Raw genomic sequence first — 124,050 nt, 5'->3', positions numbered from 1 at the left:
TGTGGGATATATTGACAGGAATGGGCATGGGCGACGACTGTATACAGCTTTTGAGGGAGATATACCGAGAAAATACAGTTTGCATAGAGTGGGAAGGAATGCGTAGCAAAGAGAACGTTGAGGTTAGCAGGGGTCTGAGACAGGGATGTCCTTTGTCCCCGCTGTTATTCATGCTGTACATGGTGAGCATGGAAAAAGCGCTAGAAGGTAGCAACATTGGTTTTAATCTGTCACACAAACAGGGCGGCATGATGATTGAGCAGAAGCTTCCAGGTTTATTTTATGCGGACGATATCGTCTTATTTGTGGACAGTCGAGATGATATACAGCAGCTGGCGAATATATGCGGAAGGGAAGGTGAAGCTCTTGGACTAGGATTCAGTGTAACGAAGTGTGGATTGATGGTATTCAATGATCCCTGTGATCAGACGGTGTCCATACAAGGCCAAGAAATACCGAGGGTAAGTGAATACAAGTACCTTGGAGTATGGGTAAATGAGAGTGATAGATACATGGAGGTACAGGAAAAAGCCTCGGCAGCAAAAGGAAAGAGGAATGCGGCAATAATGAAGCACAGAGCGTTGTGGGGATACAATAGGTATGAGGTGCTTCGAGGTCTGTGGAAGGGTGTAATGGTTCCAGGGCTTACTTTTGGGAACTCAGTGGTGTGCATGAGGGCAGAGGTGCAATCGGGAATGGATGTAAATCAAAGGACTGTGGGACGCCTCGCGTTGGGTGCTCACGGGAAGACGACAAACGAGGCTGTAAAGGGCGATATGGGGTGGGCAGGTTTTGAGGCGAGGGAAGCGCAGAGCAAAATAAGGTTCGAAGAAAGGCTAAGAAATATGAAGGAGAGTAGATGGGCAGAGAAGGTGTTCCGTTATTTGTATAGGAAGAGCGTGGACACACAGTGGAGAAAAAGAACTAGAAGACTCACTAGTAAATATACGGCTGGTATTGTAAGCCATTTGTCAACAAAGAGCGTTAAGGGAAAAGTCAGGGAGGCGGAGAGGATTTACTGGATGGCAGCTATGGAGAAAAAACCGGCTTTGAGTAACTACCGAAAGGGCAAAAATGAAATAAGGAGGGAGGCATTTTACGATAATTCAAGGGGAAGCGCTTTACTGTTTGAAGCGAGATCGGGTTGCCTTAGAACGCGTAGTTATAAAGCAAGATTCAGTAAAGAAGAAGAACAATGCACATGCTGCGGGAAAGATAAGGAAACGGCGGAGCATGTTCTGATTGAATGTGGAGATATCCACCCAGGTGTACGTTTGGGCACGAGCCCACAGGAAGCCTTGGGTTTTAGGGACAACAATGGAAAGCTGAACACACCCGCGATTGAAATAAGTAAGAGACGGTTAGAGTATTGGTGGCAGAAAATTAGAGAGAAAGGACAAAAATAAATATTGGAAAAATAAAATATGGACAGTGTGCCGTAAATGGCAGAGAACTTAAGCTGAAAATTTACCTTTTTTCCATTAAGATAGAATTTATCGAAGTAGAGGCATTAGGCCAACATAAAAAAAGAAAAAAGGGGTTTTTTTTTTTTGTCGAGCCTGGTGGCATACTTGTCACCACCCCGTTATAAAGGGGACGCTCATAGCATCCATCCATCCATCCTCGATGCGCTCGTTCGCCTTCGCTACACGCTCGAGGCACTTTAACGCAGCGCCTCCAGAATACCATTCAACGATTTCCTTGCGCAGGACATCAAATAAACGTTTTGTTCTCTCTCTCCAGACGCAAGACTATCGTCTTTCAACTACACATTTGCGGTGTAACATGCAGATTTGTAACCAATTTTTGTTGTAACTCATGAGAAATGAAAAAAAAAAAGAATCTGATTTTTCCCCGTCAGATATGCAGAGTGGTACACAGCAGTATTATAAACTGAGGCAAGCAAATAATGAGGTTGCAATAGCTTGTAAAATAAAATAAAACGCGAATGCTATAAAACTCGAACACATATGTTGAATCGGTAGCATGGCCTGACAGAGCCAGGTGAAACCAGCGCACCGCTATGTTCGTGTTACTTTTCATCCTTCCTGCATCCGTGAAAGCCGTCAAAAAACACGGCTGCAAATTAACTCGCATGAAAACACGAATTCGCGAGCTAATATGCGCGGCCGTTCAGCGCCAGCATCCCGTTATCTACTCGCGCAGCGACATCAAGCGGCGAGCGGAGGCGGAGCGCGCGCTCGACGGCCTGAAGAGAGCGTTCGCCCGGGCACTGAAAAAAAGGACGTGCATAGTTGGATTGCTCCGCCAGCCTTCTCGCACGCAGCCGCCTTCGCGTCTCCCTTTTTTATTCTTATTTTTGTATTTCACTCAACTTAATCATAAAAATACTGCTGCAGCGTCTTCCCTGACTGTACCAAGTGCTATATAACTGCTCCGTTTGTTCCGGAAAAGTTCTTAAGCACCTTGCGTGCTGCTTTTGTGAAAGGTGACTCATTCCGTGTGGAATTGAAGCATCAAATGGGTATTAACGGTAAAGAAACTTATCTTTGCTGTGAGATGGGCTCATAACCGCGCTACTTCTTTCATTGTAGGTTTGCATCTAAAGACGGGAAAGCATGCACAAATGACATTCATGTTTAGCACACATAAGCCTACGAAGCACAGCGCAATCGTATTCCCCCGCTTTGTAGGAAGCAAAAGAGCATTCTTACAGCCGCATGTCACCGCAACTGAAAATGGAGCCAGTGCGCCACATAAGGCTCTTTTTTGTTGAAAATTTTCTGTCACCCTTGTTCTAATATATTCAATAGCTTCGTCCTCTTCTAGCCTAGCACCTTGAGCTGTAGTTATAAACCTCTGCTCTAGGCTCGTCTCATTTCTTAGCGAGTTTAGATGTTTCCAAAATTTCACAGCTGCCTTTCTATCTTTTTTATGTACTTCTGCCAGCCTCTGAGCCCCCTTATACTCTTTTCATTGATCAGAAGGGATGCTTCCCTTCTACAGCTTAGACCCCATTTCTTTCAACATCATCTGTTAATTCACCCCGCTGCTTTGCATGTCTGTGTTCCCTAGAGTCTTCCTGACGTTTTGCTATGGCTCTCTTAACTTCCTCATCCCACCAATTATTCGGTTTGTGTATTCTTTTCCAGGGTCGCAGCGACAGAGTCCCCTCTAGTTAATTTTAGAAAACTCTATGGCGAAGTCAAGGCCTCCGAAATTGCAAACGTGCGACGCCGCGCGCCCGCCATCTCGAAGGCCATGGCAAAATGAACAAACACGCGGTCGCATCATCATCAGCTCACATCGGTGAAAATTACTTGATGTCTGGGGCAACACATCTCGATTTTTAGTGGGCTTTAAGTGTGGACGAAAGTTCGAGGCAAATTCTGATGACCACACTTCAGTGTGTGCTACAGTTCAAGGTTCAACTTTACTCCACTCTTGATGGCAACCTATTCACATGCATGTAAAATCAGACGCGTTTTTGAGACTCCATAGGCCAGTTTGGCAGACATTAGTTACGTGCGAGAAAGCTGAATTTTTGTTTCAGCAATTTATATTGTTCGACTCTTCTGAAAAAGAAAATGGAACGTAAAGTTTTCATAAAATATATACACGATATTTGCAAAACTAACTCTAGGCCGAAAATACATAGTGCTGTAAAGTGTATCCATTACAGCATCTTACGTGGACAATATTGATATTTACAGCATTCGTGATATCTCACTGTTTTGCAAAACACTGAGACAAATTAGTGATATATTTTGGAGTGTAATTTATACATGAGTTTCGTCCTCTAGATTTACTACTGGGGCTGTTCACAAAACACTTCTTGGTATCAACAATTGGTATCAAAATTGTAAAGGTTAAATTACTGTTTTAGCTTATACATGGAGCCTCCAGGTGAATGTACGCGCAACATATTGAGCTTTTAGGTGTGATTGTACAAGATCGAGTTGCTTGAGATTGTGCTACAATTTTTCACGGTCGCAAAAGTGATGGTCGTGGACGGAAACATGAGGGTGGACTGAACAGTAGACGCGGGGCTGAATACACCATGCGGAACGTAGCAAAGTGGGTTGGCACAGACTTCTACCAAACAATAGGATCTAAAGGTGGGCTAGTTGGTAATTCATGATGGTTCAGCGAACTGGGACACAAAGCAAAGAAGAGGCACACAGCACGAGCGCTCGTACTGTGTGCCTCTTCTTTGCTTTGTGTCTGTGTTTACCCCCGCGCTCCCAGTTCGCCGAACCATCATGAATTCTACTAAACAAACACTTATCCTAGCATGCACGCATGTTAACTTGAAGCGCGCGCAGGAGGCAGACAAGCATTAATGTGGCGAAAAGTCCGCTTTGTCTCGCATCACGCCTGCATACACCAGAAGGCCAACACATGGCGAGTACAGATTCACATAAAGCAGTGGGAGGCATGGCTTGTGCACGAGAACAAGCAGCGATCGAGCTGGCTCTTCATGGCTAACCCTTGCGGGCTGCATAAGTCTTGGATCCTGCTCACATTTTGTTCCAAGTGCGGAACACTTAATAAAATAGTATCTGGGATTTTACGTCCCAAAACCACGATATGATTGCACATGGCTTGCACCTGCGTCACTGCTTGGAGCAGTTGGACCATGGGTTAGACCACATATCTTTCATCTATGCGTCGGACCTTGTTCAGGGCTGCCTCGCCGCACCGGTGAGTTTCTTTCCCCACTATGCTTATATGCACAGTTGTAACAGTTGTAGACTGCTTTGTGCGAACGAAAGCAGCAGCTCCCTAACATACCAACCTAATGAAATAAACAAACGATAAAGCCAGATAAGGTATAGGAAACATTACTTGAAGTATTTCAGTTGTAGTGTGGTGATTATATGAAATAAATGAAAAAAAAAAGTACGAAAGGCAACTTGCCGCAGAAAGAGACCGAACCTACCACAGCACACGTACTTCCGGTGGTTGCGATGGGTTCATTTCTAACAGTATATTTCAATACTGAAGACTGCTGGGTGTTCACGGTAATTCAGGTCTGCCCTGCCTTTTTTCTGTAAATAGTTAAAGTTATCGGAGAAAGCAGACGAGATGCGGTCGCAGCCAAAACAGTAGATGGGCAATGGGTGCTAGCCACAGCTGAAGGAGAACAACAGTTGCTTCCTTCCTCCATGGAGAACAAAAGCCAGAAGTGAAACATTGTCACATCATCATCATCATCATTTAAATCAAACCGGTACGTGGAGTGTACTAGAAGTACAAGTCTAGTCCATAACGTAGGTGTACCTTGGGTACAGTGTACTAGAAAGGGGCAGTGGAGTGAACGAGGCGGCCGGTCTTGTGCATGAGATCAGAAGTTCAAGCAATATTAGAAATTAAGCAACGTGGAATAGGTAGGCTTGCTTTAGGAGCTCACGGGAATACACCAAATCAGGGAGTACAATGTGATAAGGGATGGACATCATTTGAGAGCAGGGAAGCTAGCAGCAAGGTAAAATTTGAGAAGCGATTGAGAGAAATGGGGGAGGAGCGTTGGGCTAGGAAGGTATTCAGCTACTTGTACATGAAGAATGTTGATACAAAATGGAGGAAGCGAACCAGAAAATGGACTGGTAAATACTTGGAAAACAGCAGGGGGCCAAACCAAAAAGAATTATCGGTTAAGAAGAAGGTGAAGGAAGCCGAGACCGATATGTGGAGAATCGGCATTATTAAGAAGTCCGCACTAGAGATCTATCGAACTTTTAAGCAGGAAATTGCCAAAGAAAGGATCTATGATAATACCCGGGGTAGTTCTCTACTGTTTGTGGCCAGGACGGGAGTATTGCGAACCAAGACATATCGGGCCAAATACGAAGGGGTAGACATGGTATACAGTGCATATGGAGAGGAGGAAAAAACTGCCGAACACTTGATAATGTTCTGTAAAGGGCTTCACACTATAGTTCAGTATGATGACACAGAGTTTTTAAAAGCACTGGGGTTTAGGGACAGGGAGGGCAAAATAGACTTTAAGTGGGTAGAATTAACTAGAAAAAGGTTGTCTGATTGGTGGCTAATCAAGGCACGAGTAAAAATTAAACCCTTCACCGCAAAGTACCAGTCCTCGACTTTACTATTTAAAGAAAAAAAAAAGGTAAATCTAGTGGTTAGTTCACTAAATATTAAGGCTAGATGGCTACAGCCGCCGCCCGATCTAAAGGGTACAGCCACATCCATCCATCCATCCATCCGGCCGCATCTCGGCTACAGTGTACTAGAAGAGAGCAGTGGGCTTACTCCACAGCTACTCTGACGCTTTTGGCGTCACATAAGAGAGATAGCGCCACAGGCATTTTCAATGGAAGCTTCATAAGCAGAAGCTGCTCGCCGATGGCCGCTCCTAAAAGTTGGAACGTGCATTTATTCGATATTTGTAATAAACTTGCATGCTTTGACTGCCCTCTGATTATATTAAGAGCTTCTGGTGCTCTCGCTTCACAATGTTTTCCTTTTCTTTTGCGATACAGCTTCCCGAAAATTAGTCCGATGGCAGCCGGTGCAGTCTGTGCATTCTCCTTTCTAGTGCGACGCAGCTAACGCTTTTTGTGTGTGTGTGTGGGTTTCGGAGGGTGTGTGTATTTGTTCAGACCACATCGTGTTTCCTCGAATATAACACCTCGTCAAAAAGGATGATGTATAAAACAAATGATATGTTTTGATACAGTGACCAAACGTACGGTTCATGCTGTGTAGACTGAACCTAAAAAGAATTCGCAACAAGATTATGCCCGCCCTTTCACGACATAATTAGAAAACAGTGCACGTTCACTTCCTAGAAAAGCTTTAACATGCAGGCGTGCTGGCTGGGTTTGCGCCTTTATTATAAAGTGAAATTGTAGTGCTTAAATAATTTTTGTTCTGCTTCAGTTGTAGACCATGGCACAACAGTTTTCTGGGGGTTATTAATAATCATAATTATGCAGATAGACGTATGTTAGACATATGTAGAGCGACATAGTGAAAAACTAAAGAAAGATACACACGACCCTATTGGAAAAATTGCCATGGTGGATACTGGAAAACATGGTGGGCGTAGTGGAAATAATAGTGGGCATGGTGGAAATAATAGTGGGAATGGTGGAAATCATGATGGCTATGGTGGGACGTAGTGGAAAATATGGTGGTTATGCCGGGACATACTGGGTTGTATGGTGTACAGATGATGGGTAAAGTGGAAATGATGGTGGAAAGCAGAGGCTAGATAGTGGGCAATAATGGGACACTCTGCCCACCATTGCGATAATGCTGGGAAGCCCTAAGCATATGGTGGGTGGTGCTTATTATGGTGGGCTACATGGTGTACCAAGCTGAGAAACTCTTCCCACCATTGCGATAATGCTGGGAAGCACTAAGCAGATGATGGGTGCTGCTTGTTATGGTGGGCCACATGGTGTACCAAGCTGAGAAGCTCTGCCCACCATCGCGATAATGCTGGGAAGCAGTAACCAGATGACGGGTGGGCTTATAATTGCGGGCAAATTATATAGTGTACCAAGCTGCGATCTGTACACTACATGTTCTACCATCATGATTTCCACCAAAGGTTAGGCCTACTGATCGAGCCCGTACAATTGTGTTATCCGTGCTTCCGGGTTTCAGAATACACGATTACGACGATTAAGTATGACAATACAGCGCAGCCATATGGCATCAATTAACCTAAATGAAGCATTTTTCATTGTGTATGGTGTTCGCTCAAGAAGCAACAAACATCGATGTGACGCGATTAAAGCACTCCCAGAGAACGTAATTAAGTGTCTTCTCACCGACAGCCGCCGGTCGCACTCGCCGGCACTTCTCTAGCTTTTGTACGAGAACTCAGACGTGGCAATTCGTGTGCTTGGTGAACCATTATGATAGCGTAATGTTTCCGGTACACTGCATTCGTTTTGTCCAAGCCGTTATGTAGTTGTTGCTTTAGCGAAAGAGCTACAGCGTTGCGCTGGCGCGACCGCCCTCTACATTGCGCGAAAAGCATCCCAATACTCAATCAAATAAATTAGGCGGGCGTATCTATGAAATGAGCCTAGAAGCGTCATAAAGCGTGAGCAGATGTCGCCCTTTAGAACGAGCGCGAAACGGATATTAAACTTTGCAGACTCGCCGGTAAACTGTTGCTGCTCCCCAGTCCACTTGGTTTTTTTTTTTCCTTGAAGTTGTGAATTGTAAAAAAAAAATAGCACTAGTGCCAATAACATAGTGGCAATCGTTACAGGGCGCAGTTGCTTGTGTTTAATAAATGTGCAATTTTTAGTAGCAGGTGTAGATCTTGTCTATGTTGTGTACACGACAAACATAACTTGAACCTTAAATTTGTATGCCAACTAAGTATTTAACACGCAATCACCGTCATGTTGGTATGGTGGCTATAATGTTGGTGTCATTCTGCTTCTGGTCACCGACGCGTGCGGACGCAGGATGGAAAGCTCATCCCGAGCAGCAACAGCGGCCGACGCCGGCCGCGGTACAGCGTCTCCCCTCGTTCCAAAGGACTACAGGATTATTCCGCCTTCGTTGCCATCAGGTGAAGCGATGCGTCGAGCAGTAGCTCTACACTGCGACGTCAGCGGCCGACCGTACCGCATCGACGACTTCAGGAAACCTCTCAAAGATTTAGGCGTCATACAGCAAGTAAGTGGCATTGGAGCATATCAGATGTCGCACGTGTGGCTATTGAACATGAAGACCGTGGAAGCAAAGAAAGCGCTGACAGACGCAGGCGTTATCAAAGTTAAAGACCGGGTATGTCTCGTCATTGACCCGACGCGGCAAGAAGTTAAAATGAAATTGCACTGGCTAGCGTTCGATGTTACAAAAGACGCTATTCGACGTGCCTTCTATGAATACGGCGACGTCAAGGAGGTGACCGATGACCGACGGAGAGTTGAGGATTTTGAAGGAGTTGAATCGACCACTCGTGTAATACGCATGCAACTACGAGATGGCGTTTCTGTGGATCAACTGCCCCACCAGGTGCGTATTGGCAGCAGTACGGCACTGGTCGTGGTGCCGGGAAGACCGCCTTTGTGCTTGCGGTGCCGAAGCACGGGGCATATGCGACGCGATTGTAAGGTCCCAAGGTGCAGCGAATGCCACTCTTTCGGTCATGAGCAGGATGAGTGTAACCGTTCATACGCACGAGCTGCAGGGCGACGACCAGAGACTCAACAGAGTGAACTTCTCATGGATGAGGAGGAATCTGAACAAGCGTCTTTGCCTGCGATACCACAGAAGCAGACGACATCGGACGACACGCCGGTGCTGGGGAAAAGCAAGCAAGTTTCTTCAGCCCCGGACACGAACGCCGAACGGAAGATGGGAAGTCAAGCGGCCCCAACGACTAGCGAAGAGACGCGTCCTGCGCCTGCGATGCACGCCGCGTCGCAGCTGCAAGCAACGCGCCCTGAAACGCCGGCGTCCCAGGCCAACGCTGCTTCGACTCCTCTAAACTCGGCTTCACAGCACTCTTTGGCGAACGAAACACACGAAAATGAGGATTTGCCTAGTGATCTGGATACCTTAAACATGGAATTAGAATCGGCGTCTGCAAAACGCCGTCGCGATTCAGACGACGGTGCTCAAGTAGACGAAACGCAAGTAAAGTCGGAAATGCAGTGGAAGGTGGTCAGTGGAGGCAAGAAACGAAACGCTGCCCGCCAACGGTCGTCGTCACTCAAACGCGACGATGGCCGCTCAAACTAAAGGTGAACAACATGGATCCGCCCTGGACGACGAGAGCCCAATAAGTGAACGTGCAGGGCTCTCAGCTTGGACCCGCTCACCGATCACGTCGCTGAGCGGGTTCGTGAAAGCAGCGACGCTCAATGTACGAGGACTGGCTTCCATGAAGAAACAGACTCAGCTCTACAGACTAGCCATGGACCAAGACCTGGACATTATTGCAGTTCAGGAAACCAAAGTGGAGAGCGTGGACGCCACCGAGAGCCTACTGCAACGTTTCACCGGACGCTACACCGCCAGCGTCAGTCATGCAGTTGGTAGGTCGGCAGGGTGTGTGATCTTTGTGCGGAATAGTTTAGGTGCCAGTGTTCAAAACGTCACGTCTGACTCATCCGGAAGGTTTGTTGTATGTGAGTTGACCTTCTTTTCTCTTAATTGGCGAGTGATTTGTTTATATGCACCTCTTAAAGTTGATGAACGGTGTGCAACATTCGACGAAATTCGTACTTATTGTGAATGCGATCGCATAGTCATCCTTATGGGAGATTTTAATTGTGTGATCAGTGCCGATGATAAAACAAGTACATCCAATTTCAACGACTCAAGCACAGTCGCGTTAACGAATCTAATTTCTGACTTAGACCTTGAGGATGTTGCAGAGTGTATTGGTAAAGGACCAACACTGTATACGCATTTCCAAGGCTCCAGTCATGCGCGCCTAGATAGGGCCTACGTATCACTGGATTTAATTCCGATTATCAGTGAGTATAATGTCCTCCCTATTTCATTTAGTGATCATTGCTTAGTATCATTTGTAATAGGTAAAAGGAATAGACGTAGACCAGTATTTAACTGGGACACGTGGAAGCTGAATTCTAATCTCTTGGAAGATGAAAAATTTATGGACAGTGTTCGAGAGGCGTGGGTAAACATAGATAGTGGAGACCAAAAATACGGGGTGAAGTGGGAACAATTTAAACAGAATATAAAGTTGATAGCTATAGAACGCTCATGTGTAATAAAACACGGAAAGAGTGAAGAAGAAAGAACCCTACGTTTAAATCTCAAAGAACTGCTAGCAGAGGACAGCAAAACGCCAGGCTTATTCACAAATGATATAAGGTCAGTAAAGTCCAAATTGGAACAAATTGATGAGGAGAAGTATCGTGGCGCACTTCATAAGGGCAAGGGCAGAGAAAATGACCGTAGGAGAAAAACCGACCAAAAGAATGCTTGGTCTCGAAAAACGAAACGCTCAGCGGAATGTTATACATCAGATTGAATACATGGGTAACGTTACAAGTGAACAAAGATATATAGAGGATGCTTTCAACGAGTACTACACCACTTTATTTGATAAATGTAAAGTAAATGTAGATGAATTCAAGAATGAATTTTTAAAATTAATGCCAAAGGTTGAGGACTGCAGGAAAGACAGCCTAGAATGTCCTATTTCTGAACCGGAAGTGACAAAAGCAATCATTGCTCTCCATTTGGGAAAGTCCCCAGGACCTGATGGCTTAACAGCCGCATTTTATAAGGAATTCAAACACGAACTAGCACCGATCCTGGCAGCGGTTTTTAACGAAGCCCTAGACATAAAGACTTTGCCACCTTCTTTTCTGCTATCTCATACTATTTTAATACCAAAAACTGAGGACGCAGTTAAATTACGTGAAGTGAAATCGTACAGGCCAATTAGTCTCTCAAATATCGACTACAAGATTTTGATGAAAGTGCTAGCAAGGAGACTGCAGACAGTTATTAATAACATTGTAGGCGACCACCAGACATGTGGGATCAAACGGCGCACTATATTCACAAACATTCACAAGGCACAAAGTGTATTGGAGTGCTGCGATGCCACAAATGATCACATCGCGATGATCCAGATAGATTTAGAAAAAGCATTTGACCGAGTACCGCACGAAATTCTTTTTCTTTTGTTAGACTATGTCAATGTTGGCAAAGTAATTCGAGATACAGTTCGAATGGCATATACTGGATGTAAAACTCGGCTAATCATCAACAAAGTTCTTGGGAAACGAATTAATGTAAGACGTTCTGTACGACAAGGCTGCCCTTTGTCTTCCCTCCTATTTTCAATTTATATAGAGTCATTTTGCCAAAAAGTCATGAAAAGCAATAACATAGTGGGGTACAAACTACAAGAAGCTGAAGTGCGGGTACTGGCATACGCAGATGATATAGCTGTGTTTTGTAAAGATTATGATAGTATCGCTGAAACCATAAAAATTGTAAACCTTTATTGTAATGCAAGTGGTAGTTTGGTAAACTGGAGCAAGTGCCTGGGTTACTGGCACGGCGAATGGCCTGTGACTCCACAATTTGTGGCTGGTATTTCATGGACTACTACTCCGGTACGATACCTAGGTGTGCCATTAGAATATTATTGTGACAGTGAACCGTACTGGCGGCGTCAGGCCGTGGAGCTACGAGAAAAAGCTGAAAAACTCAATGGTTTCCAGCTATCAATTTTCGCCAGAGCGACATTTTGTAACGTATTTTTAGTCAGTAAGCTCTGGTATGTCCTTCAGGTAATGCATTGTTCACGTGTGAATCTACAGAAGCTTCATCGAATATTTGCTGTTTTCTTGTGGGGTTCTTCTTGGGAGCGAACAAGTAGAACTAACTTATTCAGACGGGTTCGCTCTGGAGGACTTGGTCTGTGTCATTTGTACCTTCGTCAGTTAGTTAATCGGTTTATGTTTTTCCGAAATAATCGAGACCCATTCATACGTACTGTTATACAGCTTAGGCTTGGAAGACGGTTGCCAGAATTTGTGGTAGCATCTGTTCACATGAAAGCAAGTGTTAGAGGTTTCTTAAAAGAAGTTGTTGATTCATGTCTCTTTCTAAAAACGCGTTTTTCATTGGAATACCTCAGTACGGTTTCGCGTAAAAAGTTATACAAAGATTTAGTAGAAACAGTTCTTCCTGTTCCCCTATATAGAGCATTATACCGTGTAGGCCCAGGCCAAAATGTCTTAAGCCGTGTTAAAAAAATGGAGGTAACACCTGGAGCGAAATCCTTTTTCTTTAATGGCGAATTCCATTGGGAGAGCAGGTGCACTCAAAAGCACGCTCAAAGTGCTCTCTTCCGAGGCGGCGTGTTTCAGTGGTCGAACAGGAGTAGGAGCACTGTCATCCATTGGTAGAGCGAGAGCGCTTTTGCTGCGCCGAGAGCAGCCAGGAGCAGTTCTGTCTGCTCCCTCTTAAAAAGCGGAGTGAGTGGAAAACGCAGGAAACCACGTGTTTGGAACGTCATGTCCGGACATACCCTCTCAGCAATCCTCCTCACTTGTTTACATTTTGCGGCGTCGTGTCGGGCGGTTATGGCGGCAGCGAAGCGTGCGTGGTGCTCGGGCTCGAACGATTTTAACGTCGTAGCGGCAGATTCTGGCAGTGAACGTCCACCTTGCCTGCCTTCAGATTCACGGATGGCGGAGGCAGCAAAACGTCGTCGTCTTGCCGAAGTATTTGACGAGCTAGACGATGTCAGCAGCGATAGCTGCTGGAGCTCTACGTCCGAGTCGAGTTCAAGCAGCAGCGACGATGACGACGAAGTGTATGCAGCAGCGTTTCAGCAGCTCTTTTCTCTGCCAGAGCGAAGGCCGAAAGTGGAAGCATATGTTACAAAGACGGTGGCTAGCTACTCCGACGAGGAGGTGAGTCATTCGGCTTCTGTTTTAATTAGGTTGCTTAAAGGCCTGTTTTCTTCCAGTTCAAAAGAAATTTCCGCGTCACGCGGCCGGTCGTGGACTTCTTGGCAGCAGAATTCGCCAAGTCACCGCACTGCCCTCAGAACAGTGATCATGGTGGCCTGCCTGCCAAGTCGGCTGAAGAACACATTCTCTCCTTTCTTTGGTGAGTGTCCGTACGTTTAGGAATGCCGCTGTCATCAGGTCACTGCATAATCCGTTTTATAGTGGGTTAGAGGCATATGAAATATTGCAAATAAATGTACCTAATTCGCAGCATGTCATTGGACCACCTTGCTTTAAACTTGTTAAATGCTACTAGCGAGTGTCGAACGTAATAGAGTTATAGTATTTTGTGAAATGCTTTCGTAGTTTGTACACCTACACACTGAGCTTCACAAAATTCTCGTTACTAGAATCAGTGGCAAAGCATAATTCATGATGCATCATTACAAACAACCATGAAAACTTTTGCTCACGAAGCATTTCAAATCGGCTGTGTCAGCAGGTTCACAGTGAGCTTCATCTCCACACTTATAAATGTAATGCGCGAATTAAAATTAGAATTTGTTATTTAGATAGTGCTTCTACTAATCAAATATTTTGAGTTTCTAAGGTGTCACCCAAAAAGGTGGAATCGTGTTTTCTGACTTCAGTTGTCTTGCTAATTTGCTTCATTGACAGCGACAGCATTGTTAACACCATTATTCAGTCATTGACAGCAACAGCAAGCTTAATTCCATTATTTAATTAGAGTATCCTCTCCTTTTCAGGTATGCAGCCAACAAAGCATGCATTAGAGATGTCGCTGGCCGCTTTGAAGTCGCAGAAAGCACTCACCACAGAATGATGGGCCGAGTAACTGCATTCCTGCTCGACATAGCACCGAATGTAATCAAGTTCCCCAGTGACCTGCAGAAGCTTGCTGTGGATTTTGAGAAGGTAACTATGCTTTTGTAAACATGCTATTTAAGGTATAAACTACAGTTTTTTTCACACCAATGTCATACAGCTCTACACAACTCAAGGGACCAGACTAAGAGGAATTACACCTACTCAAACCACAATAAGGACTGAAAGCAACTGATATGCAGGATCAGAACTGCAAATGAACAGAAAATGTAAAAATGCAAGAGATATGAAAGAGCACCACACAGTCAAGCCTCCTTCATGTGTATTACAAATGCTGTCAGCAATCGGACATTTTTCTTGAGTAGTTTTGACCATGTGATGCTGTTTCATATCTCTTCTATTTTCCCATCTTCTGCTTAGTGATGTACATCTAGTACTTGTCCTGCATGTACAGTGAATAAACCTAGAGTTCAGTTACTTGTGCACTCTGTATGTACTCTGTATGTGTCATTAATTCCCCTTCGTGCGGTCCCATGTGTTCTTTACCGCTCTACTATTACAATTATGAATTAGTTAGTGCCAGAATGCACCTTTTAAATAAGTTATTACAATTATTTTTCCCAGATGCTTCACAATTAAATAGCCAGTTAATTTCAATCATGTGTACCGGTAGTGTATTGCACTCGCCGTTATGAGCTTCAAGTCTCCAGTTTGTTTTAAACTTTTCCGCATGTTATTGGCACCTTTCATTACCCTTAGTGCCATGCTTATTTGACTATGTGTGTGCACATTTTTTTCTCTTGCAGCTGTCGGGATTCCCAGACACAATTGGGTGTGTTGACGGAAGCTACATGCCTATCAGGTGCCCAGCCAGGAAAGTGCGATCTGTTTATATAAACCGGCACCATTACCTATCCTTGACACTTCAAGGTGTTTGTGACAACAAGAAGAGGTTTCTTGATGCCAGCACTGGCTACCCAAGCAAAATTCATGACGCACGCATTTTCCGTCGGTCCAGGATTTCAAGTGTTTTGCCACAACTGTGCTCTAGCAAGTACCATATAGTGGGGGATGCTGCATATCCTTTCCGGGAGTACCTGATGACACCAATTCGAGACTATGGGAATCTTGACAGCATCAAAAAAACCTTCAATGCAAGACTCTCCGGGACAAGGGTGCTTATTGAAAATACTTTTGGCGATTTAAAAAATCGTTTCAGACAACTGCACAGGTTGGATATGTGGACAGTGGATAACATGTCCAAGTTTATCATTTCATGCTGTGTGCTTCACAACCTCTGCATTGATTGTGGAGATTTGCCAGAGAACCTGTCACGAGACCTGTCACTTACCTCACAAACAACAAATGTAGACTCAAGCTCTTCTGCAGTTCAAGTAAGCAGCAGTAGTGTAGCCCAACAGGATAGCCTATTACGTGGCTTGGCTAGCATCAAGAGAGATCACTTGATGATAAAAATGGGGTTGCAGAACCAGCAGCCATGAAACAAGGAATTCCTTTACGTGTTATGCAGTTGTGAGCAAATATATGCTTACCAAAGGCCCACCTGAAAAGCTGAACTCGTTAAAACACCTTCAAGGTTGGGAAAAATTGTCCTTACCACACACCTGTTGGCCCATTTGCATTTTCTCAAGGTAGTGTATTGTGCCAAACTAGAAAATAAAAGACATTGAAACTAAGTAATCGCTTTGGGTAGTACGTTTATTTATTTAAAACTACCACTTTATTTTGGAAGTCCAAAGGCCTGACGGAGAATCTCCATTTTTTCTTCATGCATTTTGCGCCGCTCTTCACGAAGCACCTGTCGCTCGGCCTGCCTTTCAGCTCTTCGATTTTCTTTTTCTTGACGTCTGGCCGCCTTTTGAGCCTCCTTTTCTTCTTGCAGTGCCCTCATTTCAGTAAAAAACAACTGCATGTGTGCCAGGCGTGCAGTTCCTACCCGTGGCTTCGTGTCGGGATTTGAGGACTGCGTCTTATTTTCCTCAGTGGTGTTGGCAGGTGACAACACGGCCGGAGATTCGGGCGAGGCTTTGAATGTAGCCCCTGAGGCGTCTCGCTCTACCTCCGGTTCAATGCTGTCATCAATGCTTTCAATTTTTTTCACCTCGTCGTCAAAAGGCACAGGGGTGGGTGAAGCACCAGACCTTTTGTTATGGTCGGAAGACGCCTTCCGACGCCTAATTACTGTTTTGTACCTATTTTCACACTGTTCTGGGGTTTTGGCTATGCCAAGCACAGCCTCGATGTCCATCGATATTTGTTTAAAGGCTTGCTTCCTGTTTTTGAATTTTTTAAATGGGCCAATCTGAGGGAAATATTTGAGGTAGTACTCTAGGAGCAGCCTTGTTTGCCCCTCTGTCCATTCAGCAGCTAGAATAAGAAAGAACCAACACATAAATGGTTTATTGGGAAACTGTCGGTCATTGTGCAGGCATTACTTATAATTGAATAATTTAACACACAGCACGGTCACTTGAGCTTAATTATCAATCAGCAAGCATTAATCAACAAAACAAGCATTTGCGCAGACTAGCAAACATACATAAGTGATAAGTTCTGGTATTGTGCATGTAAATGCAATATGCAAATTGTGCCAGTCTTCCAGTAATTGTAGTGGTCTGCTTTCCATGCTCTCTTTTTTTTTTTGTCATTTAAGGATCACTCCTACAAGTACACTTTTACACGCTCTGATGCATGCTTGTTAGATTTACCCAAGAACACTTGCTGAGGCAATTGTAGACACTCAGTGTTAATATACTTGCCTCCACCTCCTCTCCTGGAGCCTGATGGCTTGCTTTGAGCACCAGTCTCCCCGTCAGCTGATCTTGATGCAGTGGGAGCTGGCAGGTGCAGAGTATCTGTGCCATCTAAAAAATATAAATGAGCAGTAAATGTAGTGCCTCGCAATAATGTTAATACTAATACTTACCACCTCCTGTTTCAACGCATGGCAATCTGAGCTCCATGCGCATTTCTTCGCTCCCTCGCCTTGGCACATCGCCAGCCATATTTGTACGCAGAACTGCATCTGTTTTCACACAATGATGGAAATGTAATCAAATCAGTTATATAATGAAAATGGTTTCTCAAGTAGTCAGCTACATTATGCAAACTCGGATGCCTTACACTCGAAGGTAAGCGGATTAGAGCAAGCAAAAAACAAATTCTAAAAAAGTCAATTCATCATGTTACAGGGCTGCATGAAACACTGCACAAATCACTGATAATTAAAAAAAAATATCGCTTATCATACGTAGCATCTCGACCCTGCGATAAGAAATCGTGCTTCCGAGGAGATGTATGGCTTCACCGTATCACGTGGGATGCTGATCTGCCGTCTGGAGACATTAGCCACTTAAAAATCAGAAATAAAAATAAATTGTTACTGCGTGCAATACTTAGCTGCACCCACGTGACACTTGCTACACGCCACTTCGCAGTTACTTTTCTTAAAACGCTGCGAATCATTCTGTTGCTGATGGAGGGGTCTGCAATGTAAGTTTGTTTTGAATTAAGGATTAATTACTCATGCAAGGAAACTTGGCAACAGGATAGTGTACTGCAGTACTTCTAGAATTGTTTACGTTTTGTTAACTGCTGATGACAGCAGCAGCTGGTAACTGCATGAACAGTCTGATAAAGCTGTCATATCCACGGTGTTTTTCTGATATGATAAAGAATAGTGGGCTTAGGTCCACGCGCGCAAGAATGCATTGCATGCTGCATGCGCGACAAGTGCGCTGAAACAAATAAAAAGCAATCAAATTCACTTTACCTTCCGTACTAGATGGTGCCTGGTGTTGAATTAAAGACAGTAGGATGCGCTGAGCTTCCGAGTCCATCATGTAGTAGTATACGAAGCAGCAGCTTTGCAGGATAGCGCGCAAGCGAGTGCGCTGTACCAACCACTGCCACACGTGCTTTCCTTGCCCGTCCGGATCAGACCGCACGTGTTTTGCAGCAGAGGACGCTGGGATGCACAACCTTTCTCCTCACTCGCCTTTTTATTCCCTCACACCTGCTCTGCGGAGGTGTGCCGCATTCCAGTGGCAGGTCGAGTGACGCGGCTCTCAGTGCTCTGCCCCCTACTCCTCTCTGCTCGGCACCCTTACTCCTGTTCTCTCAATGGAATTCGCCATAAGTTGCACACTGGGACCTTGCCCGTGAAAACATGGATGCAAGAAAAAGGCTTATTCGTTCCTTGGGGTGTTGATTGCCTTCTCTGCAAAAAGCCGGAAACAATTGAACATGTTTTCCTGGACTGCTGGGATGCAGTATTTTTCTGGGATGTTCTCCAAAGGACTTTGAAAAAGGATCTGCCTCTCGATGCCTATGGCATCAGATTTCTACCAGTATCAAATGAAGAAGGAATACCTTTCGACCTAGTTATGTTACTGGGCCTGCACGGTATATGGCAATCTAGAATGGCGGTGCGCCATGCTGATGTTAACGCACGTCCGGTCAGGCAATATTTCTTTCAATCTGTCTGTTCGTTCGTGGAAGCACAAAAGGTTCAACAAGAGGTGCCCGAATGGCTTCATCAAGTAGAAAGCCTTCTACAGATGAAGGAATTTTAAAAAGCCTGTTAAATATGATGCTTTTTACCTCTTTTTTTGTTTCATGTTTCTACTTTGTTTGATGTATATATGTTTGTGAATGTTGTATGTAAACAGGCAATAAAGAAAGAAAAAAAAAGAGGCTATAATGTTGGTGTGGCGCAGTGGTTAGCGTCTTCGAATGAGAATCCGCAGGTTACACGTTCGATCCTCCGTGGTGCCTTGTTTTTTTTTTTTTTTTTTACGGGACAGGTGTTTTTATACCGTTTTTATAGAATTCTTTTTTATTTTTTGTGGCAACTTGTCACGGTGATTCTGACGTCATTTTGGGCTCAAGTGTTGCCGGCACTGCAGCACCCACCATACCCACCATGCGCCATGGTGGGTGTTTCCCACCATTCACCCACTACATTAATCCACTATAATGGTGGGTGGTGGTTTCCATCATGCCCACCATTCGTTTTTTTCCGATAGGGGAAGCTTCTGCTCCTGACATGAAGCTTTTATTTGCAAGAACTGAAGTACACCATCTAGCCACTGATTTACACACCTTATTCACTTCATGTGTGACGGCTCATCTTCAGCTGCTTGGCCCTCTGCCGCTTCCCTACCTAATTGTCAGTGTTCAGTCCTTTCAAATTGAATGAAGACGTGTGACAACGTAAAAAGTAATTACTTTCGCTTTGAGGGTAGCTGCGTGCACACTGCAACCAACTTCAATCGAGAGTCTGCGCTGAACAATTGCCAGTATGTCCATAATGCTGTCAGAGTGCAGCTTACTCTGGCAAAAACATTCTGTGAAAATATCCTCGAGCTTTTTCATGAAGCTGTACAGCTGACTTGAGGGATGAAGGAGGCCTCCTCGGTCACAAAAGTTGGTCAGCCGAACAAGTTGAAAACAGCCACGGCGTGGATAATGGGTGAGGCATGCGCACTTTTTTTTTTCATCGATAATATGCACAGACGCGGTTGCAAGTGGCGTTCGCAAACTGCGTTGGTGCCTTCCAGAAGCTTGTCCGCTCTGTGCTGGTTCTTCTCGCATTCTTTCGGCCTGTCTTCATCCTTCAGGGCGCCAAACAATGACAGGTCCTGCTTACTCTTCACGAACACGTTACCTGTTAGACACCCAAGCGCTTAGCAGTGGTTTTGCCGTTGTCGCGGCATGGTTACAGTATGTACTGTAAAGCATACTGTCATCTTGCGTGGTGCGTAACGCTCAAAGCCAATGGTGAAAACTCGGCGCAACAATGTCCACAGCCATACAACGTGGCTCAAACTCTGTTGCTCTGCAGTACTTGACCGGCTCACAACCAGCTCAAGTGCAACGTTTCTCCCAAAATTCTTCTATTGATGGCGATGCCAGCGCCGCCGCTTGTGCGACCAGAGAACCACAAATGTGTGACATTTCTGGAGCCACCCCTCTGCATACCCTCCGCTGGAGAGTGAGCCCACTGCCCCCTTCTAGTACACTGAATCTCGGCTGATTCTCCGGCGGGTGACAGTAGCGGCGGCGCTGTAGTCTCATAGTACTGAAGATCTCAGGAGCGTCTGCCTTGGGGGCGCGCTCGCCCATGCCTGCGAAAGCGTGTAATTGCTCGTCTTTAGCGCGTTTAATGCGTTTCTGAGCCTTTGTCCGTGGACGCACCTGTCACGCGCCATGGTGCACGAGTAAATGTGCACGCACGCCGAAATTGCATCGATACATTCACTGCTTCAAGAGCCTACCGACCAAAAAAAAAAAAAAAAATGTCAATCAAAATTTGCACGGATCCGCCTAGCTTCTTACTTAATCAGCGCTTTGAGCTGCGTTACATCATAGGTGGATACTGGCGAACTACGAATGGAGGAGAAGTATCAAAACCGTGAATAAATTATACGCTCGTTTTGTCGGCAGTCTCTACGATATCCAGAACACAGTGTTCCTCATATGAGCCTACATGCGCTCGATTGTTTCACAAGAAACCCGAGTATAAGTAACGTTGTCACCACATTAATCGGTGACGACTCAGTTTTATCATTCCAGTTTCACGAAAGATAATAAATATTGCTTTCCAAAAGGCTTATTACATATTAAAGTTATTAAAACAACACACAAACATATCAAAAAGTGCCAGTTGTATATATAGCCTGTCTGTTAATCTACGTAAATTCATTGCAACCAGTTCTCATTTTGTATCGACAGCTTAAATTGTGCTGCTTGCCAAATATTCTATTGGCGTAACGCCATTGCAAGCCAGCAAATTTATGACGATGTTTTGTATTATAAGGGTGGTTCTAATATTAAGTGTCAAAAGTGTAGGCAGGCAGTGGTGTATATTGTTTCGAGAAATTTACCATCCTTGTATATGTGCACAGTAAACACACACACACACACATCTCTCTCTCTCTCTCTCTCTCTCTCTCTCTCTATATATATATATATATATATATATATATATATATATATATATATATATATATATATATATATATATATGTATATATATATATAGACGACGAAGAGGATGAAAGCGACCGTGCTCGTGTTGTTGTTGCTGCTGTTCTTCCATCCTTTGACTCTCCCTGTATATTTTTGTAAATATATTTATTTCATCCAGTCTCTCGCACCCGTGACATTTGGTGGAGGTGCTGGGTACATTACGATATAACGGAGCTCCGCAGTGGCCGACGCTTGGATTTTTCTACCATGGCAAACCAGGGACCGGCTCCCGCCGAGGCGACTACAACAACTGTTGTCCTTCCGCAGCTGAAAGATCCTGGCACGTTCTGTGGCACGGATGATGTCGACATCAAAGAATGGTTGCCGTTGTACGAACGTACAAGTAAGAATTACCGCTGAGATGAAACTCTTATGTTAGCCAATATCCTGTTCTACTTGAAAGGAACAGCAAAAGTGTGGTTCGCGAACCACTAAGATGAAATTGGAAGCTGGGATGCGTGCAAGGAAAAGATGCGCGCCCTTTTCGGCAAGTCTGTGGGTAGAAAGGCAGCGGCCAAGCAGGAGTTGGCATCTCGTGCGCAAACGTCATCAGAGTCCTACGTGACTTACATACAGGACGTGCTTGCCCTTTTCCGAAAAGCGGACAACGGTATGGAAGAAACCGAAAAAGTAGCTCACATATTGAAAGGCATTGCAGATGATGCATTCAACCTTCTCATATGCAAGGACTGCAACACGGTCGATGCCATCATCAAGGAGTGCCAGCGTTTTGAGGCCGCAAAAAGTCGACGTATCGCCCATAATTTCACTCGACTACCGAACACAGCAGCAACCTGGTCGTGCGAAGACAGGCCTGCACTACAGACGTCATAGTTGATCGACGTAGCGCGTTTAGAAACATGGGACAAGGGAAGGGACAGAAGGGAGCGCTTACTTCCATCAAAATCTTTATTTAGAGGAGCGTACATATATATGCTCACGAAATTCGAAGACAACAGATAAACAGATGAAAAACCCTCTATTGCCATGCGCTAAAAACTTATGATCTCAAAAACGACAATTTTTTTTTTTCACAAAGACCGAGAGGAGTGCTGACGCAGTTCAGCCCTAATCTACTAATCTTTTCTGCTTCAATAATCTCCCTTGTCACTTTATTTCTGTTTTTTCCTATGATTACCGTACCATGAAAAAGTGGTTTGCAGCCACACGTGCTGCAATGTAGTGCCAAAAAACCATCTCGACCATTTCTTACGTTGCAAGCGTGTTCGCGGAGCCGGTCATTAATGCACCTGCCAGTTTGTCCTATGTAGTATTTACCGCATGAAAGAGGTATCTGATAGATTACAAATTGCGCGCATGTGACAAACAGTGTTAAGTGCTTTTTAGAGCATCCCGGTTTTGCATGTGAAACAACTTTCATACACAAGCACGAGAGCTTTTTCGGGGCAGAAAACACCACTTTTACATTGGCCCGCTCCCCAACCTTTTTCAAGTTGTGGGAGATCCCATGCAGATAAGGCACTAAGGCAAGCTTCTGACGTCTTACTGGCTCATCATGAGGGAGAGCTTGCTGCAAGGACTGAAACTTCTTGACCAGAATACCCGCGACGGAAACCTGTACGTGAGAGGGGTAGCCAGCGTCCAGAAGTCGTTCTGCTTGTTCCTTGAAACTAGCTGCCATCAGATGCGGACAAGACCTCTGTAAGGCGTTACTAAAGCACATATTTACAATGCCTCGTTTTACGAGCTTAGTATGGGCGGAGTGGTACGGAAGCAAGGGTTTGTTACTCCTCGGCTTGTACATCCAACAAATGTGGTCTAGGTGAAAAATGAGAGCGATATCCAAAAATCTGAGAGTGTTATTAACAGGCAACTCATGGGTTAAAACAAGGGGACTAAACCGCTCCTTGATGAAGTTGAAGATATCTAGGGCACAAAAAGTGGGGTCACAGTCAAGAAGAATGAAGAAGTCGTAAACAAATCTAAAGATGCGCATGATTCGGTTGTCACTAAGGTCACCGGAAACGGTTCTGTCGAGCTTGGCTAAAAACAAATCACTTAAGATTGGAGCAATACATGATCCAATACAAATGCCCTCCTTTTGAAGGTGGGGCTTCCCGTTCCATTGAATAAAAGTATATTTCAAATAAAAGGATAAAAGTTCTAAAAAGCTACTAGAGTTTTTGAGATCATAAGTTTTTAGCGCACGGCAATAGAGGGTTTTTCATCTGTTTATCTGTTGTCTTCGAATTTCGTGAGCATATATATGTACGCTCCTCGAAATAAAGATTTTGTTGGAAGTAAGCGCTCCCTTCTGTCCCTTCCCTTGTCTTATGTTTCTAAACACGCTACGTCGATCAACTATGTCTTACCAACATGCCCAACTTTATACTCTATTCAACTACAGACGCCGTTAACTGCAGAGCACGTGACCAAGATCATCAGACGTGAACTTGAAGCTCTGTCTCCTGCGTCCACGTGCTCCCATGCCTGTGACTCTAGCCCTCAGATGGTGCCACTAGTACATGCCATTGCGCGACAAGAGCTTTCCAATGCTGGACTGGCCTCCGAGTGCACTACAGCTCCCTCTCAGCCGATCAACCGTCGTCGACCCCCTGTTTCGTATGCCCAAAGCCAAAACCTTCCGGCGCGCCCTCGCAATTCAGCCGAGTGGAGGACTGCTGACGATCGCCCGATTTGTTTCAACTGCCACCGTATCGGACACGTGGCCCGCCATTGTAACACTCGGTGGTATTAGCATCAGGCATCCTATGGGTACCCCCATCGGCCAGAGAGGGATCATGGACGCTTTCAAACTTACCGGGAGTCACCTCAGGCCACCAGTGAAGACGTTCCTTCTATGCCGCCATATCGTCGTCGCTCTCCATCTCCGCATGCTCACCAGTCCCGTTCACCGCTCTTCCGCCGCTCATCGTCTCGCTCGCCCCAATTTCGCCAACTGACCACCTGCCGCGGGAAAACTAGATGATGCAGCTCCCAGAGGTGATGCGACATCGACCACTTGCCCGCCAAATCCTGTGACCATGCTGCCGACTCGACGCAACCTCATTGACGTTGAAGTAGATGACACACCCGTTGTTGCACTTGTGGACACAGGGGCTCACATATCAGTGATGAATTCAGAACTTCGTTGCCGCCTTAGGAAAGTTTTAACGCCACCCACAGTGCCACTCATCCAGGTCGCCGACGGCGACACGTTTCCCGTGCTTGGAATGTGCTCCGCGCGTATAAGTGTGGCTGATCGCTCCACGACAGTGCTATTTGCTGTGCTCGAGAAATGTTCCCATGAACTTATCCTCGGCAAGGACTTTTTATACGCCCACTCGGCCCTTATTGATTGTGGAACCGGCATGCTTCAACTTGATTTACCGTGTTACCATGACGACCCAACACCAGCTCAACCCCGCCTGTGTTCTGCAGATCACGTTCGCCTAGCACCTCAAGCCGTTACTTACGTGAACCTGAGATCTGTCCCTCCTGTTCCCGATGGTGACTACATGTTGACACCTATTGCTGACGTTCTGCTGGCCAAAAAGTTGCTGTGCCTCACACACTTTTGACAGTCACGGGAAATACAGTATCTCTCCCGATCCTAAACTTCAGCTGGCCAGTGCGCTCAAGTTATCCCAGATGGTATGACTTTGGCAAAAGTTTTTTCTATAGATGCTGCCATTTCGGCGTTCGTTGCCGAATCTTCTTCGTCCTCTGCTCCGTTTTCATCCTCGAAGAACGCAGCGGATGCCATCATTGACAAGATGATCGATCCGGACCTTCTTCCAGCACAGACAGCTGACATCCGGCACCTGCTGCAATCCTACCGCGACATCTTTGATTTTGATGACCGCCCTTTGGGTCAGACATCCTTTGTAACTCATTGGATTAAACACTGGAGACGCCAGCCCCATCCGACGACGTCCTTATCACGTGTGTAATGCTGAGCGACAAGTTATCCTGCACGATGTTGAAGAAATGCTCACAAAAGACGTCATCGAACCTTTCTGCAGTCCATGGGCATCGCCGGTCGTGCTAGTCAAGAAGAAGGATGGCAGCTGGCGCTTCTACGTAGACTATCGTTATTTAAACAAAGTAACACGTAAGGACGTGTACCCACTGCCGCGGATTGACGATGCTCTCGACTGCACATGGGTCTGCCTACTTTTCATCTATCGACTTGCGATCAGGATACTGGCAGATTTCTGTCGATCATCGAGACCGTGAGAAAACCGCATTCATCACACCGGATGGACTTTTCAAGTTCAAGGTTATGCCATTCGGATTGTGTAATGCGCCAGCTACATTTGAAAGAATGATGGACTCTCTCCTGCGTTGATACAAATGGACCACGTGCCTGTGCTATCTCGATGACGTCATCGTATTTTCACCTACATTCGAAAGCCACCTTAGCCGCCTAACGGCTGTTTTTGAGGTTTTCCGGAAAGCAGGACTACAGCTCATCTCTTCCAAATGTCGCTTTGGCCGTCGGGAAATCACTGCGCTGGGCCACCTTGTCAGTGCTCGAGGCATGCAACCTGATCCTGACAAATTCGAGTTGTCAAAGATTTTCCCATACCACGTTTCGCATAAGATGTACGGAGTTTTATCGGCCTTTGTTCTTACTTTCGACGTTTCGTCAAGAATTTTGCTGACATTGCCCGACCACTTACGGAGCTACTGAAGGAGAACATGCCTTTTTATTGGGGTACTGACCAAGCAACTGCCTTCAGCACCCTTACAACATTACTTACTTCCCCACCCATCTTGGCCCATTTCGACCCGTCAGCTCATACTGAAATTCGTACCGATGCCAGCGGACATAGTTTGGTGCTGTTCTCGCCAAGCGGCAACGAGGACAGGATCGCGTCATTGCTTATGCCAGTCACCTCCTTTCTCCTTCGGAAAGCAAGTTTTCCATTACAGAGCGTGAGTGCCTTGCACTAGTCTGGGCAGTCGGAATATTTCGACCATACTTGTTTGGCCGCACCTTTTCGGTGATTACAGATCACCATGCCTTGTGCTGGCTGTCGTCCCTTAAAGATCCAACAGGACGACTTGGCCGTTGGGCCTTGAAACTACAAGAATACAGCTTCGACGTGGCATACAAATCTGGCCTATTGCACCAGGATGCCGACTGTCTATCCCGTCACCCCGTGGACCCACCTGACCTTTCAGCACACGATTCTGACGCTTGTGTCTTCGCCATGTCGGCTTTCACCGACATACGCAAGGAACAGTTCGGCGATGTTTATTTGCGGTCTATCATGCAGAGTCTACGCTTTCCCCACGTAGACCCGTCGCTACACTTGTTCGTTCTACGCGATGGCATTCTTTACCGACGCAACACCACTGCCGAAGAACCAGAGCTACTACTCGTAGTTCCTGCGACACTCCGTTCCGCTGTACTCGAACAGATTCACGACGCCCCAACCGCGGGACATCTCGGGGTCACGCGCACGTACGATCGCGTGCGGCGTAGATTCTTCTGGCCAGGCCTTTGCCGTTCTGTGCGCCGATACGTTACTGCATGTGAGTCCTGCCAGCGCTCCAAACATTCCACCTTGCCACCAGCTGGTCCGCTCCAACCTATAGACATACCCACCGTTGCCTTTTACCGCGTCGGTCTTGATCTCGTTGGACCATTTCCTACTTCTCTCACTGGAAACAAGTGGATAGCCGTAGCCACTGATTACGCCACAAGATACGCTATCACACGAGCGCTACCGACAAGCTGTGCCACTGACGTCGCGGACTTCTTGCTTCATGACGTAATTCTTCACCATGGCACTCCTCGACAGCTGCTGACTGATCGTGGTCGCTCATTTCTTTCAAAAGTAGTAAGTGACATCCTTCGCTCGTGTTCGACGCGTCACAAGCTCACTACGGCCTATCACCCACAAACGAATGGTCTTATCGAGCACCTAAATCGAACATTGACAACAATGCTCTCCATGCATGTTTCCAAAGATCACCTTGATTGGGATAGTACTTTGCTTATGTGACATTCGCGTACAATTCGTCACGCCACGACACCGCTGGCTTCTCCCCCTTCTATTTATTGTTCGGCCACCATCCAGCTTTACCCTTCGAGACTCTTCTCCCATCAACTACGCAAACGGTTACAGAGTACGCCCGGGACGCCATTGCTCGGGCTCAAATGGCCCGCCAAATCGCACGGGAACGTTTTCTTGGCTCGCAGCTCTCTCAGAAGGCCCGCTACGATAGCCATCACAGAGTAGTTTCCTACTCTCCTGGTTCATTGGTCCTGCTCTCGACACCATGCCCCCACGTTGGCCTCTCTTCAAAGCTCCTGTCTCGCTACTCGGGGCCTTACAAGGTTTTACGCCGGCTTACCGATGTCACATACGAGATTGCTCCGTTGGACAGTCAGTCATCGTCGTCCGCACCCGCTACTGACGTCGTCCATGTGACCCGCCTCAAACCGTACATATTCACGTATGATCCTACTCTCCTTTAGGCGCCGAGACAGCGCTGCCAGCAGCGGGGGGTTATATGTTACACGACAACGGCAACGAAAGAGCATCATAGACGACGAAGACGATGAAAGCGACCGTGCTCGTGTTGTTGTTGCTGGTGTTCTTCCATCTTGGCTGCAGCTGTCTTTGACTCTCCCTGTATATTTTGTAAATATATTTATTTCATCCAGTCTCTCAACCCCGTGACAAGCAATATATATATATATATATATATATATATATATATATATATATATATATATATATATATATATATATATATATATATATATATATATATATATATCCTAGCAATGCCTCTTAGCACAACTACTATTTTTAGGTGGTGCATTTCTCGTCCGACTACGTTAGACCTAAACTAGTTTATGATACCCCATACTGTCGAAAAGGTGAAATCCACAGTGCGAATTTCTAGAGACCTTCGCCAACTGTAAACTATTGGCGCAGGGCTACCCATGGCAGATTTCTTTTTTTTTTTTTTGAGGGGGTGAGATGTGCAGCAGAACGCCTAACTTTGGCACTTGGTGGTCGCTGTGAATGTGTGTAAATATTTTAGTATACCCTGAAAAGTTAAATTACGAAAACTTTTCGTGCTGTAGGGGGTTCCGATTCTCTTCCTCTCTCCTCCTTACTTATCGCTTTCTGGTTCTGCGTGTGCGTGATACAGTATTTTTTTTTAATCTCACTGCTCTCTGAGCACAGATAACTTCCAATATATTTATTCAGTTATTCTGAATATTGTAGACGCCTAACCAACGAAGAAAGAGCTGAGAGAGAAGAAATCAGTACAAGACACACCCTTTCTGTAATATTTTCGATATCGCACAAGGGCTTTTATGGAGCTCAAATTCAGTAGATTGGCGTGTCATACTTCAAGGAGTATGGCATCATGTGCTAGACATGAATGATGGGCAGGTACGAAAAAGTCTGCATCAAGAAAGCGCGACAGAGGAGCCGAAGCGCACAGCAGTTTCTGCACGCGGCGCGCGGCGCTTTTAGTACTATTCGACTGCAGCGCCGCTGCTATCGGCAACGCGGAAGGGATCAGGCGGCGAGGCGCGGTCACGCCACTCAACACTTCTAGTACACTCTACCTTGGGTGTTGTGTGATGGCGTTTGTTGTGGCTGTTGCTGCGTAGCCGCAGTGGCTACAGTGCGCGTAGCTTGGCTACAGACTGGCGTTGAGTTGTGTAATACACCTCGAGCATTGAATTTTAATGTGAAACACTAACGAGGCTATAATGGCGCAGTTAAATTCGGAGTTATGTAAGGTCATCGACACGCTTACATCTTCGGCAGCGGCACATGTTAAAAAGGAGTGCATGTCGAAACTGAAGCTATTATGTCGGTGAGTCAGCTTTGCTCTGCTTGTGTGTAAAGTGCTTGTGTGCTTGTGTGTACCTTTATTGCGCTGTGCGTGAAGTGAAGAGCGCATGCTCTGCTACACAAGTGCGCGGTTATATATTTGCGTTTGCCAGTGCAAAGTAGTTGTCCGAGACCTGAATTTTGTTTCAGTTCGTCTGACTGTTTATTGAGGGAAGCCTGTGACCTGCTAAAAGAAAGGCTGGAGGAAAACGATGCCGATGTTCGTCTAGACACGCTTGCTGTCATTCATGAACTGTTCACTAGGTCGCACCTATTTCGGACGTTGATCTTGGAAGACTTTCAGAAGATCCTCGAACTGCTTGTCGAAACAAACCCGGACTTGCCGCTTCCTGGAACTCCAGTACGTATGCCCCCTGATATTTACTTTGTCGCTTGGCCTTTAATTCGCATTTTGTGTGTAATATCTGTCTTGCAGGCACAGGCCAAGAACTTAAAGACGAAATCATTAGAAACGATCGAAAAGTGGAACGAGAAATTCGGGCCCAGCTATAAAATACTTTCCCTTGCCGTGGAATACTTGAAGACTTGTAAGCAGGTGAGAAGCATTTTTTCTTTTTACAATGCGTTATGAGGTTGTAATTTGAGCTGTTAAAACAGACCATGGCATGTCAGTACTGTTTGCTATAAAAAACACTTGGAAAATAGCATTTTTTCGTACAGAAGGCATTTTATTGTTTTGTGTTATTGAACTGCGCTAGTGTAGTTGGTTATGCATAAAGTAGCATATTGGCCTAACCAAGCACAGTAGCATATGCTTGCTGTGCTGTCAGTAAACAGCACCAGAGTGGCTGAAATTAACTGGAGTTTAATTAAGCTCTGGATAACTCAGTAACCCAATTATACCAGTTCTGACATAAAAATTGCAATACAGAAAAGGCGGTGCTTATCAAGTGTGCATGGAAAACACCACCACAGGGATTAACTGAAGCGTGCCTTTCTCAGTACAGGAAAGCTGTAAGCATGCTGCATGTTTCACGTAAAATGAAAGGAGTATGGTTTGTAGCCCACAACACAAGGCCCCACCTTCAAGTGCGCTATGCCGCTTCATTTTGATGCTTGGCTGCACCAGGTGCTCTTACACTTCACATAGCGCAGTCATTCTGTGCGACGTTCATATTGAAGCCGATGACTATGTAGTACATGCTGTTTAGAATCTGGTTGAGAGGTCCCCAGTAATTTTTTTAGTTGGTGAAATGTAATCAGTCATTTTTAAAAAATGATAAACCTTCTTAGTTATCCAACGTTGTGTCATAATGACTATGGCGTTCTGCTGCTAAACACAAGGGTGCAGGTCCGATTCCCTACCACTGTGGCCACGTTTTGATGACCTGTGTACTTCAATTTTGGTGCCCATTAATTGAGTACTTAAAACTTTAAAGGGATACTGAAGAAAATTTTTCCCCCCAATATTTTAAGCCAAATCAATAGATTGAATCTTGAAATCGATAGAGGCAACCTTCATTCCAAGCAGAAGCTACAGGAAACAAATAAATTAAATGGTTTTTTCATAAACTGCCTCGTCTAGCGGCAGCGCCGTGAACTAGAGATGGTGACGTTTGGTGACGTCCGGCTCACCCGAAACTGGCAAGTCAACAATGCCAGCCATCGCCCGCGTCTCTCGACTCGCTCATCTTTCATTTCGGTTCCTAGAACCAATATGAACAGCAACAGCAGCGAACATTGCTTCCAGCTGGCGCGGAGTACCAGGGCTTTTGTGGAAGGGAAAAAGTGGGTTGTTAGGAGAGGTGGAGAAAAGGAAGAGGAGGGCAAGAACACGTGCGTCCTGCATGCGCCTCGATGAGTTTAATTTCATGGCTCACGCTTGTGAGCAGCCGCCACGTGCTGACAATTCATCAAAAATATGACCAACTGTTCAAAAATATGGGAAATAAACTCTATATATTGGAAAAGTGGCATCTTCCGAGTCGAATTTCGAAGTTTCGTCACTTTTTCTAATTTTTGATCAGTATCTCCTTAAGATGGTATAAAATGTGAGATTGATTTATGTACTACTTCGATTTCAGACTACGGCGGCACACAATGGCTATTTTTCTTATAGGAAGTTCCATCATGTCATGTGACGTGATGACAAACACTGTTCGCTTTCGGTTGGCTTGAGGCAAGAAATAGCATGCAATATTTATATGGTGGTAGCTAGGCCATACGAGTGAATGCTAAAAACAGCATAAACTTTTTTATACTTTCTCAGAAAGAAATCATTCCTGTTTCTAAATTATGTACTTTCATAACAACGAACACAACGCTTAGCCTGCGAACGAGGCTATGGTACGCCAGCAACTAAAAGTGAAAATGCATGCCGCATTTTTAGCGTGTCAAAAATATGACAGGTGGTGGGTGCTGGCGTTGCCGTGGAACGTGTTTTGCATGCAAGCCGGGAAGTGACCTCAACTAAAGTGTATGTGTGTATCTTACACAGTGTGACCGTGGGAGCGTCTGCTACCCGACGCACGTGGTTCGTAGTAACCATGCTAACGGCGCTGTCAAAAAGAGCGGTAGCGAGGTATTGTGTGAAGGCCACAATGAGGTGACATTTCCGGAATAGCTATCAGACGCGCGCAGTAATTGGAAGCGGTCTTTGATATCAGCAGGCGAGTGAAATGCGAAATAGAACGTTTTTCGTTGTCGTCTGCTCGAGTTTTGAACTTTGAGGGCTCATAACTACACTTTTTGTGCACCAATTTCCATCATTTTTGTTGCATTCATGTCTGTAATCATCACTACACACGTTCCGGCGCTAAATAAGGCTGTGCCAAAAGTGTCGCAGGGCCCCTTCAAGTACAGATTTCCGTGACACACACACAGGTACTCATGCCGTCGTTTTTCGTTTGAACGCGATGAGGGGAGGGACTGGATGTACAACGGTAACACAGTTAAGGGGGACAGTCAATATTAGTTGAAGCATAACAAGAGGTGGGGCCTGTACAAGCCAACAAACAATCAATAAATAACAAATGGAAACGGCAAATGAGATGGGGCTATATGTGCGATTAGAAAAATAACAGCTCAAAAACACAAAAATAAACAAGTGTCAATGGTTAAGGACATGACAATTACCCCGCTAAAAGGGGAGAATATTCATTCGCATCGGGATGAAAGGGGAAGTGGTCACGGACACTAGATGTCAACTCATAGTGCGTGTTTGTTCAGCATGTTATCCGCTAGAAGCGTGTCAAAATAGTGCGCGCCAGCTGTATATATAATATATATAAGGGAAAGAAGTCTATACTTAAGGGCTTGTTTTTCATTAATATAGGAAGGAAGTGTATACTTAAGGGCTAGTTTTTTCTTGTTAGACACAATAATAATGAGATCTAACAGACAGTAATGCAAGAAAAATATGAAGGAAGTTATTAGACCTAATTGTAATGTAAATGTGAAGAAAGAAAAGTGGATGAAAAGATAACTTGCTGGTGGGCAGAAACCGAACCTGCGACCTATATATGTATATTTAATGTAATGTGTACGAAGCAACGCTCGAGCGCGGGCGCATAGGCGGTTCGAGAAAGAGAACGAAGTTAGAATAAGAATAGCCAGCCTTCTAAACATGCATTGTCTTTTACCTTTCATCATTACAACGGTGCAGTTGATGAAAATGAAGTACGAAGTCTTCGATTCGTCGTTCACGGCACCGACCAGCATGCAGCCGTGGTAAGCCCAACTTAAGGATGGCATCAAGGCCTCCTTGGCACCGGTTCACCTGTGGTCACTGCCGCCACCATTCGGGGATGGCGTCTAGGCCTCTTTGGCGGCTCCCGACTACTGCACCCGTTCCTGTCTACGACAAGGGACGCCGTCCACGCGTCGTTGGCTATGGATCTCATCACCGTGAGTTCTGAGACCGCCGCATACTCCCTTTCACTATCGAGGACATTGCCACCTCACTGATTGCTGCGACGACGACATATTCTGCTGCCGTCGCCAAGGGCTCCACAGGTGGCTCACCCGACGAGACAGCGCAGATCATCTGTGCCGCCACGTGCCTGTTGCAACAACTGGGCAGTTGGCGTCTCTTTCCTGCTCGTCCTGTGACGTCCTTGTGAGTACTGGGGCCACCGAAGCTATAATCGGGAACACCCCTCAGGGCTCGTCAGGAGCCTCACTCGATAGCGACACGGAGCACTTGCGCGTCTTCACGCAACTATCGCAGCAGGCCGACCGTTTGGCATCATTGAACTTCGGGTGCTTGCCTGCTGCTGTGCTCCCGTCGGCTGTTTAGGCAGTGCTGCTGTGCTCCCGTCGGCTGTTTAGGCTGTGCTGGTGTGCCGCAGCTTTCAGGACAACGTTTTCAAGTGGGTTGCAATCGTCAACCCGCTAGGCACCCACCATGGCTGGTCGGAGCATCGGAAATGGCTGGTGGCCATCGACCACTTTCGCGATGCAGCTAAGGCATAGCCTGCCTACGAAGGCGTCTTATAGCGATCGTGGTCGCAATGGTGTGCTAACTAGCCTTTTGCACCCACTTTTTGATGCTTGCGACCCCCTTCCTACCGAACAAGGCTCTACCATCCAGGAAAGCTGCGAGGCGAACAACTTCGATAGCGCAGCTCGGGCTTCTATCATCATGCCCTCTTACAAAGACCGAAATTATCAGGGGCAACATCCCGAAGCGGCAGCTGTACCCTGTACCAACGTGCCCTCTCTCAGATATCGATCTCCGCTGGTGCAGTAGCTAGATGGGCCATCGAAGCCTTTGAGCTCCACGACAAAATGCTTTCCCGGCTGCCTTGAAGCTGACGTCGAACACGGCTCTTGCACTCCGCTGCCTGTCTCCGCCTCTGTGCCATTATTCGACAGCATAACATCATCGCAAGAGGCTGAGGCCGTTCTTGAGACAGTGCAGTTTGTCAAGCCGGCTCTGGATTTAGCTTTGCTGAAGCACTTGCAGATGCCAGATTCTCCCACGCTTGATAAGCTTACAGTGAAGGGGCTGGTAGAGCCCTAAGCATCGATCCATAGGCTTGCTGACCATGATCATGAGAGACATGACCTTGGGGTTGGAGATGAACACAGCAGCCGCTACAACGAAAGTTTCGTTGAATGTCTCAAACCACACAAGACCATTCGCAAGTCACAGCACTTGGCAATGCTGCCTCCGAGCTCACCACCGCTGGAGCGCATGATGGTGCAAGATATTCTCGTTCTCGTGCCTTATACGCCCATCGCTCAGCGAAGGAAACCACAAATGTTGGAGCATATGCAGCTGTCTCCTTTTGCAAGCCTTGAAACAGTGGATGCCCATTACTCGGTAACGCGGTACTTCTCACTTAGCTCGTGTGGGGAGAAAACATCGAGGAGATTTGGTCCATCACTTGCACAGTTGCAGAGACGTGCGCAAGTACAGAACAGACAGTCTCCTTGCAGCCACCCCACATTAGTGCAATCGTCTTCGTGCCGATATGATTTTATTACAGTATGTCTAGAAATGGGACCAGAGAAGCGACAACGGCACCTACAACCTCCTCTAAATGGCCAATGCCGACCGCTGGAAGCATCTGCACTCCAGCACACCCACATGCAGACAAAGACCATCGAGGAGCAATCAGAACCACTCGCCATAGACGTTACCGGTAACTATGGCACTTCTCTGTCAAGGATCTGGGGACTTGCGACTTTCAACGCGACACAACCGAACTCGTCCGACCGAAAGGGTTTTTGCAGCTCGCCAGATGATTTTGATGGGTGGCCGAGACCGTCTGGCATGCAACAGCTAAGGCTGCCCTCCAAAGATGTTTGAATGATGTGTAATGCTTGATCACGCGGATGCATCTAACGAACTGGCCCAAAAATTTGCACTTTCGGACTCCAGGTACTACTAAGGCATCTGCAATTGAGTAGCGTGGCTAAGTATGATGTGGACGAAGCGACGCTCGGGCACGGGCGCATAGGTGGTTAGAGAAAAAGGAAAACAAAGTTAGAATAAGAACAGCCAGCCTACTGAATAGGTGTTGTCTCTTGTTTCTCACCATTACAATATATATATATATATGTGACGCTAGGATGGATGGGCGACGTGGCCTGGCTCATACCCCATGTTTATTCTATTCTGCACTTCTTCCTTCTCGGCTTCTACCAATCATCGCTTCATACGTCACACGATTCCCCCTCCCCCCGAAAGAAGGCATGGATTACGAACAAGGAAAAGTACACAAGGAGAGGTTGAGAAGTCACAAATGTAAAATGCACAATTGGTTTCATGGCCCCGCGGTGTTCCGTAAACTCGCGAAATTTCAGGAAAGAGTGCAGCAGTCCGGTTAACGCAGGAGTTCTGGTGGGCGAGGCTGATGGTTGCGTCCTAGATAACACAAGAATGTTTTGGACGTGGAGATAGTGGAAATCGCAGCCGGCATTCTTGTGAAGAACAAACGAGGTTCGAACACCTTGCAGAATGGACAGTTTAGATATCGTAGGCATGGAATTCTTCGTAGTGGCACAGGTCGTGCAGGCAGCTTGCGTGTGCGTTGATCGAGGTTGATTGGGCGCTGCATGTGTTTCTGCCGAGTACAAGGGGTGCTTTTGTGGCTTTTGGAGATTTTTCTATGGCGATGTCGCAGATGGTTTGATGGAAGGCACATTCTTGATCTTTGGTGGAGAACGTATCCACGACGATGGGCCTTTTTGCAATGTTCTTTGAGCCTTAAAAGTGGTTTCGATGAGGTTTCCTTTCGTCGTTGACAATGTTGAAGTATACGTTGACGTTGTAGTTTCTTGGTTTCGTCGACTTGCTTGTGGTGTGACATTGATCGTGCTGTGTCAGGATTCTTAGCAAGTCCTTCGCAGGCTTCTACGACGTGAACCAATGCAGATGTTTCCGGCACAAAACAATGTGCGGGGTTTCGTGCACTTGAATCTTCTGTATTCATAAATCGTTCATTGTTGGTGGTTGCCTGAAGATTACTTGTGTCATCAGAAGTCGCACCTCTGCTTTTGTTTTCATTGTTGGCCGTGAGGTTGTATACTGGATTCACGTCACTTCGATCTTGTAATTGATTAACACTAGACGCTTCTGCAGAAGACTTTCCTTCACAAGATGCTGATTGTGAATGCTTCTGTCCTTGTGGCACTGCCGAGCTGAATGCCAAGTCAATTTGCAAAGTACGCATGCAGCATGAAGTACTAAATGCATCTCGGTCATTAATAGCGGATTCAATTCTTTTAGGCAGCGGTGAGTTGAGCATTGGTGATATATCCGGGGATGAGGAACCAGGTGGAAGGTTGGGAACACGACCACGTGGTCTTTCCGTGAGCATGTGGCTAGCTTCACCTGACGGGAATTGTAAATTCATGCTCTGTACTCGAGTGCGTGAATGCTGCTTATGACTTCGATGACTGAGTTTGCATGCACTGAGAGTGCGTGTGCTAATCGAATCTTCATTATAGTCTTGAAACCAGATGATCATTCCTTCTTTTATCTTTTGCCAAGACTCGTCGTTGTCGAATATGTGGGTGAGGTAAAACTTAAATGCCTCACCGGTGACATAATCGCTGAAGTTCGTAACCATCTCCCGTTCCGACCAAGATGCAGCGGTAGCGTGAAGCTCGAACAGGTCGAACCAGTCCTGTACAGGTCCATCGTCCGCTGCTCCGGTGTACTTGGGGATGGGAAGGTCGGTCGCTGGTTCTGCCATGATGCCGGTAACTGCTTGCGCCTGAGATCACCTCTTCTGTGGTCGATATTCAGTTGAGGCGTATTGCCGGTGGCTTCGTGAATGATGTGTGGCTGATTAGCGGTGGCCAGGTCTTCATCCTGTCGACTTGTGTGACGCTACGATGGATGGGCGACGTGGCCTGGCTCATACCCCATGTTTATTCTATTCTGCACTTCTTCCTTCTCGGCTTCTACCAATCATCGCTTCATACGTCACATATATATATATATATATATATATATATATATATATATATATATATATATATATATATATATATATATATAAGGAAAAGAAGTGTATACCTAAGGGCTCGTTTTTCCGTGTTTTAACACAATATTAATCAGCTCTAACAGACAGTAATGCCAAGGAATGTACAGGAGAAGTTATTAGAACCAATGGAATGTAAATAAGAAAGAAAAGTGGATGAAAAATAACCAGCTGTGAGCAGGAATCGAACCTATGACCTTCGAATAACGCGTTCGAGCTCAGTGGTTAGAGCATCGAACGCGTTATTCGAAGGTCGTAGGTTCGATTTCTGCTCACGGCTGGTTATTTTTTCATCCACTTTTCTTTCTTATTTACAGTTCATTGGTTCTAATAACTTCCCCTGTACATTCCTTGGCATTACTGTCTGTTAGATCTCATTAATATATATATATATATATATATATATATATATATCACACACATACATGCATACATACACACACGCACACACACAGTAGACTCCCTTCAAGACGAACTCCAAGGGACCACGACCATTTTTTCATTTTATCAGAAGTGCCCACTAAAATAAAATGCTGACATGCTAAGTACGCCCAAGTATGCTTGAAAACACTGAGTGAAGTATACTTGCAATGGGGAGGAAAGGAACAAAAGAGGGCATTTATTATTTTATTTTATTTTGTTATTTATAAAATACTGTGGACAAAAAGTCCAAGCAAGGTGAGCAAAATGTGCAACAAATAACAGAACGCAAGGTTCCAAAGCATTTGTTACAAAATGTTTTTGTAATATGGAAGGTTATGATGTAAAAAGAAAGAGCAGTTGAACAACTTGGCTATATACAATTCTCAAGTAGTCGTAAACCAATAACAGTGTTTGCACAAATGGTCACGGGTGTTGAGGGAATGCTTACATTATTTTATTACAATCGGCTATAGTTTGTGGGAAAAAGGAGTAGCGAAAACTGTCACTCCTTGCGAATATTGGCATTACGGAATGAGAATAGTGGTGTCGGAGTGGGTCTGCTTAACAAAGGGAAAATGTACACTGTAGTGTCTAAGGATAGCCTATGTTGATTTATGTTAGAAACTCTAGTTGACTTTATTTTCTCCTAGTTTGTAATAATTCAATACCATTTACAGTTAGTAATACAGTGGGGGAGTCAGTTGACATAAATTTACTATAAATAAACCATACTGCTTTCCTTTGAATTCTTTCTAGGGTTTGAATGTTTGTGTGAGGATTCCTAACTATGGAGGCATATGCAAGTTTGGGTCTAAGGAAAAGTAGGACATGAGTTTAACACTATAGGTGGGGCATTCTTGAGCTTGTGGCGGAGAAGGCGTAATTTTAGGAAAGCGGCCGAGCAAATGTTATTTATGTGTAAATTCCAGGATAATGTACTCAACGTTAGACCTAAGTATTTGTAGGAGGCTAGTTTAAGCAAACGTGCTTCAGCTAAATTGTATGTGTGGTCTAAGGGGACTTCTTTGTGCATTAGAGGAAGATACACACATTCATTTGCAATAAGAAACATTCCCCGTTGTTCACACCATTTTGACACATTGCCCAAGTTAGTATTAAGGTCGCATTGATCACTAATGCTGGTTACTTCTCTAAACAAAACACAATCATCTGCAAATAGATGAATTAATACAGGAGTAATGTACTCAACGTTAGACCTAAGTATTTGTAGGAGGCTAGTTTAAGCAAACGTGCTTCAGCTAAATTGTATGTGTGGTCTAAGGGGACTTCTTTGTGCATTAGAGGAAGATACACACATTCATTTGCAATAAGAAACATTCCCCATTGTTCACACCATTTTGACACATTGCCCAAGTTAGTATTAAGGTCGCATTGATCACTAATGCTGGTTACTTCTCTAAACAAAACACAATCATCTGCAAATAGATGAATTAATACAGGAGTCAGTGCTGAGCTTCTAAAGCTAACCAAGCATCATTCAGCCTACATATTTTCACCAATATTTCAGCAGTTCGTCAAGACAGGATGCGTACCAGAAGTCAGTGTTATAATACCCATATTAAAGTCCGGTGACAGTTCCCTTCCAAAAAATTAGAGGCCCATATCGTTAACATCAATTAGCTGCAAGTTATTGGAACACATAATAGACCAACATATATCTAAGCAATGACATCCTACTTCTCGTAAACCAGCATGGCTTTAGCAAAGACCTGTCTTGTCAAACCCAACTTTTGGAATCAGTAACAGATCTTCATCAACCACTGCACTCATCACTGTACGTCGACGCAATATTCATAGATTTTTTGAAGGCATTCGATCACGTCCCACACAACCGCTTGATTTTAAAAGTAGCAATTTCCAGCTTGACCACAAAACAATAAGTGGATCAAACATTTTCTAACAAACTGAAAACAGTTTGTCGAAATACCATATCATATCTAAAACGGCAAACGCGTAATATCAGGGGTACCACAGAGGTTGGTGCTGAACCTTTTGTTTTTAATCTACATCAACGACATAGCAACCAACTTAAATGCATCAGTTGGATTGTTTGCAGATGACTTCGTAATATATAAGAAAATACCAACTGCTACCAACATTATTCACTTACAGTCTGCCCTTAATAAACTAACAGATTGGTGCTCTGTATGGCAGATGCAAATTAAAACAGATAAAACAAAGCACCTTAAGTTTAGTATGGCAACGAATTCTCGGACCAACTCATATACAATTGACAATATCACAATTGGCACAATTTCGGCATATAAGTACTTGAATGTAATATTTAATTCGACCTTGACGTGAAATAACCACATAGAGTACACAAATTATAAAGCCCTACAGAAGCTAGGCCTCTTGAAACGACGCCTTCGTCTTGTGGACCGTGACACCAAGTTATCAGTTTATAGTTCACTCATTCGTCCTTCATTAGAATACGCATCTATTATTTGTCATCCCCATCATGTCATCTGGTCTAATCACCTCGAAGCGGTTTAAAACAAAGCAGTCCGGTTTATCCTATCATCTTATTTTCAATTTCAAAGTGTCACAAAACTAAAAAGCACTTTTAACATGCATTCACTCGCCTTGAATCGAACACTTGCCCGTTTATCCTTCTTTCACACCCTCTACCATAGCAGCACGTATTTTCGCGATTTCATATTTTACCCGCATATCACATCTCGTCTAGATTACACCATGCTTATAAAGTCAAATCATTTCTTGCCCACACTGAAAAATACCGGAATTCACCTCTTACACTATCAATAGATCAATGAAGTTCACTGCCATCTACCACTGCCTGTATCAACGATCATCAGTCTTTTCAGTTAGCGCTCCACTCATTTCTCGAGTGCGATAACACTTTTCAGTAAATCAATTCAATGTATTTCTTACCGCATGTCATCTTTGATTGTGTTCATTTCAGAAACTGAACAAGCCTAAAAATAATCTAAATATTACTGCTATTTGTGAAATGTTATTGTTTCTGCATTATATTTCTAGTTTTCTTTTTTTAAATTGCTGTATACGTGAAATGTAATTGTATTTAATTTCTTGTTAATCCCCCCCTATGTAATGCCCTCTGGACCCTCAGGGTATTCAAATAGATAAATACATTACAATGACAATGTCATTTATGTAGACCAAAAAATAGTAGGGGGCTGAGTACGCTCCCCTGCGGAACGCCAGAAGTCACCGGAAGGCAGCCGGATTGTTGTTCTCCCACTTCAACGTATTGGTTGCCGTTCTGTAGATTAGCTGAGATCCAGGAGATGAATAATTCTGGTATACCAACTAACTGAAGCTTTATAATTAGTGTATCGTGTGGAGCAGTGTTGAATGCTTTACTGTAATCTAAGAATATTGCATCAGTTTGGCCATTAGCATTAAAACAAGCTGCAAAGGTGTGAATGATAGTAACCAAGTGTGTTGTAGTAGAATTCTTTTTGAAACCCATGTTGATGATTTGTTAAAACTAAGTGTTCTCCTAAAAATTAATTTCATTTGGAGGCTATTATATGTTGTATTACAGCATGATGATGTTAATGATATCGGTCAGTAATTTTCTACTACAAGACAGTCGCCTTTCTTGAATATAGAAAATATGCGTGCCGACTTTCAGACGTCTGGCAGTTCCGCTGACAACAAAAAGGCACAAAAAATGACGACCAAGTGTTTCGCAACAAACTCTGCAAAGTGATGCAAAAATATGTTCGGGATATTGTCGGTTCCGCAAGAAGTTTGTCTTTGAGTTCAATAACTAAGCAATGACACAAGAATAAGAAATGGCCCCGCCGCGGTGGTTTAGTGGCTAAGGTACTCGGCTGCTGACCCGCAAGTCGCGGGTTCAAATCCCGGCTGCGGCGGCTGCATTTCCGATGGAGGCGGAAATGTTGTAGGCCCGTGTGCTAAGATTTGGGTGCATGCTAAAGAACCCCAGGTGGTCGAAATTTCCGGAGCCCTCCACTACGGCGTCTCTCATAATCATATGGTGGTTTTGGGATGTCAAACCCCACATATCAATCAATCAATCGTGAATAAGAAATGTAATTCACATTCGCAGCATGGTCGGCACTTACGGTAAGTGGGGAAGCACTAGGAGCAAAAAATACACTATGAAGATATTCATTGAAATGATGAGCAATGACAGCCTGGTCAGGTAACATTGAACCATTAACAACTTGTGATATAGGTTTCTTTTTTTCGTTTATATAGTTCCAGAACTTGTTTGAATTATTTTTTATGAAGCTTGCAAGTGAAGAATTGAAGTAGTGCTCCTTCGAGGCGTGCACTACGTGTGAAAGCTTATCTAGAGCGTCAGCTATAAATTTGGCGTCAGCATGCTTTTTCCTTAGTCTTTCGGCGTTACGCTTGAGGTGAATGATGCCTGTCGCTATCCAGGGAGTATGTTTATGCACTTCTTTACGTTTAGATGGTATAAATTTTTCTATGCAGTAGAAGCATAAGAGTTGAAATTGGTCCCACAATCTGCAGACATTGGTATCTACAAAATCCATCAAACAAGTTTGTAGGTGTTCGATAATGCATGCGTCATTGGCACCTGTATAGTCTTTCACACAACGAAAGGACGAGCTTGCAGTTTCCGAAAGCGGTACCAGAGGAATAGAAACTGAAATAAGGTAGTGATCAGACAGCCCTTCATCAATTACTACAGTATGTATACTAAATTCACAAGGAATAAATACCAAATCTAAAGTAGATTGAGCAGTACACTAATAACGTGTTGGTTCATGAACCAAATGTGTCAAATTATGTGCGAGCATGATTTCAAACAACGCATTTGCATTGCTGGCATTGACTGTAAGGGTTTTAGAATGTTCCTAATCTACTCTGAGCAGATTAAAATCACCAATTAAAAGAACTTCATTGTCCTGGTATTGAGACATGTGTGCCTTTAATTTTAATAGATACTCAAGAGTTGACTCAGGCGGTATAAGATGAATGAGTGGCTTAAGATGAATTAGTGGCCCCGCAAAGTTACTTCAACACAGATACATTCAAGTATTGGTATGCTTCCAACGAGACAGCATCAAATTTGTGTTGGATCAGGACGGCCACACCACCTCCCCTTGATTGCGTGTCCTTATGAAAAGCTGTATATGAAGACGGCAAAATGTCGCCATCATTCACCTGTTCATTTAACGATGTCTCAGTTATTACAGTAATGTGAGGATTGCACTGCATTAGAAAGATTTTGAGGTATTCAGTTTTATTCATAACACTGCGGGCATTCAAATTAAGTAGGTGAAGTAGCTTGTGCTCATGCATACTACATCAGGTGTTTTTAAAGCCGGTCATTTTTACCCGCCTGTTTCGCACCTCATCCCAAAAATACATATCCTTATCTATCTTTAGTTGATCGTGTATCAGGTTGATTCTTTTCTCTTGTTCTGTCCTGGCCTTTGGGCTGTGCCAAAGCGAACTGCGTTTCTTTAGCGTTGATTTGGAGTAATCTTTCTTAACAAAGAGGTTTGAGCCCTTCAGTTTGCTTTTAATTTTCAATATCTGTTTCTTTTCTGCAAAGTCGTCTTACACTATTACAGGTCGCTTCCCCACGCACTTGCCCAGTCAGTGGATATGCCCGACAGATTCACATTTAACCTGGAGCTTTTCTTCAAAAAAACCCTTCACGACCTTGTCCTTTAGCTCTTCTGATCCTGCTGAAGTTTCAGCTATTGCATGAATAATTACATTTGAACATCTGCTGTAGTCCTCAAGGTGTGCTGTAGTCCTCAAGTTTGAAAAGACATCACGTGTTCAAACGATTTCAATCTGGCATGCAACTGATCAGTGTTCTCATGCTGTACTGAGCGCTCAGACGCCACATTTTCGATGGTATGCCTAAAATCGAGCATCTGTTCTTTCAGCTCAGAAAAGTGCATTTTAGCTTCCAGTAGTTTCTTTTGCAGTTCTGCCTGACCGTCAAGTACATAGTTGCTCTTACAATTCCTTTTGGGTGGGTCCTGGGTTTTCCTCAACATCACCACATATTAGTAGGTTGCAAAGGAGAAAGCAGTCATATGCTATTACAAAACAACAATGTGGGCACAGCAGAACCAATAAGCCTCGACAATCACTACGTATTAAACTTGTATGGGAACTAACCTGCACCAAGCACTGAAGCGTTCCGTTTCGTGTTATGGCAGCCTTGGATCCACCATGCCCTCAGAAGAAGAAATTATGCCGATGCTTACTTATAGTGAAGCCAGATGATGACTGCTATAAGCTCTGATGCATGAAAGAAAAGGCCAGTAGAACTGTGCTGTTGGGTGACAACAGTGTTGAGAACAGGCGGCCTTTGATAATGAGCTGCTTCGTGTCATCGCAAGACGCATTAAGTGGCTGAGCACATTCAAAAGCACAGAGGCCAAGCAACACCTGCACCAAGCAGAGAAGTGTTCTGTTTAGCCGCATGGCAGCCTTGGATCCTTTGTGTCCACTATTAGACTAATCTGAAGACTATTTTCAGCCTGCATATTTTCATTTGGCTTAGCTTGATAAAAACTATGCTTTCAGGTAAAGTATTTAGATTAGTCTAACAAGTACTTGATTTAGTGAGTTCATAATAAATATGTTCATGAATAAATTTCTACCATATAACAAGACTACCAAGACCCTATTTTGACGATTAGAAAAAGATAAAAAAGGGAGAGACAAGCACAATTTTCCTTCAACTAATGGAAAATTTATTGTTTTGGCTTTTCCGAGAGGCTCTTTTACTAATTTTATCACTTTTGAATATGCCTGTATTGTGTACCACTATCTTGACAAAGCCAAAGCCAATATATGCCAAGTTTCTTATGGAAGTCTGCAAACTTTTCTTTGAGGTTTGGATATTTTCTTATTTTCAGCTTGCAGTAACATTTCCTGAACGACATGCCGCTGAAGTTTATGCTACTCACGATCACAAGCCTCGGGCACAAAAGAAAGACACAACACAGCGATATTTAGTGTGCAAAATGACTTTCCTTTGTCGTGCACTTTCATAATGAAAATGGCGCATCACAATTCGCTTTATTTCACTGGAAACAGATACGGTGCGCACAGGCCCCATGCAAAACAATGCAAACTGACCACGACATGTGCTCAGGCGTCATTGTGTATAGGCGATGACATTGCATCTGACTCCTCTGATGACAGTGTTAGTGCCGCATATGTGGTTTCGGTTCCATGTGATTATAATGCACAGACAATCTTTGTTTTCATTTTCACTTTTATTTGACCTTTTTTTTGCCCCCATTCTCTTGCATTTTTCCCTCTAGCCAAGCTCTTGTGTTATTCTGTTCTCCACTGTACTCCAGTTGGGGAAGTAAAAAATTCAAGTAGAATACAAAGCAATAAACGTTTTTTGTTGCTTTCTTTGCTGTAAAACCGGCCCTTTCTCCCCATACAAGTTAGGGTTAAGGGAGAAGCCAGTTTCCACTTATCTCGCTTTCTCCCTCCATATTGCAGTTTACTTTCAAGGTGATTCGAGTCTTTGTGCAATTTTTTTTTCCATTTTGCTTTTCCTTGTTCGCCTGAATGCCCTCATCAAGATTATAATGTTCGTTGCGCAGAAACCCCGTCATTGTTGATTGCTGCAATAGTTAGTCTTAAAGAGGTACTGACACAAAAACTTTGGCCTCGCGTTTTTCTGCTGCAATGTGTTGTTGGGGGCTCGTTATTCTTAACACGACACATCGTTTGCTGTAGCATGCAACAGATAAATAATTACGGGCCCCTCATTATTGACGAGTTTTGGTTTCAGAGAGCTCCAAAAACGAAAAGCCGCAGGGTGCAACTATCGCCACGTAACATGTGCAGCTCTCGACCACGTCAGCACACAGAACTGTGACTCACTTCTGCATGGTCCGCATCAAGAATTACTTTCGAATAGGAAACAGGACTGTAGTCTTGCCTAGAGTTATATGTATAACTAATATCGATCTGATCATGGTAAAATGACATGGTACTACTGAAATCCAGCTTTTTTTTTTTCTGTGCTTCTCAGGCTGTGCTTGCTCACTTGTGCATATAGTAATTATTAGCAGAGACAGCAATAATTAATTTTTGCTAAGGTAGTGTCTTTTCTTTCGCAGAAGGTGCAGAAAATGGAAGAGCAGCCCGCCTGGTCTCGAAGGCTTCTTTCCGAGATTTCTGAGCGGACACCAGATGTGCAGCTGATTGTCACGCAAATAGAAAACTGCTTTCGTCTATTAGTGCCCAGTGAAGCAGAAGAAGACGCAAGCAAGGAATCTGTATCGGCTATAGATCCATTGCCAGGAACATCATTAGCCGAGCGTCTTAGAGATCATGCAGTGCCTTTGACATTCAGTATGGAAATAGAAGTGTCACGAAAGGTGAATGTGCTGAAGACAGCAGACAATGAAGAGGTTTTGGATACCCTGAGACGACTTCACAAAGAGTTGATGGAGACATTCTTTCCAGTGGTTAAAAAGTGGCTTAAAGGTCTGGCCAAGTTTGACCACCCAATGGAAGTAATGAGGAACACAATTGACCTCAAGCATCGCATTGAAATTGTGCATGAGAAGTTTGGAGATTTAAATGTTGGATCTGAGGAGTCGTCTGACAGTGAACTTGAAGAGGTGCCAGAAAAAGAAGGCTTTGAACCTGTGGTTCCTGTTGCACGACGGGCGGAGTACGGTGAGTCTGAGTAGCAATTTCACAACCTTTGCTGTTAACTTCCATGTGATCTTTTTACAGGTCTTGGGCCGGTAGAGAAAAAACTAAAAGTAAAGACACCAGATAAAGCTGCTCATCCCAAGGAACCTCATGAACTGTCTGACCCAACCTCTAGAGAGGCACAGCTTCGAAGGCTCAACAAGTTGCTTAGCAGTGAATGCAGCAGTAACAAGTGCGTAATAGCACGTGTTTTATGGTTGCTATTTTAAGTTATATCACCTTTTTTCATTTTTTTTTCCTTTTCTAGTGGTAATCCGAGTGGAAAGATCGTGCCCAGTATTAAGTAAGTAGTAATTATTTTTTTTCCTATAAGAATTTGTTTGGCAGAGCAGCATTTCTTGCAGAGATCTCGAGGAGGCTGGTCCAAGCACATCGAACAATGCTCCAGTGCGGAATATTGACCTAGACTTGATTTATTGGGAACAAGAAAAGATTGAAAAAGAAGGAGGCAGTGGCTTCAGTGACCTGAACTGTGTCTGGAAGGGGACCTCCAAAGATGATAACGTGCAAGCACAGGTGTGGCAACAATCAGCTTTAAAAAATGATAATAAAGGTTCTTGGAATGTGGCCAATTCTTCACATTTAGTGGGCTTTTTTTCTGCAGGATTTGCCTTTCCGGGAACGGTGCATTGAATTTAGTGGGAAATTTGAGCCAGTTAAGTGGACCTGCCGTGCACCACTTCCAAGTGGCAAATTGTGTCCTCGACGTGATCGGCTGAAGGTGAGTACACACCCTTCATTGTACCGATCCTGTCCCACCGTGCAAGGTATTGCCATTTGTATGTTGTGTAAAAGAGGGTGGCTTGGTTATTTTTTAATTTAATTTATTGTATATTTAACTGGTATTGTGGCTTTTAGGGTGAACACTGTTAATGTGTCAGCAAGATGCTAATGAATTAAATTTTTTAATGCACTAATTTATCTATGTTCTTGCTGAATGACAAAGAGTGAAAGTGATACTCACTAAATGCGGTTGATTTAGCATGATTCTTCTACATTTTACTGCATGATAGTTTGCAACACTGTTGGAGATATTTATATGGTGACAGAATAGTATGGAGCAGTAACTTGTCGCAATTCTTTTTATCTTTTTTTTTTGTCACTTTGCTTGTAAAACTCTCCTCTGTTGTTTCATTTCATCTTTGCATTAGCGTTAATCATGTCTTATATAAGGATAGGAGGGATGCATGCTAGAGGGCCATGTACTGTGCTATGTTGATGCACATTAAAGAACTCTAGGTGATTGAAATTTCTGGAACCCTTCACTGCGGCATTCAATATGATCATATAATGGTTTAGCAACATTAAACCATAATAATTACTGTATCATACAGTTAAAAAAAAACTTTATTGAAGCTACCACATAGCTTCTTGATCTCCTGATCCCTGTAGTCTCAAACAAGCCTTGATTAAAAGTTTCTCTGTTAGGCAACAGAGTTGAGCACAGCACCACTGCTTGGCTGGAAAGGATGGTGCACTTTGCAAGAATTTCTGCGAATTATCCTTCATACGCAGTAGCCAATTTCATTGAGATGTGGCCGTGTAATCTAATTTCTGAAGTTAAGGCGGATCATTGAGTGAGGGGACGTGAAAGAATACAGGAATAGGCCTTTGGCATGTTAAAGCACAGAAATGACTTTAATGCAAGGGTATACCTCTCCTAGACCTGTATGGACCTAAGCTGTCGCTACTGCTGGTATTGGTTACCATTTCACAAGCATTTAAGGCCAGACTATTTCAATTGTGAGCATGATAATGTCTGTAACTGACTATATCTTAATAATAAACATAAGAGGTAGATATATGTGAGTGCATTATATGTGTGCAGGTTTATCATCATCATCATCATTTATTGAACCCTTGAAGGCCCCTTGCGGGGTATTACATAAGGGGGAGGCAAAAACACAATTCAACAGATGCATGATTGTCAATGGTACAAAGCATAATCGAAAGCGAAACTACACGGTAAAAAACAATGTCAACAGAAGGAAAAATATATATATACGTGGGAGAAAAGGGCAACAATTGTAAATTAACTAACATATAAAGTGATTTGTGATTAGCTGTTTAAATTTTAAGAGGTTTTGTTCGTGCATTATGGATTCAGCATAATTATTGGCATAATTAGTGACATAATTAGTGACGTGGCTGTGCATTTGTAGCCTGACAGATCAGGATACTGCACCTTATACTTTTGTACGTACTAAAATATTGATGTCCACAGTGTATAATGAATAAAGTGTGCCTAGTTAGCATTGCCTTGCAGGCGATATTCATACATGTTGGGAAATATGCTGGTATAAGATAGTATCAGTGGGCACCGAACCAAGTTAACTAAAGATTGTTGAGAGACATCTTTTGTTCCACACTGGAGTGCTGATTCTTTGATGAGGCCATTTAACTTGTTTCCTGTCAATTCATTTCATTGAGCAATGTAGGAACGAAAAAAAAAAAAAAGAAACGAAGAGCGATGCTGGTGCCACCTGCATTGCTTGCTCTGCTAGTGACAGTCATGCAGTGCAGTGCTTTTGCTGTTTTGCAACATAAGAAACACATTATATATTTCGTTTTTAAATGCAGCACTGAGCTAGTAACACCTCTTTCAACTGCAGAGACTAGCAAAAGACTCAGTTTAGAGAAGTGCACATTATGTGAAGGCTGCTGCATTTCTCAATGTTGGAATTTTCTGACTGACTTATTGGCACAGATCCTCAATTTGGTGCTCTATTCCCATCGCAGCAGACAAATTTAGTGCATAAGGCAAAAGATTGAGCATGTGACAGAATTATGAAGAGGTTGGCATAAGGCCTGTCATGATGTGTCTGTGAACATTTGCACTACCCTGTAGCATGTAAGGTTGAAAAGTTTGGCACTTCTGATGTCCTCCTCTGTTGCAATAGAGTGGGCTTGAATAATTTGCTTTTGTTGGTGGTGGTGGTGATGAATGCTGGGTCATAGGTATGAATGAGGTTGTGGATGCCTGGTTTAGAGATGGGTACACGCAGTGCCCTCTGCATGGCCCTATTGTTGCCAGGGATGATCTTGGCAACCCGCGGGACTCGAGCGTAGTGCAGCCAACTCAATGTGTTCCTGAGTGGCAAGATCCCCAGCTGCTCCGTGACCTCGAGGCTGCCACAGGTGTCCAGCTCCATGTAGGTCGACCAGTGCGGAAGCAGCACACCCGTCGCGGTCCAGTAAGCACTGCTAGGATGCGCCTTGAGAAGAAAATTTTTAACAAGTGAGTGCCGTCAGGAGGGAGCTCTCCATCCAAAAAGTATGCAGTATCCTGTTCGCATGCACAGCTCACTGATCTGCGCATGTTGCGTAAAACTTCTTTGGGCAGACATTGCATCTGTCTTAAATTATCCCTTGTAACTGAACTATTTTGGAAAGCTTTAATTAAATTTGTAGGAATATATATGGCTGCTTCAACCTAAATAAGCCTGAGGACTCTGCACATGAACATGTGCAGCAGGGGGCTTTCCCAAATTTGCTTGGAAGCACGAGTGGTGCTATTGTAAACGAGAGGGTCCGAGCAGCTCACAAGTGCATGCAGCTGCATATGAAGATATTGAAGCACTGTTTACATCAATGCTTCTTTGTATGATGTATCACACGCCTGAATATAAACTATTATTCATAGAAAAATAGGCTTAAAAAAAAGTCTGCTTATTGGCGTAATGCCACCTTCATTGCATTATTATGAAGTAGTGCCATGATGCCAACTTGCATACTCGTATGCGCATCAAAAATTGTGTAAATTTTTGGCAATCTTATGTGAAGTTGAGCCATATATTGAACTATTTCCCTTTTTTTTTTAGTTTGGTGTATGCAGGTTGAGCTGTATAATGAAGGCGGTAAAATCTGGAAGTTAAAACATTAAAGTGAAATTACGTTATATTGAAATAGGCCTTTTTGATACAAAGTATAATCCCTGACAAAGTCCTCTCTTCTGAGAAGGTGTTGCAACAATATTCATATGATAGGGCAGTACAAAAAAACTAATCTAAATAACATACTTCAGTTAACTTTGTTGAACCTGAGATACAGTGAACATGACTTCATGGTGACTGTTTGTCACGCATAAAACTGAAATAGCCATTCTGGTGGAGGCGAAATGCTAGAGGTCTGAGTACTGTGCGATGTCAGTGCACGTTGAAGAACACCAGGTGGTCGAAATTTCTGGAGCCCTCCACCACGGCTTTCCTCATAATCCTGTCATGGTTTTGGGACTTAAAATCCCATCTATTGTTCAACCAAAGGAGATGCAGCTCCAATGCTATGTGGATGCTATACTCGGCGACAACTTATGTTGACATTGGAGTGAAGGCTATGGAGGTGGGGCTTCCACACATTCGTGTTGCTCTGCTGGTAGTACGACAGCTTGCAGCTGATTTTGGTTTTGCTCGCTGGCATTGTGAATGCCTTTAGTAAATTATATACAAAATATGAATAGGAGATCCATTTCGATGGTTCAGTGTACATTTTAGTACCATATTGCAAGTATATCTTGCTTGGAGAACTAAACATTGTTTGTGGCCGCACACTGACCCACAGTGTCACGAACACAGTGTTTACTTTGTAAAATGGGCATGCTGAAAAGGTGGTGATGTCTAACAAATGGAAAAAAAAAATGAAGGCTTTCTTGCAGAGAATACAATAGCTGTATTTGAAATATGACTTATTGTTACTATTCGAGTCTTGCATGGAATAAAGCAGCATTTATCTCAGCAAGGCTAAATGAAAAATATCATCAGTAAACTTGCGTGCTGTTTTTTTTGTGCGGAAACAGGCTGTGTAGCCTCCACATTGCTGTCAAGAAAAGTTGTTGCCGTGTATAGAGTGACCTAAAGCAGCTGCAGTGCTTATTTTGCTGCCATGGCTTGCCATCAAAACGTGAGGTGTTTTCCAGAGTAATACAAGGCCACTGTTGTCATGTTCATCAAACTGAACTCCATGCTTTGTAATTAATCTGATGAACTCACACTTCCGAAAACTGTTGCATGTCACAAGAACGAAATAGCTTCAGCCTGAAGTCACATATGAGCAAGGCAACAACCTGAGCTTCAAAATTTGCATTCTTTCAGTCTCTCCTCCCTTCTAGATGCTTGATAAAAAAATTGTTTTAGTGACAACTAAGCTACCAATGTTTTGTCATATCTTATGAAGCAATTGTGGCAGTGGAGTGCTGTTCCAAATTACTCCAAACTGTTCTAAAAGAGCATTGCTACACCATGCTGCTCCAAAATGTAATATTTGTTAGTAACTGCTTTGAACCTGCACCAAAATGGCATTGGGAAGCTTAGAACAATGAACTTTAACTGTGTGACCACTCAATGAGCCTAAACTAGCCCCCCCTGCTATAAAAAAAAAGCTGTATATGCTATCATCATAGTATGCTAGTATGCAGCTTGCTTACTGGCTGCATACTAGCATATTGACAATGCCGTAAGTACTGGCACTGTATATGTCTGATTTTAGTGCCTGGCAAGTAGACTATTTTGTATATATATGTGTGAGCTAAGTTTGATGTCATACTGATCACTAACTTCTACTGTGGCGCCTTTTATGCGTGACTGAATACATATACACTGCATTAGCTTTAACCTTATTTATGCCCCAAGAACTGGAATTTCTAGTGTGTAGCTCATTTTTTGAAATTTTTGATGCTGTATATTTTGGGGGATAATGAAAATACCATATTGCTTTGTCTTGTACCAATTATGAACTGCTACTGTGGTGATTGTTACATGTTATTTTGACTGCAATTTCAATTTGGTGCTCATCTTTATTTATGCATCATGTAAATAAATCTCGCTAATTTTCGTTTTTGTTCAATGGCCATTCATCTGTTTAATTATTTGTATCTTGCAGTTGATAGCTGTTATTTTGTGTGCAATATGTTTAAAAATAAATTTTAATATATATGAGATGCTTAAAGGGCCACTCACCAGGTTTGACAATTTTGAGCTGACAAGCTCAATGCGTAGATGAGGCGTTCGCGATCACATCTGCCAAAATTAGCAACGCTACGTGCCGCGGAAATGGGTCAAGTTTCAAGATGAACGCTGCTCCCCCTTCTTTTCGCGGGCGCGTGCCCAAAGAATGACGGCATGATGTGCGCGTAAGAATGGCCCTACGTACATAGCAGTGCAGTGACATTGGTCGTCTGCGTAGACTGTGCTCCGACGTTGCCAACAGTGGCATGTGACATGGTAAAAGTTATTTAACAAGACATGCATAGTTTATGTGTTTGTCGCTCAAAGAAATTATTAAATCTCTAGATAAATAATGAGACCCAATAAGGAAATCTGAGAGCTATTTTTTCTTTATTTTTTTGTGAATTGCAACGAGTTGCTGGGCTAATGTGCCGGCGTTGCGCATGCGTTCGTGTCCCCGTGGTCAGCGCATTGAGAAGACGACAACCGTGGAACGCTCCTACGCGTTCGCACACTCATTGTGCTAATTTATTCTACCGCGTCTAAGCCAGCGTTTCCGAACCATCCCGCAGAAACAGGCAGTAGACCTCAAAACAACGCTTGTCAAAAAAAAAAAAAAAAATGCTTGCGTTGCACGGGGGTTGGGCTTGTTCGGGCACGTCATGCACACGCAATCTCTTGGTCGAATGCCGGAGAGGGTAGGGAAGAGATTTGGCTTGCGAAGGCTACGCGGAGGAGCGGCAAGGGTTTCGAGCTCGCCTCCTCTCATCCTCGTTTCACGCCGCTTCAGAAAACAGTTTTATTAACTCGTAATGAACCTATGCAAAAAATTTTTGTAGCAAAATGTTCCTCATCAAACACCCAACAACTTTCACGGTCTAACAAAAATTTTGTATGGGGCCTGATGAGTGGCCCTTTAAATGATGCTTTAGTCTCCAGGAGTCATTAGGGATACATTTTTTTCATCTGCTCCGAAAGCACCAATAGCTGTTCCAAAGCCTAATTTTTCTGCTCCAAAATTTGTTCCAAAAAGCAAAATTTAACTTCCATCACTATAGTCACTGCTTTAGTGTAACGAAATTTCTTGTGTCTGTGTTGTTTCATCACATATGAAGCAATATTTTTTTTTTCTGTGCAGGCGAGCAGCGAAAAGAGTGGCTGAGTCGATGGATGCTGTTGACAGCAAGAAGTTCCAGGAAAAGTTTGGCCATCAGTGGAATTATGCATTAGGGACATGAGAGAGCTAATAATGTTTTGTGTGATAGGCTTCCATGGTTGTCTCCTGTGAACTTGAATGAAGAATCCTGCTGCAGAGCACCTTATGAATTTCTAACACATTTAGTGCTGAGCATGACCTCAGCCCACACATGGGTGTTTGCCAAGGCAGTCTTGCTGAGCACACTGAGCTGAAATGCCTGGCTGGCTTTGTCCTAACATTAGACTGACATTTGAGAAAGCACTGCCTGGTTGATGGATTCTGTGCTTTGGAATACCTAGTAAGAAGCATGTAGCTTTGCTCATAAGCTAATGCACTACTGTGTCAATGCATTTGTTACTTTGAGCTCAGAATAGTTGATTCTCCATGCAGCAAGGACATGTCGCCATTTTTGTGTTGTGAATATGTTCTTCAGTTAAAGTTTTTCATGAGGCTTATTGTAGTCACTTTAAAAACTATTTGTATATCATTTGATCAAATTTGGTCTGCCTTCTCATTGGCATTTGTGTTTGACCACTATGACCTGTATAAAGGAGGGACTACAGAAATACTCATGGAAACATGTGTCGAAGAACAAGAGATACTTATATTTGGTAAAGTATGAATGAGCCGTCTCTCTCTTGTGCTGTGTGTCAATAAAAGCACGCTATACGTACATAAATGTCAATGATAACATGACAAAGCATTCAAGCATCAAATCACTATCATCTTCTTTATAGCCTTGTTGGTTTGGAATGCAATGGTTGGGTTTGTAGGAAAGTGAGTGACATCGAATCTCCTTTCCATAAGAGTATGAAAATAAAATGGTTTTCCAAGGTTATAGAATGTTTTGTCCTTGTCTTTTGATAAGCTGTTGTAAATCATAGTGTTAGCAAATATGTCTTTTGGTGATCAATTTTGTTTCATCATAGACTAGATAAAAAGTAAAGCTGGTTGCATACAATTTATATGCAGTGTGTAATACAAAAATGCTATCATGGACATATTTTTTTTCACTAATTTCAAAAACAGGTTAAAGCTGTATAATTGCTCGAGTTCTTAATAAGATAGAGGTAGCGAGATTGGCATTGGTTGCACTGTTGATAAATATGTTATCGTAGTTTGGGGGGAAAGTGAGTGTGTGAACGTTCAGCTGACTTGCTAGCATCATTGAAATTCCCAGAGTTACACGTTGAGGAATCTACTGTCGACTTTCATTTTGGCCGGGAGTAGTGGTATGTTTGCTATAGAGAAAATGCCACGCTTGAGTAGTCTCAAATGAGCAGGCTCTTAGCGTGACTAAGGTTAAGGCGCCAGGAGATCGGTCATTCACTCATTGCATCTCTTTTAACCAGTTGTAACTTCTCATTCGTCATCAAAATTCATCCTCAACCTTGCACTTCAAGTTAGTATAGTAACACATTAGCAATGGGTTTGCTGAACATTTTAGAGCTCCACATTGTAACGAGAGCACTGCACTGCATTATTTCATGCATTGATTTGAACTTTTGAGTATAGCATATCTATTAGGCCCCCCTGTTCAGTTTCATTTTTCAAAATTTGGAGGATGAAATTTGGCTTTTATTTTCAGTTTTTAGTATTTTGGGGGAGAATCTTTTTTGAAAATTACTATTATTTTTTTTGTTATATCCTAGCTGGGGGAAAAAAAAATAAACATTGCAGGTTGTTTCACAAAGCATGGTATGTTTTTAGTAAAAGGTATGTGATTCTTTTTAATGGCACTTTTTCTCATTATCTTGAAGATTTTTTTCACGTACATCCCTATTTGCAAGAGTTCTATAGCCATGCTAGAATCATGCGGTGTTTGTATGTATGGCAGTTACTGTTCGGAATACACGACAGTGTCAAAGCAACGTTTGCTTCAGAAATAGGCCGGTGTGCAATGAAGGGCTATCTCTTATTGCTGAATTCTTTTCAGTGAGGTATATTTTTCGATAACAAATAGGTTTGAGCTGATTTTTAAAGAAATTTTGGGGTGCAGAAAAATAAAAATAGGCGAATTGGGTTTTACTTCAAAACGCTTGCGAAGGACCCTACATATCAGCCACATTGGGCATCAAAGAATTATATTTGTTAGTCTTATTGCTTACGATGTGGTCTTACTATGTGATGGCTGGAATATGGCATGGCTCCTGCTTGGTGTCCTCACAGCGGCATTGTCAGGAAACAATGTCCAGCGACTCATACCTTGCACAATCACATGTTTTCTGTGTTTGATCATGCATTATTCTTGAGCGTCCTGCAACAGCAGCAAGCAGCGCCCATTGTTGATGTCAGTGCTTAAAAGCCTAGCTGATCGAATGGGGGAGAAGGTTATATCAATTGGAGCAAAAGTGAAGAAAGGAAAAGCAGCTGACAGGTTGTTTTACACACTAATTTATAGAAATATACAAAATAGTTTTTTATTTAGGTTTTCTCTCATTTTTTGATGCAGACTTGAAACAAGCAATTCCCAGTTGTCGCCAGTGTGATCTACAGTATTTGACATAAAACAGCTCGCAATAAAATGAAATGTTGGCTCATGTAATGCATGTAGTAGTATTTGTTATACCACTAATTTATAGTAATTTTGACATTGAGTACAATGGCAGCATTTCTTAGCACTGTCTACAGCATCATACGACACAGGTCTTGTAAAATTTGGAAAATGCATATAAGATGTTTGCAAAGGATGTGCTTTATGTGAAATACTATAATATATTAATTAGCCTGGACAGACTTGTATTACATTGTCTGTGGTGCACATGGCTGTGTGTACATTAATTGAAATTTGTTTTGCCAACACACAACCCTACAATCTAGCAAGGGGGTTTCCAAATTCATTTTCCTTCAGCACTGGCTTAAGCCAAGGAAAGCTATGACCCTTTCCTTGTTTTTTTTGTCTATTAGTTTTAATTAATGTTGTGCTTAACAAAAAAAAAAAAAAAACGAGCCAGTAAATTTAAATTTCCTGCCTATTAGAATTGTACCTAATTGAAGAGGATGAAGTTGCATATGTGGAATATTTATGTTCAAGCATAGCTTTTCTTCATACTTTCCATGTGGGCCCCATACACTGAAAAAAAAGGGGGGGGGGGGGGGGGAGTGAAAGAAAGAGGTGACATGCAGTGGCACTTACCCGGCCCCTCCGGTTATGAGCTATTCATTCTCGGGAGAAGCAGATCGAAGTAGCGGGTTAGTTCCTTTACCCTCACCAAGCTGTCGTGTGGCATGCAGCCGCGACACCAGGACTGTCAGTCAGCTGGCCAGCCTTTTACTGCAGGCTGTTATTGCAACTGCCCCACGTTATTAAGTGTCAACTACTGCAGCCACATGTTTAAGCGGCAGTACAGGTTGTGCGTTGGTATTTTACGTCTGAGTGCATTCAGTACGTGTGCTTATGCGAGACACACAGTTGCTCATGCAAGTCGCACTCTCTTGCAATGCTGCCGTACCGTGGGCATCCACAACCGCAGCTATCAACATCAGCATTGAATACTATGACTGCCCGCTTTGATAGACGCTCGTGCTACCAAATTGCCGTTCAAGCCACGGCACGCGAGGCTCACGTGCATGCCTCACGTGCTTGCCTCACGCCATGGCAGACATACTCATCGACAGTAAAAATGACCTTCTTAACAAGAAAATAGAGCACCACATCTACCTAGCGGAGACGCTGGACGCTGTTGTAGCAATTTACCCAATAGTCAGGTGAGCGGGTGCAGTTTCGTTCGTCTGTATGATTGCTTCAGCTTGCTTTCCCTGCTTTTGTGGCGGATGTCTGCGAGGATGGCATGTTCCTGTAGTGTCTTGTGTGTCCTCGTTTTTTCGTGGTCTCTTGTAGATTCCAGAAAAGTATGAAGGTAGGATTTGAACTTGCGACTGTAGGAAAGCTAGGAAGTCAAGTGAGTGAGAAAACATTTTGTGGCGGCATGGAAGCGTGTTTATTCCGCTCGCCTGCAAGCCTCGGACACACTCCTGCATTCCACCAGAGAACGAAAAACCATCCGCGATTACTACAGTTGATTTGAATTCCCGCGCGTTTGGCTGGCAGAACGCGCGAATAAATTTATCACCAGTAGAGATCAATAAAACGTTACGTAAAAATACAACCGCAAAGCGATTTTTTTTTACTGATGTGGACACTTAACAGCTACGTATTAAATATTTACTAAGTAATTACTCTGGCTCACGCTTGGCGCGCTGAGCGCGTTATCGGTTCGCAGTGTCGTCTGTGTCGTGGTGTGGGACGTCCGGCCGCGACGTGTTGTCGGCCCCCTGAGCCCGTTTAGTAGTGGAGTTTGCTTTCCTAACGTGACCAAATGATCGAGAGCAAAGCAGAGGCAACTTCAGACTCGTGCACGACAGGTCGACTTGAACATGAGCACTTGCTTTTTGAGTTGGAAACAAGCGACTCGAGCAGCGTCGGTCTGGTTCTCAGGTAGACTTCATGTCACTGTATGACACCAATACCGCGTTACTACTCGGCAGTGCTTGGAAACTATTTTCGCACTATTTATTACGATTCTTATTAGAAGTCGTCATACATGTCTGTGCTACAGCTTGGCAGTCTGTAAACTAAATCTCGCTAAGTGTTACACCTTGTGCTCCAGTGTCTTGCTCGTACGAATGTCGAGGCTGAAACCTGTAGAATTATTGTCGAGGCATCTCACTGCTTCTCAACATACTGTGCACGACACATTGCGGATGTAATTGTTATTGCGTTTTGCGGCCGGTAGTCGCTGATGAACATGTCTGACGTGAAGGGGGTGTGTTCGGTACGTCCGAAGCTTCGAACACGTCCGCTATACCTCGATTCCTCACTTTTCGCTCTGACCTCTTGCACAGGGCTATTTATGACGGAGACGAACATGAAAGGTTTCTCGAAAAATTGGACGCTCGCATCAACGATCATGACAGAGAGATTGAAAAGATGTGCAACTTCCACTACCAGGGCTTCATTGACTGCATCAGAGAGCTTTTGCACGTACGGAGCAAAGCACAAAAGCTGAAAGTGAGTGTTGCGTTGTGTGTTGTACCAGAGTATGTGTACATAAAGCTCGCCACAGTGCTCTCAGACTTGCTTTGCGAGTCTAAATTAAACACCTCCCTTGATTTTTGATGGTATTGGGTTATTTTCTAATATAATGAAAAAGTGCATGCCTTAACGTAGCCACTCTATTGCCACCTAGCAATGATTTTTGCTCATAAACTGCTTGCGATATCGTAGAACTTCTTGCAGTGTTGGTGTGAAGTAGACATTCATGCAAATGTGTCGTCACGTTCACTTAGCAGCACTAGGAATTATCACTGGCATTGTACACATTTCGCTGATGGCACACTTGTCAGTGATAAGTTTATTCACTTTTACTTGATCACTTCTGAGGGCTCTAAAGTTCGGAGTTTTCTGTACAAGCCCTATTTATTACTAGTGTCTTCTGAATTTTACGGTAAAAACCCTGTAAATAATCAATAAATGCTTCTACAAATCACTTTTCCTTGGCTTGTTTGAAAAGATGACCACAGTTGGTAATCAATAAAAACTATCACTAGGCGGCAGTGACAGTGGCTTGTTAAAACTACAAAATGCAGCGCTCATACGAAGCTACCTCTTGCACAAGCATTGTAACTCAGTGAATTGCTAAGGCAGAAGCCTTGTTTGTGTCATGACATTTTGTAAGGTTCGGCAAGACCTGACAATACTTCATAAGACCTGCAGGGGCACTGGGAGACCTGATGATGCTTCTCGAGAATTCATAAATGTAAAGAAAGTGGCAGGCCTGCACAGGACGTGCAGCGCAGTCCCATCGTGAGCGGCCTTCATAGAGCCCTTTGTATACTCTCTTAGGAAAACAAGTGAAGTTGCTAGGTACCCACTGTGCCATAAATCATTTTGCAAAGTAATGAGGTAAGCATCTGTAAGGAAACATAGCACCTATGTAGCCTCACACTTTGTTGATACAGGCTGGTGATGCATTATGGGTGAGCGCTTCGTGATGGGTGGGAAGCTTCAAACCAGGCACACGTTATGCAATAAACATTTTGTGATGTGCCTATAGTGGGATATATCTCTTCTTGCGCAAGATTACATCAGTTCCTTGCCTGACGTGACGCCTCTTTAGGGTTTTCTTGTGAAGAAGTTTGAACACTGGTCTAGCTCTGTTGTAGATTACTCAAATGCCATGCTACGCATATTTCCTGGCCAATATTCCCACTTGAACCCTGTTTTTTTTTCTCATTTTGCGAAATAGCAGTGATGGCCAACAACTGCATCATCAAAATCAGCTGTTGTAAGAGCATAGCAGCCTATGCTCTAATAAAAGTCTCACAGTTTGAAGGAAGTAGGTTAAGAAGTAGTATGCTAGCTATTATTAAAATTGGCACAGACACTAATAACAAGCATGCTGCAAGTATAGGGTTGGAAATAAAGCTAACGAGACAGCTTCATGCAAACATAGTGGTTTTAACTAAAAATATGACAAAAGGTTTTGGGACGAACACTGAGATTGCTTAAAGCTGGAATTGTGAAAAATCTAATCTACAGATCCATGTGCAACTTTTTTTTTTATTATTACAGAACGAAGTAACCCGAACAGACCAGGAGCTGCAAGAAACTGCAAAGCGTATGTTACAAAGGGCTGATGAATTAGTCAAGTATGGTCACATTCAAAGTAACATAGCCTGGACGATTGGAAGCCTAAGTGTGTGTCTTCCTGTACTTGATGTTTATGCTAAATTAATGCAACAGATGAAAGAACGCCGGTATTACCCAGCACTTAAGACTATTGAACAGTTGGAGCACACATATTTGCCGCGAGTGTCTCAGCATCGGTTTGCCCAGTCCATGGCAGTCTGTATACCAAAGCTGCGTGACCGTATCAAGGAAGCATCCTTGTCAGAGCTGAAAGATTTCCTTGAGAATATTCGCAAGCATTCAGGACGCATTGGGGAGGTGGCATTGAACCAGGGCTGCAAGCAAGAACAGACCTTGGACGAAGACATGAGCGCACAAGACTTGGTGGATTTCTCACCAGTGTACCGCTGCCACCACATCTACAGTGTGCTGGGATCACGGGAAACGTTTGAAGCTTACTACCGACAACAACGAAAGCACCAGGCTCGGCTTGCCTTACAACCGCAAATGAACATGGTATGAAATTTTTGACCAGGGGTTGTGCCAACTTTGTTCACAACTGCTGTAGGTTTGTCTTCTGGTGCTGAATGATGTCTTGTGGGTTACCTTATGCCAAATGTCTTAGCTATTATGGTGGCCATCTGAAATGCATGTAGAAAAAAAAATCGTGTGGATTTATTGCATTGAAAGCAATTAATTGCTAAACTATTTTGAAAAGAAGAAATTTTTTGCTAATGTGGGTACCTTTCGAATTTTCTATAATGTCGTCTTGGTGTTTTATGAAAAAATTTATTCTAAGAGTTTTGTTTCTTGTTTCAATACCAAATTTGGTTTATATATTAAGCAGAGATGTTTGTATAAGCTGTTTGAAGATCAATAAGATTAGTGCCATTTCTCTATCATGTATGCTTCCAGAAATTTAGCCAAAATGTTTCATGTTTGCATTTCTTTCATTGTAATATTGCACCTTGTATAATGAATACACTTGCTCTGCCGGAGCTATATATTTGCAAAAAAATATTTTCAGAGCCCTCAAGTTTCTAATCTTTATGAGTAAAAATCACCTGTTTAAGAAAATTGTAATTTTTGATAATATTAAGATGCAATTTATACCATGTGGGGCTACAATTAAAAAGTAGCTATATACCCTAATTGCAAACCAATAAACTTTCTTTTATGATAAGTTTTACCATGTCATTTTTAGTTTCAAGGATAGAAATAATTTTGTAAGTTTCCTATTGATGGCAATGGGGAGCTTCAACGAGGAAGCTGCCTAATGACCAAATGGGAAGATAGCTGTTGATCGAAATGGTCAAAAATTTTTTTTCCTTAAAACGAAAATTGTAATCATGAAACTTTCCTTATATAGATGGTTCACTTGCTTTCAATTAAAGGGTCCTTCTAACACTATTGAAGCACCAATTTTTATTTGTGGTTTGTGTAGGCCAATAGATGGAGATGGCTGGAGATAATTTTAGCATAGGTCAAAGTGCCTATATGAAATGACTTAGAATTTTAATCACGCAATAATGTCGATGCATTGCTGCCGATTGCACCAGCACGTAGTGGCACTTGCCAAAACTTAGCGGGCGGAAATGACGCTGGAAGGTTGCCGCCTTATGATTGGATAAATGTAACGTTAGAAGCGATCGTGGTGTGGGATCAAAACTGGGTTTACTAGTCTGTTTCATTTTTCTTTGTGTTTTTTCATCGAACTCTGAACAGACAGACGCTGCCACATAAAAAAAAGATTGCGACTACAAAGCATGACAGAGATGCAGGCTGCTATTTCGCCACTGGATTTTTGGCTTGCATGGGTCAGATGTCCATACGAAAGACCTCTCTCTCTCTTTCTTCCCTCTTCTTGGTTTTGGGAGTTGGTGAGCAGTCTCTCCGCACGTGTACTGTTGAAGGGGTGCAGTGGACCGTTGTTGTTCGTCGAGCGGCTCACCGAACAATGCCCGAAGCGTCAACAGTACGTCACTATCCTGGTCGTTCCACAAGTTTCTTTCTCGAAATATTAGGAGGGAGTGACTTAGAATGTTGCAAAAAACAGCAAATACTTCCCTTCCACACAGCAGGTCCCGCTCACGTTCTGGCAAGCCAGGCACCATGTTGGTTACTGTGGCAACAAGGTCAACGTCACCTTGAGAGAGAGATATAAACATTTATTTAGAAGCAGTGTACCGAGCTAGGCCCGGTCTCACCCTAAGGTGGCAGGTTTCCCTAGTCCAGGAACCCTCTGGCTTCGACTGCCCTCTTGGCCCTGGCGACTAGTCCAGGAACCCTCTGGCTTCGACTGCCCTATTGGCCCTGGCGACTAGTTGTTGCTGGTCTTCCAGGTCCTCGAGGACGAGCTTGGCCTTTCACGTTTCCATTAGGTGGTCATTTTTTCTTGGGCTTAGTTCCACTCCAGTAGCACGTCGTGATTTGCATGGCACTGGCATTCCAGGAGCAAGTGTGCCTGGGTGTCCGGTACGCTACAGAGCGGGCACATGTAGCCATGTGACGTTGTGTAGAGGCGGAGCATTAACATGCCATGTATGCAAGTGTTGCTTTGCAGGCGTTTGAAAATTAGCTCTCTTCTTTGGTTAGTATTGGATGGGGTGAAGGGTACACCCGTCGCTCCAGTTTGTAGCGTTGAAGTAGCGACGAGTAGGTGTTTTCTACTACGTCCATCTCTGCAGCCACGGATTAAGTATCCTTTGGTCCCAGGGCAGCCCGGCTGACATGCTCACGGGCAGCGGCGTGGGCCGCTTCATTTCCCTGTAGACCCTCGTGTCCAGGAACCCAGATTATGCAGGTATATGGAAGTGGAGAGCTTCGGCGTTGCAGGATGTTAATTGCGTTGGCTGAGACGCGGCCCTTCGCATAATTCCGGCAAGCGGCTTCTGAGTCGGTGAAGATCACTGCGGCGTCTTTACATGTGGTGGTGGCAAGAGCGATTGCCACTTCTTCTGCTGCTTCTGAGTTGCGTGCCTTGACTGTGGCCGACGCTAACTCTCAGCCTTGAGAGTCTACGACGCTGATGGCATACGAGTTTCTACGGGGGTACTTGGCCGCGTCAGTATAGCGGACGTTCGGGTCTTGCCTGAACTTTCGTTGTGCTTCTACTCTAGCCTTTCGTCTACCTTTTTGGAATGTGGCGTGCACGTTGCATGAGATAGGCGCGATGGACAGGGACTCTCGAACGTCCATCGGGATGCGCTTTTTCCGGTCTGCATCCGCAATGTATGATTCGCTGTAGTTGAGATACGGCAGTACGGACTTCTCGGTCGGCGTGAGCTTGAGTCGTTCCAGCTGGCTGTTCTTGTGAGCCTCCGCGATCTCTCGTCACTTGTTGTGGACACCCATGTGTAGAAGTTGTGAAGTAGAAGCCATGGGTGGTAGTCTCAAGGTGGCTTTGGTTGCCTTTCTTATCATAAGATTAAGTTTTTTTTAGTTCTGCGGTTTTTAAACTGAGGCATGGCGTGCCGTACATGATGTGGCTGGGGAGCAGAGCTTGCATTATTCGTAGGGTGTCGTGTTCTTTAAGCCCATTGCGTTGGTTTGCGATCCTCTTGATGAGGTGCGTGAGATGCGAGAGAGTTATTTGGAGTCTCGGTATGGTGGCCGCTCGCGATCCATCTTTGTGTGTGTGAAGTCCGAGCACCCATAGCGTATCAAATTTCGGAATAATTGTCCCGTTGAGGGTGACACAAGGGTCGGGCTCTTCGTATATGGGAGGCCTGCCTCTTGTCCTTGCTTTGAGTACAAGGTGCTCAGACTTTTTGGTGGCACAGTTGAGGCCACAGTGTCAGAGATACTTTTCAATGGTGTTTACAGCATCTTGTAAGCAACTCTCTTGTCTCCCAATGCTCGAAGACTGGAGCCAGAGCGTGATGTCATCAGCATACATCGTGTGCCGCACATCTGGTATTTTATCGAGAACCTTGGGCAGATTGAACATGGCCACGTTGAACAGTAGCGATGACATGACCGAACCCCGTGGCGTGCCTCTTTTAGGTAGTTGGAAACTTTTGCTGTGGATGTTCCAGATGCCCACAGTTGCTGTACTGTCTGTCGGAAAGTTTCGGACATACATGTAGGTCCTAACGCCGCAGCTGGTTCCTTAAAGGTTCGTGAGGATCCCGTCATGAATTACGTTGTCGAAGGCCCCCTTGACCTCGACTCCGGGTATTGAGTATTTGGTTCGGTGAATGAGGTGATCAAGAAAGTATTCTATAAGTAGTAGAAGCACGTCGTGCGTTGAGAGGTGCTGTCTGAAGCCGAACATCATATCTGGTAGGTGCCCATTATCTTCTAGGTACAGGGTCAAGCAGTTATGTACAATATGCTCAAATAGCTTTCCCACACACGAGGTGAAAGAAATTGGGCCCAAGTTTTGAATGCTGATAGGTTTTGTTTGGCTTGGGGATCACGGTGATCTCAGTGTTTCCCAACCGCAGGCAGCTCTCCTTTCTCCCAGCAACCGTTGTAATATTGGAGAAGAGCTGTGGTGGCCTGGTGTGGTAAGTTGCGCAAGTATTTGTTGACGATTCGGTCTTTTCCGGGGCTGGTATTTCTTGTCAACTTCGATAGGGCAGCATTAAGCTCCGCTTGCGTGAAGGGCCAGTCGAGGTCAGAGTTTGGTGTTCTCGCATATTCCTTGGTGTTAAATGTCGCGACAGCGGGCGCGTCTCCGCAAAGCTTTTTCACTAATTCTTGAAGGAGATGCTCTTCCGATCCGGCGTAGTTGTGAATAAGCTTGTGAAGATGCTGCTTCTGTGCCGCTTTGGAGGGTTGCGTGCCCATAAGAAAGCGTAGCAGGTGCCAGGTTTTCTTGGTGCTAAGAGTTCTCCGTCGCTTGTCGCAAAAGGCGTGCCAGTTCTGCCTGGCCAGTTGGTTGGCATAATCTTGACTTTGCTTGGTGAGGAGAGCGATGCATCGCTGAAGCTTCCTGTTAAGCTTTTGCCGCTTCAACCTCTTGAGAAGTCCTCTCCTAGCCTCCCAGAAGTGGAGAAGAGGAGCGTCGACTACGGGCATATCGCTGTTGAGCTGTACGTTTTTAGTGTGTCGTTCAGATGTGTCTAGGACATTCTTGAACCACTCTTCGATGTCGGTTATAGTGGTTTCAGCAGCGAGGTCATCCCTGTAGAAATTCCATGCCGTTGAGCGTGCTATTCCTGTCTTGGTCTGGCGACGAGTGTGCGCTACGTCAGGTTGGAGGATATGGTGGTCGCTGTCTAAGGTTTATGGTAGCACACTCCACTCTGCCCGGGTGACGTTCGCCATGAAGGTGAGATCAGAATTGGTGTCCCTGGAGACGCTGTTCCCGATTCTCGTCTTCTGGAGAGGGTTGTTCCACAATGTTAGTTCGTGGTGCTGAGCGACATCATGCACCCTAGAGTCTTTCTTCATGGTGATATGATGACCCCATGCGGTGTGTGAGGCATGGAAGTCTCCCACTATGACGATTTGGTGGCCTTTTGTGCACTTCCTGAGTTCTCGTATGAAGTGACCAAAATCTGGTAGTTTGTCTCGAGGAGGGGCTGTACACGTTGGCTATGAATAGGCTTTTCTGCGTTTTTCATTCTGGCAGAAGCTCTATGAGGGTGTGCTCTGTCTATGTTTGCTTGACGTCATGCTTTTGCGCTGAGAGTTTTCTTGACAAGTATGGCATTGCGTTGGGTTTGTGCGCAAGTCATGTATCCTTGCAGACGGACGTCCTGGGTGTTGGTTTCCTGGAGTGCGATGATGTGGGGTTGGTTGAAGGCTCGTATGTCATGGACGGTACGATCTACAGTTTCATTGCCATATGCTTAAAGTTGATTGCTGTTTTTTTAACTCATGGTAGCTACTCGCGTTGATTGATTCGACTTCACGTTGGTGATCGCAAGTGGGTGAGACTGAGCGAGAGGTATTGTGGCTGTTCGCCCGCGCCTTCTTTCGATAGTGCTGGCGTGGGTTGCTGAAGGTCTCTAGCTGTGCCACGGTGACAAAAGTTTTTTTCTCGTGTGCAACAAAAATGTCGAATTGTGCAGCGATCTCGTCAATCTTGGCATTTAACGTGGTAATTTTGTGTTCGAAGGTTGCGGTGGTTTTTTCGATTGCTGATTGGACAGTCTTTTCCATCTTGGCATGGATGTTTGTCATAAAAGCTTCCTGCAATATCGTGCACCTGGCATCCACAAGAGCTTGAACATCTACCTTTGGCAGCATCTTGCCCGGCTGCGAGCTTGTGTCTTCTACCACTTGGCATTGTTGTTCCGCATTTTCAAGAATTTTTTCGCTGCTCCTAGCATTTTTGAAGTAGTTTGTCTATGAGCATTTGTTGTCTTTTCTGACTGAAGCAGCTTGTCAATAAGGCTTTGTTTTGCAATTGGCTGTGCTGATTCTGGAGCTTCCTCTGCTGGTCTTGCAGTCTATCTTCGAGGGCCTGTATGGATGCGGTTTCCGGCGATATAGAGGTCGAGCTGCTGCTACCACTCGAGTCGCTTACCACGGCGGCGTAGCTGATTCATTGGGCTGATGGCGAGCGCGTGCGAGAGCGGGAGCGTGAAATAGATAGCAAGATGAACTTGGATTTGCTGCGCCTAGTGAAGCTGGTTCTGCTCCTACTGCTTGATCTAGCTACAGAGGTGCCAAGCTCGGGGAACTCTTCTTCAATGAAGTTCCAGTGGTTTATTTCCTGTATCCTGTTGAGGCGCTGTTGTCTAATATTTTAGGGTGGTGGATTTGGCGTTAGTCTCCGCTTGCACTCTTTACTTGCAGTTTCGTGCCCTTCTCCGCACATCTTGCACATGGGTTTGCACTCATGTCCCTGCATTTGTCCGGTGTTGCCATATTTGTAGCAGAAATCTGGGATAGGCCTTGGACAGATGTCTTGACGGTGACCAGTGTTGCCACAGGTTCGGCAGTATTGAATGGACTTGCGATATGGTCTGCATCGGAAGTCTACGCACTGGAATATTTTGTAGAAGGGAACATGCAGTCCTTTGAAGAATGCAACTGCCGCGGACGATTGACCCAGCATTCGGGCGTGAAGAACGGTGTATTTTGCCGGTGCGCGGATTCCAGCCATGAGTTCTGCGGTGCTTGTTCCAGGTATTAAGCCATTGATGACGCCTCTGGAGACGTCGTCCGGAGTGCGTATGTTGCTGTTCACATTGTAGAAATTGCCTCCAAACTGTATTTTCTTAATGCTTACTAGCTTCTTTGCGTCTTCATTGGCGGCAGTGCTGGCAATAATTAAGTTTTCCATTCTTTGGACCTGTACATGTACCTTGTCATTAAAGTCTTGCTGCGATAGTCCACTCGCTCTTCCGATGGCATGTGTGACGATGACGGTGTTCCATTTGGCGAGGTTGAGACCTGCTTGCGGGCGGTAGACGATTTTAAAACCATCGAGCGGCAGAGGTGGCATCTTGGGCCTGCGTTGTTGCTGTGATGGTGATGACTTTAGCATCTGCTCTGTGATAGGTGGCTGCCCTGTGGGTTGCTTGGCCGGTGTCCTCGGATTGGCGGCAGCCTTTTTGTTTTTCTTATTTCTCGTAATCCAAGCACTTTCCGTTTCAATAGTTCTGCCACTGCTAGCGTTATAGGTCCACAAATTTTCTGTTGTTTTGTTTGCCTTCACTGGGTCAGTTTGCATTGCATTTTCTTCGTCTTGCTGGTTTCTTTGCATTTCGCTTGCTGCGGCTGCATCTCTGCTCATTCTAAGAGCTCTTCGCCACAACGAGCGCGAGTGCTCACGCCGTGCCATCAGGTACGCCTGAGCGCATAGTGTACGCGCCGCGCGGCTTTATTCGTGAGCGAAGTTGGCGTTAGGCTTAACAAACTGGACGTGCGCTTGTCGGGAATTGAGTCTTATATCATGAGACAGGATGCGCTCACACAAAAGGTGCTAGTGTCCGCCGATTCCTCGTGTCTTGGCAGTTGAGGCTGTGAAACTCTTGGGTTTGTCACTGGCCTTGTTCCGGGTTGGAAAGCACGGGAAGCAGGAGCCCATGTGAGACGCGTCTGGTCTATACGGCCCCCTAGCAGTGGATAACGTCACCTTGAAGAAAAAAAAGCAACAATGGGGTGAGAGTTTCCCCTACGTAGGCACTTCCAGCTCATTTCATTGGGGCAGCGCTCCGACGTCACGGGCGAGTGAAATGTAGTCAGGTGACCCCACAAAAATTGAGTTGAGGGTCGGCATTTTTGTCTTGTATTTTGAATTTTCCAAGTCGAATAACTTCAGACTGCGTGCAGTTATTACTGTTGTTTTGGCTGCATTAGTTTGTCTGTACTGCCCCGCGGCGATGGTCTAGTGGCTAAGGTACTTGTCTGCTGGCCCGCAGGTCACGGGATCGAATCTCGGCTGCGGCGGCTGCACTTCTGATAGAGGTGAAAATGCTGTAGGCCCGTGTGCTCAGATTTGGGTGCACGTTAAAGAGCCCCCAGGTGATCGAAATCTCTGAAGCCCGCCACTACGGCGTCTCTCGTAATCATATGGTAGTTTTGGGACATTAAACCCTGCGTATCGATCTGTCTGTACTTCAGTCTACACGACCCACGAATAAAACCTGGGGGGTTGAATTGTGTTAGAGGGCCCCTTTAAGGTATAAATTAAAATTTTTTTATTGGTGCACCATGAGATGTAAATTGCATTTCAATATGGACAAAAATAACTATTTTCTGAAATTAGCAATTTTTTATTTTGTTGTAAAGTTTAGAAACTTGGTTGGTACAGGGTGAAAGTACAAAAGACGAAGACAGAGAAGAGGCTTGACACACACAAGCACCAACCTTTGGCCAAAAGAGTTTTTGCCTTGCACACACTGGGCACTTGAGGTAGTCAAACTTCATGTTGCAGTATGGCATTTTTACTTGTATATGCTGCATCATTTTCAAGTTAGAAAGTGTATTTATCTGGTAGGTTTTAGTGATGACTCAGTCTTGTTAATCGCTGGCAGTACTTTTTCGGCATTTTGTATGTGTGGGTTCTAATACATTCATGATTTTCAGCACGAGACAAGTGATGGATATCGTAAATACTTTGCAGAAATTGTTGGGTAAGTAGTGTACTCACAGGAGTATCTCAGTAGGAATAATTGCAGAAGCAGTTATTATTTTATTACACTGTATCAGGTAGTGTCATTGATGCATCATGTTTATGTTCTCAGGTTCTTTGTGGTTGAGGACCACATTTTGAACACAGCAAGTGGCCTTGTGAATCAGGCATACCTGGACCAAGTCTGGGAGAATGCCTTGTTAAAGATAACAGCAGCATTAAGGACACACACTGTAAGTAGCATGCTAAGAATATGTATACTTTTTTGAGTGTGCAGACAGTTTGAATGGGATCTGGTCAATTCTAGGCCTACTGCACAGAAGCCAGCCTGATGCTTGATGTTAAGAAACTTATTCTCCTGTTCAGCGAAACACTACGGGTAAGGTGTTTCGTCAGCAGCCTTTAACTCTGTAAACTAGTGCTTTAGACTCGAAAACACCCCTTACGCCTTTTTTTCTTCTTTTGCAGAGCTACGGATATCACGTGGACCCAGTGCACAACTTGTTACTTGAGATACAGGAGCATTACAATGAGATTCTCATGAAGCATTGTGTTCAGACCTTTCGCAGGATTTTTGATGATGACTCTTACCACCCTATTGAAGTTGCAACACAAGAGGAGTACCAGAAAGTTGTGGCTATTTTCCCATTTCGAGATGAGGTATTGGAAAAGGTATGTGAAGTTTTTGTGGCAAGTGCCTGGAGAGTGCCTGTATTGTTCCTACATTTCAGGCACCATTTCCAAAAAAGTTTCCATTTTCACGGTTTGTGCCTGGCATCTTTGATGAAGTCAAAGGCTTTATCCGTGAATGCCTCAAGTTTTCTGAAGACCTCAATGTCAGGTGTGTGCTAGGAATAAAAGAACGCTATAACAGGCATGACTATTTGTGGTCCTTTGGTGTTATACTTTGCAGTCAAACTGAAGTTGAGGACATGGTACGGAAAGCTACCAACCTGCTGCTGACCCGAACACTAGGAGGTTGCCTCTCATCACTCATCAAAAAACCAAATGTTGGTCTTCTGCAGGTGTGTGCAAAAGCCAAATTTAGTTGCATTGATTGAAGAGTATAATCGGTTTTGTCTTCTTGTTTAGCTAATACAAATCACGATAAATACAAACTACCTTGAAGATGCTAGTGTGTACCTGGAGCAGTTCATCTCCTCTATTTTCAAGTGAGTATCGCCCTGGAAATGCATCTGCATGCTCGTGTGTGGTGCTCAAGGCAACTCGTTTTTTACAGCCGGTGGTGTGGTGACAGTCATCATGTGGCTAAACTTCAAGGGCGGACAATGTTCAAGGTGAGAGGGAGGGTATGTTGGTGCCCAGTGACAATGTGCGCTGAAATATAATGCAGGATGCCCGAAAAGATGCTGAGGACCAAATTTATGAACAGCTGAAAGCCAAGATAGGAGAGTTTTTGGAACTTGGTGAGTTGAAACGTAGTGATGGTGTAGGAGAAATAACCAATCTATGTTTTGTTCTCCTGCTCAGCCCATTATGACTGGCTTCTGGTTGAACCCGAAGGCCAAGCCAGCAATTACATGATGGATCTGATTGCATTCTTGAACAATGTATTTCAAGCATTCACAAATTTGCCGGTATGTATTTTATAAAGGTGTGCTTCACTGATTTTAAACTTGTAGATTAAAGAAAAGTACTGCTGAAAATTTTACTGTGCTATCACAGTGCATTGCATGTGCAAAAGGTTTTATTCAAAATTCTACACAATTGTATTACATTAGCCAGGAAATTTTACTTCTGTGTATGTGATGCGTGTATGCGTGGGGGAACAGCTTTGATGTATATAATGAGAGGAAGGTGAGGATGGAATTGTGTGTGTATGCATGTGTACTCTCGAGTGTTCGCTGGCTGGGCGCCTCTCAAGAACATCCAGAATTGTGTGCTCGAGACGCCGCTGTGAAACGCCAATGACGAGCTGAGATCCCTGTTTGTTTTGTTCACTTCATAGTATTTTTTAACCATGCACACTAGGTACTAGAGCTGGGAAACGCATACTGCGTTTCTCGCAAAAGAAAAATGCCATGTGCAGCAAATGGTGCTATTAACTGCACGGTGTAAGAAAAAAAGAAAAGAAAACATTATTCTTCTAACGCTGGTTTCTCACATGCGAAATGCCATTATGGATGCTACGCAATGCATTCGCATTTTCTCACGATTCGCTTCGGGGAGGTGGGGGACTTTTTTTTCTTATATTTTGAATTTTCTGAACCAAATGCCAAATGGTCTCCAACTGTGTGTCGCTGTCACTCCCTTCTTGCTGCAATAATGTCAATACTTGAGTCTACGCAACCCATAAGTAAGAAAATGGGGAGCTGAATAGTTTTGGAGGGCCCATTGAAAGAACCCCAGATGGTTGAAATTTCTGGCACTCTGTGTCATCTCTCGCGATATGGTTTTTTGCACGTAAAACTCTGGATATTATTTATTGTGATGTTGACTGAACAAGATGTGAAGAACATATCCACCTGTCACAGGAGCTGGTGAAAGTACACATGAACTGGTCAGAAGCTGAGGTAAAAAAGAGGTGTTTAGAGTATTGGTGGAAGAGCAGCAAGAAAAGGACCGATACAACTGGCAAGTCTAGGTAACTGTAATGGAAGCGTGAACGAGTATGGGAACTTTAATGTCACTTTCATCTTTGAAGGCTATGTTCTACACAGATACCATGGCCTCCCGGGATTGTCTTCATGAGCCTGGTTGCAATTGAGATTCTCAGAAAATTGTTTGTTTTGACTGGGCCTTCTTCTCCATAACTTTGAGTCCCATAAGCCTCTTCCTGGCTATGCCTCTACTGCTGTGTCATGTATAGATCGATTTGTGCACATCAGTGTGACTTTGTATTGAGCCATTATGATCGAGTATGTTTGATTCCCAGCAGCGGCTTAGCTAGAAATTTTTGGGGGGATGGGGGACACCTTTTTGATTTCGGGAGGGGCACCCCCTTGAAACGGTCATTTTTCGCTTTTTATGCTATGGGGAAAAAATTTAGAAGAGGTGCGGGGGGCTTGGTCTTGGTGCACCACTGGCTTGGTGTGCACGGGCTTGGTGCGCCACTCACTGGCTACGCCCCTGATGCCCAGCTATTGCACAGAGCAGTCTATGGCATTATTACTGTGCTCAAAGTTGCGAATATGGCTGAAAGGCTAAGTTCCTATGGGAATGAAATACGAAAACAAGCCTGTGTAGGACATAGCCCCGGATAATTGAAATGACATCCACTGCAGTCCAGTTGCAGCTACAAAATTAAATGAGTAATGTTCGAGTGAGATTTCCTTGTGTGAAATTTTGCTTGTATACACGCAGGACAAAGTGGCTCAAACAGCTTGCATGACTGCCTGCCAGCACCTTGCTACATCTCTATTGAACATCCTCACCTCAGAGGACGTCAAGTTCATTTCCATTGGTGCTTTGCAGCAGTTCAACTTGGACGTCATCCAGTGTGAACGTGGGTAACTGACAACAGTGTTGGAGTAGAACTCGGACAAACAGTTTTCTCCCATATGTTTGCAGAGTTTGCAAGCTCGGAACCAGTAAAAGGCTTCAAGGAGGGTGTGCTGCAGATGTTCTTCGTAGAACTGCGTCAGGTACGCCAGGAAAAAGTTGTTCTGAGCTTTTCTTTTGTTTACTGAAAATGTTTTGCTTCTGCATAGTTTTGTGAATTAACAGAAATGCTGCAGTAATCATTGGTAAGATGATTATAGTATTTTTGCCAAAACAGATTTGCTGTTCAAGCTGTGCTGTCTTTCTGGTGACTTCAGACAGAGAGAGAGAGAGACAGGAACTTAAAAAAGAGAGTCCAAGCCACTGCTCAACATAGCCTCCAAACCTGTGCACAAAACCACTGTTGAGAGAGAGGGGAAGAAAGTACTGTGTCAACTTCTAAGGATATGGTTCTGCAGAAACTCGAGTGATCTCGAGATACTGAAATGTTAGTGAAATATGAGTCATGGCACTTCAAAACATTCTTTACTGCATGGGGATAGTGAATGAATAAAACGTCATTTCGACATCCAGTTAGTTGCTGGTCTGGGCCAGACCACTCACTAGGAGGGCCTCGTCTTCCTGTAGCCTCCTTGGCCTCCTGGATAGCCCAGATTGGTTCTGTAGATGGAAGCTGAGCAGCATGTACTGCCATTGCTCTTTGAGAGTTCTGGGGAGTTCGTTTGCTGATTGGGGGTGCCCTTTCTATGTTACATTCTTTACACAAGCAGTCTTGGTAGAGTTCTGGCAACATCCTGTGTTGATGAACAGGGCTGGAATAAGAATCGTTGCAACTTACACTACTCTGTCACCTGTTTTCTGTCTATTTTCAATGAGACTTCAGGCAGACTTTCCCACTGCCACACTCAATATTAGATAGGAAACATGGTGACAGTGAGTAGAACTTTCTTTTGGTATGCTCCACCACTTTTCATGGCTGTATTGCAGTGATGCTTGCTAGTCAGTATTGAGTTCAAATAAAATGCTTGTTACACGAGGCACTCATCTTTTGCGACACTCGCCTAGCTAGTTTTCCTTCCATGGCAGGTACTGCCCTTTATATTCAATGTCCTATGTTGCAGCATCTGCAAAAACAGTGCAGTTTCGACTATTTGAATATTTCCAGTCATAGATGAAAAGTGATCTCAGCATTACAGAAGGGCACTTGCAGGGGCACAGCATTCGATATACTGAAATTTTCGGGGAGCATTATTTATATACTATTAGTACAGTATATACCTTTCCGTGGGATTTCCATGAGGATGTTTTAGCTCTGACATATCGGAGCACTACCCCTGATATAATATTTTGACTATGTGGCTGCATTTTTTTTATTGCTTTATAAGTGAAGAGAAAGTGCTGCTGAATAAAAATGTCTTAAAAATGGTTCAAGTGAAGTCATATGATGTCGGTACACACTGCCTACTATGTGTTGAACCCCTCCCCCATGTGTTGAAGCTATCTGCAAGTTCATATCTGGCAACTTCTAAGATGTTATAAAATGTTAGATCTTTTAGTTTATGATTGTCACATCGGGAGCATGCCCATAACATTTTATTTTCATCTATAGTCTGGTAAAACTTAGACTGTGCGACAATCCTCAAACAAGGACGCACACATGTCTGCACCAATGGGCGCCCACTCCTCCCGACTGACATAATAAGCCAGACGGCTGAATACTCCACTGTATCATCTCATTGCCGAGTACATTAGTAGAAAAAAAATTGGCAAAGCTTGCATTAAACCGCACAAGCCTTGAAACATCAAAACTGGATGATTTTGAAGACTTCTGGTTGATTACAAGCCTTAGCTAAGTGATGCAGGTTGTTTTTAGGTTGCTTATAGGTTATTGGTAGGCTTTAGCTAGGCGATGCTAGGTTCTCATTGCCCTTGTATCGCTTTGGTATCATGTCATACGTACTCGGGGTCTTTGGCTTCCTATTGTCACTTTGCAGCCATTGTTGGGCTTTAGTTAAAGTTGCCTGTTGTGGGATTTACCCCATTTTGGTCGCACATACCCATTCATGATGAAACGGTTTCTGGTACGAGGTGAACAAGGAATGATTTCCTAAACAGCTTTGCTGTTACGATTTTTTGTAGATGTGGAGGCGATTGGCTTCCACACTTTAGTCATCTCATCCGAGTGGAGCCTCTTCGGATGTCTTAAAAGTTGCCCAACAATAGTAGGTTTCTGGAAAACAGATTTTGAGTTGCAGCTAAAGTACCATTTTTCAAAAACTAGAGTACTTACATCAGCATATTTGTGCAGCAATGACATAAATCTACAGCAGGAACTAAAAATTGGGGGACCCTATAGCTTTGCCTTCATGAGTTGAATGCGATAGCGACATACTTTTTAGGAGTTGAATGCGACAGCGACATCCTGTTCCTAGTGCGTACTTCAAACACTTTGTGCATAAAACTTTTTTTGATTTGCTATGCACCCACAACGTGGCCTTAGATGGCCCTGCGACACATTTGGGACAGCCTTATTTAGCACCTGAACGCGTATAGCGATGATTACTGAGACGAATGCAACAAGAATGATGGAAATTGATGCTTGGAAAGTGAAGTTATGAGTCCTCAAAGTTCAAAACTCGAGCAGACGAGGAGGAGAAACGTTCTTCTACATTTTACTCGTCTGCTGACGTCAAATACGGCTTCCAATCACTGCACGTGTCTCATGCAGACATTCCGGAAATGTCACCTCATTGTAGTTTTCACGCAATACTTCGCTACCGCTTTTTTTGACGGCGTCGTTAGCATGGTTACTGCGAACCGTGTGGGTGGCCCCGCCGGGGCATCTGCGTAAGCAGGCGTTTGGTGTGTAGCGACACCATGGACCTGAGCTAACGGGGAGGGTTTCTACTCCCTCCCACGCCTAGTCGTGCGTGGCTTTGCCGTGTCCGGGAAAAAAGGGATCCTGGGAGTTGAGCAGACGCCGGGTGATTGGACCTTTAAGGCCCCCTACAGAGGCAACACATCCCTTTGGCCCTGGCTTGACGTAGACGGCACCCCTGGGCTGACCCACCCTGGGGAAATCGGCAGTCACCTTTTCCTATCTCTCTCTCTATCTCTCTACATCTTAGTCTTTTATCCTCTTTAAGGCTATCCTGTCATCTTCTCTCTTCTGTTTACTTCTAATCTTTCCTGGCAGCAAGGGTTGACCTTGTGTATGTGCTCCATCTTGGGCACAATATATTTGGTTATAGCGGCTGTGTACAGCTGACATTGACATGCCTCATACAATTTAAGGGCCTGTCACGACCCCGTGTTGGGCTCCATGGTGGGTGGCTGGCATGGCTGCCGAATTTACCCCTATTTTGTGGATTTTACTTCTCTCCCTTCACTGCAGATCGTCCTCTCTCAAGGGTGCACCAAAGACATTTCCAATAATTTCAAAAAACCAAAAGAAACTTTCCCCCGCTGCCACATAGTTAACTGCGAAACAGCTGAAACGAATGCCAGAACGATCTCGCCTATCGTTGTCTCCAAATGCCTCACCACTGCACTTGGTTCAGGTTACCAGGCTACAAGAATGGCCAGTGGGGATCTCCTCCTCGAAGTAAGAAGTCAGGCCCAGTATGTAAACTTCTCGAAACTAGAATCGTTTGGAAACATCCCTATCTCAATTACACCACACTGTTCCCTCAACATTTCTCGAGATGTTGTGTCCGATCAAGATTTGCTTGGCCTGACTGAAGGTGAGCTCCTCGAGGGTTGGAAGGACCAGCAGGTGATACAAGTACAAAGAATAAAAATCGGGCGTGATAAGACGGAAGTCCCAACAAAACATATAATTGTGACATTTTGCACCAGTATCCTTCCTGAACATCTCGAAACAGGATACTTGAAGTTGAATGTGTGACCCTACATCCCCAACCCACAACATTGCTTCAAATGCCAGCGTTTTGGTCACGGCTCTCAGATTTGCCGCGGCCAACTTACCCGTGCAAAGTGAACCACTACAGGACAGGCCAGAGACGATTGTGAGGTGGAGGTTGGGGCCCGCTGCGCAAACTGCGATGGTGCCCACCCCGCATACTCCCGAACACGTCCAACATGGAAAATGAAATAATGACAATCAAATACACACAAAACTTAACTTTAAGAGAAGCCCGACGGCAGGTATCAGGATTTTTCACATATAAACCATCGTTTGCCCATAGTAGTGCAGCAGGGGGCAGCACTACAAGGGCCTGCAGCAGCTGCCAATGCCAGGCACAGTGCGTCCAGTGCCAAGTGCATCCCGCAAACCTCTGGACTGCCTGTCAAGCGACGCGTCCCATGGTGGAACGCTGAATGTCGTAATGGGCTAAAGAAGCAAAACAAGGCGTGGAGGTTTCTTCGGAACTCGCCGACAGCCGAAAATCTTGACAGCTTTAAGAAAATAGAGTCTTAAGGCAGGAGAACATGTCAGCAGGCCAGAAGAGAAAGCTGGCATAAGTTTTTATCAGGAATCAATTCATATACACAAGAGGCTGAAGTCTCGAACATGGTTCGTAGGGTAGCAGGAAGACAAGTACATTCACTCCCACTCGTAAACACACAGAGTGACAGCCTGAAAGATCAGGCGAACTTCCTCGGTGCACACTACGGGCAGGTGTCTAGCTCGTCACACTATACTGAAGCTTGCCAAAGATACTGCTACGTAGCTATCGCATGAAGGGTGAACCATTCGGTGGACAGAAGACGACGAACAGGACTGGTTTGCTCCCTCTGTGTGCTGTGCTCTGATTTTATCGGTGTAAACACACTGGCAAATAGTCCCGTCCCATCTCATCTTACGTAACATATTTGTGGTGGACGTGCTGGTCCTTTCCTGTACCCATCACGAAGCTCCACAACGGTTGCATCATCACGGGTCCTACCATGTCACAGGTTCAAGGTACATCGTCTTCACCACCTGCCTCTTCTGTGACTACTACCTACGTTGTCCTAACTCCTGCTCGTGATTCTGGCGTATTTTCCGGGCAGGATAACCATGACGTTGACAAGTGGCTCAACATGTATGAACGGATCAGTGCCACCTTTAGGTGGTACCCGACACTCATGCTTGGGTGTGGTTCGACACGCACAAAGCAGACATTACCAGCTGGGACACATTCAAGGAGAAGATACGTGACCTTTTCGGGAAAACCGCTGCACGACAGACAACTGCACGAGATCAGTTGGCTAGTCGGGCACAGACGTCTATCGATTCACACGACTGCCTAACACGGCCGCAACTTCATCGTGTGAAGCCGCTCGTCAACCACCCATCTATGACCACGTCACCCGAATTGTTCGTCAGGAGCTTGAAGCTGCCTGTTCAGCTCTCATTCAACAACCTGTTTTTACAACCCAAGCCACTGACCCATCACACCCATCGGTAACCTTAATTCAAGCTGTGGTAAGGCAGGAGTTTGCTAATATCGGTCTTCCGTCAGCGCGTCCCGTGACTCACCCTGAAGAACGCCCATACCCATCAGGTAACGCTCGCCGATCTCCTCCATCATTGCCCTTCCGGAACCCCACGCAATGGCGAACCCCTGACGACCAGCCTATCTGCTTTTTCTGTCATCAACCTGGATATATTTCATGTTATTGCCGTCGCCGCTGGTCCAACCCACCACATTCGAGCTATCCTACTTATATGTGCCCTACCACTTCTGGACATCCAGTCGCTACATCGTCCAACTTTTACTCGCCGCCTCCTCACAAGCCTTTCCCCACAGACGCCCCTTCTTCCGGTCGCTACTACTCCCGCTCCCCGTTGCCGCTACATCGCCAATTCCGCTCTCCGCCGCCTCGGCGCTTTTCCTCACCAAGCTTCTCTGGACGATCACAGCAGGAAAACTAGATATTGCAGCTCATGGAGGTGAAGCTGCAATACCAACGACACCCGGAAACCCTCTACTGACACTGCCCACACACCAGAGTCTCATTGAAGTAAAAGTCGACAAAGTTCCTGTTACTGCCTTTGTTGACACAGGCGCCCACCTATCTATTATGAGCGCACATCTACGCCGCCGTTTGCAGAAGATCATGACGCCCTCTACGACACAAGCCATACATGTTGTTGATGGCAGCGCTGTAGAAGTCGTCGGAATGTGAACTGCTCGTGTCAACATTGCTGGTCGTCACGCCGTAGTACTTTTTACCGTACTACATAGTTGCACCCATGACCTCATACTAGGCCTTGATTTCCTCTCGGCACACTCGGCTTTAATTGACTGTTCTTCTGGCATGCACAGCCTCAACCTTCTCCTGCTCTCTGATGCGTGTGAAAAGCCCGTCAGCCGCTTGGGTCCAACCACTTTTGTTCACTTGCCGCCTCGAGCTGTGACATACGTCTATCTCTCATCGACCCCTCCCACCGATAACAGACGCACGACTGACGCACAGTGTTACAGTGCCGCATATCATCGCCAGCACAGTGGACAACTGTGTGTTTCTTCCGCTCCTAAATTTCGGCTTCATTCCTCAAGTGTTGCCCTATCAGATGTCGCTTGCTCAACTCACTACCATAAGAAATGGTGACATAAACGTTGTCGCTGTAACTGTTACGGACCAAGCCGAAGTCTCACGGTTACCCGGTTCTGCCGAAGCCATCTTTCGAAATATGGTTGGACCAGACCTTTTGCCTGATCAGGCCGACGCTCTCTGCCACGTTTTGGCCTCCTACGGTGACATTCTTGATATCTGTTATCGTCCCTTGGACGAGACTAATATTGTCAAGCACCGGATTAACACTGGTGTCTCTGCGCCCATCCACCGTCATCCTTACCGCGTGTCCGCATCAGAACGAGCAGGGATTCAGAAGGAAGTGGACAACATGCTATCGAAAGACATCATCGAACCATCGTCAAGCCCTTGAACCTCCCCAGTGGTCTTGGTAAAGAAGACGGCTCCTGGCGTTTCTGTATTATCGGCACCTCAACAAAATAACCAAGAAAGATGTGTATCCTCTTCCTCGTATTGACGACGCACTTGACTGTCTTCATGGCGCCGCCTTTTTTCATCTCTCGACCTCCGATCTGGCTACTGGCAAATGGCTGTAGATGAAATGGATCCTGAGAAAACTGCATTCGTTATCCCTGACAGCCTTTAACAATTCAAGGTAGGCCGTTTGGTCTCTGCAACGCCCCAGCAACCTTCGAGAGAATAATGGACACGCTGCTTCGAGGATTTAAATGGGCGACGTGCTTGTGTTACTTAGATGACGCGATAATCTTCTCATCCACCTTCGCCACACACCTTGAGCGCCTTTCGACCATTTTATCAACATTCCGACATGCCGGCTTCCAGCTGAATTCCTTGAAGCGCCGCTTCGGTCTTCGTCAAATTGCTGTGTTAGGCCACCTTGTTAACGCTTCCGGTGTACGACCAGACGCTGCAAAAGTACGTGCAGTAACGAACTTTCCCGTTCTGCGCTCTATCCATGATGTTCGCAGTTTCGTGGGCCTATGCTCTTACTTTCGCCTGTTCGTAAAAGACTTTACGGCACTCGCACGCCCACTCACAGACCTTCTCAAACACGACACCCCATTTTGTTGGGGGTCCTCTTCAAGCTAAAGCTATCTCTCGACTAATCACCGCTCTAACGACACCACCAATACTTGCACATTTCGACCCAGCTGCTCCTACAGAAATGCGGACAGACGCTAGCAATCACGGCATCTAGCGCAGTTTTGGCCCAAACTCAGCAGGGCACTGATCATGTAATTGCATATTAAAGTCGTCTCCCTTCAAAGTCTGAGCATAACAACTCTATAACAGAACGAGAATGCCTTGCCCTTGTCTGGGCGGTTTCGAAATTTCGTTCTTACTTGTATGGCCGCCCGTTACTTGTCGTCACAGATCATCACGCCCTCTGTTGGCTTTCTTCACTGAAGGACCCTTGTAGACAACTTGGTCGTTGGGCGTTGCGTTTTCAGGAGTACTTCTACTCAGTTGCCTACAAGTCTGGATGCCTCCATCTGGACGCCGATTGCTTGTCTCTCTATCCTGTTGACCATCCATGTGAATAGGTCGGCGAGCCTGGCCCCAGCGTCATGTCCATGTCTGGGTTTCATCAGATTTGTGACGAACAGCGTCGCGATCCTTCCTTGCGGTCACTCATTACCCGTCTGGAATCTGACCCTAACGACGTGTCACTTCGCATGTTCGTTCTCCTAAATGGCATGCTGTACTGCTGTAGCGCCCAGCCAGATGGCCCTGAGCTACTTCTAGTCGTGCCTAACAATCTCTGTTCAGCGGTCTTGCATGAGCTTCACGACGAACCAACTGTCGGCCACTTGGGCGTATCTGGCACGTACGACCGCGTCCGGCGCCGCTTATTTTGGCATGGTCTCACGCGATCCTTTCGTCGCTATGTGGCCTCCTGCGATAAATGCCAACGGCGAAAACGACCTGCCGCACCCTCTGCTGGTCTCCTTCACCCGATCTCCATCCCTACCGAACCTTTCTTTTGTGTTGGTGTAGACCTCCTCGGACCTTTCTCTGAATCAAACTCTGGGAACAAGTGGGTCGCCGTTGCTATAGACCATGCGACCAGGTTTAGCATCACTGGAGTGCTCCCCACCAGCTCTGCTACTGACGTTGCCAACTTTTTGCTCCATGATGTAATTCTACACCATGGCGCTTCTTGGCAATTGCTCACCGATCGTGGACGCACATTTTTGTCACGCGTACTCGACGACCTTTTGCGCTCTTCCTCAACGCAACACAAACTGACCACTTCCTACTATCCTCAGACAAATGGCCTAACCGAACGTCTAAATCGCACCCTCATGGACATGCTCTCGATGTATGTCTCATCTGACCACCATCACTGGGATGTAGCGCTACCTTACCCCCGCAGGGGCGTCTGTGAAAGCAGGCGTTTGGTGTGTAGCGACACCACGGACCCGAGCTAACGGGGGGTTTCGACTCCCTCCCATGCCTAGCCGTGCGTGGCTTTGCCGTGTCAGGGGAAAAGGGGATCCTGGGGGTTGAGCTGACGCTGGGTGATTGGACCTTTAAGGCCCCCCGGCAGAGGCAACACATCCCTTTGGCCCTGGCTTCACGTAGACGGGGTCAGCCCAGGGGAAATCGGCAGTCGCCTTTTTCTATCTCTCTCTCTCTCTACATCTTAGTCTTTTCTCCTCTTTAATTCTATCCCGTTGTCTTCTCTCTTCATTTACTTCCAATTTTTCCTGGCGGCAAGGGTTAACCTTGTGTATGTGCTCTGTCTTGGGCACAATATATTTGGTTATAACGGCTGTGTACAGCTGACATTGACATGCCACATATAAATTTAGGACCTGTCACGTCCCCGTGTTGGGCTCCATAGTGGGCGGCTGGCATGGCTGCCGAACTTATACCTATTTTATGGCTTTTACTTCTCTCCCTTCATTGCACGATCGTCTTCTCTCGAAGAGAGGGTGCACCAAAGACATTTGCAACTATTTCAGAAAACCCAAAGAAACCATTCCCCTTTACCATGTAATCCACTGTGAAACTGCTGAAAAGAACGCCAGAACAATATAGCCTTTTGTTGTCTCCGAATGCCTCACCACTACGCTTGGTGTAGGTTACCAGGCTACAAGAATGGCCAGTGGGGATCTCCTCCTCGAGATAAAAAGTCAGACCCAATATGAAAACCTCTCGAAACTTGAATCGTTTGGAAACATTTCTATCTCAATTACACCACACCGCTCACTCAACACTTCCCGAGGCGTTGTATCCGATGAAGACTTGCTTGGCCTGACTGAAGGTGAGCTCCTCGAGGGCTCGAAGGACCAGCAGGTGACACAAGTACAAAAAATCAAAATTAGGCGTGATATGAAGGAAGTCCCAACAAAACCCTGCCTGAACATCTCGAAACAGGATACTTGAAGTTGAATGTGCGACCCTACATCCCCAACTCACAACATTGCTTCAAATGCCAGCGTTTCGGTCACGGCTCTCAGAGTTGCCGTGATCAACTTACCTGCGTAAAGTGCGTCACCACAGGACACGCCACAGACGATTGTGAGGTGGAGGCTGGGGCCCGCTGCCCAAACTGCGATGGTGCCCACTCCGCATACTCCCGAACATGTCCAACATGGAAAAAAGAAAAGGAAGTAGTCACAATGAAATACACACAAAACATAACTTTTCGAGAAGCCCGACAACAGGTATCAGGATTTTTCACAAATAAACCATCGTTGGCCGATGTAGTGCAACGGGGCAGCACTACAACAGCCTGCGGCAACTGCCCATGCCAGGCACAGTGTGCCCAGGCGGTTTCCAATGCCCCCTCCCACGGTGCGAACAGCCAAAGCTGCTCTGCCACTCGTCCCCACAGCCACACCAGCGGCTGCTGCAAGCTCTTGCAGCAGCCAGGCTAACCCAGCAGCAAAGGAGGTCCCCTTGACCTCTGGCCCGAAGGGACGAAAAGTTACGCCTACCGAGGTGAAGGAGACCCCAGGGTCGGCAGATATAAAGGCCTCTTCTCACCAGACGAGGCCTCAAGCTCGAAACACCAGCTCGCAAATGCGAGCACGCAGTGCCTCCGAGGAGGCTATGGACACTGCGGTACCCCAGGTGCCAAAAGATCGGCATAGCTCTATGGAGCGCGCCAAGAGAGATAAAAAGCCGATAACGGGGTCCAATGGCGGCCCTGTTGCCTGAGTATTAACGTTCAGCTTAAAAAGCAGACACACCCATTTTGTACACACAGCACTACTTTACTTCCAATATGGAAACACAAATTATACTTTGGAACGTCAGAGGACTGCTTAAAAACCTTGACGACGTCCAAGAGCTCTTACACAAACACTCACCAAAAGTGCTGTGTGTACAGGAAACACACCTAAAATGCTCCAATACAAATTTTTTACGTGATTACGTCATATTCAGAAAGGACCGAGATGATGCTGTGGCATCATCTGGTGGCGTGGCCATTATGGTTAATCAAGGAGTAGCGTGTACACTCTTATCACCCCAGACATCCCTTGAGGCGGTGGCTGTCCGAGCAGTGCTTCTAAACAAACTTGTCACTGTCTGCTCTCTGTACATACCGCCGCACCACTGTCTTGAAAGACGTGAATTCCAGTCTTTAATGGACGAACTACCTGAGCCTTATCTGCTCCTTGGGGACCTGAATGCACATAGCGGTTTGTGGGGCAATTCTCGCTGTGATGCACGAGGTCGTCTCATTGAACAGTTTTCTCTTTCGGTGCCTGTTTGTTGAATAGGAAAGAGCCAACATACTATAACGTCGCCAACAAAACTTACTCGTCTATAGAGCTCAGCATCGTATCACCTTCACTTCTACCCCTACTGAAGTGGAAAGTCATAAATAATCCATGTGAAAGTGACCATTTTCCTTTAGTGTTAAGTTCAATAACAACATATGAATGTTCTCCATATGTTCCCAAATGGCTGATAAACAAAGCAGACTGGGAAAAGTTTCACAACACTACTCATTTAGGTTGGACTGACCTATGTGAGTAAGCATAGATGAAGCTGTGCAGTACTTCACAGCTTTTCTTACTGACGCAGCGGCCAAGTGCATACCACAAACATCTGGAATTCCTGGCAAGCGACATGTCCCATGGTGGAACACTGAGTGTCGGAATGCGCGAAAGGAGCAGAACAGGGCATGGAGATTGCTTCGAAACTCACCGACAGCCGAAAATCTTGACAGCTTTAAGCTAATTAAGTCTCAAGGCAGGAGAACGTGTCGGCAGGCCAGAAAAGAAAGCTGGCAGAAGTTCTTATGAGGGATAAATTCATATACACAGGAAGCTAAAGTCTGTAACATGGTCGGTAGAATAGCAGGAAGACAAGTACACTCACTCCCACTCGTAAACACACATGGTGACAGCTTGGAAGATCAGGCGAACTTCTTGGGTGCACACTTTGAACAAGTGCCTAGCTCAGCACACTGTACTGATGCTTTCCAAAAATACAAAAGAATAGAAAAGCAGAAACTAGAACACGAAGGTACAAAATATGAGGCATACAACGAAGCTTTCAGCTTAGCTGAGCTCCAAACATCACTAAACTCTTGCAGTATTTCCGCCCATGGTTCTGACCGTGTGGTTTACGAAATGTTAAAAAACCTACAAATCGAAACCCAAAGAACCTTACTTTGTACAATACTATCTGGTTTTCTGGCACTATCCCTGCTTCCTGGAAAGAGGCCATTATTATTCCTATTTTGAAAGAGGGCAAGGACCCTTCTTCAGTTTCGAGTTATAGGCCTATTGCACTTACAAGCTGCTTGTGCAAACTTTTCGAAAAAAATGATAAACTGCCGACTTGTATATCTCCTTGAAACAAACAATTTGCTCGACCCATACCAGTGTGGATTTCGAGAGGGTAGATTCACCACAGACCACCTTGTTCTCATCGAGGCACAGATTGGAGACGCTTTCACCCACAAACAATATTTTCTCTCTGTGTTCCTCGATATCGAAAAGGCTTACGATATAACATGGTGCTTTAGAATATTAAGAGACCTGTCCCATCTTGGCGTGTGCGGAAGAATGTTTAACATAATCAAAAGTTACTTGTCAAATCGGACATTCCGAGTTCAAGTAGGCAGTGTTCTTTCCCAAGCATTTGTCCAAGAAACAAGCGTGCCGCAAGTTGGTGTACTTACTTGCACACTTTTTACTATCAAAATGAATTCTTTGCGCTTGTCTATCCCTCGAAATATCTTTTACTCCACATGTCGATGACGTCCAGTTCGGTTTTAAGTCTTGTAATCTGGCCATGTGTGAGCGGCAGGTTCAGCTCTGTCTGAACAAAGTCTCCAATCGGGCAGAAGAAAACGGGTTCCGGCTGAATGCACAGAAAAGCATGTGTGTCTTGTTTTCCAGGTAGAGAGGCTTTCATTCCGAACCTAATATTCAACTGCATGGGCAATGTCTTGCTGTTAATACTGAACATAAATTCTTAGGCCTAATATTGGACACTAAGCTAAGCTTCATACCACACATCAAGTATTTAAAAAGCAAGTGCATAAAAGCCATAAATGTCCTAAAAGTATTGTCATGTACTACATGGGGAAGTGACAAGAAGTGCTTGAAGAATTTGTGTAAAAGCCTCATACGTACCCGCCTAGACTGTGGGGCAATAGTATATCAGTCTTCGACACCTACTGCCCTTAAAATGCTTGATCCTGTTCATCATCTGGACATCCGCCTCTCTACGGGTGCTTTTCGCACTAGCCCCGTAGAGAGCCTGTACGTGGAATCGAACGAATGGTCGCTCCACCTACAGAGATGTTACATGTCTTATAAATATTATTTTAATGTAAATGCAGACAAGGATTACCCATCACAATCCACAATTAATGACATGTCAAGCCTTGCTGTGTTTGAAAAACGGCCTTGTATGAGACAGCACTACTCACTCCGCGTGACGGGCCTGGCGAAGGAAACTGGTGTGCCACTTGAACACGGTTTGATGGCTACCGCAGTATGCCTGCCACCGTGGCAGTTGCAGGCGATAGATTGCGACATGTTTTTCTTGGAGGTTACGAAGCATGCACCAATTGCACACATCCAGACATGCTTTCTTGAGCTACAACATAAATACACATGTCCCGAGTTCTTTACGGATGCTTCAAAGTCCAACACTTCTGTCTCGTACGCAGCCATCGGTCCATCCTTTTCGGAAGCCGCCGTTCTATACTCTGATACAAGCATTTTTACTGGCGAAGCTTATGCGATACTTGCGGCTGTTAAACACATTAAACAAATAAAACTACAGAAGGCAATAATATATACAGATTTCCTAAGAGTAGTAAAAGCTCTGAAAACACCTAAAAAGCACAAAACCCTGTCCTTGTCTCGCTTTATTCGCTTTTAAGCACAGTCTACTCATCCAAGCAGCATGTCAGTCTGCTGGGTGCCAGGACACCGCGAAATACAAGGCAATGTTCTGGTGAACCAGCTAGTTGGATTCGCCAACAAAACGGCTATCAACACTTCGATACCGATTCCTGCACTCGTCTTGAAAGCTGTTCAAAAGCGAAAGCTCAGGGGCTATTGGCAGAGCACATAGGACACACACACAGGGAATAAATTGCATGTCATCAAGCCGCAACTTTGTCATTGGCCGCCAGTATCAAAATCACGCCACACAGAAGTAATCCTTACAAGGTTAAGAACAGGCCATACACACACAACACATTCATTTCTTTTATCTGGGGGCAATCCACCTTTGTGTGATAGATGTGGAGAAGCACTCACCGTACTTCACACTCTAATACAGTGCAAAGAATTAGACAAGCTAAGAAGACAACACTTTCCATTACCCTACCGACAACAGATACCACAACATCCTGCAATGTTCGTCGGTAGGGAACCACTTTTCACACATAAATCGTTGTTAGCTTTCTTAAAAGATGTTCGTATGTTTCATATCATATACCCGGGCATTCCGTAGCATGACGTCTCCAGAGAGGTCTCCGCTGCGGTGGCTACACTCAATAAAGCACTTGCCTCACGGCCCTTGGACGCAAGGGTGTGAACGATCGAGGCACTAGTGCTTATGCCATACGTGCCCACCATGGTTTTTATTATCACTAACTTTCGGCATTCATGAACACCACACACTTTTCATGGCATGTTCATGATTTTATTACTTCTATGTTTTTACCCACCTTAGGGCGAGGAATAGTCGCTAATCACAATCATTGTTCACATCTTTTATCAAATGGCCCTTGTGCCACAAAGCACCAAATATCATCATCATCTAGCGCTACCTCACATGACGTTCGCCTATAATTCATCTCGTCATTATACAGCAGGTTATTCACCTTTTTATATGCTCTATGGCCGTAATTCGACCTTACCACTAAACACCCTACTACAGACTAATACACCTCTGCCGAGCGAATATGCACGTGATGCTATAGCTTGTGCCAACCACGCACATCAGATTGTCCGCTCTAGCCTGCTTACTTCACAAGCAACCCAGAAGGCTGTCTAAGACAGCAAGCATGTCGACGTTGACTTCTTACCCGGTTCTCTAGTTCTTCTCTGGAGCCCAGTTCGTCATGTTGGATTGTCAGAGAAGTTTCTATCTCCGTACAAGGGACCTCACCGTATCATGAGACGGGTTACGGACGTTACCTATGAGGTCATTCCAGTCTCCGGGACTAACCTGTCTGCAAACACCCCCAGTGACGTAGTCCACGTCGTTAGGCTGAAACCATACTGCCCTCCTTCTGAAGAACACTTCTAAAGTGCACTGAGCCAGTGCTTTTACAACCGGGGGGTAATGCTGTGTAGCTATCGCATGAAGGGTGAACCATTTGGTGGACGGAAGACAACAAAGAGGACTGGTTTGCTCGCTCTGTGTGCTGCGCTCAGATTTTATCGGTGTAAATACATTGGCAAATAGTCGCGTCCCGTCTCATTTTACGTAACAATATAAAGCAAGAATAGAAAAAGCAGAAAACAGAACACAAGTGCACAAAGTACGAAGCATACAACTAACCATTTAACTTAGCTGAGCTACAAACATCTCTAAACTCCTGCAGTAATTCTGCCCTAGGCTACGACCGTGTCATGTATGAAATGTTGAATAACCTACCGCTCAAAACGCGAAAAAATTTACTCTCCCTATACAATGCTATGTGGATTTCTGGCACCATGCCTACTTCTTGGAAAGAGGCTATTATCACTATTTTGAAACAGGGCAAGGACCCTTCCTCAGTTTCGAGTTATAGGCCCATTGCACTTACAAGCTGCCTTTGTAAACTTTTTGAAAAGATGATAAACCGCCGACTTTTACATTTCCTTGAAACACACAATCTGCTCGACAGATTCCAGTGTGGATTTCGAGAGGGTAGATCCACCACCGACCATCTGGTTCGTATTGAGGCAGAGATCCGAGACACTTTCGTCCACAAACAATACTTCCTCTCCGTGTTCCTCGATATCGAGAAGGCTTACAACACATGTTGTTTTGGCATATTAAGAGACTTGTCTCACTGGGTGTGCGTGGTAGAATGCTTTCCATAATCGAGAGTTATTGTCCAATCGGACATTCTGGGTCCATGTGGGCAGTGTTCTCTCCCAAACATTTGTCAAAGAAATGGGAGTACCGCGAGGTGGTGTACTTAGTTGTACACTTTTTATTATCAAAATGAATTCCTTGAACCTGTCCATCCCCCTCAATATGTTCTATTGTACATATGTCGATGACGTCCAGCTTGGCTTTAAGTCATGCAACCTGGCAATGTGTGAGCGGCAGGTTCACTTAGGTTTAAACAAGGTCTCCAAATGGGCAAAGGAAAACTGATTCCGACTGAACCCACAAAAAAGCATGTGTGTCTTGTTCTTTCGAAAGAGAGGCATGCACTCAGAACCTGACATTCAACTGAACGGTCAACTTCTGTCTGTTAATGCCGAGCATAAATTTTTAGGCCTATTCTTGGACAACACGTTTACCTTCATACCGCACATTAAGTATTTAATAACAAAATGTGTAAAAGCCATGAATGTTCTAAATGTGTTCTCACATTCTACGTTGGGTAGTGACAGGCAATGTCTCATAAATTTGTATAGAAGCTTCATTCGCAGCTGCTTGGACTATGGGGCCGTTGTTTATTAGTCTGCGACTTGTGCTTTGAAGATGCTGGACCCCGTGCACCATTTGAGCATTCGCTTTTCTATGGGTGCTTTCCGCACTAGCTCTGTGGAAAGCCTGTATGCGGAATCGAATGAGTGGTCACTCCACTTACAGAGATGTTACACATCTTTTGTATACTACCTCGAGGTGAACGCAGACAAAGAACACCCTTCTCATCTCACAATCAATGATCAGCCTTATTCTGCCTTGTTCCACAGCCGTCCTTCGTTGAGGCAGCCCTACTCACTTCGTGTGAGAGGCCTCGCCGAGGAAACAGATGTGCCACTTCTAGAACACTGATGGCTCCTGCTGCATATCTGCCGCTGTGACAGTGGCAGCTTATAGACTGTGACTTATATTTTGCAAAAGTCACAAAGCATGTGCCTGTTGCACACATCCGCACATACTTTCATGAACTCCAACACAAATACAGTTGTCCCGAATTCTACACCGATGCCTCGGAGACTAACACTTTTGTCTCGTACGCTGCGGTTGGCCCATCCTTTTCAGATGCCATTACTCTTCATCCTAACACAAGCATCTTTACTGCAGAAGCTCATGCGATACTTGCGACTGTTAAACACATTAAACAAATAAAACTACAATGCACAGTAATATACACAGATTCCTTAAGCGTGGTAAAAGCCCTCAAAAACCTGAAAAAACAAATTCCGTTCTTGTATCTCTTTACTTGCTCCTATGCACAGTATACTCACTCAACATGTCGTAGTGTGCTGGGTGCCAAGACATCGCGAGATAGAAGGAAACGAATTGGCAGATCACTTGGCTGCATCTGCCAAGCCAACCAATGCCAATACAACAATTGCGATCCCTGCACTCGACCTGAAACCTCTCCTCAAACGAAACCTCAGGGCTTTTTTTGCAGCGCACATGGGATACGCACACACGGAATACACTGCATGCTACCAAGCAGCAACTCGGTCAGTGGCTGGCACTGTCTAAGTCACGCCGCACACAAGTTACACTAACACGGCTAAGGATAGGGCGCACATACACGACACACTCATACCTTTTGTCTGGTGACGGTCCACCATTGTGTGAGAGATGTGAGGAAGCACAAACTGTGCTTCACATTTTAATTAAATGTAAGGAATTAGACATCCTTAGAAAACAATTCTTCCCATTACGCTACCAAAAACAAATACCATTCCATCCTGCAATGTTTACCGGCAGGGAACCACTTTTCAAACTCGAGTCATTGCTGTCATTTTTAAAACAAGTGCAAGATTTTCAAGTGATTTACCCAGGGAATTCGTAGCACGACTTCTGAAAAGGGGTCGCTGCTGCGGTTATTACAAAAAACTCAGCACATGCCTCACGACCCTTGTGTACAAGGGCGTTCAAAAGGCATTTGTGCTAATGCCAATTATCACCATAGTTATATCATCACGATCCTTCGACAACCATTCTCACTAGACACCTTTCACGTCACTGTCATAATTTTAATACTGCTGTGTTTTACCCGCCACAGTGCGTGGAAGCTTTAGGCCCTTATACAGCCAGATGTCAAACATCACATCCCTTGTCTCATGAAATGGCACTCTTTGGCCATCATACGGCCCTTGCGCCATAAAGCATCACACATTATCATCAACCATGTGCGTGGGAGTAGCAGACGCTCTCATGGTAACACTGTGTAAGATACACGCTTAAGCTTTGGGCCACTTGTCAGCTTGCATGCAAGACGCGTTCTACGGCAACGCCGGCGCCCATCGCCTGTTGCATTTTTGGCTCGCTAAAAATGCAGCATGTGTTTCCAATTTCAGTTGCCGGCATACCATAGCCTCGTTCGCAGGCTATGTGTTGTGTTTGTTCTGAAAATACATCATTACGAAACAGCAATCTTTTCTTTCTAAGAAAGTATAAAAAGGTTTTGCTGTTTTTAGCTTTCACTCGTATGGCCTAGCTACCACCATATGAATATTGCACGCTATTGCTCGCGTCAAGCCAATCAAAAGCGAACAGTGTTTGTCGTCACGTCACACGACATGACGTCACTTCTTATAACAAAAATAGCCGATGTGTGGTGCCGTAGTCCAAAATCAAGGTAATTTGTCCCGTGAATTAAAATTATAGCCGCATCGATTTCGGCGCGTTCCACAGCACCAGCAGAGCCAATGAAAAATACGTGCTCAAATAGTGTCGCAGGGCCCCTTTAAGGGAATAGGCTCAGTAGCGTGTGTGCCTTTTGTAGTGAGGTACTGGCTTTCAACCACGGAGACATTATGATAATCACATCAATGGACGTTTCTACCACGCTTTATGACTGCAATATTTTTGATGTTGCATTGCGAAGCATGCATACAGTACGCATGTGTTTGTGAAGCATGAAAGATACATTCACTGCATTTCTAAGCAGAGGAAGTTCTTTTCACTGTTTTCACAAACAGAGGTGTGGCCGTGTGGTAGAACATCCACTTGCCAAGCAAACAACACGGGTTCGATCCACACTACTCCGCTCCAAGATTTTTTATCATTTATTAATTTTATTTTCATCGTCGATTTTCTGGTCTCGCATAAGATGATTTTTCGCTCGCAACCAACGACCTTGACGCTGGAATTTCTGCGATGCGAGCTCTTTAACGCTATTGCATTGAAATTTCAACTGCTCCTACATCAATATTGTGAGCGCAGTTATCTACTCTTTGTCAACTGGATGTATCATCATCATTTGTACGACTTTTTCATTTGTACATATCTGGATCATCATGCCAGCTCATGCTCGACTTGGATAAAGCAATTCCTCATAAAATTGTATAAATAATGCATTACAAGTTTACATCATAATTGAGAAATTTTTTGTATTTCTTTTAGCTTTGACTTTAGTACCTGTGGCTAAGGTATTCGGCTGCTGACCCGCAGGTCACGGGATCGAATTCCGGCTGCATTTTAGATGTGGGGGAAAATGTTGTAGGCCCGTGTGGTCAGATTTGGGCGCACGTTAAAGAACCCCAGATGGTCGAAATTTCTGGAGCTCTCCACTATGGTCTCTCATAATAATATGGTGGTGTTGGGATGTTAAACTCCAGATATCAATCAATTTGACTTTAGTACCTGTCAAAATATAAGGATGGTAGGTCTGTAAAGTGCTCACCTTCATTTAGTTAAATTGAAAAGTGCAAGCTCTCATAGTTGCAACTAAAGTGCAGCAATTTAAAGATGCTTTGCCTTTTATTGCTCAATAGTAAGTAGTGTTTGTTATGTGTTATTACTGGTATATGTTCAGAAGAGTGGGCTAGGTTATTTTATCGCGTCCATTTAAAAATGGATACACCCAATCTAATTGTGATCAGGCTCTAAGCAGGAGCAGGCTTTATGAAGGGGCATCTACCCAAAAGGATCACGAAGCTACAAAAAAAAAAAAAGCTTGTGTGGTTGCTGTCATGTTGTCTGCATGAGGATTCGGAGCTGTTGTATTAGTTTAACAGAGTATCACCACCTTTTTTTAAGTACAATATATTTATACAGAGTTGCTATGAAGGTCTGGTGGTGGCATTTTCATTGGGGCAGACAGAAATTTAGGCAATCTAAATTCTTTACCACTAACTTGTGTGAGCTTGCACATGCTTGCATACATGATGGATGAAGTGAGCTAAATAGGTCTAAATGTGTTTGCAGCTTCTAGATCTCTTCATGGCAGAGGACTGGTCAACCTATTTCCATGACCATGGAAAGGAGAGCAGCCGGTACCTGCGTGTAAACCCAAGCCTTGCTTTGCTGCTTCTTGAGAAGGTGCGAGAGGCTGACAAAAAGAAGAACATTTTCTCATCGCTAAAGCAGAAGGAACGAGACAAGAAGAAGTTGCAGGAAACTGTGCTCAAACAGCTGCGGCAGCTGGTAGCTTGAGCGACAGACTTTGTGCCAGTGAACAAAAAAAAAATCTGAAACATGTTTTATTGATCGCTTTGGCAACATACTACTGCTGTGTGACCATTCTTGTATACAGTAACAGTAACTCTGCAGCAAGAGAATGTAGGCTACCGGAGATAAGAATCTGCTAACATGGAATAATGCCAAGGCACTCGTTTGCACGAGGGCCTAAAGTGGGCATAACAAGCAAGAAAGACTGCTGCTGAAAGACTGGCATAGGTGAGGAAGCCAGCCAAGTGGCATGCGGCCCATAGACCGTCTTTGGGGCGATGACTAGGAGTAGCATTGGCATTGATGAGCCATCAGCTGCTGTCGCCCAGGAGGGGTGAGCTGCTTTCACCGGGTCGCTCTGGTGCACCACTGCGCAGCATGTGGTCTACCTCAAGATCTGTCCGTGTGACTGGCCGGTCAAGGCGCGATGCCTTGAGGGCCGCCAGGTACACAGACCGGTGCACACGCATGTACACCATGTCTGTCACTGCCTGGACACTGTAGTCTGGCACAAAAGGCTCCTCAGGCACTGGCCAGCTGGCAGGCTCACCAGAAGCCAAATTTTGTTGAGCTGCGCCATCGGAGGTGTCTGTGAAAAAGGTTTCCTTTGGAGTGACAACCACTAACGAAATGTTTATGCATGATAAACTGCAATGAAATTGCGGACTATAAGAAGCAGTTTCAGATATTGTAGATATGATCAACATTTGTGTAAAGCTTTAAAATGAAATGTAATTGAATTCTTTACAAAAACAAAAATGCCACTGTTAGCACTTGCTAAATACAGAGGTGCAAGATCTGCGCCAAAATGCCGGACCAGCCTCAATATCTCAATTGCGATAATTTCAGTGAGATCAATCCAAAAATGCAGACCTTAACTCGAAACTACGGTATAAGTTATGGTTCACCCCCCCCCCCCCCCCTGTAAGGTCAGGGCACCTGGGAACGACCAAATAGAGCAACAAAGCCGCGCGCTATCAGTCCGCTGCGGATACCTATAGGCAGGACGACGCAACTTCAAGACAAAAAAGCATTGCCGTAGCCACCAACACTTTGTGGGAAATATGAACTTCCTACTCGGCAAACATAGCTAAAGCATGTTAAAAGAGCTAGAAGCGTATGCCACGTTTTTCGCTTACGAACAGAGTTGACGTTGCCAGCACCTACGTTGGTTGCTATAGCAATGGCACATACATTTTTCTATCTTGAAGTTGCGTCGTCCGGGCAATAGATATCAGTCGCCGGGCCAACAAGTTGTGCCCTAAACCTAATCCTATTGCAAAAAAAAGGGGGGGGGGGGGGGCAGGATTAGCGGTGTTTCTAACTTGTTCCAAGTCATACAAAACACTACTTAATCCACCTTCGCCGCAGTACACCAGTGCCCTGCAAAAAGCGTGTTATGATTTTGAAGGGGCTGTTAGCACTACTCACGACACTAAACACAGCACATTTTGTTGAATTACTCATGTGTGTATACGGCGCATAATTGTGAGTACTAGTAGGTTGGATGACTGCTCGAAAAGTTGCTGGCAATCATTTGGAGCTGTTACGAAAATTATAACTGCGCAAAAAATGAGACACGAAAACGAAGTGAACAGGACAATCGCAGACTAAGAACTGGTTTATTGGAAAAGTACAACCCCCCCTTCCCTTTTTTTTAACAAGCTAAGTGCATGCATAATGGCAAACATGACCATGTGGCAAGTTCCAATACTTCTATCTACTAAAAATTAAATCGCATTCTTTGCTGTAAAGATGCATGGAGGAGTCGCTGATGCACTTATCAAGCCCGCGTCTAGCTATCCAAGATGCCTCCTAGATCTCTCTTGCTCTTTGGCTCTTGGCTCGCCCTAACACCTTGGTACTGCTGAAGATGGGCTTGCATCACTTCCCGCAGACGCTGCTTCAGGCTGTAGCAGAATCACTTTTGAGGGTCATATGCCATCGTACCACAGCCGTTGACGATAATGCAATTGAAGGAAAAGAATCTAAGAGTGAAAGGCGGAAAGTTGAAGAGATGCCGTACCTACACAAGGTATCGCATGGCAGTAAAAAGGTAGCAGGAAGATACGGAGTCGATTTGGTTTTTTCAGTGCCTTGGAAATTATTGCGTTTGTACATCATGTCCAACGCGAGCAAAGTTAACGATGGAAAATGTGGTGTTAAGCACAGATGTGCGTATGTACGTCTCATTTATTAAGATGCCTGTGTTGCCAGCAGAGTCGCCTTCATGAAACTAATCTTATTAATGCATTAGAACTAGTCCAGAATAACGCAGCTCATTTTATTCTTTCCAATTATAATCGAACTGCCAGCATAACAGCCATAAAAACTAACCTATCACTTTCATCTCTTGCAGCCTGGTGCAAAATTTCCCATTTATCATGGTTTCATAAAATATTTCACCACCCAACATTGCACGACATGCTTATTCATAATCCACACCATGTATCGTGTTACATCGACCATTTTTATAAGGTTCATGTTCCTTTTAGCAGCACAAACACATTCTGTCAATAAATTCCTAGGACGTCACTAGAGTAGAACCACCTTCCCCAAGACATTGTATCTGTCAGTGATTACATCTTGTTTCGTATTGCTCTAAACAACAATGCTAACTTGAATGTCATTTACTCACTCATATATATTGCATGTCTGTCTTTCTTGCGTTGCTTTATTTTTATGTTTGTATTCTTTGCATAACTTACCTTCACCTTATGCTTTGTAATGGTTTTGTTCTTTGTATTACATCCCTAGTTAAGCTTTACCTATGCTGTGCAAACCCCTTATTGTCACCACTCTCATCTTTAATGCCTTGTTTGGTTCTAAGGGTACAATAAATGAAATGCTTCAGTGTTGAGCAAGCGCCGCCCGGTGGCATTTGCGACTGACACTATCATCACGGCGTTTTTTACTTGTGGCCCATAGGGGCGCGTCAGTCGAAAGTTATTAGAGATCTGCAACTATACCCGACCGTTTCGGAGGCTCTATGCAAAATGTCAAGTGGTTGCACCGTCCGCCACTAGTGGCGCTAGCGACCGCCACTGATAGAAGATGGAGGGAAAGGGTGTGGCAGCTGTTTTTGTTCTCATGCAGCAGGCATCTAAATATAGGAGGTGCTAGTATGTATCCTGTACAATGGGAGTGGTCTACGAGTTCCCCCTGACCTGTGGAATGGTTTGTGTGGGGTAGACTGGAAGGTGTATTAACATGCGTTTGGTGGAGCATGCTAATTCATTAGGAGACGGGAGTGGGAGGCATCTGCCAGTTCATTGTGGCAAATACGTGCAGGGATGCAAGCAAGGCATTTGGCAGTACCAAGGTGTTGGGGCAAGCCAAGAGAGATCTTGGAGGCATCTTGAATAGCTAGACACAGGCCTGATAGGTGCGTCAGCGACTCATCTGTGTATCTTTACAGCAAAGAGCGCGATTTCACTTTTATTAGATAGAATTATTGAAACTTGTCATGTTTGTCATTGCACATGCGCTTAGTTTGTTTAAAAAATGGGTTGTACTTTTCCAATAAACCAGTTGTTAGTCTGCGTTCGTCCTGTCCACTTTGTTGTCATGTCTTGCTTTTGGCGCAGTTATAATTTTCTTAAATCTCTTACCAACCAGCCCCCCATTATACACTTTTTGATTTGGAGCAGTGCATAACATTTCTGGCGCCCTAAAAAAGAAACTGTGTGGCAGTTTTGTTTTTTTTCCACCACCCCTACAAATCCCCGAATTTCAAGGTCGCCACCTTGCAGATCCACATTTGAATTCAGAGTCAGACACGGCGAATGCTAATGTGGACATTATCATTATTTGCTCAGTGGGGTGGTTCAGAATACCACATTTATTAAAAAGCAGTGATCTTACGTACACTGCACGATTTAGGGCATGCTGAATGATTTGAACACATTTTTTTTTATGTAAGACTTCTTTTTTATACTGCTCGAAATTTAGAATTTCATGATAAAAATGAATGTCTTGTTCCCCGTAACCTGCTCCAAATTTGGATTTTTGTGCTACAAAAGTAACATTTTACGACTCCAAAAATTGCTCCGAATTTTATTTTGGCTGCTGCACCCCTGTAGATACTATACAGAATGCTGAGATTCAATAAGGCTTTCTCGCGTAATCTGGGATTTGAGTTGCATTCACGAAGTGTTCACATATGCTTAAGTGCTGTTGTAGGACAGTTAACAGTACTACCGTTATTGTATTACAATAAATGAGGATTGACTGTAGACATCTTTATGACATAATTATTGTTAATATCAGTTTGATTGCACACCACTAACTTGCAACTAACGTGATGTTTTGCCACATTAGCCATGCAGAAACACTGCCGTGAATATTTTTTTAAATTGAGTTGCGTGTGGATAAAATAAAGAATGCGCTTTTTTTTTTTCAAGCAGTGTATAAAAAAACCTATCCAGCATCACGGGAAACCAATCCTAAGATAGAAAGGAACAGGACGTAGCACACACTACAGAAACTTTGTTTAGTTGTTCTTTTGAGTAAGTTGGTGCAACATTTGGTTGAAGAGCGCAAAGGACGGAGACAGGTACTCATGTACGACAGGACCACCATTGGTACATGCGTGTGTCTTCATCTTTCATGCCGTTTAACTTCACACAGAAACTTATTACTCAAATGCACATAATTATATTGCAGTAACAATGCTTTTCTTGTTTATTAAAACCTTGCGACTGAGTGAACTAGCATGACGCTACAGCAGCGGCTTCATACATTTAAGATGAAACACTACGCAGTATGCCAGTTACTTTTAGTAACCAGAATTTGGGGAGCAACCATTCTCGCAAAAGAATGTTTTCTAGTTGGCATTTTTCATGAAAAGCTAGCCTGCTTGTATCATCAAAAGCAAAGAACAACAAAATACCATGCCTACCAGTGAGATAGTTTAGTTGCTACAAGCATGTATAGGCATACAACAGTAGAACTGTTAGTGGCCCTCTGGTGACAGCAGCAAGCAGACTTGTCCGTGCCACTGCCTTTAAAGTTAATTTGCTACTGCATTTATGACCTGTCACAGATTATATTTTCTGCAGTAATTATAATAAAACCACATTAATTATCAATAATTGGAAAGTATCTCATGGATTTATGAACACCCTACAATGCCTGGATTAGTGCTGTACACCGGCACATTAAATCCCAGGTGGTCGAAATTTCCGGAGCCCTCCACTACGGCGTCTCTCATAATCAAATGGTGGTTTTGGGACGTTAAACCCCACATATCAATCAATTAGTGCTGTACAGCACCATTGGCATCAACCTTTAAATAACTGCAGCAGTCAAAGCTTGTGGTGTTTCTTACACATATGGGTAATGCACTTGACGTGAAAAACACCAGTGGTTTTATACACTCGGTGTACTCACCTGGTCTACGGTATATGGCTGGAATGCCAAAAGTGCTGAATGGCCCAGTCTCGAATAGCAGTTTCTCACGTCCCACTGCGACACTGACCCTTCCCTCGAGCACCAGTGCAAAGTAGTCTGCTGGTTGGCCAGCCACATAAATTACTGGGTCATCACGAGAATGCATCTTGATGCTTATGAAGATGTTCTGCAGCATCAGCCGCCGCAAGACAGACTCTGAGATGAGGTTTTTCTTGAATGGCTCCACAGCTGCATCAAAACATGAAAGCATTCCATTAAAACATTGTTTAGGTTCAGCAATGTATGCGTAATGTGTAATGAAATAGGATGTGTCAAATATTGCACGTCGCTACTTTATGTATGATGGTGATGACATATTGTGCAGTATAGTGATCCACCTTACATTCACCGACATGTTTGGATCCATATGTGAAGAAATAGAAAGTTTGATTCTAATTCGTTTCCTCAAAAGTGCGTCAAAATGCCTGCTTAAGGGATAAAAGGTATCAAATGGGCGGCTAACGTGGTATCTTTCAATCACCACGGCTAAAAAGAGCACCAAAGACTGGTTATAAAGAATGATTGAGGAACAACCACAGCTAGAACAGTTAGAAAGGGGAATTCCACCACTTTCTAGCCATTCGGTTAGTCTTGATGAAATGTGGCTCCAACACAAACCCAGCAACATAGTGGTTTACAAAGGCATCAAATCTTTTTACTGAATCTACTGCCAAAGTGGTAGCGATTGTGTTTTGGTATGTAGAAGGAATGGTACATAGCAGTTATGTTCATCAAGAATTTACAGAGAATGCCAACAACTAATATATAGTTCAGCATAAATTTTATACAGCCTAGTTACTAATGATGCTTTCCTCAATGCAAAAATTTTACAGGTAGGCAATGAAGTGTTCTTCTGTTTCCAGAATTCAATTCAGACACAAACACCTCTTGCTGCAATGGTGCTGTCGTCTTGCCACTCACAACACTAAATGGGTACATGCTACTATTTGGCTCTTTACATGTGTCACCTCCACACACACACAAAAAAAAAAGGGTGTACCGTACAAATATTAGGATTGGTCCATCGAACGATGCACCTTAGATGCAAAATTATCCACCATAATATTTTCTTTTTTTAGATTTTAGATGGAAAAAAATACGACTTGAGAGGTGGTTGGATGGCATGAGTCACAAGGCGAGTTGCATTTGAAAGCTATTGCATTTGGAGGTAAAGGTGGGAAAGTAAACAGTTTTTGGATTACAATATCGGGGCTCCTTGACTGTCATTATTGTCGAAAAGAAATTCACAGCATATCCACAAAGTGAATGATGATGAGTGGGGTGAAGTGTCCGTCTGTCTGTGTGACAAACAGACGGATGCTTCACACCAGTCATCATCATTCACTCCGTGGATATGCCGTTAATTTTTTTCGTTATAACAGGGCCATCTATTCTCTTTAATCATCAACTACATGAAAACCACTAATGCCATTTAGTGATATTGCTTCCAAGGACATATACACACAATGCCACCTAGAGAGCAATGCTTAAAACTAACTAGAAGTGGCTACTACTACAACATACTATTACGAGGGCACAACCCACATACTAAGAAGTTTAGCCTCTAAAACATGCATGGCCATGACCCTGCACTTTGAACAATTACGGGACAGGTTCAAGTGAGTAAATACATAGGGTGTCCCCTTAGATGAGTGGAAGGGGGGCATGGGCAAATTGTGGTGGCCGCCTCCCCTGACCTTCCTGTGCGCATGCCTATGGGCAGTGGTATAAGTTGATCCAAGATGGAAGAGAATTTTACCCAGTGAAAACAATCGTGAAAGCAAAAAGACATAAAAAAAGAGAACTAATAAAAAAACAATAGAAATGCATAAATAATTAGGCAAGTGACTGATTTAATAAGCAGGATGTGCTATCCTGAGATTATCTTTGCCCACTTTTACTACTGCTTTCAGCAACATAACATAAACAAGCACATGCAGCTAAAAACAGCATTAGACGTTTAAGCTAGGTGTGCTGGATAAGCACTTGAACGCTCTTGAGTACTACTGGACTGGCTAATCAGCACTCAAGAACATTGAGTGCTTATTTAATGCATGCAGAGATATTAAAAATATCTGCCAGTGGGTCAATATTCAGATTGCAATTAATGTATTCATGCAAGAGAAATAAGACTGCCTTAGTTCTACCTCATTCTGAATGCATGCTTTCTTTACCCATTGTAGCCATATGCAATAACTCAGGAGTCTATGCAGATATTCAGGTTCTTTTGCTGTGGTGGTACATTCAGCTATGGAAGTGACCTTTTACTTTTTGGAACAGACTTTGAAGTTGAAAAGTGCTTGTTTCGAGCAGCTATTAGTGTGTTAAAAAGCAGATGGTAAAATGTACCATAAATGTCCTAGCATTCAAAGCATTTCGAAAGCTTCTCATAAATATTAGTACTATTTATAATGAAAAATATTTCAAAGACAAGAATCACTCTAAATTCCAAGAAACAAATAATAAAAAAAATGCTGGTTCTCGATTGCACCCTGTGGAGTGAGCTATATATTTAAAATACCAGAAGTTGTGGCAGAAATAAGATCAACTGATAAAGTGAAGCACCACAGCCACGTATAATTGTTACCAAAGCAGCAGTGGATGAATGGCGTAAGATCAAAGCATTCTCTATCACTTTCATGTTTCACTGAAAAAGCCTGCATGTCAAGGAAATAATAATATGCTTGACACACCAGTTGTTGCATAAATCAGATCAGAGCTGATAAAGCCATGTACTGGTAGCATACTAAGCATACAGATTTCTTTAGTTTTCTTTTAGTGCTTGCAAGTTGGTCACGCGGTTAAAGTTTGTCGAAATTATGCAGTGCCGTTTAAGAGCAGGTTTGGAGCAGTTACAAAAATAAGTTTGTAGCAGTACGGAGAAACATTTCTCTTTAGGAGCAATTGGAATAGCACTTCTCAGTGTACATTGTTATATTCAGCAATCTGCCACAAAAGCCATGTTGCACGGTGTAAATTTCTTGGCATCAGAGGAGTTCACTTTGTATTTCTAGTAAAAATTCCTCGATTACCAGGCTAATTTTACAAGAAAAAAGGTGAGAGGAAAAGTACAGATGTGTGTGGTTGAGCACGTGAGGCATTTTTTTCTTATTTCATCTCTTTTGCGCTTTAAGGTCGTCCAACAAGGTTTCGGAAAACCTAATAAGCTTAGAAAACCATGAAGGTTGTCTAAGGTTAAAAGGTTGACCACTAAGGCCTTCTAAGTTATTGTATGCAAGTAGTTTGTTTAACTGAGGCAAGTGTTAATACAGAAAATCTAAAATGCAACTCAGAATTATGTGGTGGACCCATAATAAATCCCAAGGCGAATAAATTCCAAGATATTCAAGTTTTGCACTGTGCTAAAGTAGAACCGTTTCTAAATAAACACACAAAATCACTTGCTGACATTGAAGGACAACCTTTTCTAGCACTACAACTGGATTTTTAAGAGATCATCCTGAAGTGCAGAACACTAACAGATTTGTTGTAGTATAAAACACAGTTGCCTGCAAAGAATCGTACCCTAGATGATAGAGGGAGGTCATAAATATAAGTGAGGAAGAGGCCCAAGAACCCAAGGCACAACAGGTAGAACAGGGGATAGAGGTTGCAGCTATTGAGTAAAGGAAAACTAATTGAAGCTGTTTGGTTAAAAATGTACCACCAGCACTGCCCTAAGATAAAAATACAAGGATTAATTTTTGGCCTTGTTTGTATAGCAGTTTTGCAGCTATTTAGCACACAATATACAGACAGGGATATGAAGAAGGCAGGCCATTTTGACATCTGCCTGTGCATTTTGTGTGAGAAGACTGAGAATACATGACCCGGCTATAAGCAGCTACACCACATTCTATACACTATTATTCACACCCTCTATTTGGAGTGACTAGACATCATTGATAAAGTGTGAGTAGTCCTAATTACGAGCATAAATACCAGTGTAGCTATTCGAAGGTAGGTAGTAGCATGATCACAATTCTATGCCAGGGAAGGCATTTCACAGCTATTCACTTATTAACCTATCGAATTCTTTAAAATAGATCAAATCACCAACTAGGTGCAGCTCCCATGCTCATATGAACCTATGCCATCACTCGGGAAACTAAAGTAAACAAGTAGGCAGTATTGAAGGTGTTCATGTAACAAAGCATTATAGGAACTGAATTCTAGTTGTGCAGAAAAAGTTGGTTCACTTACAGGTAGCCAAATACTGAAATGTTGCAAGTGCCAGCTGTGGTGAGATGTTGTGCTTGCCTTGCCGGCCATAGCCTAGTTTGGCGAAATCTGAGAAATCCTGGCGCACTTGAGCTTCTTTTCGTTTTTGCTTTCTTCGGTTATCCACTGCAACAAAATGCGTGTGTGTGTGAATACTTCTATCAACACTGCCAGCTGTAAACACACTTACTTAAAACATCTGTTTCATCAATGATCTCGGCTTGTAATATTTCTTCAATTACATCCTCAAGGGTGACCAAGCCCAGTAGTTCATAGAATGGGTCACCATCTCCTTCTGTGTTCACACGACGAACAAAGGCCATATGGGACTGTCCTGGAAAAAAAAAAAAAGATAGCCGAGCGGATACAGCACAGGATCAAGGAAGTCAGTTTCACCAAAGAACTTCTAGTGTACTTAAAGCAGAGAGAGAGACAAATAGAACACATTGTTCTGTTAATTGGCAATAGCAGTCAGCAGAGCCAAAGGACACAAGGAACTAGAATGGGAGACTGGGATCATCAAAAGCTGCAAATAGAACAAGGTTCAGTAATAGTATGACAAAGCAAGCAAGATACTAAGGATGACTAGGCTAAAAACAAAATGCAGAAAAAGAATAATACACAATTTACAAGGATGATGCACTGTACTATACTAATATGTGCAATAAGCCTCACTTCTACTCACTGATGAAAAGATTTATAAAATGTTTCAGTTCAGCAAATCAGCACTCACTTTGAATTACTGCTACTTTTAGCCTGTTCCACAAAGTTGATTTTGTTGGTTTGCAATCTATTCAGTAGTGAATAATTTTTGCATAGTTACCTTTCTTAAATTCGTTGAGCAAGTTGACAAGAGTTTCATCTTCGAAGACAAACGTGACGGGATGATTGTAGAACTCACACAATGTCCGTAAAGGAATCTCATCCTCGGGGTCCACAAAAGCCAGATCCTTAATGTTTAAAAGTCCAACGACATTATTGCGGTCACCGTCGAATACTGGAATGCGAGTGTAACCCTGTCCAATGATCTGAGACACTGTTTCGAAGTCTAGAACAGCTGTAACAGGCAGCATAAACACGTCATCCATACGAGTCATGGCCTCATTGGCAGTTTTCTTCTTGAGCTCTAGTGCCCCACTGATGATGTCCACTTCCTCATTCTCTAGTTTGTTGTACTCCTTCGTGAGACGGATGTACTCTATCAGCTTTTCCCGGTCGTAGACATGGCCTATCTCCTCCCCGAGCACCCAGTCGAGGATCTTAGAAATGGGCCATGACAGAGGGAGCGTGAGGGCCATGAACACCTTAGTGATAAACAGCGTGCGTGCACCAATCTGTAAGCCATGTCGGGAGCAGATGGCTTGAGGAATGATTTCACCAAAGATGACAATGCTGATGGTGGAACCGACTACAGCCACCAAACCTGAGGTGAGGTCGTCAAGAAGGATAGTAAGCGTGCTGTTGACAAGCACGTTGCCCAGAAGTAGTGAACAGAGAAGGTAGTTTCCATGGTTTCGCAGAGGTGCAATGACTTTGGCCCATTTGCGCTCACTGGGTGTCCCACACGATTCAATGACGCGCAGCTCTGTCTTATCAAGAGCCATCAGGCCCAGATTAAGGCCACTGAAGAGGCCCGAAAGCAGAAGCAAGCCAGCCAGAATGATGACCTGCACCCAGACGGGCATGAGCCGTCCTTGGGTAACCAACGTTACCCAGGGTTCGTCGCCCTGGTGCACCCACTTGACATCCTCACTAAGGGGCGCTTTGCTGCAGACGTAGTAGCGCACATTGGCGCCCGGAAGGCTCACCAACACTGACGCTTTGCCGCTGCCCACATTAGTGGCGTGGGCCACGGCCACTGTAGGCACCTCGTCGCACGCAGAGCCCCTTGGCGCGGCTTCGTGAGTGAACGCAAACGAACTGTGGTCGGTGAAGCCATTTCCAAACAGTTGCAGCTCGACCGTCGTACCTGCGGGCACCTGCGTCATGCCGGAGTCCAGGGTGGCCACTCGGTCTCCGAAAGCCCGCAGGCCCAGCACTTTCGCCACTTGCGCTGTCTCGCCGTCGTCCAGCCTGCAATGCAACCGGCACGGGTGAGCATGCCGCCGACACCGGCACGGCGTACGCCGTTGTTTGTATCAGCAACAGCGAAAGCATCGAAGGGAAATCAGATACAATCTCGTTACTTGGTGTACTACGCGCTCGGATAAACAACGCTATTAAAATGCCAGCAAGCATTGCCCTCGGTGCGTCGTTTAGAAGCGCGCGCGCATTTGCTATGGCGTCAGGTGGCAAAAGAAACGAAAGTAAGCACACTCACGCGGACAGGTTGCGCCTGAAGCCCGCTCCGTTGCGATCAGTCGAGCGCCTGCCAATGCCCAGGTTGCGACGCATTCTGAGCGGGCCGGCGTGCCTCGTCGGCGCGGCAGCGTACACGAGCCTGAGCGCTTTCCCTTGGTGCCGCCAACTGCCGTGGTTGCGCGTGCACAGGTAGAGCGAGTCGTGCGAGGCAGCCGCGGGAATGACGCACTGGACGACGACATCTCCGCTGCTGTCAGCGCGCACTCGAAGCTGTTTGCCAACGAATTGCTGGCTATGGCACTCCTGACCGTTTTCTAAGCTTTCGCTGGTGAACACAATCTTGGTCCTGTTCGGTACCAGTCCCGTGCCTCGCAGCCGTACAGCCACACGAGAGTTGGGAAAAATTCTGGGAACGCGCACGCTGTCAGAGTCCGTGCAGACAGCTTCGATCCTGTCCACGGTGACAAAATCCTCCCGGTTCGCGAGAGGCTGACCGATATAAAGCGCGGAGCAACGACTGCAAAGCCAGAGAACTAGAAATCTATGAAGTCCATTTCTAGCAGACGCCATATTACGCTTTTACACCATCAACATTGCAGCAGAATGCAGAGGCGTGCGATGTCGCCACCGTCGGGGATCCGCGCGCGCTCCTCGCTGTCTCCGCGCGCACGCGATTCTCGCAGCTGCTGCTCGCTCGACGCGGCTTGGTGTTGTGATGGGACAGCGCGCGCTGCACCGCATCATGTACACCTGTCCGGCCGCGTCATGCGCGCCTGCTGCGGCTGCGCTCCACTTCGGACGTTGCTGCTAGAGGGCGGGGGAGCAGCGCGTGAGCTCGCCAATCGGGGCGCCGTGAACTTGAACACTGCTGCACGCACGCTGATGCACACCTGTGCATGTTAAGCGACAGAATGAAACTACGTGTTTAATTAAAACTCCAGAAGTTCGTTTTCATCAATACCTGGCCACAGAATCTGTATTATATATGTTTCAAGCTCTGTGCAGCTTTAAAAAAACACAACGCACAGTAATATGACAGTATGAGCTTTATTGCAACACAGCATAATTATATATTACTGTAAATTATGCAGAGGCTCTTTAAGTAAAGACAACCATGAGGACATGCCCTGCTTGTTTTATGACTTCCTATAAGTCATGCTGAACCAACTAGACAAAACGTCAACATTGCAGGGTCTCTCGTTTGAATTTATTTCACTTTTCTAAATTGAATTTTGAAGATTTGTTCACTATCTGGGCAAGTAACTGATGGAGTCTTCAATTTTCTACACTGAGGCATTGCAGTGTGCCACGCAAAACTGCAAAATGTGTAAGAATGCAATAATACACAGTTCATAGCATTTATTTTTCTGGATATCCTCCAAAAGCTCGTGTACAATACCAAATAAAGAACATTTTTTATTGCAACAAGCTTATCAATCATAAACTTGAAAGCCCTGCGAAAGATTCACACATCGAAGTTGCTTCGCACTAAACAGGACGATCAGGTACCTCAGCCTTAAAAGAAAAATTTAAATTGTGGGATTTCATTGCAAAAAGCACAATTTGATAATAAGGCATGCCACGGGTATGCATAATCTGAGTAAATGAGTGTTCTTGTACTTCACTGGCTGCCATTGTCGGGATCGTACTTGTAACATCCAGCGTAGCCCTGCAGCGCTAGAGCCACTCAGCTACCATCACAGGGCAGCCTCATTTTCACCAATAGCCTTTCGTGCTGAAAAACAATTAGATACCCTTATGAAGTATAAGATTGGAATAATTGTACAGCACTGACACTCACTGCTACTACCATGCATAGCTTGACAACTTAGATCGCAACATACATCAATAGTAGTACACTTTAAACTTACAAAGAAATTAATTTTTTGAATGCTTTACAAAAAATTATTTGGATAATTATTTTTTTTGTGTGTGCACATGATCATTTGCCAGAGCATATTACTTTGAAAAGAAACATGAAGTTAGCTGAAATGTTTTGATATATGACAGATTTATACATAACAGTGTAATTACCATATGTACTTATTTACATCTTTTTAGGTTTCACAAATAATTGATCACTTTACTTACCCAGAAATACTCACTGAAGTTCAATTACTTGTTTATGTAATCAGATAGATGTAATCAGTTACAATAATGAGAAAGATATATTAGCTAGGTAATGAAATTGTGGTCACTTGAATTAGGTGACCCATTAATAATAATAATACCAGGTGTTTCTTATTCCAGAACTACAATATGATTGGGAGGCACGCTGTACGAAAGGGCTGCAGATAATTTCAACCACCTGGATTTCTTTAATGCACGATGATATTATTGTACACGGTCTTGTTGTATTTCGCTTCGACAGAAATGCGACCGCCATAGTTCAGGGTTGAACCCACGTCTTGATTGGGTCAGTAACTAAGCACTGTAATCACTGTGGCGGCCAGCAGTCGTGCTGTTAGCAGCTTTTTGACAGTGCGTGTTAGGACATTTAAACTTGTGTTTGTTTGCTCTTAGTGCTTCACCGAATGTTGACCAACTCATTGAACCAATGCTGCTACCACTATGGCTTGACAGCAATGGCCACCTCATTATTCCACGGGCTCTATACTAGGAGTGCCTTTTGCAAGCTGTAGCAAATGTAAACCACTGTACTTGATATATGGCCAGGATATGAGCTTCCTCCCGGCAATGTCATCTCAATTTTGTGTATGGCGTTCATGTACATTACCACACCCCTCTTTTCTACAGGGCGTATATAAAGCCAGCTTTGAGTGTTGTTACTAATGATTGCAAACACTAACCAGGGAGTTAAGAAAATTTTGAAAATCAATCATCTCTAACGATGATCAAGGTGTGATGAGCTGCAGAACATAGAATAAAATAGCCGGGCCAATGTGTTTTACTGACTGTATAGTCGGGAAGGAAGTAATGTAACAATCAATTTCATTTTGGTGATTTCTCATTTACTTTCATGGGGCACTATTCAGTCACTGTAACCAATTAAAATTTTTGTAGCAAGTAACTGTAATGGTAATTGCTTATTTTATTCTTTAACATACACAGTTCGAAATGAGTTTTTCTTTTTACATTGTATGCAACTGACAATTATCCAATGTTTTTCTAATTATGAATCATTCAAGTGTGTCTTTATTGAGGGTTATGTTTTTGCTATAAAATTAATGCTATGTTAATCTGGCTCTATCTTGCATTAAACCTGGACAAATTTGACTTGGTGCTATTCTTGAGACATGAAACTTAAAATGACTAAATACAATTTTTTTCATATCATGCCTTTCACATACCAAATAGGCACTCCACTACTGCTCACTTAGCCATTTGTGCATCACTACCTTAAAGCTAAGATGTTTCCTTAATATTTGCAGAACAATATAGGATGACTTAATAAAATGGCTAACATCTTTTTAAAAAAATTCATCACAACAGATAGCGAGAAAAAAAGTGGCACATATATGTACAGCTGTCTTTATAGCGTGGCATAAAAAGTGGTACATATATGTATTGCTGTCCTCAGGGGGTAGCAAAAAAAAAAATCCGAACAGGCACAATTTTTATATATATAGTGGTGCTGTTTACATATTGAATTACTTTAATCATTGAATTCACAGCAAAAGTTGGTATTTTCTGCACAAATAGCTACTGCATGTGCATTCATCCTAAGGACATGCGAAGTTGACCTGCAACAGGTGTACATCAGCCAACACGATTTCGCGACTACAATAATTAGACGCAGCTAAAAGAGACTGCGATTGATACCGCTTGTTCAAATAAAAGCTTTGCTACAATCAACATAAAAATGCTGCCTATGTGCAACGGTAATATAGTGATAACTGGCCTTTAGGGCTAAAACCATCAGCCAAAATGAAGGCCAAAAATGGTTCATTGAAGAAAACTGAACACTGACGACAGAAAAATCTCTGACTGCATTACAAGTGAATCGCTAGGTTCTGTTTATTAAACAGATAAAATGAGACACTTCACAGATGTGTTGCAGCGATTTTTTTCAAGGCACTCATTTAGGCCACTGCAGGACATAGCGAGAAGTATTGGAGGCGTGTGCAAAATCAGATTTGCTGTCCGTGCTACATGTCGTAATGAAGTAAAAGCTTGAAATAGCCTTCTTTTATAGCTTGGTAGATGGTACCACCAGTAAGAGTGGTATCAAAACTTGACCATGTTATATTATAGGTGTTTGAAATGCAGTGACAAAGTGGTACACATTTGTACTACTGTCCTACAAGGGGCTTAATTATTTTTTTACACGTTGTTTCTCAAGCAATGTTCTCAATGACACCTTTTGAATTGTTATATTGATCAAATGGCTACTAATCAATATAAACATTATGACCAAGCTTTGCTACAATATCAGACTGTTTAGACAGTTAAAACATGCACCATCAATCTGAGACTGTTCTATTGATTTCTACATTATTTGTCGCCAAGTGCCATCTTTCAAAATCATACTTTTCTTTCGTCAGCATAGACCCTGTAAATGTCTAACATCTATCACTGGTTACCACTGCAAAGCTATGAATCTTGTAACCAGCTCTGCTGTCACATTTTCTTTTTATTATTATAGTGCAACAGTTATGAAATCCAGCTTCATGCGTCCACAAGTAGTGCCAACACACACGTTTCTTTCAGTCAAAAAGCAAGTATACATTCAAACTAGGTTTTGACACACCCTTTCTTCATCACCAATGTCATCTCAATTAATACAATACCATAATTATAGTAATCTTCTGTGAGCAGGGGTTGTTGAGTTTACTCTCGTAGCATCAACTAATGCTTTGTAATGAAAGGTAAAAAAAAATACAATGATGCCGGCAAAGCAACACAACATTCCTTCTCCTTTGTTTTGAATTGGTTTTATCATTTCTAGAGTGCACAATGAAAGTGCAGTGCTCAATATTTCATTCAAAGCACTCAACAAGAAATGGAAAAATTTATTCATAAACAAAATCTCAAGGCAGTATTAAAGAACATACTGAAATTGGTGCAACACAAATGTTCTGACTAGGATAAAGATGATGACAAGATGAATATGTTAAAGGGGTCCTGAAACACTTCTTTAAGTAACCATGAAATAGGTTCACCAAAAAAGCGTATCGCCTCACGAATTGAATGCTGTAAAAACTACAAAAATTCATCCAGTACGAATGGAGCTACAAAGATTTGTCGCATGCTGTAATCGCATTCTCTCTTATGTTGTCTGGCCGAAGGTACTGCAAGCTAAGCAGAGGGGGATGGCATGGGTAAAGAAAATACGACAGCGCACCTCGTGACCTTTTGACCACCTTTTTTTTTTCTTCGAATACGTTTTTTTATAGGTGTGACAGCGCGCACGCCTGGACAAGTCGCGACCTCCCGCTGCGATCCTTGTCACAACCGAGCACCCATGTTCAAATAAGCCAATGGCTGATAGATGGCTTTCTACGAGTGATTTTTGAGCTTTCTCAGTAATTTGTCGAGAGAAGAAAAAGCAATTTTCAGCTGACTTTGATAATTTATGGTGAATTCCAGGTCGCATGCTGTGCTAAAATATTTAGCTTGCATGTTCTTGGGAGCCTCTACTGCCAATTGGCAGTGTTTTCTGACCATGCTCAAAAAGTGTTGAAAGGCCCTTTTAAACAACAAATGACCAGCCAGTGCTTTGGCACAATACAGGGCAGCATTAGACAACTGTACATTGCAACCTCTAGCGTTAACTCCTTGAAGGAACAACAACCACCTTGTAGTTATTATCTTGTAGTGCATACAGCACAAAAGTTGTTCTTTTAATCTCGAATAGCAGACTGCACACTTTCTCTGCGAGCGAAAGCAACTGTTTTTTACACCTGGGGTGCTTTTCAACAAGGGCAGTGACACTGCTTTCATAACTGCGCCTATCGGCTTCCATGTTAAGCAGAGCAACTGCTGATCGCAGTACATCTCCTGTAAGCTCAACTGCTATCACGTCTATTACAGAAACCCTCCCAAGAAACCCTTGAGCCAATGGTGCCAGTTGAGTGGCAATCTGAGATTCATATCTCCGTCTGTTGCTTGTTGATATTTTTTCAGCTACACTAAAGACAATTCGTATTGTTGGTCCACTAAGATTGGTGTCTTGCCTTGTTAATTCAGCCTGGGGAGTTTTATCGAAAAGTTCGCAAAGCTCAGACACAGAGAGTCTTTTTTCAGTAAAGCGGTCTTTTTCGAGGCTTCGCAGCCTCAGATAACCAGGTTCAGCTTCTTTAAAAAGGACAATATGAGGAACAAAGTTTTCTCTGCAAAAGGAGGAGGCCTCTTCAAGACCATCTTGAGGTGCAATGACTGTTGGAACACCCATGCTCCACAGCCGTGCTAAAAGTGCAAGCTGCTGGTCTCGTAGTGAAGTGGATATGTCACTCATGTTCCCAAGAACACATTCGACTAAGGATGGTGTCTCACCATTTTCAGCCAGTGCTTGCACGATTTTTTCAATAGAAAAACTGATTCCAACAGCAGCTAGGTCTCTCTTTGCACCAGCCACGGCAAAAGAAGCCACTAGTTTGTCATAACGGCCACCCACAGCCAACAAATCCCGGCCTTGACGACGTGTTTTTCTGTGTGACTGGCAAGCAATTTCAAACACAATGCCTGAGTACATACGCTCATCACAAACAAGACAAGGCACGATAGTGACCGGTAGTTGGAATGCCAGGACAGAGGATGACTGCAGCACTGCCTCAAGATCACACAAAGCCTGCCTAGCGAGTGCAGCTGCAGGGCCCTTCTGGCGTACCACGAACCGATACATAGAAGATACCTTAGCTAAATTGTCTTCAACTTCATAAAACTGGGTCAGCAGTGCTATAGCCTGATCCCCCAGGTTCACTGCATCAAGTTCCTGCTGGAGCTGTACCTTAGAAGAAGACTGAACAGTACGCAATGCTGCAGATATTTGTGGCCACTTACTTTCAGGTACACCACAATGCATCAATAAGGAATGCAGAAGGCCTGTGTGACCTAAGCGTATGTTATATCCACGTGCTTGCAGCTCAGGGAACTCTGCTACTATTTCACAGCTAATGTGAAGCACTTCCGCACAGTGAATTAAGGCACTTGGATGGCTCGAACAAACAATGTCAAATGCACATTCATGCAGTTCTCGTGGATGACAACCAAATACCTTGCGGGAACGATATACCTTTTCAATTGCATATCGCCTCAGTGATAAGACATCGCCACGTCTAGCTATATAACGAGCAAATGGAACCCTCATGTTGTGAGGCAATGACACTATCAATCCTCCATGGTCCATGAAATGAACCTTATTGTCATCATCTTCACTGCTTGGGCATTTTGGAAGAAGTGTTGGAATGACCACTGGCATAGCACCATGCTTAAAAAGGACGTGCTCTAGAGAAGTCCTTACACGGCGGAAAAGCAATGCCGACTGAGGCAATGGGTTGCTCTTGCGCATATCTACATCATAGGCATAGTCCTGGACAATAGTAGCCTCCTGTTGGAACAGTGCATTAACCAAATGCTTATAAGCTTTACTTTGTGGATTGGAGACAGTGTGATTAAGCACTTCTGTAGCTTGGGCCTCCTGCAAGTGTGGTGGTGGCAACTGGGGTGAAGCGAGCAGTTCTGCTGCGCTAGGCCGTTGTGATGGGTCATGTTGCAGCAGCCAGCATATCAGGCCTACTTGTTGGCTGCTGAGGAAGTCGCAGGCATCAGCAGGAAGACTGATGCTGGGAAGTCTCAAGTTCGCCAACAATTTGACTCGTTCCATTGCAGTGTTAGGTGCAGGCCAGGACATCTCAAAGAGAATAATGCCTAGGCTATAGATGTCTACTTTCTGGCTGTACACAACACGGCCACCTGTTGAGACAAAAAGTTCAGGTGCTGTGTACAGAGTGGTGCCCACACGGCCCGTCAAGCTGCCAGTTGTGAGCTGGTCAATGTGTTCTGGTACTTCAGATGTTTCTACCCTTGATATTAATGCTGTGGTTGCCAGTCCAAAGTCTCCAATTTTGACATGGTCACTAGAGTCGAGGAATATGTTGACTGGCTTTAGGTCTCGATGTATCATGCCTTGCTGATGAATGTGCGCTAATCCTTCAATGACCTCTCTGAAGAGACGCCACATTCTACTCGGCTCCCTGTGGAGGCCATTATCAATTGCTGTGCGCAGAGTGCTCTTTTCACAAAATTCCATCTGAATGAACATAAACTGTCGTGTTTGGGCCACAGCTGCTGGTTCTTCGGATACCTCTGATTCAGCTTCCCCGCTACCTTCAAATACAATATTGTCACTTGATGAGGAGTCACCAAAAGCACACCCAAAAACATTATCTGAAGAACTTGAGTCTTCTGCATTGCCACCTGGCATGCTCCACTCATGTGAAGTACCCTTAGCTGACTCCGTACTCACACCTGAAGATGCCATAGTTTCAGGAACTTGCTCCTGCGTTGTGATTTCAATCCAAGAGTTATAGTAACGCACAACATTCTCATGGTTAAGTCTTGATAAGAGTTTCACTTCTCTCATTATTTTCCGATTAAGCACTTTGCTAGATGGGTTAAGTTGAATGCGCTTGATTGCATAAACACAACGATCAAGCTTGTTGCGCACTTTAAAGACATCTCCGAATCCACCTCTTCCTAACCATCTAAGCACTTCAAATTCTCCTTGGAGGCGTGAATTACCTGCAGAACTAAGTGCACAACTACCAGACTCATCTGGTCCTTCATCATCAAGAGGCTCATTTTCAACACTTGGACCTCTCTCCATAAGAAAGGGGTGACTTAAAAGCTGCTCACATGACCATCGGTCTTGTTCTTGTGTAGCCAAGCAATGCTCCAGGAAATCTCGACAATCCAAGGAGAGACTGCTAGGTAAATCTGTACTGGTTGCATGTTCTCCACGAAGCAAGGACAGAAGAACTTTTCCAAACAGCAAAATGTCATTCTTCTTTTTAGATTTGCAGGCAGGTCCTGCCTCATAGGAGGCTGGTAGACACAAATCTACAATTTTCCTTGGTATGCTAAAATCAGCTACCTTTACAACACCAGAGCTGTCAACAAAAATACTAGATTCTTTGAGATCCTTGTGCACAACAGAGTTGCAGTGGAGGTAATGCAATGCCTGAAGGATGCCAGTTGTGTAGTTACGCAAGAGGGCCACATCAAGCGGAATGCCTTGAGCTATGAAAGAACTTAATGGGCAGCCTTTAACGAATTCCTGCAGTACATAAAAAGTTCGTTGCTCAGGAATATACAAGCTACCTAAGTAGTGGACTAGGTTTGTATGCTTTAGTTTCATAAGCGTTTGTAGCTCTTGCTCAACAGTCGCCACATGATAGTCTGTTTTCAATGTCCACTGTATAATACACACCAGTTCACCTGTAGTCGAGTCAAAGCCGCCGAATGTACTGTGTCCCCGATCACTGTGACCAAGGCAAGCACCCTTTTGCACTGTGTACTCAGCAGACTTTGAGAAGAAACTGAGCAGCTCAGGTTTATGCACGCAGTTGGTGCGCTCTTTACTCTCAGAGGCCTTGGAATCAGTGCGCCTCCTCCTGGCTTCCACTTTCATCTCCTCACGATGACGCAATATCTCGAGCTCAAAAGCCTGTCTCTGTTTTTCCTCTTCTATCCGTTGCTGGTTTAGCTGTTGCTGCTGCTCGCGCGCCTTCTCCGCCTCCTGCTTTTCTTTATTTTTGAGCATTTCGTCGTAAAAGGAACCACGTTCGGGAGTGTTGTGCTGACGAAGAAACCACTGCACATGCTGGGCAAGCTCAAGCACCATGACCTCCCCAACGAGTTGTTTTGTCAGCTGTTGCAGTTCCTTCCGAAGTTCTTCCAGGGCTTGCTTTGACAGCCCCTTTTGATTGCACACGTCCACATACGGCACATCGTTCGGGTACTGGCTACTGCACCTGACGTGAAGATCCACTTGCACGTGCGCTTGGAAGGGTGTCATACTCTGCTGAGGCCTTAGAGTGATCAACAGCTCGGGCGGACGCCACATTTTCCATTTGTCGTTCTTCCGCAAGTCCTTCACGTCATCCAGAAACATCGACTGTAGCACTTTCATCTCGTTCTCCTGACGTTCCTTGAGATCTTCCTCTTCCATCTTAAGCGCTCACAGCAATGGCCTCACATTTGATTGACCGGCAGCAATTCAGGGGTAGCATGCCAGAGCCAGTGCAACGCACACTAAGCCAATTCAGTGTCCCCCGTACATGATTTTGAAGTGACAAAGGATACTGCAGCACATGTCAGTCAAGTTTTGAACCACACCACGCACGAGCGCTTTGTACGCAAAATAAATTCAGCGCCTGTTTTCACGTCCAAAATTGCGTCACACTCACGTGAGGAGTTGGCGCGGGAACTTCAAGACGTAATAAAGCAGCTGGTTGATAGTTCATATGCGTAGTCACTCACAAAAAACGCTTAGAATGAGACAAGGCAACACAATCGAAACACGAATTATTAAACGCAAATTTTATGCAGTAATTAATTGTCATTTGTATGGTACAAATGATCCCAGGTGCCGTGCAAATGAAGTACGTAGTCCTTACATTTCTGATAAATCAGTTTGTAACAATTTTTTTCCAGCTTACCGGTAGTCTTTTGCCTAACCAAAAAGTAAATGCATGATGTATCTTGAGAGCAAGGAAGTATACATTTCTAAAGGTGTGCTGGATTACGATAATGATAATATAAAAATGAAAAAAAATCAGGCATTAATTTAACGTGCCCAGGAACAGCCGGAAAGTCATTGTTTTTGCGCACACAGCAATAAACTACTAGCAATAAAAACGACAATAAAAAAGTCTGCTGTGGAAAATGCAAACAAAAAGAAAGGGGGGCGGGACTAAAAAAAGCAAAAACAAAATGAGAAATATAGATGAACAAAGATAAATAAAATTACATACAATAATGCGCAAGGTAGGCTCAAGCAGCTCGAAGGAAAACGAAACTGGGAGCTATGCTAAACATCAGAATCAGGAAAATAAGACTTATATAGAGACTGTTTTGCTGTAAGCTGTAGAGTGTTGAAAGAGGCAGGCAGGTACATGAAAAGGTCTATGTCTCTAATTATCTTACACAGAATTACAAAAACAAAACCGCTTGATAGCTAGGTCAAAGCAGGTTATAATACCCTGAAGAAGCTTGGAAAAAATATATCAGCGTGATTTCGTCGTCAGTTCAATAGAGTGGAGGTAATGACTGGAGACCAGGTTATAGGCAAATGGCTTTTGTTTCGTGCGTTCCTATCGTGCCATTTTGACATGTGAGCACGAATTAAATGGTAAGAAGAGCTTTTATAGTGTTTTTGTAGTGCCTATATATGCCTATTTTGGACATTGGTGCCTAAATTATTATAAGTGTCTATAAATACATGTTTTCAAAATCGGTGCCTATATAAACGTTATTTAATTAACCTGAAATTTAGCTTTCAAGTACTGCTGGAGTGCAGTGATCATGTTACCCGGCAAAATTGAGCTTTCGGAAAACTATGGAGTGCAACCTATACTGTACATCATAAATTACTTTCAGCACTATCAAGCCGACAGGGTCTCTTAGCTAATAGGAAGGTTGAGCAGCTCCTACACATGTATTCATCCACGTCGAGTCGTCTGCTCGGCATCTCTCCGGTGTCTGCTCGCTTGCGTAGGAAGCAGGAGGTGCTTCTGTGCAGCAACAGAACGATTAAGAACGAATGTGAAACCGGGGAGGGTCATCAGGGGAAAGTAAAGCGTAGATTAAAAAAAAAATACGATATCCGTGTGGTGTTTGCTTTGTCATTTACTTCTTAAATGGCGCTTCACTACGTCACGTGAGAAATTTTACTTAGACAGTGGAAGTTGTTGCGTGCCCAATGAAAAACTCTGTATCACTTTAATTTTTTTTAAATGGTTCATTACAAGCTGCAAAAGCATGATGTGGGGATGTGAGCTTGAAACCTTAGCCACTCACTCGATGTGGACTTCGCATGCTATTTTTTTTTTCCCTGCCCTATTTGGTATCCGAGCAACTCGTAGCTGGAGGATATACCACGACGTGGACGCACCAGAACGTCATGCGTGCGGAAGGTTAGCTTCGCATGACATGCCCTTGCCTGGCCGCGCACGCAGGCGCTGCTCTGTCTTTTCGACGTTCTCTGTATTGTACTACCTGTTTCTGTATGGATAGATCTCTCCATGTGTGCATGTTTGAAAAGGCTGCCATGGATCACGTATGCGTACCACGATACACAGCATCGCACCGCTGGAGCTCCTCTGAAGGACGATGCACCAAAAACACGCCGAGCGTTGTGAATGCTGGCACCGGCACTATGCGAGAACGGCGAGAACACCGACGCAAACGAAATGAAGACAACTTAGTCTCGCATCTCGCTCGATATGAAGATGAAAAAAAAAAAACACTCACGCGCATAGATTCTGTTTGTATGTTTTAATATTTCTGTCAACCTTCATTCAGACAACAGATTGCAAAAAAAAAAATACACACATTGCCTCGAATAATTCGCGCAGTGCCACGTACGCAGGACCATTCCTTGTTGTATACATCACCTTCATCATGTTGAGGCGCACTCCCGTGAAATGAAGGTCAAGTGGTGTTCAGTCTGACATTTTGCCTCTCTATGATGTGCGTAGCACTGCAAATCTTGGCAGACGAGATCGTGAGCGCCCAGTGCATGCATTCCTCTTGGCTTCTCGAAATTCTCAAACCTGCATAAGGGCCCTCTAAGGTGTTCACAGACAGAAGGAAAAATGAGCCTCTGTGATTACACCAAGTTAATACAAGGCGAAAAGATTCTTCTGGCCTATTGCGCCCTGGCTATTTGTACCTGTGTAGCCCTTCTCAGCTATGCCGAAAAGAGAGAGATCCAGAAGCATGTTCATTTGACGGTGGACACTCAACTCACCATGCTGAATTAGAAATGGCGAGACCGTATTCTTTGAAGCCTGCGAGGAAAAAAAAATACATGGCTGTGCTAAATAATTACGCCTGTCTACCATCATAAACTAAAACATTTTGTTTGCTTTCCTGTCGTAGGCACAGATCCCACAAGTATTTCTTCGAAAGTTTGAATTGTGTCAAAGTTTATTGGGCCTCTATTTACGATTTTGGAAGCCTGAACCACTGTTTTGCCCGCCTACTTTAGAGCGCCTAAACCCCGTTTTTTTTTTTCAGTGCCCATAAATCTGGCCCCTAGGAATGACTATAATCGAACAGTGCTGTAACGAGACACAGAGTCATTCTAGCGAAGTGAATAGTTCTATATACGGTAAGATTTTTGTCTACATCAGCTCGATGGAGTTACTGCTGGTTTTAGAGATGCCAGATCACACGCGCATATTGAAGTTGAGGAATGCGGATTCTCCACAAACTGTACAGTTCTCGAAGAATTGAAATCTGTCGATAGCCTGCAAACAGAGCCGAGAGAATGAAGACCACGCATAGCAACGCTTAGTGGGAGCAGAATGCGTAAGGTGATATAATAATAATAATAATAATAATAATAATAATAATAATAATAATAATAATAATAATAATAATAATAATAATAATAATAATAATAATAATAATAATAATAATAATAATAATAATAATAATAATAATAATAATAATAATAATAATAATAATAATAATAATAATAATAATAATAATAATATCCCGTTGCAATCGTGTACTTTGGGACCCTCGTCTGTATATTTTACTCCCTGTAACATCTTTTTATGACATGATAATAAACTGATTGATTGATTGATTGATTGAACAATAATAGACGGACCACCAGACTGCACCGGCCTAATCCGTTCACCTTTTTTACACACAGAAATCACCCGAGCACCAGCCGACGATGTACAGGAAGACTGAGACCTGCACTCGTCCCATCATTTCTGTCCGTTGGTGCGCTGTTGATTGAAAAAAAAAATCTTAGATGTTCCTTCTTTACGCAATTGCTCGTCGTTCTGATACTGCAGTCGACTCGCTGCGGCGAGTCTGCAGCATCCCCCATTCAGACATTCGGCGATGGGAAAAATCCTCGTGCCATTGAGCACACTGGTGCAGAACGACGCCTCCAGCGCCGCACGCTTTGTGACAGCAGCGGGCTGCACTGAAGCTCGAATCGGCGGCTGCCTGCCGGCAAGGTTCGCATCAAAAAGGCGCACTCCGAGGCCGCTCACGCGCAGGGCATGGCAGGATTGCAAAAAAATACATTCATGCAAGCACCTGATTGATATGTGGGGTTTAACGTCCCAAAACCACCTTATGAATATGAGAGACGCCGTAGTGGAGGGCTCCGGAAATTTCGACCACCTGGGGTTCTTTAACGTGCACCCAAATCTGAGCACACGGGCCTACAACATTTCCGCCTCCATAGGAAATGTTCATGCAAGCACCTAACCTGTCAACCTTTCTTAGCGGAGAAAAGGTCGTGAGAAATCTTTTCAGTCAAATTAGTCGAATGACATGTTTTTTGTTTTGTTTGGTTTTGATGAAATTCCCAAGGCTGCTGCGTTGAGCTGCTATGTGAATGTGTTCGCATTTCAAAACACTATTGCGATTTTCAAATATAATATAAATATAACACTATTGTTATCATGTGGTTACATTGAAAATAACCTGGATCCTGATGTCGCTACAAGTTCGATAATTATACCTGGGGTTTTGCGGGCCAAAACCATTCTTTTTTTTTTTTGGAAACTACTTAAGTCTTTCGTCTTAAGTGGGCCCCCAAATGCAAAGCAGCTGGCCTACAAAATGCTCGTCAGGCCAGTCCTGGAGTACGCCAATATTGCTTGGTTTTCGCACACAGAGGAACTTAATACAAGAATGGAGGTGGTGCAGAACAAGACAATAAGGGTCACCTATATAATGAATAGACGTTTACGGATCATCCAACTGATTACTAAAGAAAGCTGGTTCATTAGCACTCAAGTCGGACGAAACTAGGGAGACTAACCCCCGTATTCACAAACGCTCCTCGACTCGACTTTCACCATTCACTTGACAGAGTTGCGCACTGCGCCGCTGCTCGGCTGAAAATGACGCTGCGCTACTCAAAGATAGCAGAAAATTATCACTGATATGCAGTTATTTCCCTGCCTCGAGATGGCGCTCCCATCGGCTTTCTCTAGTGAAGGTGGGCTTTCTCTAGTGAAGGTGTTCTCTAGAACACGGGGGTAAAGCTTTCGTTTCAGTTAATTCATGGCAACGTAAACGTTCACACGTTAATTTAATTCAATCGTTCTACTGGCTATACTGGCACATTCAATCACTTAAGGAATACAGCTTCGACTCAAATTGCTTTAAATATTCGCATTTCGCGGAATGAAACCAGCTTGGTCATTCTAATACTAAGACCTGAATTTTAATACGTTATTAGCTATGGTGGAAATGGCTGAGCAGGGTGAGCATTTTATGTGCAATTTTTCAACAGCAGAACTGTTCAAGCCAGCGCTAACATGTCTAACATGATGACGTGAGCGCTATGACGTCATCCTGCCTGCACACTGTGCGCAACCACATGGTCTCGCCAGACGCGACGCGACGGCCAACTTTACATGCACTCTGTCGACGCGTTGTGGCAGACACAGATATGGAGAGACCGAAGAAGGTTAGCACTACCAACGAGAAAGCCGCTTATCGAAAATCGTGATGTGCAGACAAGCGAGACAGCTGGACTCGACTCGTTAATGTTATCTACAACGTAGCACGGCCGAAACGGCGAGATGTGTGACACGGATTTGAGAGAGGATACGACGCAGCGAGCGTAAGGGAACAAACCGGCGTTAAGGATATCACAGTTGAAATAGCATTCTTCTACGATTCTGGGACTCTTTCCGTCAGGCGACACTTATAATCACGCTAGGAGACAATAATATTACCCCCTAACAAAGCTGTGAGCGTATGCATCTGACAATACATAATTGGTCTGCCGCCTCAAGCACAGCCGGAACGCACAGATAAGTGGTACCGAATGTCGTACAGTCCTTCTTTTCCTTTTTTTCTTTCTCTCACTTAATTTTTAAGGCACGTTTTCCTTCACAGACAGGAGCCAATGCATATAATGAATATTGATGGCGGTGCCACTTTACCGGCTTTTTCATATCTTCCGGCGCCGCCACGGAGACATGTCAGACGTACATAAAAGCATATACTATGTGCCTTAATGGTAGGTGCATCGTAGCACCACTTCGACAGTCCCGTTTCAACAGTCCATTCGTTTCGACACTCCCTTCGTGTCGACAGTCCCGGGAATGATACTTTTCCATTACTGCTTTCTAACACACAAAGTTCTGCCTCTCTAACTTGCCTGAATAGAGCTAAACTGTCGTGAATTCAAAAACAAACACATGAGCATATCCATCCACAAAGTATAAATGTGAATAGTGATCTCTGCAGAACTCGCTCGCTGGATTCCGTGCCGACCGGCTGTGCCCTCGCGATCTCCGACGTCAGCGTAGCTCTGGCCGACTGGGCTCGCCCTACAACATCTCCTGATGCCGACCTCCGACGACAGTGTAGCTATGACCGACTGGACTTGCTCTACGCCTCCTCCTGACGCCGACAAGAGCTCTCGCAAGTGGTGCCCCGTCCTCGGACTGACTCCTGTGACCGTGTTTCCATCTTACATATCTCTCCTATCCCCTCGATATGTCGTCGCTCTCTGGCTTACCACCTCATGCCTCTTTCTCTCTCTCTCTCTACGCCTTTATTCCTATCCTTTCAATCCCTCCTCATCCCCATCCCTTGTGAGCTACTGTTGAGGTGTCGCAGACAGTTACGGGGCTCACTTTTCTCTTCCTTTCTCTCTTAGAACCACTTTGTGTGTGTGTCTGCAGCTGTGCACCACTGAGCCGCAGCCAGCAGCCCAGTGGCCGCGCCGCCAGTGAGAGTCATTACGTTCTGCAACACTTTCAGGTGCGAATCATTCGACTTGTTGCGATGCGCGCCTACAAACTCATAACTATCAACATACGCGACCGATTTTGCGTTTGTGAAGGCGATTCCAGCACAAAATGCCTTTACGCGAGAGTAAAAGGCTGCGAAGCTGTGCGTTTGCAGTGCGCGCACTGAGGGGTGATCGAGCTAGGTAATGGCGACCGCTGTGGCCGACGATGCACTTGTCTCCACCCTGGACGGAGCAGGGAACCCTAATACCCCTGTCACACGGGCACCCGCGAAGACCGTTTAACTTCCTCGTCTTTACGACAACGAAGATGAGGTCGGTGTCACACGGACACCCTTACGCAAACGAAGGTGAACGGAGCATTTCGCAAAGGACGTTCAACGATCTCCCTTCGCAGCGAAACGAGGTACTCTCGTCCTCAGCAGTCTAGAGGTCAGAGAAAAATTTCGAGCACTAAGTGGCCGCAGTGAAAGAATAATACATTTTAGCAATATTAAACGTTGGTCTAGGAAAGTCCCTTGGTCTAGGAAAGTAAATGACACCCTCCTCCGCGCGTGCGTTTCCTCCTCGATTCTCCCCACCCACCTTCGGCCACGCGGCACCCGGCGCCATATTTCGCCGGCGCTTCCACGGACGCGCCGTTGAATTCAATGGAGGCACGTGATTTCGAGCCACTTGCGCGCCCTGGTAGTGTAGCGAATTCGTAAAAATGATGATCACAAAATAGAGAACACTAGAATGAACGTTACTTAGAGGATTAGTTTCTTTAGAAAGCCGTGTAAATATGGCATGCTACTTTAAAAGCAGCTTCGTGCAGAGTTATATGATGCAAGTGTTTTTTTTTCTCAACCGGATGATAATAAGTTTTACGTTCGCATCATACACAGTTTTGCTTGTGGCAACTACTACGAACGTGAAAATGCAGGTAGCAGCAACCAGTCACTTCTACCAGTTCGAGGTTCATGTGTCTGAGGGGGATAGCTTCCCGTGTTTCACGGCAGGGTGATGGAAAAATAATGTTCGAACTGCGCCAGGTTTCAGTCTTTTCCTCTAATTGTTGCGAAATATGCGGCTCAAGTTTGTATTAAATGAAATATAGCAAGAACGAACAAAGAACAAGAACAAAGCAACTGATCATTCCGACCGAACGAATAATTTCGTTTACAATATTACAACTGACTAACACGCTGCAGTACTAAAGATTATTGGTACAGAACTTCTTTGAATTATTACGTAACATGATTGATTACTATGTGTGGTTTAATGTCCCAAAACCACCATACGATTATGAGAGACGCCGTAGTGGAGGACTCCGGAAATTTCGACCACCTGGGGTTCTTTAACGTGCACCCAAATCTGAGCACACGGGCCTACAGCATTTTCGCCTTCATTGAAAATGCAGCCACCGCAGCCAGGATTTGATCCCGCGACCTGCGGGTCAGCAGCCGAGTACCTTGGTCACTAGAACACCGTGGCGGGGCAATTATTACGTAACAATCATACCGTAAATGACTCCTCAATCTTCGTGACCAAACACATCTATGCTATACAGCGGAACACAGCGAGCTCAGAGCGTGCTGTCATATTGAAAAGCACGTCGTGACATCTGTTGGAAGCGCGGCGAAGCAACACCCATGCACTGCCACGCGAGCAGACGCTCCGCAAATCGAAGGTGAAACTGAACCACCCGAGTCCGGCTGTAAGGATGTTTCGCGCTCTTCCTTTCCTGGAATTTCGTGCTGATTTCGTGTGAAACGTTGAGGAGACCTTCCTCGACAGTCCGGAATATCTACAACACGTGCATTACAGACTACGGAAGGAACTTCATCAGGTACGTACTATTGCGGTTGAAAGAAACGCGAAATGCAGAAAGCGTCGTTTTTTTACTCAGTCGCACTGCGGCGTGCATTGCCCGTGGCAAGGAAGAATTTGTGCTGTAAGTCGGCGTCAACGCAGCGCTAGAATCTCGCTCCAACTTGCGTTCATCTACTGCATGTATTTATCATTTGCCACTCATGCCGGGCACTGGGAACACATACGCGGTGCGAAAGTGCCAACCAGAACAAGATTTTGAAACACGGTGACGCTGATCGAAAGTGCAGATTC

The 124,050-nt window shown here is 44.3% G+C and overlaps 6 protein-coding genes across 11 annotated transcripts; 3 read left to right on the top strand and 3 right to left on the bottom strand.

Moving 5' to 3' along the window:
- The first annotated feature begins 12,820 nt into the window (after positions 1 to 12,820).
- LOC119163623 (putative nuclease HARBI1) lies at positions 12,821 to 15,952 on the top strand. Its single transcript, XM_037415664.2, has 4 exons — positions 12,821 to 13,370; positions 13,427 to 13,569; positions 14,177 to 14,345; positions 15,062 to 15,952. The coding sequence occupies exons 1-4, from the start codon at positions 12,969 to 12,971 to the stop codon at positions 15,755 to 15,757; spliced, it is 1,410 nt and encodes a 469-aa protein (XP_037271561.1). The 5' UTR covers positions 12,821 to 12,968; the 3' UTR covers positions 15,758 to 15,952.
- A 4-nt stretch (positions 15,953 to 15,956) lies between these two features.
- LOC119163624 (uncharacterized) lies at positions 15,957 to 18,262 on the bottom strand. Its single transcript, XM_037415665.2, has 4 exons — positions 18,049 to 18,262; positions 17,203 to 17,301; positions 17,036 to 17,140; positions 15,957 to 16,643 (listed from the first exon to the last, which is right to left on the bottom strand). The coding sequence occupies exons 1-4, from the start codon at positions 18,116 to 18,118 to the stop codon at positions 15,997 to 15,999; spliced, it is 921 nt and encodes a 306-aa protein (XP_037271562.1). The 5' UTR covers positions 18,119 to 18,262; the 3' UTR covers positions 15,957 to 15,996.
- Positions 18,263 to 28,881: 10,619 nt separating this feature from the next.
- On the top strand, positions 28,882 to 53,514 carry LOC119175949 (UV-stimulated scaffold protein A). 3 transcript variants are annotated; one of them, XR_005110378.2, is made up of 10 exons: positions 28,882 to 29,129; positions 29,297 to 29,507; positions 29,583 to 29,702; positions 45,648 to 46,212; positions 46,273 to 46,423; positions 46,499 to 46,534; positions 46,584 to 46,767; positions 46,856 to 46,972; positions 49,286 to 49,489; positions 53,329 to 53,514. XR_005110378.2 is itself a non-coding variant. In XM_037427006.2 (10 exons), exons 1-10 carry the CDS (start codon positions 29,023 to 29,025, stop codon positions 53,426 to 53,428), a joined length of 1,812 nt encoding a protein of 603 aa, XP_037282903.1. In that variant the 5' UTR covers positions 28,882 to 29,022; the 3' UTR covers positions 53,429 to 53,514. The 3 variants fall into 3 exon arrangements, 2 of the variants coding, with proteins under 2 accessions (XP_037282903.1, XP_037282902.1); XM_037427006.2 differs by having other exon boundaries at positions 46,596 to 46,767; positions 49,257 to 49,489; XM_037427005.2 differs by having other exon boundaries at positions 49,257 to 49,489.
- Positions 53,515 to 56,952: 3,438 nt separating this feature from the next.
- Positions 56,953 to 93,096, top strand: Sec15 (exocyst complex component Sec15). Of its 3 annotated transcripts, none has more exons than XM_075877138.1 (16): positions 56,953 to 57,096; positions 58,234 to 58,399; positions 59,963 to 60,535; positions 69,011 to 69,057; positions 69,169 to 69,289; positions 69,364 to 69,435; positions 69,525 to 69,728; positions 69,788 to 69,897; positions 69,970 to 70,081; positions 70,149 to 70,228; positions 70,297 to 70,354; positions 70,411 to 70,483; positions 70,548 to 70,654; positions 72,381 to 72,522; positions 72,588 to 72,661; positions 92,799 to 93,096. In XM_075877138.1, exons 1-16 carry the CDS (start codon positions 56,984 to 56,986, stop codon positions 93,024 to 93,026), a joined length of 2,280 nt encoding a protein of 759 aa, XP_075733253.1. In that variant the 5' UTR covers positions 56,953 to 56,983; the 3' UTR covers positions 93,027 to 93,096. The 3 variants fall into 3 exon arrangements, with proteins under 3 accessions (XP_075733253.1, XP_037282901.1, XP_075733254.1); XM_037427004.2 differs by lacking the exon at positions 56,953 to 57,096 and adding an exon at positions 57,601 to 57,826; XM_075877139.1 differs by lacking the exons at positions 56,953 to 57,096; positions 92,799 to 93,096 and adding exons at positions 57,601 to 57,826; positions 72,796 to 73,093.
- LOC119175947 (unextended protein) lies at positions 93,057 to 105,715 on the bottom strand. Its single transcript, XM_037427002.2, has 6 exons — positions 105,034 to 105,715; positions 103,537 to 104,786; positions 102,904 to 103,047; positions 102,696 to 102,839; positions 98,433 to 98,681; positions 93,057 to 93,630 (listed from the first exon to the last, which is right to left on the bottom strand). The coding sequence occupies exons 1-6, from the start codon at positions 105,582 to 105,584 to the stop codon at positions 93,353 to 93,355; spliced, it is 2,616 nt and encodes an 871-aa protein (XP_037282899.2). The 5' UTR covers positions 105,585 to 105,715; the 3' UTR covers positions 93,057 to 93,352.
- A 785-nt stretch (positions 105,716 to 106,500) lies between these two features.
- On the bottom strand, positions 106,501 to 115,289 carry LOC119175946 (eIF-2-alpha kinase GCN2). Of its 2 annotated transcripts, none has more exons than XM_037427000.2 (2): positions 113,832 to 115,289; positions 106,501 to 106,749 (listed from the first exon to the last, which is right to left on the bottom strand). In XM_037427000.2, the coding sequence occupies exons 1-2, from the start codon at positions 115,144 to 115,146 to the stop codon at positions 106,712 to 106,714; spliced, it is 1,353 nt and encodes a 450-aa protein (XP_037282897.1). In that variant the 5' UTR covers positions 115,147 to 115,289; the 3' UTR covers positions 106,501 to 106,711. The 2 variants fall into 2 exon arrangements, with proteins under 2 accessions (XP_037282897.1, XP_037282898.1); XM_037427001.2 differs by having other exon boundaries at positions 114,406 to 115,289.
- Between the last annotated feature and the right edge of the window lie 8,761 nt (positions 115,290 to 124,050).

Source organism: Rhipicephalus microplus, chromosome X (assembly GCF_043290135.1).
Source record: "Rhipicephalus microplus isolate Deutch F79 chromosome X, USDA_Rmic, whole genome shotgun sequence".
NCBI classification, from domain to species: Eukaryota; Metazoa; Arthropoda; class Arachnida; order Ixodida; family Ixodidae; genus Rhipicephalus; species Rhipicephalus microplus.
Note: the sequence above shows the minus strand (reverse complement) of the source record. Positions and strands in the feature narration are given on the sequence as shown.

What these genes read in the sequence shown, in the direction of transcription:
- LOC119163624 (XM_037415665.2), bottom strand. Translation starts at nt 18,118, where the DNA reads ATGATGGACTCGGAAGCTCAGCGCATCCTACTGTCTTTAATTCAACAC. An exon ending in GGCACCATCTAGTACGGAAG is followed by an intron (nt 17,302 to 18,048) that starts GTAAAGTGAATT and finishes GTGTGAAAACAG; the next exon opens with ATGCAGTTCTGCGTACAAAT. An exon ending in CTCCAGGAGAGGAGGTGGAG is followed by an intron (nt 16,644 to 17,035) that starts GCAAGTATATTA and finishes TTCTTATTCTAG; the next exon opens with CTGCTGAATGGACAGAGGGG.
- LOC119163623 (XM_037415664.2), top strand. Translation starts at nt 12,969, where the DNA reads ATGTCCGGACATACCCTCTCAGCAATCCTCCTCACTTGTTTACATTTT. An exon ending in CTAGCTACTCCGACGAGGAG is followed by an intron (nt 13,371 to 13,426) that starts GTGAGTCATTCG and finishes GTTTTCTTCCAG; the next exon opens with TTCAAAAGAAATTTCCGCGT. An exon ending in TTGCTGTGGATTTTGAGAAG is followed by an intron (nt 14,346 to 15,061) that starts GTAACTATGCTT and finishes TTTCTCTTGCAG; the next exon opens with CTGTCGGGATTCCCAGACAC.
- LOC119175947 (XM_037427002.2), bottom strand. Translation starts at nt 105,584, where the DNA reads ATGGCGTCTGCTAGAAATGGACTTCATAGATTTCTAGTTCTCTGGCTT. An exon ending in TTCAGGCGCAACCTGTCCGC is followed by an intron (nt 104,787 to 105,033) that starts GTGAGTGTGCTT and finishes GTTGCATTGCAG; the next exon opens with GCTGGACGACGGCGAGACAG. An exon ending in ATTTCAGTATTTGGCTACCT is followed by an intron (nt 98,682 to 102,695) that starts GTAAGTGAACCA and finishes GTTTTGATGCAG; the next exon opens with CTGTGGAGCCATTCAAGAAA.
- LOC119175949 (XM_037427005.2), top strand. Translation starts at nt 29,023, where the DNA reads ATGGCGCAGTTAAATTCGGAGTTATGTAAGGTCATCGACACGCTTACA. An exon ending in AAGATCGTGCCCAGTATTAA is followed by an intron (nt 46,535 to 46,583) that starts GTAAGTAGTAAT and finishes TTGGCAGAGCAG; the next exon opens with CATTTCTTGCAGAGATCTCG. An exon ending in ATGATAACGTGCAAGCACAG is followed by an intron (nt 46,768 to 46,855) that starts GTGTGGCAACAA and finishes TTTTTTCTGCAG; the next exon opens with GATTTGCCTTTCCGGGAACG.
- LOC119175946 (XM_037427000.2), bottom strand. Translation starts at nt 115,146, where the DNA reads ATGGAAGAGGAAGATCTCAAGGAACGTCAGGAGAACGAGATGAAAGTG. An exon ending in AGAACAAGACCGATGGTCAT is followed by an intron (nt 106,750 to 113,831) that starts GTGAGCAGCTTT and finishes ATTGTTTTTCAG; the next exon opens with CACGAAAGGCTATTGGTGAA.
- Sec15 (XM_037427004.2), top strand. Translation starts at nt 57,708, where the DNA reads ATGATCGAGAGCAAAGCAGAGGCAACTTCAGACTCGTGCACGACAGGT. An exon ending in TTCATCTCCTCTATTTTCAA is followed by an intron (nt 70,229 to 70,296) that starts GTGAGTATCGCC and finishes CGTTTTTTACAG; the next exon opens with CCGGTGGTGTGGTGACAGTC. An exon ending in GGACGTCATCCAGTGTGAAC is followed by an intron (nt 72,523 to 72,587) that starts GTGGGTAACTGA and finishes ATATGTTTGCAG; the next exon opens with AGTTTGCAAGCTCGGAACCA.